We start from the raw sequence: 140,036 nt of genomic DNA, 5'->3' as shown, positions 1-140,036 counted from the left end.
GTCAGCGCTTTGAACTTAGCAGGTGTGGAAGCGATATTTGAGAATTACACCCCAAAGTGGAGAGAGCAGTGGCCTGAGAATCAGAAGATGATCTGAAAGTTTGTGATTCTGCAGCTTTAACTTAGCTTTCAATTTAACTCAGTCTGACCGGTTCTCGCTCATTCGATCAGTACTAAATGCAGCTGAGTCTGGAAGACAAGACCACATCCCACCAGGAGCAGAAAACAGGCAGGGGAAGGGGGGGAGAGCCAGGTGGCTCTCATCTAATTATCTTTTTTTTTTTTTTTTTTTTTTGACAGGCAGAGTGGACAGTGAGAGAGAGAGAGAGACAGAGAGAAAGGTCTTCCTTTGCCGTTGGTTCACCCTCCAATGGCCGCCATGGCCGGCGCGCTGCGGCCAGCGCACCGCACTGATCTGATGGCAGGAGCCAGGTACTTCTCCTGGTCTCCCATGCTGGTGCAGGGCCCAAGCACTTGGGCCATCCTCCACTGCACTCCCGGGCCACAGCAGAGAGCTGGACTGGAACAGGGGCGACCGGGACTAGAACCTGGTGTGCCGGCGCCACTAGGCGGAGGATTAGCCTAGTGAGCCGCAGCACCGGCCCTAATTATCTTTTTAGAATGATTTATTTATTTGAAAAGCAGAGTGACAGGGAGAGAGAGAGGTAGTCAGAGAAAGAGAGATCTTCCATGTATTGGCTCACTCTCCAAAAGCCAGAAGCCAGAAACTCCATCTGGGTCGGGTAGCAGGAACCAAGTACTTGGGCCATCACTCACTACTTCCCAGGTGCACCTGCAGGGAACTGGGTGAGAAGTGGAGCAGCCAGGATTCAAACCGGTGCTCCCATAATGGGATGCCAGCGTGGTAAGCAGTGGCTTACCCCGCTAGGCCACAGTGCCAACCTCTTAATCATTTCATTCTCACGCCTATGAGTAACAGCCGGGGCAAGGGCAGATTTTTCACTGAGAGTTGACACTGAGGCCCGGAAAGCAGCAGCCACACCGCGGTGGGACCAGAACTCAGCCTCCGCGCTCCGTCTCCCAAACCTGCGCCTCTCCGCCTCCTGCACACATCGCCCTCCAACCCCTGCTCAGCACCTTCTACTCCTCAGTGGAAGGGAACCAACAGAGAAGTGGCCGATGACCCAGTGTCGAGACCAGAGCCGCGCATGGAGGATGCTCCAGTTCAGGAAAGGGCCGCTCAACACGACGCAGGCGCTGGGGCAGGCCGGGTGAGCTCGCTGCGCCCTGCAGTCAGGATAGGAGCTTAGGAGTCAGGGATGCGTGTCCGTGAGGCCAGGCAGCAGATCCCCCAAAGCCTCAGCTCCGACACGGAGACAAAGGGAAGCCTGGGAACAGCTCCTTTTCTGTGCCTCTAACCCATCCTTTGAGACTGTGCTCCGGCGAGGAGCGTGATTGGAGCAGGAGTGGCAGAAGCGCTTATATTTTTTATTTTAAAGATGTGTCTATCTCATTAAAAGTCAATTACAGGGCCGGCGCCGTGGCTCACTAGGCTAATCCTCCGTCTGCAGCGCCAGCACCCCGGGTTCTAGTCCCGGTTGGGGTGCTGAATTCTGTCCCGGTTGCTCCTCTTCCAGGCCAGCTCTCTGCTGTGGCCCAGGAAGGCAGTGGAGGATGGCCCAAGTCCTTGGGTCCCCGCACCCGCATGGGAGACCGGGAGGAATTACCCAGCTCCTGGCTTCAGATCAGTGCAGCACCAGCCGTAGCGGCCATTAGGGGAGTGAACCAACAAAAGGAAGACCTTTCTCCTGTCTCTCACTGTCTATAACTCTACCTGTAAAAAAAATTTTTTTTTAATTTGTTAAAAGTCAATGACAGAGAGAGAGAGGAAGAGACAGAGAAAGAGAGAGATTTTCCATCTGCTGGTTCCCTCCCTCAATAGCTGGGGCTGGGCCAGGCTGAAGCCAGAAGCCTGGAACTCCATCCGGGTCTCCCAAGTAGGTGACAGGAGCCCAAGCACTTGGGCCATCATCTGCTGCTTCCCAGATGCAACAGCAGGGAGCTAGATCAGAAGCGGAGCTGCTGGGACTCCAAGCAGGCACTCCTGTATGGGATGCAGGTGTCCAGGTGGCGGCTTAACGCACTGTCCCACTGCACCTGCCCACCCCAGCAGCCACATTCTTACTCGTGACAATAAGGGTCTGGAAAGCATGTGAGTAGGGTTCTAAATTTGATACTCACTGAAAAAAAATGACAGCAATCATGAGTAACATAAAACAGCCAATGGCTCTAATCCAGTAAAGGTAGTTATCTGAGACATCCCATTTAGTAGTCATTTAATTCCACTGTTTCTCCATCCTTCCCTCTCACTACTGTGAGATCCTTGGAAGAGGTCACATGTCATAGTCATTTTCTCACATCTCACGGGCTTGGCCCAGTGCTTTCTCCACATTAGCCATTGCATAAATGTGTTTTAAACCACAAGAAAACAGATATGAACCGATCGCACTGGGTCTACAATGGAACAAGGAGCGCTGGGAATAAGAAGGAAGCAGTGGGGGTGCCCTGAGCTGGGGCCAAAAGTGTTCCCCTTCAACATCAACGATTTCTGAACTCCCAGATGGATTCGTACATTGAGATGTGGTCCGGACCTGCCAGAGACCCACACTCAGAGCAGCCTCCCGGCTCCAGTCCCTTGGAAAGAGCCTTAAACATCTGTGCACTGCATAGCAAGGGCAATCCCAGCCTCTGCTTGCACAGAGCCAATCCTGTCCTCACCTCTTCCAGGGACTAATTGGATCCATTTGCAAGAAATCTGGCCAGAGGGAGTGGGGTGACCCAAGGCCAGGAAACAGAAAAGCTTGACCTCTTTCTTGATCAAAAGCCAGCTACAATTATGTAAGGCTCGGGCTTTCGTAAGAGCTCGCATTTATACCATGCTTAAAAGCTTGCCGAGGGCTGTCATTTTCCTGGTCTCATTCGATTTCCCCATGATAATCTTGTGTGAGTAAGAAGCACTTAGCCCAGTGCCTGCGAAGAGCGTGTTAACAGTCTCTGCAGGAAGAGGCCGGCCAGGGCCTGTCATCCCATTTCACAGATGAGAAAACCAGGCTCAGAGCAGTGAACGTGAGCTAAGCTTCCTCCAGGCTCCCGGTAAGGGGGCAGGGGAGGGCTCAGTATGCCCGTCTGTAAAAGGCGCTCATGGGATGGGGTGATTAGCTCTGAGGCCTGGTGTATTCCAAGGCCTTGGACAAGTTCCACAAGGCCACCTGCTGGCCCTCGGATGGCAGGGCTCACCGGCTACTCCAGGTGGCCCTGACCCAGGCTCCAGCACCAATGAGACTGCTGTACCTGCACAAGAGATGCCTCCGTTCCTGCCCGAGAGGGAGCCCAAACCTTGGACTTCTGGCCAAGACCAAGTTCTTGGGCTGCCCTTCAGGGTAGCAGGGGTGGTGAAATACTTAGGTAGAGGAGGCAAGACTCCTGGGAAGCCAGGAGGGCAGAACCTCTCACTTAAGGCTAACAATACCAGAAGGCCTATTTCAAGGGTGGTGTTGACACCAGGTTTATCTGGTCAAATACAAGGGGAAATGCAACTCCACACGTCTGGACTGCTCGCTGCATGCCACACGCCGTCCTAGCATAGATGACTTACATCTGTGAACAGCCTTGAACCTCGGGTTAACCACGGAGGAAACAGAAGCTCGAGGTCACCCCGGGAGTGAGTGGTGAAGCCAAGACATTGAGCCCCGGTCGTCTGGTGTGGGGAGCCATTGCACGGCGCCCTAAAGATGGCGCCGGCTCCTTTCCCCCCGGAAGGACTGGCGAGAAACAAACATCTCCTAATAAGGAGATGTTTGAGCTCCCTTCCGGCTTCCGCATTGCTGTACCTATCAATCCTTGCCACTTGGCTGCTTTTGATTGGTGTGCTGATGGCTATAAGAGGGATGGGAGAGGAAAGGAGGCGGAAGAAGAAGCTTGTTCAAGGTTCCTGAATAAACTGCTTGAAGAAGAGTTCGGGTCGTGTCTTCCTTGCTGGTCGAGGGACGCGACAACTGGTGGCCCGTACGGGGAACCATCTCAAACGCGAACTCAGAACTTCCTGCAGTCAGGGCAGCGCTGGTAAGTCCCCCAGGAAAATAAGGTGGGGATCCGCGATAAGAGCGGGCAGTCCTGCGACAATAGCGGGAGGATAGCTCTGCGATTAAAGCAGAGGAAGTTCTGTGACAAAAGCAGAAGGAGCTCTGACCCGTGGCCAGGGAAAGAGTAAAATTTTAGACGATGGGTAATTCACAGTCCCATCCAATTTTTCTGGCGCTGAATGCGCTGCTTTGAGAAAACGGTTTGAAACTTAAGCCTAGTACATTGCATAGGTTTTTACGTAACTGCGATACCATTGCACCCTGGTATGGGGTTTCGGGAAGCCTTACTATCCCTTCATGGGACAAACTAGGCAGGGATTTGGATTTTGCATTCGAAAAGGGTAATCTCGAAAGGGGAGTGAGACCAATATGGAAGTTAGTGCGAGCATGCCTCGAGGATGAGCAGTGTAGTGAAACTATTCTGAGCGGTCAAGCTGCCTTGGAGGAGCTTCAGGAAGAGCGCTCCGAGAGAGCTGCCAGTGAAAAAGGGAAAACTTTGAAGGAGAGTCAGAAAAGAACTAGGAAAAAACTGTACCCCGATCTTTCCGAGTTGCACAGCCCCTCCTTAGTAAGTAGTACTAGTGCAGAAAGTAGCTCAGAAAGCAGCAGTGAGTCTGAAGAGTGTGGTGATAACAAAGAGTCTGGTATAAAGCAAGTACGGGAATTGAATCAGCAAATGAGGATTTCCAAAAATTACAGCCACTGAGCCATTACCAGGTGCTCCAAATATATTTACGGATGGGTCAAAAACAGGCTGTGGGGTTTATATGGTAGAGGCTAATGACCCGGTATTTCATCAGTTTCAGCCAGGCTCACCTCAAGTTGTGGAATTAAAAATAGTTATTGAAGTCCTTAAGCAGTGCTCTTTTGCCTTTAACTTGTTGTCAGATTCCTTATATGTGGTGAACGCATTAAAGATATTGGAAACCGCAGGACCGATTAAACCTTCTAGCCCAATTGTATCCCTAATGTCAGGTGATTGCTCATTGTCTGGATGCATGGGCCGCCTGGGGGAAACCCCAGGTGCTAAAAACTGATAATGGCCTGGCCTATACATCTCAAACCTTTACCACCTTTTGCCAAAAAATGGAGGTTCAACTTGTCCATGGATTGCCATACAATCCTCAGGGCCAGGGCATAATTGAGCGAGCACACCGCACACTGAAAGAATATCTTTTAAAACAAAAAGGGGGACGTGACAGGCCAGGAGAAAGAGAGAGGAAAAATTCCACAGGTATCTTGACCTAGAGAAAAGTCTTAATTCGATAACCCTTTCCAACTTGATGGGTTTTTCTCTTTACAGTTAATAAAAACTTAAGCAATGGGCTCATACGCTGATAATTCTTTTCTGTGCTGCTGTAGCTAACTTATCTAATGAGAGTTTTCATGTGTCTTGAAGGTTTTGCATTTTTCTATTGCCAGTATGAGTCTTGATTGGAAAAACTGCACCATGAAGCTGTTTACGTTATATCTTTAATGTTTGAGTGAGTACCTAACTTTGATCAGATCTAGTCCACAGCCTTGGTTAAACGTACTAATTTTTGACTAAAATGGTTTGACTCTCTGATAGTTTAAATTCTAAACCGAGTCTTTCAACTTTGGGGCTTCCAGTCGGATCCCTGGAACTCTCAAAGGATGGGACTCTAAATTTGTTAAAGTAACAGCTGTTTGAGTCAATTCAAATTATACAAAGTGTATTAAAATGTAGTAAATGATGTCAAATCTATGTTGTATTCATGTTTTTGCTTTTCAGCTAAAGTAGTCTTATAAAAATGAGAGTAAATTCTGTGTATACAAGCCTTTATGTTGTTAACTCAAGTAAGCCAATACAGATTGGTTCAGAAAATTGGGTTAATGCAAACGCCCTTTGGTTCACTTGCTCAGTTTTACATTTCCATGTCTTTGATATGCTTTAAACTTGTTTCTCTTAAGGATGAAGATCTTTTCAAAGTTGTAAATATGCACTAGTGACTGTTGCTGCCCAAGTGGTGTTATCCTTATGTTACTTAAAAGCATGGAAATGTAATTTTGACTTTTAATTCAGATAATGGTGTGGTATTCATTAATAGCTCAGTGTTTTAAGTTATCCAGGCATCGGTGCTAAGTAAAATATGGAAAATGTATTATGTATACTTTTAACATCTTAAATTTGATAAGAGACTTTTAAGTTTGCCAGCATGTATTCTCATAGGTTGTCCATACATGATAATTCAAGACTGTAAAAGTAACTACAGGTATAAAGTTTCAGAAGGTGTGAGCAAGTCATGAAAAGTTGTAAAAAGTTTACGATTTTAAAACATTGTTTACAGAGTTTTCTATAAGTTAAATGTTAATGCCAAAATTACACCAACCTAAAGTTGAAGTCTGATCTTCTGTTATAACAATGGGATTTTTTAAAATGTGTACTAATGTTATTAATTATCTGGAAATGGTCTCAATTGTAAATCTTAAAATCTGTTGTTGCAAAAACTGTAACGTCTCTTTTTAACAGTGTCTGCTTAATCAGTTACTCTGCCATTTCTAAAGTTAGGTCGTGTAAGCTCTTTTTAACTCTGTTAAATAGTTCTGAGTTATGTGATAATTTCATGTGCTAACTCTTATGTTCAAGGTTTTTGTATTTCTGGTTTACCTAAAAATTCATGTTCTGCCAAGTAAATGTGTACTCTACTGTCTGTTAAGTTATGATTGATAAAAAGTATTAAGTCTTAAAAAGTTATGTTAAATATTATTATGATCAGATGTGGTCTAAAAGTGTTAAAATCGCCCTGACTAAATGTTAAGGAATTCTATTTTGACCAGATACTCTAAGTTCTCTTGGCACCTTTAACAGACTTTCTGAAAATCAAAGTTCTAAATTCTCTGGACTTTTGGTATCTCCAGAGGGCCCCTGGAGATGTCAAAAGATATATCTCTCATCTTGCAGAGATAATAACCAATCGGGCTGTTTAGATTAAAAGTGGTGCCAAGATGTGAAATGATGCTAAACTTCAGCTATAAACGTGTTTCTTTCTAGCTGCTCCAGTCTCTGGCTCAGAAGCCAGATCCTTTAAAGAAAGACTGACAAAGTCTAAGAAGCATCCATGGTCATGATTTGCATCACCTCAATGTCCAAACCTTAAGCTTTGGCAGATGGATGTTACCCATTTTTCTGAATTTGGTAAACTAAAATACATACATGTTTCTTTAGATACATGTTCAGGTTTTGTTTTTGCCACCCCACAATGCGGCGAGGCTGCCAAACATCTCTCATTGCCTTCAGGCCTTTGCTGTTCTAGGAACCCCTATACAGATAAAAACTGATAATGGCCCAGCGTATACTTCCAACTCTTTTAAGCACTTCTGTACTAACTTCCACATCTCTCATCACCGGGATTCCTTATAATCCCCAGGGACAAGGTATTGTGGAACGAGCACATGCCACATTAAAAAATTATTTACAAAAAATAAAAAAGGGGGAATACGGGACCATGGCATATTCCCCACAAAAATGGTTATCACATGCTCTTTTCATTTTAAATTTTCTAATACTGGATAATCAAGGGAAATCTGCAGCTCATCGTCACTTGCATCCTGAAACCAAAAGACAACAAGTCTATGTGAAGTGGAAAGACCCTCTAACTGCTCAATGGTATGGACCTGACCCTGTTTTAATATGGGGACGTGGACATGTTTCTATATTCTCGATGGTTACCTGAGCGACTGGTGCGGCAAACAATGTCACAAAGCAGCCCCTCGATCTTCATTATGATAACATTGCTGATTGGGATCGTTACTGCAGCCGTTATAACCGCCATTTCCATTGCAGCTGTGGGCGCTACAACAGCTGCTATAGTGCTCACAGGGACAGTTCAAACTGCTAATACCCTGAATAATTTGACGGCCTCCGTGGCTGCTGCTTTGGATACTCAGACATCCTTAAATGTACATATAAAGGGAGGCTTGATGATTGTTAATCAGCGTGTGGATTTGGTACAGGAGCAGGTGGATACTCTCTGGCAGCTTGCTCAGCTAGGATGTGAGTGGAAATTTTCAGGGTTGTGTGTGACCTCTGTTCAGTACGATAACATGACTCAGGCAGCAAATTACTCTAAACAGTTGTCTCAGATGCTCTTGCAGAATTGGTCCGCAGAATTTGAGCAACTGCGCCTTGCCGTGGTCACCATCAACTCCACATGTGTGGATGTCTCCTTCGCATCTGGATTGTCATCCTGGATCCGCACAGCCGTCTCCAACCTGAAGGAGTGGGTGGGACTTGGAGCTTTGACGGGTTGTTGTTACTTGTTGTGTTATTTTGCCTGTGGTGTTTGTGCAGGATGAGGACAGCTCATTGGCGGGAACTGGCCATGATAGCTCAAGCCTTTTATGCCCTTGAGGCTGGACAATCGCCGCAAGCATGGCTGGCCTTCCTTGAATGCTAGGCATGGGTGCAGGGTGCGAGGCAAAGCACTGCAGAGAGAACGAGCCATTACGTTCTCTGGAAGGCAAGTCTGTCTGCATGTGGGTTGGCATCCCAGATCCCACCCCCGCGAAAAGGATGCTGTTCCAGGTGGATGCCTGGCAGTGGGGGACAGACCCCTACCTTCTCCTGTAATCCTTAGATGCCTGGTTCTAAAACAAAAAGGGGGAACTGTGGGGAGCCATTGCACGGCGCCCTAAAGATGGCGCCGGCTCCTTTCCCCCCGGAAGGACTGGCGAGAAACAAACATCTCCTAATAAGGAGATGTTTGAGCTCCCTTCCGGCTTCCGCATTGCTGTACCTATCAATCCTTGCCACTTGGCTGCTTTTGATTGGTGTGCTGATGGCTATAAGAGGGATGGGAGAGGAAAGGAGGCGGAAGAAGAAGCTTGTTCAAGGTTCCTGAATAAACTGCTTGAAGAAGAGTTCGGGTCGTGTCTTCCTTGCTGGTCGAGGGACGCGACAGTCTGGCTCTTAGCTGCCTTTCCAAGGGCTGCCGTGGGGATGAGAGCTCCCCTTCGTCTTTCTGGCTGGCACTTTGGGATGGTCGTCATAGGGGCTACCTAGTTTTGGAAGTCAAAGACTAAGAAAGGCCAGCCAGGGGCAGCCTTGGGGATGGGGTGACAGAGGCTGCCCCGAGACTGAAGCAACCCCAGTGAGGGAGGGGCCCCATCAACTACCTGGGAAAACATGTTGGATCATGGGAAAAACTCACTCTAACCAAGAAGGGACTGCAGTTACAAGTATGCTTCTTTGGGTTGTACTATGCTCATCGGACTACCCCTGGCTGTCCTGCCCACTGCCACCTTGGTATCATGTCCAGTGAGTCTAATTCTGCTCGCTCTGTGTGTCCATTTTGGTGAATTCTTTCAACACCTGCGATGCTGGCCTCAGTTGGTCACTTCCCACAACAGAACGACTCCAGCCTTAAGACAGTAGGTACAGCACTCCCTCCCCCACTCGTCCGGTCCTTCACCCACTCGTGAACATCTACTGAGTGTTTACTGTATGCCAGGAACTGTGTCACGTGCTTAGCATTCAATAGTGTACCAGACAGACAGACACCTGCCCTCAATAACCTCATTCTGTTTGGGAGACAGATGTTAAATGAATAATTACAACTTACAAGGCGCTGTGAAAATGAACATGGCTACACTGGAGGGGATGCATGGAACAATGCAAGACTTTTTTAAAAGAAATGGCATCTCAGTTCAGTTCTGAGTCATCCAGGTGAGAATCGGGCTGGTGCATGTTCCAGGCAGGGGCCCGGCCACAGAGAAGTCCAAGCATCAGAAAGGAGCTTAGTGAGGACAACGTGGCTGGAGGTCAGAGGCCAGGGGAGAGAGGCAGAAAGGAGAGTAGAGACTCGGGCAGAAGCCCAGGCCTGCAGAGCCTGAGAGTCACAGCCAAGTTCAATGCACCATCAGCAGCTAGCTCTGCACATGCGTCAAGCTCCACCTGCCTCCTTTCAAAGACATCGGGTGAGGCAACCACCCTGTACAGAAAGAGCCGGAAACCTGAGAAAAGAATGCCTGCATCCACTTTGGCAAAGAAGTAACTCTCACCAGACTAAGTTTTCTTCTCCATAAAAGCAAATAATCCATGTGCAATCAATCCTTTGGGTATAAGTGGCCTTCCAAAAGGTCATGGAAATTATTATTATGAACAAACCAGGCACGAATTTCAAAAATCTTTTGAACTAACTTCAACTTATCTTCTAATTGATTTCCCATGAATCTTAAAACATAGACTTATTCATTTATTTGAAAGTCAAATAAAAAGAAGAGAAAGAGAGAGAGAGAGAGAGATCTTCCATCCTCTAGTTCACTCTTCAAATAGCCACAATAACCAAGGGTGACCCAAGCTGAAGCCAGGAGCCAGGAACTCCATTCTGGTCTCCCACATGAGGGACAAGAACCCACATACTTGGGCCATCCTCTGCTGCCTTCCCAGGCACATTAGCAGGAAGCTGGATTGGAAGCGAAGAAGCCAGGGCTCAAACTGTGGCTTCAGATGCAGGGTAAGGTCATTGCAGGTGGTAGGTTAACCCACTGCACCACAGCGCCCAGCCTTCCATGAGCTTTGTGTAGTTCTCTGATGTTTTAAGGATTGGATGAGTGTTAGATGGGATAATAGATATTTTGTAAATATAGAGGCTCAGGGCAGGCACTGTGGCATAGCAGGTAAAGCCACTACCTGCGGTACCAGCAACCCATATGGGTACTGATTCAAGTCCTGGCTGCTCTACTTCTTATCTGGCTCTCTGCTGTGGCCTGGGAAGGCAGTAGAAGATGGCTCACGTCCTTGGGCCCCTACACCCATGTGGGAGACCCGGAAGAAGCTCCTGGCTCCTGGCTTCGGATCGACACAGCTCCAGCTGTTGCAGCCAATTAGGGAGTGAACAAGCAGATGGAAGACCTCTCTCTCTCTCTGCCTCTCTTTCTCTCTGTGTGTAACTCTGCTTTTCAAATAAATAATTTTTTTTTTTTACAGATAGAGTTAAACAGTGAGAGAGAGAGAGACAGAAAGAAAGGTCTTCCTTCCATTGGTTCACCCTCCAAATGGCCGGCCTACAGCCAGAGCTATGCCAATCCAAAGCCAGGAACCAGGTGCTTTCTCCTGGTCTCCCATGCGGGTGTAGGGCCCAAGCACTTGGGCCATCCTCCACTGCCTTCCCGGGCCACAGCAGAGAGCTGGACTGGAAGAAGAGCAACCAGGACTAGAACCTGGTGCCCATATGGGATGCTGGCACCACAGGCGGAGGATTAACCAAGTGAGCCATGGCACTGGCCCCTAAATAAATCTTTAAAAAATAGAGAGAGAGACTCTGATGTTAAGGTTCCGGGATGTACAAGCCCCATGATGCTGTCGCATCCTGTGCTTGGCCCCTCCTGTCCCACACACAGCTTCACCACTCTTTTCACTCTGCAGTTGGATCTCCCTCATCCCATGTAGTTTGGGCTAAGTAGGATTCATTTCTCCAAGAATCACACAACCATTTTTTTAAGATTTATTTATTTATTTAAAAGTCAGAGTTACACAGAGAGAGGTGAGGCAGAGAGAGAGAGAGAAAGGTCTTCCATCCGATGGTTCACTCCCCAATTGGCCACAACGGCCAGAGCTGCACCGATCTGAAGCCAGGAGCCAGGAGCTTCTTCCGGGTCTCCCAGGTGGGTGCAGGGGCCCAAGGACCTGGGCCATCTTCTACTGCTTTCCCAGGCCATAGGAGAGAGCTGGATTCGAAGTTGAGTAGCTGAGTCTCGAACCAGAGCCCATATGGGATACCGGCACTTCAGGTCCCTTCACAACCATTTGAACTCTGAATCCTGGTGTTATGGATTGATGCAGAGAGAGTGGGGACTTATCTCATTGCAGTGACTTGGGGGTGGGGCAATGGGGAGGTCTTTGGGTCACCCTTGGAGTGTGGTTTTGTGAAAGAGTTGATTTTTAAATTTATCTGAAAAGCAGAGTGACAGAGAGGACAGACAGAAAGATCTTCCATCTGCTGATGCCCTTACCAACTGACTACAACAGCTGAGGCTGGGCCTGGCGGAAGCCAGGAGACTGAAATTCCGTCCGGGTCTCCCGCATGGGTGGCAAGAGCCCAGGCACCTGGGCCATCATCTGCTGCTTTCCCAGGTGCATTTGCAGGGAGCTGGTCGGAAGTGGAGCAGCTGGGAGTGCAACCGGTGCCCCAGCATGGGATGACGGAGTCACAGGCAGCAGCTTGACCCACTGCACCGCAACGCCAGCCCCAGTTTGATCTTCTGAGTTCTAGCTTGGCCTGAGTTCTTTGTTCCTTCCTAGCCCACTGTGATCCTCGTGTCTCTGTACCCACCGAGATCTCCCTCCATCCTCTGCTGCACTTTGCAACTGCCTGATCCTGTAGCCTCCAGCTGTGAGCCAAAATAAACCTTTTCTTCCCCAAAGAAGCTCCTCTTGGTATTTTAGTTAAAATAATAAAAAGTAGACTAATAGACCATGTCAGAAATCCTCTTTCTGACTGAGCCAGCAGAAAATTAACATCCTATCTAACTTCCCAGGTGCTCTTTTTGAGAGAGAGAGAGAGAGAGAGTATGCAAGCACTCCCATCCAGTGGTTCATCCCACAAATGCCTGCAATGGCCGAGGCTGAAGCTGGGAGCCAGGAACTCAATCCAGGCCTCCCATGTGGACGTCAGGGGCCCACCTACTCGATCATCACCTGCTGGTTCCCAGGGAGCACAGTAGCAGGAAGTCGGGATCAGAACCTAGAGTCAGAACTCAAACGCAGACAGTCTGACGTGGGATGTGGGTGTCTTAACCACTAAGCTAGTGTCTACTCCCTGTGCTTTCCTTCTGCAGAGTTCTTCAGTGTTAATGGTTTCATCCTCTGACACACATTCACTCAACAGACATTTTTGTGCGTCTCCGTCTGTGTCAGGCACATTCCTAGGCATCGAGGTCATAGTCACCAACAAGACAAAGTCCCTGGGCCCTGGGGGAGAGACGGATGCCAGAACAATGCTGTAATGTTAACATCAGGGAGACTGATAAACACTAGGAGGAAGCAAAAAGCTCAGTGAGAAAACAAAGAGCATTGTGGAGGGGAAGGGGCCTTCCTGTTTCGAACAACCGTCTTACCACTGAACTCATTACAAGGAAGGAAAAGCAGTCACTACCCGCATTGAAAAGCCGGGAGCTGTTCTTTCAGCACCTCTAGCCTTGGCTCAACTTCTCGCCTCTTCGGAGACTAGGATTTGCTCACACACCTCTTCTGCCCAGGACACCCCGACCACTCCTCGTTCCCCCTCTCTGCCTTCCATAATCCGGGTTCTGAAAGCCTCTACTCGTTCACTGCACCCCGGGAAGAAGTCGTCCTGACACTTCTGTCGGGTTGGTCTCTCCCTCCCGTTTCCACCTCTCGGCCTTCTGTCCCAGCACGTGAGGCTCTTGGAGAGGATCCAGCTGCATCATGCAGATGCTCAGGCTGTGGCTTTCACCTGCCAGCTGGGCCCTGCCCCTGCACACGCCAGCAGTCCCTCCACAGGCTGTGGGATACCCAAGGTGAAGGCGCCAGAGGCATGGGTGGCACAGAAGCGAGTGGCCGGGAAATGGTAGCTGTTTCTTCTTTTCCCATCTCCCCTCTTCTCAGCCAGCCTCTTTCTCCCCTTTAGGTGCTGGGAAGCTGTGAGAAAATGATAGGAACGGTTGGAATTTCTCATGCCTGGTCCCCTTCCTCAGAGAGCTTTCCATCCAGAAAGGGAGCGGACACCAAGCTAACCTCATACCTGAGCCGTGAGCTACCACGCTGACCGGCACTGTCGGTGAGGAGTCCACGGAAGCCAAAACCGGCTCGGAAGTAGAGGCCGCTGTGGTGCCACAGGTCACACTCACCACTCCCAACAGCAGCACAGTTCAAGTCCCAGCTGTTCCACTTCCAATCTGGCTCCTTGCTAATACTCTTGGGGAAGCAGTAGATGATGGTCCAAGTACTTGGGCCCCTGCCACTCACTGGGAGACCCAGATGGAGTTCTGGGTTCCTGGTTTTAGCCTGGATCAGCCTTGCCCATTGTAGCCATTTGGAGAGTAAACCAACAGATGGGAGAGTCAGTCTCTCTCTCTCTCTCTCTTTCTCCCTCTCTCTCTCTCTCTCTTCTCCCCAACCACTATTTTTTTTTTGACAGGCAGAGTGGACAGTGAGAGAGAGACAGAGAGAAAGGTCTTCCTTTGCCGTTGGTTCACCCTCCAATGGCCGCCACGGCTGGCGCACAGCGCTGATCCGATGGCAGCAGCCAGGTACTTACCCTGCTCTCCCATGGGGTGCAGGGCCCAAGGACTTGGGCCATCCTCCACTGCACTCACGGGCCACAGCAGAGAGCTGGCCTGGAAGAGGGGCGACCGGGACAGAATCCGGCACCCAGACCGGGACTAGAACCCTGTGTGCCGGCGCCGCAAGGCGGAGGATTAGCCTAGTAAGCCACGGCACTGGCCCTCCCCAACCACTATTATTCTGCCTTCCAAATAAATTTTTAAAAATCTTTTAAAAAGAGCTGGCGCTGTGGCATAGTAGACTAAGCCTCTGCCTGTGGCACCAACATCCCATATGGGCACCAGTTTGTGTCCTGGCAGCTCCTCTTCTGATCTAGTCCCTTGCTGTGGCCTGGGAAAGCAGTGGAAGATGGCCCAAGTGTGTGGACCCCTGCACCCACATGGGAGACCCAGAAGAAACTCCTGGCTCTTGGTTTTGGGTCGGCCCAGCTCTGGCTGTTGCAGCCATTTGGGGAGTGAACCAGCAGATGGAAGACCTTTCTGTTTCTCCCTCTCTGTCTGTAACTCTACCTCTCAAATAAATAAATAAAATACAAAAAAAAAAAAAAAACCCACAGCACGGAGAAACTAAACTGCATGGGGATGACAATGACCCCCAAAATGCCCACATACTCATCCCAGGGCCTGTGCCTGTTTGCTTACAAGGCAAAAGAGACTTTGCAGACGTGATTAAGTGAGAGGTCCCCGCTTAGTGGGGAGATTATCCTGATGATCTGTCTGGGATCACCGTAATCGCAGGGGTTCTGATACATGACACGGGAGGCCAGAGACCCCTGTCGGCATGGTAGAGCCTGGGGAAGGGGTGACTGGCCACTGTGGCTCTCAACACGGAAGGAGAGGCCTGAGAGTGGTGAGGATGGCCGCTGGATGCTGGGAATGCCCACAGGTGCAGCCTCCATGGCAGAGGCTCCAGGAGCGAGGCAGCCCCCGGGCATCGGCGTCTCTCGCCTGAGTGAGCCCTGCTCCGGACGGCAGGACTTTAGGTGCCTTAAGCCACCACGGCTGTGGAAATTTGTTACAGCAACAATGGGAACGGAGTACAGGTGGTCAGCTCCACGTGTCCTTGGAAGAAAGGAAGGACAGCAGAGAGGCAGGGAGGAGGGGAGGGAAGAGGGGAACCCAGGGGGCTGAGCCAGTAGAAAGAGCTGATCCCCAGCGTTGGTCCCAAGCAGCTGGCCTCCACTGCTGCCCGGGGAGGACAGCCCTGTGGAAGTCAGTACTTACCAAGGGACGCCCTGGCCTCTGTGCTTATTTACCCATGTCTTAGCCTTTGTTTGAAAACACTCAAAGCCAAGCACACGGCTGGCCCCAGAACTCTGGCAAGCGTTGTGTGGAGGACCCCCCCAGGCACAAGGGAAACACGCCCCATGAGGACTCGTGCTCCAACAGGGATGTGGCTGCAGCACCGTGGCTGACCTGGACAGAACCGCTTGTCCGTATCCTGCCTGCTCTGACAACGACTATAGCAGGATGGGCGGGTGGGCATTTGGCTTGGCTGTTAAGACAGCACTGGCACTGCCTGCGTCCCATAGCACCGCGCCTGGGTTGAAGTCCTGGCTCTGCTTCCACTTCCAGCTTCCTGTTGATGTGCACCCTGGGAGGCAGCAGGTGATGGCGCAAGGCTTTGGATCCCTGCCAGCCACATGGGAGACCCAAATGGAGTTCCCAACTCCTGGCTTTGGCCTGGCCAGCACCAGCTCCTACAGCCATCTGGGGAGTGAACCAGCAAACGGCAGATTCTCTCTCTCTCTCTCTCTCTCTCACACACACACACACACACACTCCTCAAATTAAAAAGCAGAACGCAGGATGGAGCCAGGCAGAGCCTGAGTGCCTCCTGGCGGGCAGGCTTGGAAGGAGAGCACAGGGGTTTGGAACGGAGATGCCACTGGGTGACAGCGGCCTGGAGCACAGCCCACCTAACGAGGCTGCTTCAATCTGGTTTATCAAATGTCTGTAACGAAAGCCACCGTGTCCCCTGGATTCCCCCACCCGCCCATCCCCGCCTGCACTGGCTGAAGTCGCTCTCTGGTTGACGGCACCGTGGCTTACCATTCGCTTGCACTCCCTCCTCCAGGCGTCCTGTACCCCACACGGGGCACTCAGCCATTCCTGCCTCGTGCAGGTGTCAGCTTCCGGATCTCCTGGAGGAGAGCCCCTCCCTCTGGCTAGGCTCGGCTCAGCCCAGCAGCTCTACCCTGCGCTGAGTTTGTCTTTCCAGTATTTGTCCGTGTGGGAGTGCCCGTGTGTGTGATGCTTCTCCTCTCACTGTTCCGGCTCCCCAGGGCCCTAGCTGCTGCATTCTCGGTGCCTTCCACGAGTCTTCTTCCTGCCCAATCAGCGTTCCCCTCTCTCAACCACTGCGTTAGGAACTGCATGGTGCCCCCACCCCACCCCCAGGTCAAATACCCACGTGCGAGTCCTGGCCCTGGAAGTCCTGAATGCAACCATATTCGGGGACAGGGCCCTTGCAGAGGAAATCAGACTAAGACGAGGTCAGTAGGGCAGGCCCTGATCCAAAAGAGCAGGTGTCCTTACCGGAAGAGGAAATTGGAACCCAGGACTGGAACGGAGAGGGAAGATGATGTTCAGCCACGGGAGAAGAGGACAGCCAGGGACAGAGTCTGGCACAGCTCCTCTCCCAACTCCCCAGGGGGAAGCAAAGCCGCCTGCAACCTGAACTTGGACTTGTGACCTCTGCACCTACGAGATGCCCAGCCTTGTTGTTGAGCCCCCCACCCCCTGCTCAGTCCATGGTGCGTTGTTACAGCAGCCCGGGCACCCCACAAGGAGCAGCAGGATTTGCTAGATGGTGCTAGGTGGAGGGTCACTCCCTGGGCTTTACCGGTTAGGGTGCTGGCAGATACAATCCTGCACTGCCCACCACGAAGGGACATGGCCGGTACCCCTGTAACAGCAGACAGGTTAACAACAGAAAAGTGGACACAGCCACTGGATCGGAGCTTTCCAGGGCACGGCAGCCCTCGGACGGCGCAGAGGCCCGGGGTGCCAAGTGCGGGTGGACGCTCAGGCTGCAGGGAGCAGGGCCGGCCGTGTGGACCCGGGCCGGGGTGGCGGGGCTGGGCATCAGCCACAGACGCAGGAGGGAGCCCAGCAAGGCTGCCTGCCCTGCTGCTGCTCGGGCTCTCTGAGCTGTGCCCCCCCACCCTGGGCCAGGGGCAGGGCCCTCTCTGCAGTGGGGGTCCCATGGGCTCTGTCACATGGGGAAGGGGGCAGAGCTGCACCCCTTCCTGCCAAGGGCTGGGGCAGGGCCCTCTCTGCAGTGGGGGTCCTGCAGCTCCGTCACACGGGGTGGGGGCAGAGCTGTGAAACCCCAGCGCTCCTGCCCCGCAGGTCAGCTCTTCATCGGCAGAGGAGCACTGCCGTGCTCAAGGCGCTGAGGGCTGCCAGGTAAACCTGCGAGTGGAGGGGCTGACTCCGGAACAAAGGCAGAGCCCAGGCACGGCGCCCACGGACACTTCCTGGCTGGCCGCAAGGGGCCCGCGCTGCAGCACACGGGAGGACGCGCTCAGACCGTCTGCTGCCCTCCGCACCGGCCCAGCTTGCAGGCTAGAACAAGAGCCTGAAAACCCTGCCCACGGGGAGCTGTCGTGGGGATCGCAGAGCGCTGGCTTCCCCTCCCTGCTCCTGGCTAACACCAGCAGCGCTCTGGCTCCCTGCGCGGCACGCGCCCCGCTGAAGTCCTTCCACGACCTCCCGGCAGCTGCCGAGGGTGAGTCACCACCACAGCGCAGCCACGGCCTGGGGAGTGAAAGGGGAGGGGCTTCCTAGCCAGGCGGCCAGCGGCTGCAGGAAGGCACGGAGGTGCACTGGAGTGTGGAACAGGGGGCGTCGCACTTGGTGTGGGGGCTGGAGAGCGCGCAGGTGACAGGAGCCCCAGCAGCAGGGCCTGGAGCTTGCCCTGTAGTCAGGGTTTGAAAGGCCAGGCTCTCCGTGTCTGGCAAACTCCTACTCACCCTTCAAGACCTTACGTGCCAAAGACGGAAGAGCAGAGCTGGTGACAGGTGAGTGTGACGCTCTCGGAGTGGGCGCTCCCAGCAGCTGGTGCTCTAGGGAGTCTGGGAGCAGCTTCTGGAAGGCCAGGTCTGGGCTCTGTTCACACAGAAACTCCCGTCCCCCTGTTGCCAGCTCCCCAGGAATCTGCCTGCTCTCTCCTGCTCGCTTCCCCGTGTTCTCTAATGATGGGCAGTTGCTCCTCAGGGTCTGAGAATCCCCGTGGATACCAAAACCCGTGGCTGCTCGAGACCCTGACATGAAATGGCATGATATTTGCATGTAGCCCTGTGTACACGCTCGTGTGTATTTTGTTTTTCTAATCATCTTTTTCTAAAAGTTAGTTGAAAGGCAGACAGAGGCAGAGAATGAGAGGTCTTCCATCCACTGGTTCACCTCCCAAATGGCTGCAACAGCCAGAGCTGGGCCAGGCCAAACCTCAGGAGCCTGGAACTCCATCCAGGTCTCCCACATGAGTGGCAGGGGCCCACGCACTCAGGCCTTCTTCTGTTGCTTTCCCAGGAGCATTATCTGGGAGCTGGAGCAGAAGTGGAGCAGCCAGGCCTCGAACCGGAGCCTGTATGGGATGCTGGAGCCACAAGTGTTGGCTTAACCCGCTGTGCCACAGCGCTGGCGTGCCGAGTCCCTTCTTCCTCTCCTTGCCCAGCCCCCCTCTCCGCCTCCTTCTCCTCTGTGCTGGCAACGAGGCAAGCTCAAGGGCAGCGGCAGTAGCCACCGACTCCACCCCTGGAGCCCTACACGGCGCCCGCCACGGCCAGACACGGCCCCTCCCGCCCCGAACGCTCAGGGAGATGGCGCCATTCTGATTTGTTCCCCTACGAGGTGGAAGCGCAGAGTGTCTGCGTCACTCCTCCGCCCGCACACAGCCAGGATCCAGCCCGCAGCTCCTGGGGTCTCAGCCAGGGCAGCACCTCGGAATTCCCTGGGGACTCTAAAAATGCCGATGCCCACGTCCCACCCCGAAGGGTCGGATCCGGTCAGTTTGGTGCAACCGCTGGGTGCTTGGGGTTTTGAATCTTTCCCAGATGATTCCTTTTTTTACAAAAAGATGTTTATTTCAGAGAGAAGGAGGGTGGGATATATATATATATAGAGAGAGAGAGAGAGAGACAGAGAGAGCTTTCATCTACTGGTGTACTCCCTGAATGACCACGATGACCAGGGCTGGGCTAAGCCAAAGCTAGGAGCCTGGCACTCCATCTGGGTCTCCCACATGGGTGGCAGGGGCCCGAGCCCCCGGCACATCTTCGGTTGCCTCACCAGGCACATTAGCAGGGAGCTGGAATCGGAAGCTGGCACTCCGATGTAGCAGAATGAGGTTAACCCACTGCGCCACGATTCCTGTTCCCCCGCCCCCCGAAATGATTTTAACGTACGATTAAGTTTAAGAACTGCAAATGCGCACTGAGTACCGGTTACCGTTTCAAGGCGTGGGACTTGAGGCTCCAAGACGGGAAGTGGGTTTTCTGAGGCTCCCTGTCTCTGGTGGGCCCCACAGCCCTGCTAGGAGGAGTCATGGGGAAGAGAAGCCATGTGCGTGTTCCAGCGGCTGTCTGGCCTCCCGCGGCCCCCTGCCCCTCCCCCAGCCCTGCCCCAGCCCTGCCCAGCCCGGTCTCTCTGGACCTCAGAGACACCCCCTGCCCTCCCCCGCCCTTTGGCTCAGGTCAGCTCCAGGGAAGCTCTGAGGCAACTGTGGGATCCAAGGCAGAGGACACAGGGACCTTGGAGAGCCAGCCCTGGGGCCTTACTGACCCTTGACCTTCCCCGGAAGTCTTGGTCCTCATCCTCCTGGCTGTGACTTCCTGCACTGAGTCCACGGAGGCTGGAAGCTACTGCTCCCCAGGCCCTGACGATATCGTCTCAAAAGAAAACCCCAGGGGCCGTGGCCCACGAAAGACCTCCTGTCACTGCACCAGGAAGGCGATCCCACGGGGGCTTCCCAGATACAAGCCAGAAACACCAGCAATGCTGTGTTTCAGTTGTGGAAATGACGGCCGGGAGGTAAAATGATTTTCCCAGAGGACATCAACTAGTGAGTGATGGGAATGGAGATTTGAATCCAAGCCACCAGCGGAGATCGGCCTAATAGACTCCCCCTCCAGGAAGCCTTCCGTGAACACCAGGGCAGGCTACAACAGTCCTTGGTCACACTCCAGCATGGTGTGTGCTCTCTCTCCCTGTAGAAGGCAGAGTTCAACAGTGCTCTTGCTTGATGAAGCTCTGTCTCTCTGCTAAACCATAAGCTACTTGGGGGGAAGGATCTATTTTAATTAATTAACTAATTAATTTTCACCAATAAGATGAATAACAAGAGGCAGAAAAGAGAAAAATCTTCCAGCTTCTGATTCTCTCCACAAATGCTTGTAACAGCCGGGGCTGGGCCGAGCCAAAGCCAGGAGCCTGGAACTCAATCCAGGTCTCCCACATGGGTGACAAGGATCCAGGGACTTGAGCGGCACCGCTGCCTCCCGGGGTCGGGGCTAGTAGGAAGCTGGAGTGAGGAGCCGGAGCTGGGCTCTAACCCAGACACTCCCACGTGGGTGCAGGATGCGACCAAAGACCTACCCCGAGTGGGGGCTGTTTTTGCTCTCACCCAGTCTCCCCAGGCCCCCAGCTCTCAGCACAGGGCGGACCAGCCAGGCCAGTACACAAGAGGTCGTGGAATGGTCCCCAAACTAGCGGAAGAAGGGGACCCCAGCAGAGAGAGCCCTGGAGTCCTCACCTGTTAAGGACCCTGAAGATGCCGGAGAACCTTTAACCCAAAACAAGCGTCCTCAGGGTTGCATCCCAGCTGTGCACTCCTGACAGTGGTGGCCAAGCGGCCTGAGCCGAGTGGGGACAGATCTGGCCACTCCGTTGGGTCATGGAAACTCTAAGCCCCAGGCAGGTGCAGGGTTGTGGCACCGGAGATGCCATTTAGCCACGTGGATAACCAAATCGAGGGCGGCTGTTACAGCTCATGACGAGCCCAGAGAAGGGATGTCCAAGGCTGTCACAGCGGTTCAGGAAGGTCCCTGGGGGCTCCGGCTCTGGCTCCGGCTCCTTCCAAGTGTCGGTGGGAGTAGGAGGTAGTGCAGGGCCAATGGGAAGAGCTTCCTGGTTCTGGTCCTTTGTCAGGAAAGCGACGACTCCGCGGCAGCCACACCCTGCAGGACTCTGCTGACGTCTCATTGGTCTGATCTGGATCCCGCGGCATCTGAGTTTCGAGGAAGCCTGCGGGTGTGGACTCTAAACTGAAGCCTGTTGCCGATCGATCGGGGCTCTGTCCGAAAGGAAGGCAGGGAGGGTGGATAAGCGGCAGGATAATGGCGACGTCTGTTCTGGGCTGGGCAGGCAGAGTGTAGGGCCCCCTCCTACTGTGGGGCAGACGGCTGGGAGAGGAGTGAGACAGGAAAAAGACCTCCCTCAGTACAACGAGCGCGGTGGCCCCGGCGTCTAGGGTCAAACCGTGGGTCAAAGCTGCTCAGGGGAAGGTCGCACCCGTACTGAGCACACAGAGGTTTTCTCCCCCAGACGTCAGTCCCTAAACCATGCAGTGATGCAGCACACCAGCCGTGCCCTGAGCGGCTCATGTGACGTCGTACGAGCTGCTTACGCCATCTGGAGATGCGTTCGCAGACACAGGAGGCGGGCATTGGGCACAGCAGTTAGGCTGCGGCGGGGGATGCCTGGGTCTGCGCTCTCACTCCGTTTTCGATTCCAGCTTCCTGCTAGCGCACACCCTGGGAGGCAGCTGCCGCCCACTCGAGTACTCGGGTCCCTGCCATCCGTGTGGGAGACCCGGACTGAGTTCCAGGCTCCTGGCTTTGGGCTGGCCCAGCTCCGGCTTGCTCACTCGCGCGCTCTCTGGCTCTGCCTTTCAAATAAATAAATAAATATTAAAAAAAAAAAACTTGAAGGGACTCTGCATCAGGGCCTGGACTCCGCCGCTTCTCCCCACCTGGCCAGGTCTCCGCTCTCAGCCACAGCAGCCCAGAGGACCTAGGAGCAGGTGGGGCCTGGCGTCCAAGGCACTCCATGGGCCAGGAAGTAAGCTGATGCCCAGAGACAACCAATTCCCTGGGGTGTTACAGCCACACTGCCCAGCGCCAGCAGGCATCCGTGGGGAGCTACAGGAAAGAATCTTAGACCTTACCTAGTTCTGACTTCTCCTTTCAGCGTGGGAGACTCTGAGGCCCAGAGAGGTGAAGCCATTCACCCAAGGTCACACAGCCTTGTGCCAAGCCAGGCCTTGAATCTAGTTTATTTTCTCTTTAATTTTTTTTTTTTTAATTTTTAGACTTCAATCTACTCCCCCTGTGCAGGCTCTTCGGAGAGGACGAATCTCCATCGACATCCATCAGTCGCCTTGGCTTTGGCAGGGACGCCTCATCCTTTTTCCTAAGCAGACGCCGTGCCTGCAGCCGAAAGTGCAATCATGATAATTAATAATAATATTTTGCACTTGGAATTTTCCTCTGGCAGCAGCCGCTCTGAGAGCGTCCACTCATTCAGCCACGAGCATCAGCCAATCGATCAGACCACAAGCGCTCTGTGCTTCTCCCGCCAGCTCCCCGCCCCCACTCAGGCCTGGGAGGGACCCAGCAGCCTGGGAAATGGGCCCAGCACTCAAAGAGCTCGGGGAGGCAGAAACGAAGGTTGGCGAGAGGCCGTCACCGGGCGAGGCCCCGGGTCTTGCTGCGTCACTTTCCTCCGTGTGCGTGTGAGGGGCAGGTGCCAGCGCAGGAGCGTCCATCTGGTCGACCGTCTGTTTCCTTCTCTGGACCCAGGCCTGAAGTTCACTGGCCAAGGGCAGCGGCCTTCATTCAAGAAGAACGCCAGGTCGCACCCACTGCCTGGGCAAGGCTTCAATGAGCTGTCCTGCAGGAAGTGGTAGAACACAGACATGCGGGCGCCAAGAATTGCCAGCCAGTGTTGCTGTGGTTAACCCGGCCGCCTCGGTGCCCGGGCCAGCGAGTGCCCCTCGGAAGCAGACGGCTTAGCAGGAAGACAATGCCACGCAGAGGCTGCTTAGGAGGGGTGGGCGGGGTCGAGAGAAGCCACCAGGATGGTGGCAAGAGCAGAAAGCAGCCATTGTTAAGGAACAAGCCCTTAAAGCCAAGGCGAGGGGGCTCTAAGCAGGGCCTTCAAAGGGGCTGCAGCCCAGAAAGCAGCAGCCGCTGGGAGACCCCTGCCGCCGGGGTTGGGGGAGGGGCAGTGAGCAGGGTCTCAAGCACCTGTGTCTCTCTTCCTGCCTCGCAGTCTCCACTTGGTACCTGCAGTAGGAAACTTGAGGCCACTGGTGGCCACCTGATGGCCTCTGGAGACACAGAGCAAGCCAGCCAGCGATGGCCGAGGGAGGGAGGGGGCACGCAGAGATTGGCACACAGCCGATAATTCTAGGCGGCGGCCGCAGGAGGACGCTCTCCTGCCATCGGCCCGGGAGGGTGCAGCTGCGTTCTCAGATGTTCTCCGCAATCAGATCTTTCTGGAACACTCTAATTTTTCTGAGGAGTGTAGAATTCTGGCAATGACCTTGAGCCCAAAGCTTTAAGGCTGTGGAAAGGGAGAGCCTCGTGCTATGGTTCGGATGTGGCTGGACTGTGTCCCCGAGGGTTCCTGTGTTGGAAACTTGGTTCCCGTTGTGACCAAGCTTGGGGGGGGGTGACGGTGAGAGCCGTTGAGGGTACTGCCCTCAGAAGAGGTGAGGTCGTCCTCTGGGGCTGTTACAGAGAGAGCGATGCTGGCCCGCTCTCTCCTTGGCTTCCTGTCTCACCACGTGACTGCTCTCACTCTGGGGTGCTTCTGCCATCGTGAGGCCACCTGCCGTGAAGTCCTCACCAGGGGACAAACTAAGAGCCAGCACTGTGCTCTTCAACCTTGACCCTTGAGGGATGAGCCAGCAGGTGAGAGCGCGCGCTCTCTCTCTCTCTCTCTCTGCTTCTCAAAAATAAAAGTTCATGGGAAAATGGAATTAAAAGAGAAGTCTCATTTGGGTGCAAACATTTTAAGTTTTTTTCATAACATGGATTTTTTTCATGGACTTTTTGAGGACCCACATCTGTCTTGAAAAGAAGCCACAGGGATCCAGTCGTGGAACGCGCCAGCCTCACTTGAGCAGCCCGGGCATCCCCCTCCCCCACAACGAGCCCCGCTCGCGGGAGCCGCAGCCCAGCCCAGCTGTGCTTCCCACAGCTCAGCACACACACAGCTTCTCTCTGGGGTCACACACCTGTGTCCAGCTCCCTCGGCCGTCCACACGCAGGGGCCAGGTGCGTTTTTCTTTTTGATTTGTAAATTATTTATTTTCATTTTGTTTGTAAGGCTGAGGCAGAGAGAGAGAGAGAGAGAAGAGAGAGAAAGAGATCTTCTATTAGTTGATTCACTCACCAAGTGCCCACAACCGCCAAGGCCGGGCCAGGCCAAAACCAGGAGCCCAGAACTCAATCCAGGTCCCTGACGCGGGCGGCAGGGACCCACGTGCTTGAGCCAACACCTGCTGCCCCCCAGGGTGTGTGTTAGAGGGAGCTGGCTCAGAAGTGGAGCTGGGCTCAAACCCTGGCACCGCGATAAAGGACACAGGCCTCCACGTGGTGACAACCCGTGCTGGATGCCTGCCCCAGCCGTGTGCATTTCAGCCTCACTGGGCCTCCTCTGAAAACAGGATAAAACCTGCTCTGACATGACGAGGGGTGTTGTGAGAACCAAATGAGATAATGCATTTAAAGCACTCAGTATGCCTGGCACTTAGCAGGTGCTTAATAAACCGACTCTCACTACAGTCTGTGCACTGCTGGCTCCTTGGGGTCAGGGGTCATGACTTTTCAATGCTGGGCCTTGGTATCAAGAATGGTGCCGGGCACGTACCTGGTCCTAATCACCGTATAAGGTTATAAGATCAGACACCCATCGCCACTGTCCCAATAGAGGCTCTGCGAGCCCCCAAAGAGCCCGAGACTCAGCACATTCCTTGACTTGCTCAGGGCCACCGAGTTATTAGAGCAAGGACTGAAGCCCAGGTGGATGTGACCCCAAGGCCACCTTTTCTGCCACAGTAGCTCTCGAACTGTAGCCAGCCAGCGTCAGGACTTCCTTAAGCCGGCGCTGCAGCTCAATAGGCTAATCCTCCGCCTAGCGGCGCCAGCACACCGGGTTCTAGTCCCGGTCAGGGTGCCGGATTCTGTCCTGGTTACCCCTCTTCCAGGCCAGCCCTCTGCTGTGGCCAGGGAGTACAGTGGAGGATGGCCCAGGGCCCTGCACCCCATGGGAGACCAGGAGAAGCACCTGGCTCCTGGCTCCTGCCATCGGATCAGCGCGATGCACTGGCCGCAGCACGCCGGCCACAGCGGCCATTGGAGGGTGAACCAACGGCAAAGGAAGACCTTTCTGCCTGTCAAGAAAAAAAAAAAAGGACTTCCTTAAAGGGCTCCATCAAGCCTCCCCAAGTATGTGGCTCAGCCCAGCTGGGGTGTGGACCTAGGGTTTGATTCCTCACAAGTTTCCAGGTGACGTGGTTGCTGCTAGCACGGGGATCCCCACTGGAGCGCCCCCGGTCTACACTCGCGGCCTCCCAGTCAGCGCCATCTCCTCCAGTGACCTCCCCCCACCTCTGTCTCCCAGCTCCAACCCAGCCCAAACCTGCGGCCCCATCTCATTCCCTACGCGGGATCCTGGAGGGCAGCTGAACTTCCCCACAGACCCCACAGCTCCTGGACCGCAAGGACCACGCACGCTGCGCCCGGCACCTCCTTAAACTCACTGCTCCCGACTCCCCGCACCCCTCCCCGGGGAGGTGCAGCTGGGGCTCCTCCAGGCCTGTCTGGGCTCACTCTCACATATGCACGCGTAGCTTTCCTATCCATTGCCTGAGCCAAGATGAGTTCAGACAAAGGATCACCATCCCTCCCTCCCGCATCCCCTCCCTTCCCCCACCCCAGCCCTTTCTTCCCGTTCAGCCTCCTGGAAGAAAATGTCTCCCCCTCCCAGGCGTGGTGATGCCATCGTCACTCTGCTGACCGCTCCCCACCCCCACATGCCCTCCCCGTGGAGGGACCCAGCTCATCGGTGACCCTGGGTGGGGCAGTAGCCCAGTGCCTTCCTGCCCACTCCGTCCCGGGAGTGAGCTGCCCACGGGAGCCCAGTTCTGCTCGGCTCTTCCAGGCCCTGCGGTGGCCAGCGCTGGCGGGCACAGCCGCGCGGTGCAGTGGCGGCTTCGACTTCAGCAGCGGTGACGTCGGGGCTCCACCTGCCTTCCTCGGACTCCTATTTCACACGTGCAGGGTAAGGAAGGAGGAGAGGGATCTCCTAGCTCCCCGGGACACACAGCCCTTGCACTGTGCCTCCTCCCCAAACACCCGGCGCATCCACGACCGCTGACTCAGGAGGGAAGCTTCCGGCTGCCAATCACAGATGGGGGCCAACTCAAAGCAGCTTGAACTCTGGGGTGCTGGGCCAATCCGTGGGCAGATTCTGAAGGCAGGGCTCCCTGCCTGCCTCCGGGTCTGGGGCTCTTCCTGTCCTCAAATCGTGGCCCGCGGGGTCAGCGAGGGGGGTCACCTGCCCATCATTAGGGACTGGGAAGTGGCAGAAGAGATGGGGGCAGCCAGGCCATTGGTTCTGAAGTCTGCCGTGCCTCTTCCTTGATGGAAACTCGCTGGCCCTCAGGCTCACCCTCTGTGACATGGGGACAGCAAGATCTTCCTTCAAAGAGCGTGCTGGGGGAAACCGAGTCAGACTCTGTCCAGTCCCCGCCACATAGCCAGGCTCAGTACCCGGTGGCCCAACTCCCTCTTCCCCTTCCTGGGACCTCAGTTAAGGACAGAAACGTAAATCACTGGCTGTGGGTTCCGCCTTCAGTGCTGCGCATGCGCTGCTGACTCTAACTGGGGCTCTGTCTTCATCCACGAGAGGTAGAGGGGGGAGGGGGAGGGGAAGAGGAGAAGCAGAGGGAGTGGGGGGAGAGGGTGAGGGAGGAGATGGGGCGGGAGAGGGAGAGAGGGAGAGGTAGAGGGAGATTTTCCACCTGCTCTCTCATAAACGACCACAATGGCCAGGGCTGGGTCAAGCCGAAGCCAGGAACCAGAGCTCCGTCCAGGCCTCCATGTCGCTGTGTTAGGCCGTCTCAGAGCTGTTGGAGCCGAGGAATCCAGAGTTCAGGGACGTCACCGGCTCTTTGATATCCACATTCTAGAGGGAGAAGCCCTGATCCAGCACAAGCAAGGTCCCTGAGCCTCAGCTCGCTGACCCGCGCAGCGGGGGTGGTGATGGACTTGCCCCTTAGGGTTGCTGGGGACATCATTGAGAGTGAGCAGAGAGGGCGTGGCACAGTGCCCACAGCAGAACACCCAGGAAGAATGCTGCAGTCATTAGGAATGCGAGCTCAGACTCAGAGAGCCAAGGTCAAGATTGAGGGAAGTGTTGGCATAGAGCGCCCAGAAGACCCTCGCAGGTGACAGCTGCTGCGGGTGACCCTCAGGGCCCGCCCCGCTTTCCCACCCTGCCTCGGGCCAGGGCCCCGCTGAAGGGCTCATTACTGGCCCTCATTACAGGCCCAGTGCAGAGGGAGCCCTGGGCCTCATGAGCAGCGGTTTTGTTCACCGACCCACACCAAGGCCCTCCTCCCCGACAGCGGCTCTTTGCTCTGTTCAACTCCCAGCCAAGAGCCCTGGACTCTCAAAAGCTGTCACCTCCTGCAGGATCCGCAGCAGAGGAGAGAGGTCTGTCGCTGAGGGTGCAGTGCGGTTGGGGAACATAATTTTGGAAGATGAGACATGAGGTGCCTGCCTGGAAGGGGAGGAGCCAGCTCTCAGGGCTGCCTGGATGTCCTGGGAACGCTCCCGGGCCCTCCGCGCGTCCCACCCCCTTCCCTCCCATGCCCACCCAGGAAAAGTCTTTGTCTGCGTCTCACTTGGTAGACGAGGCACAGGGGTACTTCGGGACTGAAGAGTTTAAGTCAGGTCAGCGGGCTGGGGCGTGACAGAGTGGGGGCCTCTCTGACCCTAAACCCACTGCCCTGAGACAGACGGGAGCGGGGGGGCCAGGGGAAGACCCCTACCACCACGGCTGCCCAGTTTTGTTTTGAGCAAGAAAAAGACTAACACAGAGAAGAGGAGAAACCCCACAGGTGAGGCCCCCAGAGGGGCCCTCCAGAGCCTTCTAGAAGGAGGGTGGGTCTGAGCTGGGAGGAGTGTTGCAGAGAGTCCCATCCAGCCTTGCTGTGGCCGCTCCCACCCCAGGATGGATGAGCCGAGGCTGGGCCTGGTGTTTGCAGTGTAGGGAGACGCGCACCTACAGTGAGTGCACCGCACAGGTGCAGCCGTGGGTGGGCCCCTCGTCTTCTCCACTCCCCTGGTGCTGCCAGCCCACACCTTTGGGGCAATTACGCAAGGAACACAATGTCTAAAATCTCTGACTGCCCCATTATACAGATGAGAAAACTGAGGCTTAGAGGCAGGGACTTAGCCAAGGCCTCAGAGCCAGGATCAAACCCAGTCTCAGGGGCAGTGGTTATGGCGCTGCTTGGGCTGCCTGCATCCCATATCAGAGGGTCTGGGTTCAAGTCCACTCTCAGTCCCAGCTTCCTGCTAATGTACACCCTGGGAGGCAACAGTGACAGGAGAAGTCACTGGGCCCCTGCCACTGGCGTGAGAGACCAGGATAGAGTTCTTGGCTCCAGCCTTAGATGTGCAGGCATTTGAGAAGTAACCCAGCAGATGGGAGTTTCTCTCTCTCTCTCTCTCTCTCTCTCTCCCTCTCCCTCTCTCTCTCTTTTACTCTCTCTGCCTCTGCTTTTCTTTTTTTTTAAAGATTTATTTTTTATTTATTTGAAAGAGTTACAGAGAGAGGTAGAGCCAGAAACAGAGAGAGAGAACAGTCTTCCATCCGCTGGTTCACTCCCCAGATGAGCAAAATGGCCAGAGCTGAGCAGATCAAAAGCCAGGAGCCAGGAGCCTCTTCCAGGTCTCCCACATGGGTGCAAGGGCCTAAGAATTTGGGCCATCTTCCACTGCTTTCCCAGGCCACAGCAGAGAGCTGGATGGGAAGTGGAGCAGCCAGGACTCGAACCAGCGCCATATGGGATGCTGGCACTGCAGGCTGCAGCTTTAACCCACTGCACCACAGCGCCGGCCCCTGATTTTCAAACAAACAAATAAATAAATCCCAGCCGTGCCTGATCCCAATGCCCATGGCTCCTGCCACTGCCCTACTTGAGAAAGCCCAGAGGCAGCGCCCACTCACTCATCCCCAAGACTTGGGGACACAGGCCCCTCCCATCCCACAAGCCCTTCTACTAACGGGGCTCTGCCATGCCTCCCCCCAAGAGATGGAGCCTCCTTCTCCCTGTGCCTGGAGCCCGGGCGGCCCTAGGACTCGCTCTGACTCCCGAAAGGCAGCAGACAAGGTGCCGCCTGGCTTCCCCACCTAAGGCTGCCGCGGTGTGGAAAGACTGGTGTCCTGATCAGACAGGACAAGGTGGCAGGACCGTGTACAAATGAGGAAAGCCCAAGCAGGGGCTAAGGGAGAAGGTGGCTGTCAGCCCAGCCGGAGGGGAGGCTCCGCCCCCCTGCCGGCTCCCCGGTCTCAGAGAATAGTGTCTGTCCTTCAAGCTGCCTGACTTTAACTCAAGGACCACCCCGGACCCCTTTCCTCGCCCCACACTCTACACCCGGTGCACCTGGCCCCGCCGTGGAGACCACCTGTGTACCGGCAGCCCCCAGAGAGAGCAGCCCCTCGCTGCCCTCCAGCCTCAGCCTCATGCCGTCACCTTAACTCCAGCTCCATCGCTGGCTCAGCCCCGGAGGCAGCCATGGCTACCATCCTGCTGGGAACAGCCAGCGGGCACCCAGGGCCCTGCCACAGCCGGGTTTGTGGGTCGGGGCCGGGTCGGCTCTCCAGGCTACGGGGCAGGTCCTGCTCTCCTCTGCAGATCTCCCCGCCCTCCCCAGAGGCGTGGCTGCGCAGGGCCCATGCTCACAGATGTGCAAGAGCATCAGCCAGGTCGGGAGGTGCTGCCCAGCCTCTGCTCCTCTCTCATTCCAGAACATTCTATCAGTAAGCACTTCACAGGATTAAATCCGCAGAGGGAAAGAACAGAGAGCCAATAACACGCCTGCCGCTCGGGGCTGCAGTGGTGGCCTCTGTCATGGGCATCCCGCTCCAAACCCCTGGAAGAGCCAGCTTTCAAAATACAAGGCTCATCAACCTCTCTCCAGGTTAAACCTCTTTAGAGGGGTGGCATTTGGCCGGTGGCTGGGACTCTTACTGTAACACTCACGTCCCATATCAGAGCCCCTGGGTGCAATGCCCGGTGTCAGCTCCTGACCCCAACTTCCTGCTAACGCAGACCCTGGGAAGCAGTGGTGATGGCTCAAGTGATCGGGCCCCTGCCACCCAAGTGGGAGACACAGATGGAGCTCCTGGCTCCCAGCTTCAGCCCGAACCAGCCCCTGCTACTGCGGCCATCTGGGGAGTGAGCCAGCAGGTGGGAGCTCTCTGCCTGCCCATCCCTCGCCATCACTCTGCCTTTCAAAATAAGTAAGTAAATCCTAAAAGAGAGATATGGACAGGCACACGTGGAGGGAAGCCCATGCAAAGGCCCAGGGAGAGGCAGCCGCCTGCAGACAGGCCACAGAAGCCACTGTCCCTGTCCCTGCTTTCGCCCAGGGCTTCCGTCCTCCCGAACTGGCAGCACAAACTCCTGCTTCTCCAGCGACCGGGCTGTGCCACTGTTGTAACAGCAGCAGCGGATGAAGGCACTTCCGGTAATTTCCTCTGTAGCCCGACTCACAGTGGGAATCACACGTGTCGAGTGCGATTCCTGCTGCGTGCCTGTCTCTCTGCTGGACGGTTAACTCCGTGCAGCCATCGGGGACCACATCTACTTTACCCAGCGCAGTGCTGGGCACACAGATATTACTCTGAATGATGTGCAGATGGGCGCCATCACGGTGACAAAGCAAGGATGGGCACGGTGCCGGCGACCCCACGCCGCCCCTCGCTGCCCTCATTCCCAGGAACCCAGCTGGAGCCGAGCTGTGCAGCTGTGTGTGATTTGCTCCCGAGTGACATCATAGCCGTTACCATGGCAACGCCCAGCGATGCCTGTCCACCAGACAACATCTCCTCCGTCAGGAAAGGGCAAACAGAAACCCGGGAAGGAAGGGAACCTTTTGCCTTCAGCTCCCAGGAGCCAGGGCCTGGGGGGGGGGGGGGGGGACTGCTGCTGGTGTAACTGCGATGCCCTGTGGGGGCAGCCAACACGGCTCCCATTGAAGAGCTGTTTACCTCTGAGCCAGGCCGGCAAAGGAACCGGCGCGTCCGGCTGGCTTACCTGCAGACTCGGCCCTTCAACCCCCAAAACACCTGAGCGGTCAACAAAGCTCTCGCTTCCCGCCTGGCCACCTCGGTCTCTCCCACCTCCTGATTTCTGTTCTCCCTAACATTTATTTGTTTATTTATTTTTAAGATTTTATTTATTTATTTGAGAGGTAGAGTTACAGACAGTGAGAGGGAGAGACAGAGAGAGAGGTCTTCCTTCTGTTGGTTCACTCCCCAGATGGCTGCAACGGCCAGAGCTGCACCCATCCAAAGCCAGGAGCCAGGAGCTTCTTCCAGGTCTCCCACGTGGGTGCAGGGGACCAAGGACGTGGGCCATCTTCCACTGCTTTCCCAGGCCATAGCAGAGAACTGGATTGGAAGTGGAGCAGCCGGGTCTCGAACTGGTATCTACATGGGATGCTGGCACTGCAGGCTTTACCCCCTACACCACAGTGCTGGCCATTCATTCGTTCATTAATTTATGGAACCAAGAAAGGAAAAGCAGGAAGAGAGCGCCCATCTGTTGGCTGTTTTCACCCATTGGTTTACTCTTCACATTGCCACAATGGCCAGGGTTGGGCAGAGGCCAAGGTTAGGAGCCAAGAACTCAATCCAGGTCTCCCATGTGGGGGCAGGAGCCCAATCACTCAAATCATCACCACTGCCTCCCAGGCTGTGCATCAGCAAGAAGCTGTCCTCAGGCGCCAAAGCCAGGAATTGAGCTCCCGCGCTCCAGTGTGGGAGGCAGGCATCTTCACCGCGAGGCCAAACACCCGCCCTCCCCCCCCCCCCCACACATCTGCAGGAACAAAGGCACGGGAAACTTAGCAGGTGCGCAGGCTTCCAAGGGTGCTGACGCTGGCCGTGAAGCAGTGCGATACAAAACAGAAACAAGACGGGCGCGTGTCACATGGAGCCAGGCTCCACCCCTGCTCTGCCACTGCCTGGCTGTGTGACCTCCCTCGGGGAGCCTCAGTGTTTCTTCTGTAAAATAGGGACATTGCTGCCTCCACTCCAGGACCATCGTGAGCGGTGCATGTGAAGAAACGGGTCCCCAGAAGGCGCAGAATAAATGCCAGCTGTTCCAGCAGCTTCCGTAGGAAGGCAGGGCCTCCTGGCAGCCTCCCCACCGCAGAAGCATCAGCAGGAAGAGCGAGATGTTGCGAGACGCCGCCGAGCTGATGCTGAGGGAGGGACCGGGACAATCTGCTTCTAGAAAAATCTCAGCGAGCCACCTGGCCCAGGGGAACCCAAGCATGACGACATTGCCCCGACTGCAAGATGTTTCCTAATTGCTGGTGCTCATGAGCGCCCAGCAGCCGCTGAGCTCACTCCTCTTCGCATCAGTTTGCAACATCTGCACCAGCTCTTACCGGCAGTGAAAATAAAACGGAAGGACTTTCTGGGCATGCTCTGGCCATGAATCTTTGACAAGTCACTCGGCCCTTCCAGAAAGCAGGGTTTTCTAACTGCTTTCTGCACTGGCACTGGGAGCTCTGGGAGACAGGGAGCAGTACTGGCCTGTGGACTCCTTGGGGGCCCTGCCTCTTTGTTCTGTGTTGCCCCTGCACATAGTAGGACATGGGACAGGGTAGGCACTAGTGTTTGCTTGTTGGATGGATGGGTGTGTGGGTGGATGGGTGGATTGATGAACAGACTGACGACAAATGGACGGACAGATGGATGGATGAGTAGGTGGACGGGTGGATGGATGGATGAGTAGGTGGATGGATGAATGGACGGATGGATGGATGAGTAGGTGGATGGGAGGATGGATGGATGGATGAGAAGGTGGATGGGTGAATGGATGGATGAGTAGGTGGATGGATGAATGGACGGATGGATGGATGAGTAGGTAGATGGGTGGAAGGAAGAAGGAAGGAGAGCAAATTGAAAGGACAGTCACCTCCTTCCTGCTGGAGAATCCAGGAGCACGTGCAGACCCTGGGCTGGGGCTCCAGCTGCCAGTAAAGCTGTACAGACCACAAAAGCAGTTGAGTGCCAATGACATTGAGATGCGGGGCTCATAATATACATGTTCAAGGCAGAATTCACAGAGGCAGGAACTGCGGGCTCCCCCAGTCCAAGTGTCTGGACTTCTGTGACTCTCCACAGCGAGGGCATAATTACAGCACCTCCCGGGGAAGGTTCTTGTAGGCTTTCTGTTGAGATACAGCCAACCAGGCAGTTCCCATGCAGTCTGACCGTGCCCAGTAAAGATGACACGAGTTTCTCACCCACGCGTCCAGGACTGACATCGCCGTCCGTGGCAGAGACCTCTAGAAAGAGCAGGTGCAGAGGGAGTGGGAGCTTTGCCTGTGTTTGGTTGCTTCGTTTCCTGATTCTCCCCCCACCTACAGGAAACTCCAGGAGGCCAAGTGATAGCCCCGCCCCCCCATCCTAGCCTGGTTCAGGAAGAAGCTGGGGCTGCAGCATAAGGAACATGGATTTGGGTGTCCCTGCCACCAATGTGGGAGACTCGGATGGGGTTCCTGGCTCCTGGCTTCAGCCTGGCCCAGCCCCAGCTGTTGTGGGCATTTGGGGAGTGAAATAGCAGATGTAAGATCTCTCTCTCTCTCTCTCTCTCTCTCTCTGCTTTTGTCTCTCTATAACTCTGCCTTTCAAATAAATAAATAAATCTTTTTTTAAAAAGTGCAAACGACAACTGGTACTGCGCTGAAAAGAATGTACGCACTTTTAGGAACCTGGTCTGGGTGGATGCTCCAATCTCCTCTCCCTCACCTCGAGAGGCAGCGTGGAAATCATTCAGGATCCAGGGAGCGAGCGTCCGGCCCAGGGGCCACAGAAATCCTTTGGTCTGGCCTGGCCAAGGCAACCGCAGGCAGGACTTGAAGTTCAGTAGAACTGCAGAAGGCTGGTTTTGAGGCCGGTAATCTTGTGTGGCCCGCAGAAGATGCTATAAACTTCCAAATGGCCCCTGGCATGAAACAGGAGCAGCCTGGTCCCCCAGGGCGGGCAGTCAGAGGGGACCGTCTTCCGAGAAGGCTCGGGCTGGACGAGGCTGAGTGTTCCAGGCAGAGGGCAGCGACTGGGAACAACAGGCACCCCGTGTTCCGGAAACGGGAGAGGAGCAGGACTGGGGCGGGGGTAACTACAGGGAGCTCCCTGCAGTGGGGAAGGCCCAGAATGGCGTGCAGGCCACGGACAATGTGATCCGAGCTGCAGGTTCGAACAGGGCCACTGCCAGCCGCGTGCAAGGTAAACAACGTCTGGGAACTGCAGAGCCACGGGGCCATTTAGGGGCCACTTAGAGCTGCGTGTGAAAGAGCGGAGGGCGTCGCAGGCGAAGCTGTGGCGATGGGGGAGCCAACGATACTGATTAAAACAAAGCAAAAATAATTTACCGAGCACTTTCCCCACCACCTCCAACCTCCCCGTGCCCACTCCGAGCCCTCCCCTCCAATCTTCCCTCCACAGTCCCGTGAGCATTTCAAAATGGATGGGATCACATCTCACCTGTTTAAATACTTCCTGATGGCTTCCGGTTCTCCTGGAGACAAAAGCCAGAGTCCTCTGTACAGTGGAAGGCCCTGTGCGCGATGCTCCTTCTCTCACTGCTCCAGCGACACCAACAGCCCATGCACTCTCCACCACAGGACCTTTGCACCTGCTGTTCTTGCCCCCCGCCCCAGCTCTGGTTAATACTCAACTATTTCCTGACCTCTGTGAGGAGTTCAAGGTGCCCCTGCAACTTTCTGGGTGGCCCTTGTCAAAGCTGAGGTTTTCTTTTCATTAGTGGCTCCCTCTTCCCCTGAAATGTGAGCTCCGTGAGGGTCAGCCCCACGTGGTTTTTAGTCTCCCCCTGTACCCTCAGGGCTCGTCAGGACGGACGGAGTGAGCAAATGAGGACGGACGGAGTGAGCAAATGCGTGAGCACGCACCGCACACCAAGCACGTGGGACACACCGCAGGAGGGGACTCCTTCGGAGCGGAAGTGGCCTGGGACCCAGCTTCCTCCTGAACCCCGTCTGTGTCTCTCGCTGGCTCCCCTCCCGTGTTCACAGCACCAGAGCGGCTCAGGGTCCGGCTCCCCCTTGGCAATGTTGCCACCAACCAAGCGAGATCTGATGCTTATCCGGACCACGCCGGCTGGGCCCAGTCTCAGAGGGGCCGGGGTGGACGCCACGGCAACGGCCTCACGCCTCAGAGGCCCCAGATGGCTCTTCACGTTCCAAAACAGCCTCCTCCGTTCTCTGGGGCCTGGAGCCAGGCCCAAATGCACAACCGCCAAAGACTAAGAGAGAAAAAAGCGACCTGCAGACTCACTGGGAATGCGTCATTGCTACCAATGGCCTCTGCGAGCCCAGGGGAGCCGCAGGTCAGTGAGCCCGACCCACGGCCTGTCCACAAGTCCACGGCCACTGTCACCACGGGATCCTCAGGCTCCTTGGTGGGGAGGAGCAGTCACGCAAGCTCATAGGCAGCATGGTGACATGGGCGTGGTCAGGGGCCCTGGGTTCGAATCTTAGCCACTGTGTCCCTGCTCCTCTCTGCACCGATGCCCCTGTTTATGAAGTGGGGAGCATGACCAGGCCTATTTGCAGGGCTGCTCTGAGCACTACTCTGATAATGAGAAACATTCCCTGGGGCACAGGGAGCGAATCTCCGTCGGCATCACTGTGGCCGTGCAGCCCGGGCGGGGCAGAGCTGGGTTGTGTGCTGCCCCCACGTTCCGTGACTGTAACAAAACACCAGAGGCCGCCCAGCTTTATAAAGAGAGGACTTCTTGTGGCTTGTGGCTCTGAAGGGTCGGGGTCCCTGGTGAGTGGCCTCACTGGGTTGGCTGCTGGGGAGGGCGTGGACGGCCGTGGTGGGAGCACCTGTCAGAGTGAGCAGTCCCGTCCCAAGGCAGAAAGCACAGAGAGAGGGGGCAGGCAGGTGCACACTCGGGCTTTATCACAGCACAAGAGGCTGCAGGAGCGCCCCCTCCCCAGGGGTCCCCCGTGACCTAAGGACCTCCAGCGAGGACCACCCCGGTTCCATTGCCTCCCACTCCCAGCTCTGCCACCCCGGGGACCTTGGGGGACACTTGACACCCAAGCCAGTTCGTTCCTCCCTGAGGACATTTAAGCTGGACTGGCAGCCCCTGGGACATCTGGATGGGGTGTTATATTTCCTTTTAAAAAAAATAGATTTATTTACTTTTTTTGAAAGGTAGAGTTACATGGGGACCAGCACTGTGGTGCAGTGGGTTAAAGCCCCAGCCTGCAGTGCCGGTGTCCCATGTGGCCGCCGGTTCGGGGCCCTGCTGCTCCACTTCCAGTCCAGCTCTCTGCTATAGCCTGGGAGGGCAGTGGAGGATAGCCCGGATCTTTGGGCCCTGCACCCATGTGGGAGACCCGGAAGAAGCTCCTGGCTCCTGGCTCCTGACTTCGGATCGGCACAGCTCCGGCCGTTGCAGCCATCTGGGGAGTGAACCGGCGGATGGAAGACCTCTCTCTCTGTCTCTACCTCTCTATGTAACTCTGTCTTTCAAATAAATAAATCTATAAAAAAAAAAAAAGAAAAAATAAAGGTAGAGATACAGAAAGAGAGAGACAGAGAGAGAGAGAGAGAGAGAGAGATCTTCTAACCACTGGCTCACTCCCCCAATGGCACAAACAGCCAAGCCTGGGCGGGGCTGAAGCCAAGAGCCTGAAACTCCATCTGGATCTCCCACATGGGCAGCAGGAGACCATCTTTTACTGCTGTCCCAGGCCATTAGCAGGGAGCTGGATCTGAAATGGAGCAGCCGGGACAGGAACCAGCCCTCCTGTATCATACGCGCTAACAATGTCGCCAGCAGCAGCTTAACCCACTGTGCCACACCACCGGCCCCTTCGTTCTCTGAGGGTTAGAAAATGAGGCTCTCCTGGCCTGGAACAGGAGGGCTCACTGGACGGGCGCCATGTCTCTGAAGTCCTGGCGCAGCGAAGGGGAGATTCCTAAATGGACTGCGAGGGGTGGGCCGGGCACCGTGCAGAGCCCTCAACCTGCCCGCCCCCATGCACCTGCGCACGCACCCTGCAGCAGTGGTCAGCGGCCCCGCTTGATGGAGGAGGAGGGCGAGGTGCAGGGAGCCCACTGGCTGGCCCAGGTCCATGCGCTCACAAGTTCCTGCAAGGTCACAAGCACTGCTGAGAAGGTGCTGGCCACAGAGACCACCACGGACCAGTTTTCCCAGCCCCGGCCCCTTCCCACCCCAAACAGAAGGGCTCCTTGGTAAGGAGGAGGTTGCCCAATGGCGTTCCCGGGGGAACAGGCCTGGCGGGACCCTGGGCTCCTCTTCCAGATGTGCGGTTCCCTCCGATTCCAGAGAAGGCGTGGAGGAACGGGAGCTGGCACGGGCTGGCCCGGCCGGGGCGGGGAGGGGGCGTCCGGGGCGTGTGGCGGCCGAGTCAGTGCACGGACTGACACCTAAGCCCCATCCCCTCCTTCTTCTGCCTGGAAAGAAGGTTCACGCCAGCCAGAAACTTCCAGAAACCAGAGGACTCTGCTCTTTGGCCATGGGACACGGGACACACGCCATTTAATGTCTGCATAAGGAAAGGACAAAGGAGGACTCTGTCTTCCGGGGTGAAGTCCACCTGTTCTGCTTCTCTCGGTGGCATGCTGCGCCAGAACCCCAGCGGCAGGGTGCGAGACAGGCAGGCCTGCACGTGACCTCACTCCACGGAAACACAGCTAAACGGACCACCAGGAACCAAGAGCCAGCATCGGGGAGAGCAGCCATAGGCAGGTGTCACCCCTGGCAGGCGTCGCTGGCCTGGATATGCACAACCCACGGGCTCAGGGAGGCCACCAGCTGGGCAGGACCCTAGATGCCCAACAAGTCCCTTCCTTTAGACGCTTCTGGAAGGCCAGGACCAGGGGGCCTAGGTACATGAGGCACCCTCGGCTGCCTCTCAGGATGCATCAACAGGAAGCTGGATGGGAAAGGGAGTAGCCAGGACTCGAACCAGCACTCCCATATAGGGCACAGGTGTCCCATGCGGTGGCTTAACCCACCGCCCCGCAACGTCTGCCTCTTAGTTTGCTTTCAAAACATCCCTCTGCCTGCTGAGTGGCGCGTGCCCGGAGGGGCCACTCGTGAAGCGACACTGCGAAGAGGCGGCAGCTGGACAGAGAGACAGAGTGGGTTTGAGAGGGGCTTGGAGGAGAATGAGCTGTGCTCGCTGGGGTCGGACCCATCCTGGAAACCTGAAGCTGGCGAGCCCAGCGCTCCAACGCCTTTCTCAGCCACGCCCAGGACTGGCCAGCGGCTCTGTGCTCAGGAGCAGGCCCCACACAAGTTTCTCCCGCTCTGGCCCGGGGCTTGGGGCTTCCCCAGCAGAGCCTGGGCCTGCCCCCACCTGCCCGGGAGGGGAACTGCACCACCTGAACCAACAGGTGTGGGAGACGCGCACTGCAGACCGCGAAAGCAGGCGCTGCTGGCTCTGCTTAGACGCCATCAAGGCCCAGAGGGGTCAGAAGACTTGCCCCCGGCCTCTTGGCTGCCGTGGAGCAGGTTCTGCTGCCTAAACGTGGTTTTATTGCCCTCGGATCCTGTGTAGTAATTCCAAGAGGGCTGACCTAAGAGATGTCCTTAGAGAGTTTGTTGCAATACACTAAGCATTCGGTTATTTAATAAACCCATCAAGTTTTTATTATCCATTTATGGGCATCAGTTGCAAAGCACCCAGGCCAGCTCTGGAGTTGTGAAGAGGAAATGAGATAAAACTGGGGCCAGCGTGGCAGCGCAGCGGGTTGAGCTGCCACGTTTTGAAACCCACTCCTGGATCGGAGCACCGGTTCGAGTCCCGGCTGCTCTGCTTCTGATCCAGCTCTCTGCTGGTGCACCCAGGGAAGGCAGCATAAGATGCCTCAAGTGTGGGGGCCCCTGCATTCATGTGGGAGACCAGGATGGAGTCCTTGGCTCCTGCCTTTGCTTGGCCTAGACGTGGCTGCTGCAGCCAGTTGGGGAGTTAACCAGTGGATGGAAGATCTCTCTCTCTCTCTCTCTCTCTCTCTCTCTCTCTCAAAGTAAACAAATAAATAAACAAACAACGAAGCCCCTGACCTTGAAAAGCTCAAGTTTGGCGATGGGCGGGGAGCGGGTAGAGGAGAGGAAGCAAGATCTCTCTACAAGGCAACAGTTACGGAGACACACACCACATACTAGAGGGAAACCCCACAAATCTAACAGTTAGATTTAGACCAGTAAATCGAACTTTTCTGATCTTTAGTGTCCTCATCTGTAAAATGGGTATAATAACAATTCCAGGTAGGAATCTTTTCTTTCTCATAAAGCCCTTTTCCGTCAATGGTCTCATCTCAGGTCATTTACCCAGCTGTTGAACATATATGAATGCTTACCAAATGCCAGCCCTGCGCCAGGCGCCAAGCCAGGCATGGCAGATGCAGTGGCCAAAGGGAGGAGGTGTTGGCCTTCGCTGAGCTTGCATTGCAGTGGGGGAGGAAGACCTTCAGCAAGGTGTCTCCTAACAAAACGCTGCCTTGCGGTAGCGGTGAGCGCTACACAGAGTCAGGTGCACACGCGGCATGGGGGCCTGCCGAGAGATCTGACCAGAAAGTCCCCCTGGGGAACTGGTGCTCGCCCTGACACCTGAAGAAGTGGAGGTGTTAACCGAAGAGAGGAGGAGAGAATGTTCTGGAGAAAGAGAACCGCCTGGACAAAGCCCTGGATCAGGAGACAGCCCCGAGACCGTGAGGGCCTGGTCAGAACGGGATGAGTCTCCCCCGTCCACCCCGGGGCCCCGTGGGCCCAATGTGGGCGTGTCCCGATCCCAACAGCCAATCAGGCAAGCTCCTTGTAAGCCCCTGATCACTGCACACATGCCGGTGTTCCTTGAGTGATGCCCTGCGGCTCTGCCAAGGTGACGGTGACGGGGCGGGAGCCAGCTCCGCCTTTCGGAGCAAGAGTGACCAAGTCCCGGGGGACAGGGTGTAGCTTGTGGGAGGGGTGAGGCCCGGGGACGTCTGTGCCACTTCCCACCCCAGCTGGGCAATAGGAGGGGAGGATAAAGGGAGGGAGGGCATTCGTGAGGATTTTTTGCCCTCGTTCCCATCTGCACCCCACAGCCACGCTCACCTGGGCCCAAGCCCTTTGGGAAGGCAGTGGAGTGGGGGCCTCTTGGGGGCAGTGTCTGTGCAGCCTGGCAGCCCCGCGGTGGTGGGGGGATCTGCAGGCTGCTGCGCCCCCATCCGGAGCCCCCGACGGCTCTGCCAGCCCGGCCCTGGCGCCCCAGCCCGCGTCCCTGGCACCTGGCTTTCCCTTCTGGCTCACTGTGGTTCACACCTCGCTCGGCTTGTTTTCTCTGTGTGGGCAGAAACAGTGGCACCAGGGCCTCCCATCCTGCAGGAGGGGGGGGGAGAGGAAGTGACTGCTCCATCCTAATCCTCAGAGACCCCCACTCCCCTCTGCCCCCACCGCCTCCCCCCTCCCCCCTCCCACACCATCCACCTTGATTTTGCCACCTGCAGACTAACAGAGAAGGGGATTTAATTTCTCTGGGGGGCAACGCCAGGAAGGAGGAAGCAGGAATGGCCTAGACCTTGGCTGGCCTGACGTGGATGACCAGGGAGAAGTCACTCCACTTTCTGAGTCTTAGTCTCACAGCTATGAAACAGCATCATTGATCCAGGAAATAGTCCATGGGTGTTTTTTAAAGATTTATTTTATTTATTTGAAAAGCAGAGTGACAGAGAGAGCAAGGGACAAAGAAAGAGGTCTTCCATCCGCTGGTTCATGCCCCCAAATGACTGCAACAGCCAAGGCTGGGCCACACAGAAGCCAGGAGCCAGAACTCCATCTGAGTCTCCCTCGTAGGAGGCAGGAGCCCAAGCACCTGGGCCATCATCCACTGCTTTCCCAGGAGCATTAGCAGGAAGCTGGATGGGAAGTGGAGCAGCCAGGACTGGAATCGGTGCCTAGACGTGGGATGCTGGTGTTGCCACGGCAACTTAATCCACTGTGCCACAATGGTGGCCTCCTAATGTTGCGTTCACAAGCACTCATATGGTGCTTACTAAGTGCATGGCTCTCTTAAAGACTTATTTCACGTCCATAAAAATGCTTGAGATGAGCACAGATGACAGCCTGAGGCACAGAGAGGTTGAGTCATTTCCCCAGGGGCGCACAGCTAGGGAACGGCGGTGGAGGTTTCAACCCTGCAGTTGGCATCGCAACTTGCTCGCTGTGCTCCCAGGACTGCTGGAAGCCCAGTGCTCTGGCCTGCCGGGGTCGTGCCCGTCCCACTTCCTGCTGTGTTTCCCCTGAATGGTTGTTAGGAGTTGGATTGCATCACCCCGAAGACATGTTTGAATCCGAATCCCTGGTGCCTGTGAATGTCACCTCAGTGGAACCAGGGTCTTTGCAGAGATCGGCTAAGACCAGGGTGCCACTGAGACCTGGGCTGCCACTGTTCTCCCAGGAAGTCTCGGTGCTGAATCCGCAAACCCCAGCCTTGGGACGGCAGGAGAGGGGCTGACCAGGGGGCGTGGAGCCTCAGTGGAGGTTCTCGCTGGGAGCAGAGGTGGTAAACTCCCTGGGGCCTGAGAATAGGGCTCTGGGAGCCTCGGGGTGCGGGGGCTGCGTTCCTAATTCCCAATTCCCAGCCCTCTACCTGCAGGGCCCCAAGACCCCCTGAGCTGAAAAGCAACCCTTAGCCCCTCTGGGTGGGAAGCAGCCAGGAGCATGGGAGCAAGGGCACCGGGCTGGGGAGTCGGAGGGCGTTGGGTCTGAATCTGCTCCGCCCTTGGCTGTCACTTGGGGAGTGGCCTCTCAGCCTGGGGCAGGCCGCTTCCACCTGCCATGAGCACGGGGCTGAGACATGCACACGTACAGGGGAGGGACTTAGGGAACCGTTCGGGGAACCCTCCAGCAGAACAAGAGCGGGCTGTAAACCAGGGGCCAGTCCCTGGAGATCTGTTTCTTGCTCCTCCTTACTGTCTCCAAGCTCTGGCTGGTTGAGGGCAGGGTCAACACTGAACTGAAGTGACCTTGGCCTTGTGCCTGCATTAGCCCTCACCATCCCCAGACTGCCTCCTTCTCCTCTGTCGATGACCGTGGCTTTGTTTCTCTTTGAGGCTGGTCCCACACCCAGCAGGTAAAGGAGCTGAACACGATATTATTCACCCCCATGGTTCCCCTTCCTCACCAACCCCCACACAAACCCCCACCATTCCCCCCACTTCTTGGCTGGGGCTCCCCTTGTGGCTGGCTTCAGGCACCCCATTTAAGGAAGGTGGGGGATTTAACACTCCTCGGGTAAGGGGCGACTCCCTGACATTCAAATCCTTGGTTTGTGCATCTCCCCAGTAGGAAGTCCTCGGACCCTGCCCGACAGCTCTGCTCCCAGAACCCACTACGTCTGTCTCCCACCCTTACTGCAACGCTTGACTCTGTCTTCCATGGGGAGAGAGCCTGGAAAGCAGGCAGATCACCCGTCCTGGGTGTAGACTGGAGGGAGGTATAGGAGGCAGATCACCCATCCTGGGTGTAGACTGGAGGGAGGTATAGGAGACAGGGTTGAGACTTAGACAGACCTGGGTTTTTTGCTCTTGGACTTGCTAGGTGGCCTGAGGCGCGTCACATCACCCCTCTGAACTCATGTGTGGACTGGGCATAGTGTCTGGTGCAGGACCAGTGAGCAGGCACTTCCAAGTCTGTGTGCAGCGCCGGGCACACAGTGACAGCTCTGACGCCGAGAGCTGAGGAAGTCCCCAGCGCTGGAATCTGGCGGGTGTGAGTTTGATGCCTGCCCTGTTGCTCCCTGGCCATGTGCCTTGGGCCTGGCATTCCACCTGTATGAAGCTCAATTTCTCTCTAACACTGGGGAGAAGCCCCTCTGCTTACAGTGCTCTTTCAGGGAAAGGATTAAATGAGCCGTGGAGGTCTGTGGTCTCTCTAGGCGTCTGTCTTCAGCTCCAGGCTTCCGGTGTAGGTAGCACAGTCCCACTCGGCTTCCTGACTGTGATAAGCCCCTTCCTGCTCCGATTCCAGGAGCTGTGCCTAAAACCTAGAAATGTGTCTTGGCCATGGCCAGGGGCAGCAGGTGATGGCTTGGGACCCTAAGCCTGGACAGGCACAGGAGCCAAAGGCCTTGGCCAGTACCCTGCCCGTGACCACAGCAACCAAAGCCATTTGCTCGGCTTTGCCATGGCCTCCTGGGGGGACACAGATTGACAGTGCATAACACTTGGCTCACGAATGGTCTCACTGGGGCACGGGGGGACCTGGAGGGGTCAGCTCCCAGGGACAGGACCCCCAGGCCCGGCACAGGGCTGGAGCTCCTGGAGACAGCCCATTCCTCAGGGAGGAGCTGCCCGCAGGTCCAGCCCTTTCCATCAGCCCAGGCTGGAATTCAGAGGCTGCTAAGTGGCCTCCTGCCTTCTCCGGTGCTCAGGGGAAGGGGAGGGGGGCGGGGAAGGGCGAGAGGTGGGGAAGGCAGCTGTCATGGTTACGCTCTGACAAAACAAATGGCTCTGCTTCCTGCAGGCCACCTAAACAGCCATTGCAATGTGGGCATTGGTCAAGCCGGCTGCCAGGGCAGCGGTGCTGGGCGAGGGCCCTGGAGCTCCGCTCAGAGCACTGGGAGGCGGCCAGCGGGCTGCGGAGAGAGGGCATGCTTGCCCAGACACCTGTGGCTTCCGGGGCTCGGTAAGGGCTGGGCAAGCTTGGGGAGGGGGAGGGGCTGGCAGCTGGGCCTGGGGAGGGGGGATGGGGTGCACATGTGTCTGTAGGGAGTGTGTGTGCCCCTGTGCAGAAGTGTGTGTCACAGCGGGTGCAGACACTCTCGGGAGGGGCTCAGGGTGCCCTGGCATTAAACGTGAAAGCCAGACCACATGTTGCTCCTCCAGTCGTTCTCTCTCTCTCCCTCCCTCTCTCTCCCCCCTCCCTCTGCTTCTCCGCCTGTTCCCTCCCTTGTCTCTCGGCGGGTCTATTTGTCTGTCTGTCTTCTGTGTGTGGCTCTCTGTACATCTCCTTCTGCCTGCGTCTCTCCACCTCTGCCTCCCTCCTTCTCCCAGCCTCCCATGCTGGCCACCTGGGTGCACCGTCTCCCAGCCCCCGCCACCGTCCCCCAGCTTCCTGGGGCGGCAGGAGCACGCTGCAGGCTGTGCCCACCCCTGGCTGCTGGGCTGCCCTCCAGGTGCTGCCGCTGCCGCCGGCCGGCTGCGTGTGACGGTCCCCAAAGTGCGGGCTGAGCGCACGCCCTTCCCTGATCCCCACCCCCACCCCTGGGCTCCTGCAAGGTAAGGGGGTCCTCAGGGAGGGGGGGAGGGGGCTGGGGGAGAGGGACTCTGCAGCAGCAGTGGGAGCTGCTGACACGTCAGCCCCCGCTGGAAGTCCCGTCATAACATCTCCTGCGGCAGCCCCAACACTTCCACTCTGACGCTCACCGCTCGCGGCAGCCGGAGGCTGGGGGAGGACCTCCCCTCTCCCCCTTCCCCTCCCCGCTCTAAAGAGCTACAGGCACCTGCCTGCCTCTTCCTGCCCCTGTGCGCTTCTCTCTCTCTCTCTCCCCTCCCTCCCTCCCTTCTTTCCTTTCTCCATCCCTCCCCAAGACTTCTGCTCTTCTCCTCCTGTTCCCGGGTTCACAGTCTGAACCCACCAGGCTGCTGGGGCCAGGCAGAGGCTGGAGGAGCCATGGATGAGGTCCGGTCCCCCTGCTCCAGGCAGAGGGCGCGAGACCGCCTGGATGCTGGGGTGGGCGGGGGCTCAGGCTCCTGTGCCATGTGCGTGTGTGTGTTGTGATGAGCTGGGAAGGACACAGTGGCCTGCATATGGAAAGGGGGCTTTCAAGTTGTGGGTGCTTCTGAGTGATCCCCTGGGCGAGGGGATGCGGGAGCGTAGGGATGTGCACCTGCGTGCTGAGGAGCGGGGGGTGAACCTGAGCAGAGAGAATCTCCCTGGCCTCGCCGTGTGGCTGCAGTGTCCTCGTCACCCAGCCGTGGGAGCAGGTGTCTCCAGGGACGGTGCTGGGCCACCTCCAAGGCAGCCTCGGCCCTGGTGAGCATCCAGGGCCCTGGACAGGCCCGGTGGGTGGCCTGCAGTCCCCATGTTTTATTGGCACCAGAAAGCACGGGTCAAGGCTCCTGGCATGGGGGTGCTGGACTCTGAGTAGCTCACCCAGCTCTGGTTTTAAGAGTTGGGGGGCTTGGGTGACCATCAGCTTCGTATCTGGGCCGGCTGATGCTCCCAGAAGGACTCCAACCACTGTCACCGGACTGCTGGTGACAGAGCCCTGGTGGGCGGGCGGACAGCAGGAGATGGGGACCCACCGAGATGACGACACAGGAACCCTGTGCAGAGGGGCTGGGACACCCACCGGGAAACTCCCCACCCCCACAACCAACCTGGCCACACTGGCCCCAGGGAAGGCTCTCTGCCCTCCTCTTCCTCCTCACTGCGCTCCCAGCCAGTGCCTTTGCTGCTGGCCTCTCTCAGCTCCCCAGGAGGCCAGCTCTGCAGTGGGCAGAGACGCCTTCAGGCAGAAAGGGGCGGGAAAGAGGCTTCCAGCGGCCCAGTGCCCTGGCCTTGGGCTCCTGCTCAGGTTCAAGTTGTCGCCTCTGCTGAGGGTTGGGTCTCTCTCAGCACCTGTTGAGAGGCCATCTCCAGTGGCCAACAGCCCAGCCAAGCAGACTTCCGTTTCTCCTGGTCCCACAGGCAACACCCCCCACCCCCCGTGCCAGCCAGACAGGAAGAGGGACTTGAGCAATGCTGGGCAGAGGGTCCCCATAAACAAGAAGTCAATGGACATCCCGGGGGGACGGGGAGCAGCCCAGAGGGGTCCGTGGCCTCCCTGGGCTCCACGTTCCAAGGGCACACGAGCCCTTCCACCACTCACGAGTCTCCCCAGGAAGATCTTCCTGCTGGCGCTCTCCTGGGCCCTTCCTCCAGTGGCACAGCACACATGTGACAGCCCCTGGGTTCCTGGATTCCTAAAGGGCGGGATGGGGGTCACACGTGTTTAGTGTGCAGCCGGGAAGGCTTTCTGAAAGAGGTGGTGTTGGAGTGGAGACTCAGAGGAAGCAATGGTTGGATGCGGCTTTTTGCGGACCCTGAAGAGGTTTCGGGCATGCCGGGGCGGGGGCGGGGGTGAATCCAGGGCAGCGTTGGGAGGGGCCGGAGGGTGGGGTCAGCTGTTGCCAAGCCTGTGCCTGGAATGGATGGACAAGCTAGGGTGGAGACACGCAAAGGTTGGAAAACCGTGGGTCTCGGGGAGCCACTTTACACGGGGTGCTGTGCTGGGTGCTGGGTCTCTGTCCTCAAGGAGCTGGCGGCCTCCAGTGGGAAGCCGGAGTGACCAAGCAGCCAAGCTCTGGTGGCCTGCTCCGTGAGGGGTGCTGGTCTGAGAGCTCCCAGCGAGACACTTACCTCGCTCCATCCTGACCTGAGAGTGAGCCTGCAAAAGCGACAGTCGGAGCAGGCCGACAGAGGGGTGGGGGGGCCAGCACCTGCTGTCTTCTCTGCCTGGTCGTGCCCTCAGCAGGTCCCAGCCCCCGGGGTTTGATTGAACCCCCGCTGTACAGATGAGGAGCTGTACAGATGGGAATTCAGAGAGCCGGATTTGAGACCGCATAGCAAATGGCTGAGCCGTTCCGTCAGCAACGCAGCTAAGTGGGGATGGATTCACCCAGCACAGCCTGAGTCTGTGCTGCCCGCTGGGCGCTGCACCGCAGCTGGAAGAGACAGACCGCTCCCTGGAGGGCAATCGTCAGAGTGGCACGCAGCTGAGGGTGAATGAATCCCCAGGGTCTCAGAGGGACAACCAGGAGAGGCTTCATGGAGGAGGTGCACGTTGAAATGGCCCAGCAAGCTCAGTGGGTTTGGGAGCAGAGGTGGATTGAGAGAAACGCCAGCAGGGCTGGAGCTGGGACTCACAGGGAACACGCGGGCTTGTCTGGAGCCCAGCGTAGGCCGGAAGGGCGACACGGGGCAGGGTGCGGAAGCGGAAAGGGGGCGGGGGCAGTCGAGCTTCGTTAGGGCTGCTGGGGGTCCTGAAGCAGCCCCCGGGCAGCACGAACCTCAGGGAGGCAAACATGAGCCTGAGAAGTTGCGGTTTCGCCTCTCGAATCCTCACTGGGGCACCGAAGGGTCTGCAGGGATCCTGGGCCCCAGTGTGAAAGTCGTGGCAGTGAGTGCTCCGAAAGTGGGGGTCTCAGAGCAGAGGCGGTTCTTCTGCCCTCCTCTGCTGGCCGGGCTGCTGGGCCCAGGGCAAGGCGGCCCTCGCACGTTCCTCACTCTGGAGGCAGCCGGAGCAGGTGATCCCAGCACAGCCTGGCACAGGGCCTGGGTGGGAGCCGCTGGAGGGCAGGGCTGGGTCTCCCTGGCTTTACCACGGGGCAGCCCCCACGCAGGAGCCTGCCTCTTCATCCCTGAGCCCCCCCTCCGCCCGCCACACACACAGGAGGCACAGCTCTTATAAAGGTCACCGTAATGGAAGAACATTAAAGGGACTGATGACTCAGAGAAGTGCGAGCGTGCACCTCTGGCCTTGCTCAAGGTCGGTGTCAATCCCGCCCGTCCCCGGGCGTCCCCATTGGCAGCTCCGTGGCGGTTGAGGAGCTCGGGCAGCTGACCCTGCCAAAGCACAGGGTCGCACAGAGCCGAGGAAACCTGGGGAACATTGTGGGACTGAATGAGGCCAATCAAAGGGGGTGTAGGAGGGTCTTCTTTTTATTTTATTTTATTTTATTTTATTTTATTATTTTATTTTATTTGACAGGCAGAGTGGACAGTGAGAGAGAGAGACAGAGAGAAAGGTCTTCCTTTACCATTGGTTTACCCTCCAATGGCTGCTGCAGCCGGCGCACCATGCTGATCCAAAGCCGGGAGCCAGGTGCTTCTCCTGGTCTCCCATGCAGGTGCAGGGCCCAAGCACTTGGGCCATCAGGAGGGTCTTCTAATCCCAAAGTCACCAATGAACGAGTTAGGCCGGTGAATGATAGACGGAGAACTGGTGAGTTCAGGACAGGAGGCACTGACTCCTTACGCTGTGCCAGCGGAAAAAAAATGCAACGATAAAACGTCCGAGCATTGCCAATCCGTCACTTCATTCAGAAGTACGAGGTGCCCGGGCCTAATCAAGCCTCCCAGCATTCCTTGTTTGTTCAAAAATTCAGCACGTGGTGGCAGGTCTCATCTCATCTGGGCTCCACGTGAGACCCTGATTTCATATTTTTAGTTTCATTTTTACAAAGAATATCCCAGCTGAGAAACTTTCTTGCCTGTGAAAGCCTGGTCCTTGTTTTAAGTGGATCCACTTGGAGGGTCCTTTTGTGGGTCCAAAATGGGGAATTCCCACAGGCTGTGTTTAATGTCGGCAAGGTTTAGGGATGAATGAATGAGTGTAAGACTAGGGAGCCCCTTCCAGAATCACGCACTCTTTAAAAATATATGTGTATGTATTTGAGAGGCAGGGTTACAGCAAGAGAGAGAGAGAGAGGGAGGGAGGGAGATCTTCCATCTGCTGGCCACTCCCCAAAATGGACACAATGGCTGGAACCAGGAGCCAGGAGCTTCTTCCAGGTCTCCCACATGGGTGCCATCCCACTTGGGCCATCCTCTGCTTCATTAGGAAGCTGGATGGGAAGTGGAGCAGCCGGGACTCGAACCGGCGTCCATAGGGGATGCCATCTCTGCAGACGGCGGTTTGACAAGCTGCGCCATGGCACCGCCCCCATCATGCACTTTAACCTCTCAGGTCTCCAGCTTCTGCACGGCTTGCCTCACCTCAGGTCACTCCACTTAGCCGACATTTTTAATGTGCACCTGCTGATTGCCAGGTGCTCCTCCAGGCACGGAGGATTCAGCTGTCAACCGAATACACAGAATCCTCTGCCTGTGTGGAGCTTGTTCTCTGGGGGACGCTGGCCCACCTCCCCTCCCCCACCTCTCACTCCCTTCCCAGTGTTGTGGCTTCTGTCCCTGGGATCATCATCTTGGCTCAGAGACCAAACTGTCAGGACCAATGCTAGGTTAGGTTGCACCGCAGCAAAAACTGGTTGCGTGTTCATTCCTGCACGTGACGCTGCCACTGCTCAGGGCACCTGCCTTTGTGATACAGTGGCAGGGAATGCCACATGCCCTGGCACGCCCTGGCCCAGACAGGACACACTTCTCTTCCACACGTCACGGCTGACTCGGGACATCTGTCTGGGCCTTCAGTGGGGCGGGACCCGAAGTCCACCACGTGCCCGGGGAAGATCTGCCAACAGCACAAACACTGCGTGCAGATCTCCGAGGAGAGGGCGCCAGAGCCGTCAGCAGAATCCCAGCAGGGAGCGGGGCAGGCGGAGGCTGTCCAGGGATCTCAGTCCAGGCTCCGGCCGCGAGCACTCAGCCCTGACCAGCCGAGAGAGACACCCCGAGGCCAGCAGAGTGGCTCTGACCTCCCCGAGCCTCAGCCTCGCAAGCTGCAACTTCGTACTAACAAAGCTCAGCTCTGGGAGCTCCAGTCTCCTCATGTTTTCTCTCCTCTGCGTCTCAGTCTCCTGACCTTTGAAATGGGGATAATAATCTTTATCTTGCCCCTACTCCTACAGCTCCAATTCATTCGCGGTGCGCAAGTGCTTTGATAAGCACTGAGGTAAGCACTGGAGGCGCCTGCATACCACACTGATGACTCAGTGGGGAATTCGAAAGCGTGAGCTGGTCCCCAGGGCTACAAGCTCCCTCCCTAGCTATGATCCGAGGACTTCTCTAAAATGTCTTGCTTCTTGTGATTCCTCACAAGCCAGAACACCACATGCGCAGTGGGTGGAGTCCCAGCAGGTCTGGCCTCCACCAGCTCCACCCCTTCATCTCGCCTCCCCCTACACAGAACGAAGTCACCCGCTCCCTGTGCAAGCCAGCCAGGCCCTGAGCGCGGGGCTTCACACATCCAACGCCTTCACCTTGCATTTCAGCGTCGTGGTAATCCGTGGGCAAGACTCTACTCCTGTGCCCTTTCTACAGATCAGAAAATCGAGGCTCGGCCAGGCGAGGGAACTCGTCCTTGTCAGAGCCCGGCTTCCAGGCTGGGGCTGCAGGTTCACGGAGCGAGGGCTGGGCAGCTGCCGGCTCCCACTGCGTCCTCGTCTCTGCTCGCTTTGATCTCTGCTGCAGACAATCCCATGTTGCACCTGCGAGTCCCAAGGATGAGGCTTTCCTGCCGCTTCTGTGCAGGTGGGCTTTGCTGGGGGAACCACAGCGGGACCCCGCAGGAGAAAGCCAAGTTCAGGTCCCAGAGCTTTCTAGCTGCGACCTTGGGCAGGGTTTTTAGCCTCTCGATGCTCGCTGAGCTCGTCTGTTTTTGTTTTGTTTCTAAAACACACTGGCAGGGTCCTGAGGAGTCTGTGTGACGATTCACATACACTGCCCGGCCTGGTGCCTCCTCGGTGGCAGGGCCCGTCCTGAGAGTTCGAACCTGAGAATCCTCCAGTCCTACCTCCTGGGGCCTGGCTGGCAGCTGGGGGCTCAGCAACCCCGCACGCAGCTTCCCCCAAGCCCTCCCCGTTGCTGTCAGCCGTCAGCGGGCTGCACACAGCTGGCACCCTCCCCAGCAAGGTCCCGGCAGCCTGCGCCCAGGAGCCCCGTGAGACCAGTTCTGAGGCCACTCTGGGCATGCACTCTCTCCATTCACCTCTCTGTTCGGATGACTTCCCATTGTACAGAGGGTAAAACTGAGTCTCAGAGATGCTCCCAGAAACAAAGCGTTGGATAAGGAAAAGGAGAAGCAGGCTCCAAGGAAAGAAATTCACCGTCTTGCCTGTCATCTCACCGTGGAGAGATGTAGGAGGAGGGGCAGGGGCCGAGTTCCCTGGGAGCCTCAGGGCAAGAGGGCAGCTCCAGGCGGCCCCAGCTGCAGGCTGGAGCCCCGATCACTTGAGCTCTCCTCTGACATCGCCTGGGCCCCTCAGCAGCCGGGCAGGGGGACAGGCCGGAGACATGGGCAAAGCTTGAAGCTGCAGAGAGAACACACTCGGTGCCTTCCCAGGGGACCGCAGGCATGCTCGGGCAGGGGGCAGGGGGCGGTTTCGCCTCCAGTGCACCCCCGGAAGGGTGAGTATAACGGAACCTGCATAAGGAGAGGCCACTTTCCCCAGCTACCTGTGGGCTCGTTTCTGGGTGACCCTCTGTGGGCACAAGCTCAGATGCTAGAAAGTCACTGGGCCCCAGGGAACAGGATCTGTGCACCTGCCGCCAGCCCCAGTGACAAGCGTTTAAATCACCCCGCCTCGGTCTCATACAGCGAGAATCTTTTCCTCCCAGACGGGCGCTTCTACACTTGGCTGCACCTCCTCCTGTCTCCGGCAGGCCTGGACCCGGCCTCTCCGCAGGAAGTCTCGGGCACCTCGGCCTCCGCTCCCGGGGCTGCCTGTCCCAGACATCCGCCTGGCTGGACTCCAGGGCTCCCAGGCAGTGTGAGGACACCGAGCCCTGCCGAGCTGGGCGACTTCCGGCCCAGCCGCTCCCCAAACCCTCCCCCTCCAAGGACACTGCAGCCGTCCCTGGGGGAGTCCCAGGGGCTTTGGCGGCCTGGAGTTCTGTGCTGTCACATTCCTGAAATGAACGCACAGTTGAGGCCTAGCCTGCCCCGATCCATTTCAGCCCATTTGTTTGTTCATTCATTCATTCAACAGAGTCCTCACCACTCATCCACTCAGCTCACTGCTGAGCACGGCCGAGACGCGGGCTAAGAAAGAGAGTTCTTGCCTTCCGTTCTCAGTGCCAACAGCTCCTGGTTGGGACAGGTGGAAACAGGACACCAGGCCTGAGGGCAGGGCCTCGCCCGCCTTGTTCACTGCTATACCCCAGGTCTGTCTCAGCGTACAGATTCTCCATTTACATTGAACAGACACACGACACGTGGATAATGAGACAGGAAATACGAGAGGTGGTGACCGTGCCTGTGGGGGACCCCCCAAGGAGACTTCCTGGAGGTGGTGGCAGCTGAGCTGGGTCTTGATGTCCTTTGGGGGTATGGAGAGGGCGGGGAGGGGCATTCCCAGCACAGCCGGCAGCACCAGGAGAAATAGAGCAGAGGGGAGACACCAGGCCTGTCAGGAGGTCTTGGGGCATGGGGAAGTGGGGTGGGGTGGGCTCAGAAGCAAGGATTTGTTACCCAGTGTGGCCAGAGCAGGAAAGTTGAGAGTAAAGAGACCAGAATGTGGGAACCCCAGAGTTCTGGAAGCTTGGAACAATCGTACGGGATCCTGGGAACGCAACTCTGACCCACATTGGCGGCAGTGTGGGCGGCTGTGTGCAGGTGAGGCTTCCCGGAGGGGCTGGAGATGAGGAGGAGGAGAAGGACCCCAGCCCAAGGTCAGTGGACAGACTGGCGAGCCCAGACTCCGGGGGCTGACAGTCTGCACCCAGCCAGGGCCTGGGGGGGCATCCGTCTTGGTGGAGCCTGATCTAGGCAGGGGGCCTGGCCCGGGCGTGGGTGAGAGGCCTCTGGACTGACTCCCCAGGCAGAGGGACACAGCTGCCATGTGGTTTCGGGGGCCACTGTGAACTGGGGGTGCTCCAGGCCAGTAGAGTCCAGCACAGCACTGAGGTCAGAACCACAGTCAGAGGTATTATTGAGTGGCCGCAGGACATCTTGGCTCTGCGGGCATGGAGGGAGCCAGGGCACAGGAGGTTAACCAGCTAGCTCAAGGCCATGCCACCTCTAAGAGGCAGAGCCTGGCAGAGCAGCTGGAACACTTCCATCCGGGTCCTTGGCCCTTGGTTATCCCACCAAAAGGCTCCAGGGTGGGAAAGCACCGACCTGGCCAGAGTATGGAGGAGGGAAGTGAGTATGCAGGACATGGCAGGAGGGGACACTGGCCCGAGACGGGCGTCCAGTAAGGAGAGCCCTGAATGCCAGGCAAGGCCTTGGACTTGCCCGTTTACCAAAGCCATGGGAATTCCCCAGGGGAAGGAGGCTCATAGCCAGAGGGGACCAGAAGGGAGGCAGCTGGCTGGCTCACGGGCTGGTTAGGGATCAGGGCAGCTGTAAGGGGAGAGTGACAAAGCAGCGAGGGGAGGTGGGGACTTCCAGTGAACACTGGGGCAGAAGCGGCCAGGCCGGGGAAGAGCGAATGCAGGAGGCGGCGCAGCCTCACCGCTGCGAAACATGCAGGCTCTGCACTCCCAGCCCCGCCCCCGCCCGGTGCTGGAATCCAGCCATGTGGCCTTGACCAAGTGACCTCTCCTCTGAGCCCTGGTGCTCTCCTTCATGGAACAGACCAGGAAGAGAATCTGCCTGAGAGACGGTGCCAAACAGCACCAGCGAAGCCCCCCAGCAGGGTGAGATCATTGAGCCTGTGCTCCGTGCCCGGCCTGCGGGGGGCGGGGGGGGGGGTGGGCACGGCACAGAGGAGAAGCCACACGCCCACTGTGCCAGAGAATCCGGAAGGCAGGAAGGGAAACACAAGCAAGGGAAGGAGGCAGGGGTGCATGGGAGGGTGTTTTTTTTTTTTTGCATTATTTTATTATTTTTAAATACATTTTATTTTTTTGAAAGGCAGAATTACAGAGGGGGGGGCGGGGAGACAGAGAGAAAGAGGTCTTCCATCCTCTGGTTCTCTCTCCAAATGGCCACAATGGCTGGAGCTGTGCCAATCCAAAGCCAGGAGCCAGGAGCTTCTTCCAAGTCTCCCACATGGGTGCAGGGGCCCAAGGACTTGGACCATCTTCTACTGCTTTAGGCAGGCACATTAGCAGGGAGCTGGATTGGAAGTGGAGCAGCCGGGGCTTGAACCAGAGCCCATATGGGATGCCGGCACTGCAACGGGGGGCTTAGCCTTTCCTGGTGCAATGCTGGCCCCGAGAGGATGCAATTTAAGAGAGAGTTGTTTTGGGGGTGGGCAGTCACGGATGGGGCTGAAGTTCAAGGCCTGAGAGCAGATGTGGAGCCTGAGCCTGGGGAGGAAGCTGTGGTCACCAGCACACCAGGGTCAAGGAATAAACGAGGGGGGAGTCGAGGCAGTGGCCCCACAGATGCACAAGTCACCCAGGATAGTGGCAGCACTTGGGGGACAGAGGACACCATAAGCCAGGTGCGGAGTGTTTGCCAAGGGGTGGGTATCTGCAGGGCATGGGCGATGGCGAAGCCTCTGAGGGCAGGCGGGGTCCCAGGCACCTGCACCCCAAGAAGCAGGGCTGTGGAGGGCGGCCTGCCACCTCTGACTCAGGGGTGACCACAGGAAGGGCCCCTCCTGGAGGGGGTGCAGGGGCTACAGAAGGCACCTGGGGAGGTGTACAGAGGCGAGGATGGCCAGAGTGAGCCCAGGGCCTGGAGCCCGAGAGCCCGAGAGTCACCCCTGTGCCGTGAGGGTCTCCTGCAACACTGGCGGGACCTCTGTGCAGGTGGGAAAGAGCAGACCGGGGACCGTGACTGACACACGCGGGCCTCACGCACTTGACCTCCACAGCCTCTGCGAGGAGCTGCCCTGTGGCTGGAGGACCTCTCTCCCTCCTTTGCACTGATGCCAAACCTGCAGTCGGTCAACACACAGTTCCAGGCACTTGGGGTCTATCAGTGAGAAAAACAGGGCTCAGGCCCCATCCTTGTGGGCGGATCCTGGCAGATGACGGGCGGGAGACACAGGAAGTTTCTTCTGTTTTACGTGTAGGTGTTACTGGCTATGGAGAAAGTCATTCATTCATTAACTAAAGGAGGAAGGGGTCGCCAGGAGGCCCCGTGAGCAAAGACAGGGGTGAGAGAGCAGGGCACGGGACTCCCGGGGGAGGAGCATTCTCAGGAGTGAGAACCACCAGTGCGAGAGAGTTGAGGCAGGACAAGGCCTGGAGTGGAGTCATCCAGGCATTGGCAGGGGGAGGCGTGGGAGGCCTGGAGCCAGATTCTTGTCCCCAGAGGGTCACTCCAGCTGTTCCATGGGAAAGACACTGCAGAGTGGGAGTGGCAACAGAGGAGGTGACAAGAAAGGGTCCGATTCTGGAGCTGCAGCTTTGCGATCTGCCTCTCCAGTGACACCTGCCTTGTCCCCACCGTGTCCCCGCTGCCTGGTGTCCTTGGGATGTGCTGACATTCCTCCATTCACTCATTTCGCTCCATAAATATTTATTGAGCCAGGCATCAATACAAATAATGTCCTGCCCAGAAGGACAGCAGTCACTGGGGTTTGTCGCTTCTAGGCCATCGAGAACTGGACTTGCTATCTGACGGCCACTCCAGGCACTTCCTCCCGTCACACAGAGCTCTTAGCATCCGGGTCAGCCCAAGGTCTCACCCCAGAGCCACAGCCCAGTGCCCAAGTCCTTCCGCTCTCTCTGTGTGCCTCTTTGTGAATGGGACAGGGGACGCAGCTTGTAACTCAGGACACCCCTTCTTAAAAACCCCCTCTCCTGCCCAGCCCAGGCCTCCCCGTGGACTCCCAGCCCCTGGGTCCCACTCCTCGGCCTCAGGTGCCTTCCGTTCCCGAGGTGCGGCATCTCTGGGGTGGGGGGTAGGGACAGGTGTGCAGCAGACCGGGGAAGGAAAGGGAGAAGGAAACCCACAGTCTCGACCTGGACACACAGTCCGGCCCCTCACACGGGCCAAACCCTGGCTCTCGCACGCTGACCTGGAAGAGGCCCTGGTGGCTTCCTCCCTGTCCCTGAGCATTGCCTGTGTCCCCAGACCCCCAGGTTAGGGTGGAGCCGGAAGGAAGGACTGGGCGCGGCTTGCTGCCGTAGGAGTCTGTGGTGGGGACGGTCCTGTGCCCCTCCCAGGAGGACAGCACAGGAGCCACCGTTATCCCCATGTGTCCTCCCCACCCCCAGACTCATACCCACAGCCCAGCCCACCCCTTCTGGGGCCTCGGCACCCTCATGGGCAGAGAACTGTCCTTTCCCTATGAGATTTTGGGGAGACTAAAGGAGCCGCTCCGTGGGTCTGGCCCCGTTTCCTTGTTCGGTCAACGCCATCGGTGGCTCCTGTTACCTCCCCCATCCCAGACTCCCTCCGCTGCCAGATTCTTTGCTCCCTGAGGCTGGGTGGGGCTTATTCTCACAGCGCAGTGCCTGGTCAGGTCTGGTGTATAGCAGGTGCTTCTCGGCACTGGCAGAACTGATGGAAATGTGCACCGAGTAGGTCGCACGGCACCTAAAGGTAACTCTGCAACCACCTCTAACTCTGGCTATCAGCCCTCGCCAGCCCAAGCCCCACCCCTGGGCAGGGCCATGGGGGATCACTGGCTGGGACCGGATGCCCCTGGCAAAACTCCACTCCTCCATGGATGCAAGCTAGGTCCCAGCCCACCACCGTAGCGGGGCTGGCTCCCTAACTGTGTTCTCCAATCAGCTTTCCGGATGGGAATGAGCTGGGATGAGGAGCAAGAGAGCAGGATGGAGGGTCGGAAAAGGAACTCTGCCGTCTCGTTCCGAGCCCACCGAGAGGAGCCAGGCCTCCGCTGGCCAAAGAGCCTGAGAACTCCCCAGAGAAGGAGGCTGGGAAGCCGGCCACCTCCTCTTGGCTCTTATCTCAGCTGTCACTCCACCTGACGGGAGATAAACCCGGCCGAGAGCTGTCTGGGCCGGAGCCACCCGGGAGAACATAATTAAAAGGATGCGGCAGTCCTGGCAGGTGCAGGGAGCCCAGAGGATCTCAGGGGACAGGAAGAGGACCCGAGGGGACGAGTCCTCTTTTTTGGAAGGATGGAGTCATGGGCATTCATTGATCAGCCTTGCAAATAAATGGCCCCAGGCTACCAGCAGGTGGAGGCTCCCGCCTGGCGGGGAGAAGCCCATCAAAGACTTGGGTCCCACAGCCCTCATGGGCTTTCCACCCCCACTCTGTCCCTGAAAGGTGCTGGCGCGGGTCTCAGGACCCTGAGAGCATCGTTAACCAGCGCCTGACGAATCACGCATGCGTGGTCCTGGGAAGGGCCTGGGAGGCCTTCGGGCTGGAGGGAGTGAAGCCACCCATTCCTTCATTCAGCACACGGAGGTAGCCACGGCCCACAGCCACCCGCGTAGGGCATCCCACCTCGGGATGACAGACAATAGCAGAATGAACTCGCACAACCCAGCGCACCAGCACAGGTGGACAGCAGTGCGCAGCATAGGTGAACTTGGCCCTGTAGATGGCGCCGGGGGGGGGGGGGGGTGGGCACACAGGGGTCTGATGCATGCGCAGGACGTCACTACCGGAACAAGGGGGTTGGGGGGCGGGGTGGAGCCACCCAGGGAGAGTGGCAAGTCCCAAGGCCGAGAGAGCCGGACACTGCTGAAGAATGGGACCATGGCAGTGATAGTTGTGGAGGCTGGTCTCTGTCCAGGAAGCAACCGGAAGCTGTCGGTGGGTGGAAGGGGCTGGTGGGAGCGGGTGGGGACTGTAGGATCTGTGCATTGTTGCGCTGGTGCAGCCCACGGTGTGGGGAATGGACTCTGCGGGGATTCAAATTAGCAGCCACGGCTCAGGCGGGCATGGCGGCAGAGCAGGGAAGACCTGCACAATCCAAGGGCATCTTTTACCCCAAAAGAAATCTTTAGCAATGGACTGGGTGTGGAGTATGGAGGAAGAGGTGCCAGGAGTGACCCCAGGTTCCTGGCCTGCACGCCGGGAGCGGTGGTGGGGGTGGGAGGAGAATTCCTGGTTGGATGGGAGGCTGCTTGGGCTCTAGCCCCAACCTGTTGAGAGAATCTCAGCAGATCACCTATCCTCCGGCCTCAGTTTCTCTATCTGGGAAATGGGAAGAAAGAGACTGGCCACTTCTCCTGTCCCATGATTGGGGGTTTTCATGAGGTCATTCACTGGGAAGCCCTTGGGAAAAATGAAGAGAATGATGCTGTGATTGCTCGGGGGGGCGGGGGGGGAGGGGTCCAAAATGGGGAGACTGGGCTGGGGACAGGTGAGGGGGCTCTCCCTACCCCCCACCTTTCCTGTCTCCTGCAGGCTCTGAAGGCTGAGTAGCCGGCGGGATGCCCGGCCTGCTGAACCTCATCACAGGAGCGGCCCTGCCCCTCACGGCGTCCGACGTCACCTCCTTCGTCAGTGGCTACGCCCTGGGCCTGACCGCCTCCCTCACCTATGGCAACCTGGAGTCTCAGCCCTTCCAAGGTAAGAACCCCAGGGGGGGCTCCCTGGGCACCCCCCAGAGTCCCTGTCCTGCCATTTGTTACCTGATTGACATGGCAAGTCAACAACCTCTCAGAGCCTCATCTGTAAATAAGGTTCCACTTCTGCCCAGCAGGCCTCACGGCTAACCACAGGAAGGCTCCGGATGGGAGCCGGAGAGGTTTGGGCTCAGCCCCAGCCAAGTGTCTGATCTGTCCGGCCATCCCACGAGGTACATGTCCCACACTTTGTCCAGGGAGCCTGCGACTCGGGAGAGAATGGGCGTGGCCAGTCCAGCAGGAGTGGCTCTTGTTCCTGTGATCTTGAGGAAGCCACTGTCCCTCTCAGGGTCAGGATGCTCTCTCTGCCAGTCTGGGCTCCGGGGGTGGTGGGGGCAGATGAGGTAATGCAGGGGGGAGGGCAGTGTGGACGGTGAGCAGCTGTGACCGTGAGTCATCAGTGCAGGAAGCAGGCATGTGGATGGATGGACAGGCGGATGGGTGCCTCCAGGAGTTTTTGTGTCAGGCACCCCTCCTTCCACGGGGAGGTGGCCGAGAGGGTGCCGGCGAGGCTGGTTCTGGCCAGGGATCCCTGCTCGTCTGCAGAGATGGGGCCTCCTAACCATCAAATGCCTGTTCTTTGGTTACCAACCTACATCCCCGCCTGGGGATCTGGAAGCTGGGTCCAGGGCTGCTCCGGGGGCCGACCCGGCCAGAAAGCACCTGCCCAGAAACTCATCTCTGAAATCACCCAGGCAGGGCCGACGGCCCCACTGCTCCGAGCAAAGCTAGAGAGGGCGACTGAAAACGGGGCCCGCCGGGGCCCCCGGAGGCCAAGTTACTGCGCAGCCTGGAGACAGCCCTCTCTCGGGCTTTCCACGCAGAAGGAGCAAACTGCCCATTTCACTGAGGCTTGCCCAGGAAGTCAGGGTTTGGGGAGGGCTCACCGTGCCCAGTGTTGTTCTGTTCCTGCCTGAGAGAGCAGATCAGGTAAGATCTCGGTGCTCCCCATGTGGTTCCTGAGCCATCAGCATCACCCAGAAGCTACTAAGAGATGACGCAGACCCTTGGACCGTGCCCCAGGCACTGACTCCAAATTGGTTTTCTTGAAACAATAAAAAAGAGCTGTGTTTTATTTATTTGAAAGAGAGAGAGAGACAGAGAGATAGATCTTCCATCTGCTGGTTCACTCCCCAAATGGTCACAACAGCCAGGGCTGGGCCAAGCCAAAGTCAGGGGTCTAGAACATCATCCGGGTCTCCCACATGGGTAGCAGGGATCAAAATACTTGGGCCACCTTCCTTGGTCCCAGGCGCATCAGCAGGGAGCCGGGTCAGAAGCAGAGCAGCCAGGACTCGAACCAGCGCTCCATTCTGGGACGCAAGTGTCCCCAGTGGGACGTAACCCACTGCACCACAACTCCGGCCCGCAAGAGATGCACTTGTTCTCCGAGCTGGAGTACGGCTGTAGAGCAGATGTAAAAGCACTGGGCCCTCCCTGGGGGCGCACGGCTTCCCACGTGGCGGCCGCTTCTCCCGTTCTCCCAGGGCCTTGGAGTTGGCACTTTCATTCCCATCTGGCAGACAAAGCCTGTGAGGCTCCGAGAAGTGAAACTTCTCCTCCAAGGCTGCCTGGACAGAACAGGAGGCGGGGCTCAGACTTGAACTCTAGTCTACTTCCTCCGCAGCCCCAGCCCTCCGTGCTGCAGGGGGCACACTGGTGCCCATGGGTGGGATGTGCCACACAGGAGCGTTCTGTTAGGCCTGTAAAACAGATCCAGTCTGTCTCTCAGCAAGTCAGCAGGTCCAGCCGCTCCAGCCCTGCGCACCTGCCAAGTAAGAGCTGATTGGACAGTCCCAAACGCGCCTACCTGGCCCAGAGGGAGAGCGCTCCACCCTCTCAGAGGCTTTGGGGCCCTCTGTCCAGAAGTGGGGTGTTCAGGGTGGGGCAGGGCACCCCACAACACCAGGCCCTGCTCCCACAGGCCTCTTCGTGTACCCACTGGATGAGCACACAACAGTGATAGGCTTTGAGGCGGCCATTGCCAACCGGGTGGTGACGGTGCAGATCAAGGACAAAGCTAAGCTGGAGAGTGGCCAGCTTGAAACCTCCAGGGTCCGACCAGCCACTGTCACAGGTAAGGAGACCCGAAGGGCCAGGGCAGCACCTGAGCCCGGCTGGGGGCCGCCGGGGCTGTAGCCCGGAGCAGACTGCAAGGGCAGCAAGGCATAGGGGAGAGAGTGCTGGCCTCGAGTCAGGAACCCCTGAGCTGGACTGCTGTGTGGCACTGGGCCAATAAGTAACCTCTCTGAACCTCAGCGTTGTAGTCTGTAAAATGGAGGTAACTCTTCCTGATCTCACCTGGAGAGTGCAGTGGGTCGCAAAGGCAGGGAGGCAACCACAGGGCGCCTAAGACGGCCTTCGGGGAAGAAGAGCAGCCCAGAGCCGGGCCGCCTCTCAGCCTTGTTACTCACAAGGGAGTCTCCTTAAGGAGCTCATCTCGTCTGGAAACAGAATAAGGAATTCTGCCCACCCCGTGCCCAAGCTGGCCAACACGCCCAGAGAGAGCAGTTACGGCACCGTAAGCGCTCAAAGCGCAGGGTCTGCCACCCTGGAAGTCGAGGCTGAGAGAGGGGGAGGGACCGGCTCGAGGCCACACAGCATGCTCATGGCAGAGCCAGGGCCTGGACCCATCAGCGAGGTCGGTTCACCTAATCTCAGCGCGGCCAAGAATCTGATTTCAGTAGCACTCACCTGGGGAGGGAGGGAGCAGGCGGGGGCACGCCCAAGAAGTGTTCCTAGGAGAGGGCGCCAGAGGCTCTGTTGTGGGGAGGGGGGCTGGCAGAGGGCTTGGTGGGGGTTGAGACTGGCAGGATGAGGAGGGCATGGGCCTGTCCCATGGAAGGATAGGGCATGAGAAAGGTGTGGCTCCCAGAAGTGGGGGTGCTTCCGTTTAGGTCCGGGGGTGCGGGTGGGGTGTGGGGGATGGGAAGGTGACCCTCTATTGGGAATTCCTGCCTGGCTGCCAGCTAGGTGCAGTGGGGAGCACACAGGCCCGGAATCAGACCCGCGTGGGCTCAGAACCCGGTCCACAAGTTAGATATTCGCTGAGTGACTCGAGCAGGTCGCGCGCCCACGTTGAGCCTCGGCTTTCCCTCCAGAAAAACGGGGCTGCTCATCCCGGCCCCCAGCAAGTTAGAGGGGACCGGAGGTAAAAGTGCACGTCCCCTGACCTTAGCCTGGCACTTAGGGAACATTCTGCAAGAGGGGGTGTCCATCGCCCCTCATTCCTGCACACCGGGAAAGGTGGCCTTGGACGAGGATTTGGAGCGCATGCTGTTTGTGGTCAACCTGGGGACCATCGCCCCCATGGAGAACGTCGTCATCTTCATCAGCACCTCCTCGGAGCTCCCGACGCTGCCCAGCGGGGCCGTCAGGGTCCTCCTGCCCGCGGTCTGTGCCCCCACCGTGCCCCATTTCTGCACCAAGAGCGCCAGCCTCTCCACCCAGCAAGCCCAGGGGTAAGAAGGTCCTGCCCAGGCCAGCGCCCGGGCCGGGGTCTCAGGTGGGCAGAGTCAATGGGGTGGGGGCAGCAGGGCGCGGGGTGGAGGAGGCAGGGGGAGAGGCTGAGGCGGTGCCCTCTGTACCACTTCTCGGCAATATGCCCTTCTCCTGCCCAGTGCTTGGCCACTTAAGAGTCTCCCTGAAGTGCCCCTTGGTTGGTACTGGCCTCTGTGTCTACAGTTTGGATGGCTTGGGATCAGTGTTTCCATGGCTTGCTTATTAATTTGCTCAAGAGAGATTTGCTTTTTAAAAAATACCTGTTTCATTTATTTGAAATGCAGAGTGACAGGGTAGGAGAGAGAGAGCTTCCATCGCTGGTTCAGACCCCAGATGACTCCCGTGGCAGGGCTGGGCCAGGCTGAAGCCAGGAGCCAGGAGCTCCATCTGGGTTTCCCACATGGGTGGCAGGGGCCCAAGTGCTTGGGCCATCATCTTCTGCCGTTTTCCCAGGCATATTAACAGGGAGCTGGATCGCAAGGGGAGCAGCCGGGATTCCAGCCGGTGCTCCTATGGGATGCAGGCGTGGCTGGTGGTGGCTTAACTTGCCACACCGCAATGCTGGCCCCAGGAGATGTTTTCTGAGCACCTACTATGTGCTGCAAACTGGGCTGGGCATTAGGGATAGAGAGAAAACGAAGCTCATGTGGTTCCTGCCCCTCGGGAACTTGGTAAAAGATATTATCCAACTGATAACACAGCTAAAGCATACCTCGTTGTTCACATGCTGGAATGCGTAATTAGTGACGGGAAAAGCACAACAAGGCAGAAGCTCATGGAGCTGAGAGTGTAGGGGATCAGGCCAGGAGGAGGACGTAGGCACAGACAGGAGCAGTCCTGCAGGTGAGCAGAGCTGGGCAGAGGTCCTGAGGTAGCAAGGACAGGCCCCCGGGAGGAACGGAAGTGCAGATGACACTCCATGAGCCTGCCCTTGACCTTGGCAAAGCTTGTGGGTTTCTCCCAAAACCATCAAGGAGTCCAGTGCCAGGACAGCGGCTTCTCTGGACGCCCGGGTCGGGTGGAAGGAAAAGGAGACGATCACAGCCTGAGGCGCCTCCAGCTGAGGCCATTTTCTGTGAAAACAAGTGCCCTCGGGACAGGGGGGAGCAGACGGGGATGACTATTGTAGCTGGCACTGCCGAGGCTTGGGCGACAGCTGGGGCCAGCCCTGAATGACAGAGAGCCATGGGAGTCCTCGGGAGGAAGGGCGGAGAGAAGAGCAGGGAAGCCAGCACGGCGGTGGGGGCGCGCGATGGCTACGGTGACTCTTGCAGGTGGCAGAGGCGAGGAGAGAGGTCAGAGGCACGGGGCGGAGTCAGCTCGTGTAGGGCTCGGAGGACAGGGTGAAGACACGTGACCAGCCTCAGACCAGGGTGCTGTCATGAGCTCTGCCGCTGGCACAGCCCTTGTGCGTTTGAGAGGCCGGGAGGCTCAGGACCTCGGCAGATCCGGGGACAAGTGGCTCCGGAGGCCCTGAGTGCGTCCTGGAGAGCTCATGGCCGCCCACCCCGCCCCACAGTTCTCAGTGACAGACACACAAAGCCTGCCCTGGCTCCTGTGTCCCTCACAGAGGGTGCCGCAAAGCCAAATGAAAACCCGGGGCCGCAGAGAGGGAGTGAAGCCGCAGGCGACAGGGCACTGTTGTTCACTCCGATGGGCGTGGGAGCTGGGGCAGCCACCCCGGCCACACTCCACCCATGCCCCCACTCCACACATGCCCCCACCCCAGGGAAGGTCGTTTGCCATCACAGAGGCCGTCTGCAGTGGTGCGACCTGCAGACGCAGGGGCAAACAAGCGCCTTGTCACAGAAGTGCCAGCAGGTGCACCACCGGCATTAAGGACTTGGGTCTGCAGCTGCCCGCCCGAACTTAACACGACGCCCTGGGGTGGGGTGGGGTGGGGAGTGGGGGTAGGGAGAAATTGAATGAGATTCAAAATGTAACGCAATCTCATCCCTTTAAAACACACCCAAGTGCCAGCGTGAATTGCACAAGGAAGTGAAATTACATGTAGTGTTGTATTTCCAAGACCTTAGAATGTGGGCCTGTGAGGGGGTGGGGACAGAGCAGATTCAGAGACGGGGTGGAGGGTGCAGAGAAAGGGGGCCTGGAGGCTTGAGCATTCATCAGCCGGCAGATAATTTCTTTTAAGATTTATTTATTTATCTGAAAAGCAGAGTTACAGAGAGAGAGGGAGCGACAAAGAGAAGAGATCTTCCATCCACTGGTCTGCTCCCTAAATGGCTGCAACAGTTAGAGCTGGACCAGGCCAAACCCAGGAGCCAGGAGCTTCTCCTGGGTCTCCCATGTGGGTACAGGTGTCCAAGCACATGGGGCATCCTATACAGCTTTCCCAGGCACATTAGCAGGGAGCTGGATCAGAAATGGATCAGCCAGGACTCGAACTGGCAGCCAGATGGGATGCCAGCACCACAGGTGGCGGCTTTACCAGCTGAGCATCCTCAAGACAGCCGTGCAGGCGTGGTCCCCACTGAGCAGGGACATTTGAAGAGAGGGGATGTGTGGGAGGGCTCCCAGCTCACAGATAGAGAGACGTGCCGTGCCGTGACACAGGGCAAGCCATTTCCACAGAGAGCTAGGCACACCTGGGCCGAGAAGCGAGGTCCCCCCGGGGCCTGGTTGAGGAACCTGAGCCGGCCGCTGGCCTTGCTGAGGCTCGGTCGCTCCACAGCAGTGGGGGCCCTGATCCCTTCCTCCCGACGCTGCAGAGAGAACGGTGAGTGGGCGCTGTGGTGCGCAGGGCCTGGGGCCTGGCCCATCGCAGGTGCTTCTCAGAGACAGCTGTGCCTTTGAGTCTAGGCTCTTCCTGGGGTCAAGTTGAGTAGGAGAACAAGGGTCTGGGGTGGGAGGAAGGCCTCAGACACGGCCCCCACCCTGGTCCTCTCATGCCCCTCGCCCCCCGCCCCTGCCTCTGCCCCGGCTACCTCTCCTCCTCCTCCTCTCGGCTCTCTCTCTCCAGCAAAGACAAGCATTGCTTCGGCTCCCGGGCCCTGGACTCCTGGAACAAGCTGTGCCTGGCAACCCTGCTGGACACCGACGTGTCCAACCCCATGGAGTACGACTTCAACTTCCAGCTGGAGATCCGTGGGCCTTGTCTGCTGGCCGGTGAGAGGGGGCTACCCACGGTGGGCGGAGCATGGGGGCTCCAAAAGAAGCCCCAGGGAGAGCAGGGCTTTCGACCCAAAGCTCCCGAGATGGAGAGAAAGGGGAGGGCTGGGGAGCCCCCTTGCCCAGAGCGAAGTGAAATGTTCCCACTCTCCCAGCAAGCGGCCAGAAGGTGAGCCCCTCCTCCTACAGCCAGTGGCTTCCAGAGGGACCCGGGCGCCAGGGAACAGGGGTTCTTGGTCACCTTCAGGAGGCTGCAGCCACAAATCTGCTTCCTGCTTCGCGTTTGGGGATCTTTCCAAACAAAGGCAGCCTAGGCTCCACCCAGAGGTTCTGGGATGTGTCCTGAGAAGGACATTTAAAAGCAGACTCCGCCCCCCATGGCGGTTTCTCTGATGGTTCCTCCCCAGCCCGCTCGGGCCTTTGCAAGGGTTCTGTGATGTCGCCTGTCTCTTGTGTGCGTTCTCCTAATGCCATGTTGCCTTCCAACGTGAGACGCACATGTGACGCACCCACACACACACAAAAAAAGGTGGCCCCAGATGGAGCTGAGCTCTCCGTGTCTGTGTGGGGCCAGGACGGGCACTCTGTGGGCCCTGGGAGGCAGCGGCACCTCCGACTTTACCAGAGCTGAAGTCAGGACCAGAAGGGCCATCAGACACGGTCCTCCTAAGCCCACATTTTACAGCGGGGGAAGCAGAGGCCACGTGCCCATGCTCACACGGCAGGTTAGGGACCTCTGATGGGGTCTCTGGCCTGGGCTGAGCTCCTGTGCCCTCTGAGCCTATCCTCTCCTCCCTTCCTTTCCTTGCTGGGCCACTCAGGAGTGGAGAGTCCTACACACGAGATCCGGGCCGACGCCGCCCCCTCTGCCCGCTCGGCCAAGAGCATCATCATCACCTTGGCCAACAAACACACCTTCGACAGGCCCGTGGAGATCCTCATCCACCCTAGCGGTACGGTGCCCGTCGCGGGCCCTGGGCTGCCTGTGGGAGGGTGGGGGCCGACCCTGTGGGCTGCAGCGTGTGGCCTCGCCCACAAGGCCACAGGGGAGGAGACCCACCACTTGGCTCCTGGGAAACTGGACTCTCACGGGCAGACCAGAGGCCCCAGGTCTCATCCTCCGTCTGGGGCGTTTTGTCCCAGACCAGCTAAGCAGAGGGTCTTTGAAGGCCAAGTTCAGGAAGTCTCTGGCAGCCCCTGTAACCTCAGGGAGCAACTCTTTGTCTAAGAATCCAGGAGACATCAGCACCCGAAAAGATCAGAGTGCTTAGTTCAGTCCCACGCCCATTTTGCAGACAAAACAATTGAGGCCCAGAACAGGCAATGGAATCACTGGTGGCCACAGGGCTCTCCTACCTCCCAGCTAAAGAGTCTGCCCCACCCCTCCATGGCTGCAGGCAGAGACTCCAGCCCCTCCTTCCAGCTGGGCGTGAAGTTCTCGCCCCCTAAAGCGAGGCCCCTGGCATCTCCCTGCGCCCCTGAACAAGTGCCAGGTGTCAATCTCATGTCTGCAGAGCCCCACATGCCCCATGTCCTGATGGAGAAAGGGGACATGACCCTGGGAGAGTTTGACCAGCACCTGAAGGGGAGGACAGACTTCATCAAAGGGACAAAGAAAGACAGCAGCGCCGAGCGGAAGGTGAGTGATGGTGGCAGGGCGAGGCTGGCACCGGAAACACGCTCTGCCCGGAGCCAGTGGGGAGGCTGAGGGACGCGGCCCATTCCAGGTCACCCGGAAAGTGGTGGCAGAGCCTGGGCAGGAGGCGCTGCTTTCCGAGGCTAGGGCACTGCAGGGCAGCTGGGAAGGGGACTCCCGGGTGTAGCAAGCACCCGCCTCCTGCCAGCTCACCTGCGGCTAACACCTCCGCTGTGGCTGAGCTGGGCAGCAGGTGCAGCAGTGGCAGAAGCAGGCATTGCGTCCACAAGAGGCTGCTGAGAGCCTGCAGCTGCGGGTGCCCTCCCAGCTCAGCACCCCCTTTCCCTCCGGGCCTCCCTTCCCCTCTGCAGGAGGGGCCCCCTGCTCCTCCTCTCGTGGGTCCTCGCTCGCTCTTACATAGAGGATATGGGCAGAGCTGGTCAGGCCTGAGAAAAAGGTTCCCAGCTCACAGAGCTAAAGGATGAGGGGTGGGCATGGGGATGGGAGCGAGCCTGGTGCCCGCTCCAGCGTGGTCCTGAGGGCCTGGACAGGTTTCTGAGAGATGGCGTGCTGCTTTCTCTTGGCCCCCTTCTTCGATGAGAAAACCGAGGGTCAGCACCCAAAGATAGCGAAGGGAGGGAAGGGCCACTGTCCTGAGAGTTCTCCTTGGCACAGCCAGGCTGAGCAACTAGAACCCACTTTTCCATTGAGCTGAAATCCCCAGCCCTTGTCGTCAGGAGCTGGCGAGTGGGCAGTGGCGAGGAAAGTGTGGTTAGAGACCTCCTGGAAGCACCTGCCCTCCTGGGGATGAGTCACTTGGGAGAAGAAGCTGGAGCCGGGCTCCCGGGACAGGGACTGGCAATGCCGGGGATGGCACCAAGCTCTCAGAACCGCAGCGCGTGCGCAGCCGAGGGCAACGGGTCTCCTCGGCCCCCGGGCTGGCTGCCCCGCCTGCTGAGCCTCAAATCCATTAGCTCGGGGACCGGATTGATTATGCAAATAGATGGCATCCTCCTGAGCCCCGGGCTGACCGCAGCTGCTCGGCACGATAAGTTCATTGTAACTGGGTAATGGCAGCTCGAGGAGACGTGCCAGCATCCCCAGCCAGGCCACCCACCCGTCCCTCTCAGGGGCAGAAACTGGATTCCTGGAGGTGGCTGCTCTCCCTGGCAGGTGCAGCGGTCACCGCCGGCTGGACCGTGGCCCATGGCAAAGGGGTTCAGTGTGGGAGGTGGCAGGGAAGGGCAGATCCCTTGGCAAGGAGAGCGGGTGGGGCGTGCTCTCAGAAGGCGTGATCTAGGGGGCTGCCATTCGGCCAAGTGGTGAAGGTGCCACTTTTGGGGTGCCAGCATCCCCTGTGGTGATGCCTGCGTTTGAGTGCTGGATGAGACAGAACAGGATGCACACCCCACCCCATTCTGTCTCTTTGCTTCTCAAATAAAAAAAATACATACATTTTTAAGACACAAAAAAGCATGATTTAGCAAAAAGAGGACAAATAACACAGTGCGAGATACTATCTACAAGAGACAGCGCTACAGAGAGGGACAAAGACAGAGACTGAAAATAAGAAATGTGCACACACGGGTCAGTGGCAAACAAGGCCCACACTCTGGGCATCTGGCGTAGCGGTGAGCACGCCACTCGGGACACCCGCTCCCATATCGCGTACCCGGGTTTGAGTCCTGCTCCACTTCCCATTCCCCTTCCTGCTAATGCGCACCCCGGGAGGTAGCAGGTGGTGGCTCAAGCAGTTGGGCCCCTGCCGCCCACAGGGGAGTGTCACACTGAGTTCCTGGCCCCTGGCTTTTGCCGACCACAGCTGTTACAGGAATTTGGGGAGTGATCAAGTACATGCAAGAGCTCTCCTTCCCCTTCACATAAACTCAAATAAATAAATAAATAATAATTACAATAAAGACCCACACAGATTCAGCCTCTCCTCTTCCTGCTGGGCGTGCACAAGTGCTCAGTGGGTGTCAGGCTCACGCTCCCTGGCCTCATGGAGCCTTCATTCTAGAGCAGGGAGACAGACCAGACAGCTGAGCAAGGTCAGGGTGGAGACGGAGGGGCACCGTGAAGGCAGAGAACAGGGTGACGCTGGGTGCTGGGTGCCCTCAGCCAGGCGTTTAGGGAGCCCCTGCCCCAGCAGGAGACCTGAGGGTGGTTAAGCGAGCACTGGGAGACAGCGGAGAGAAGCAGGAGACTGGCGACCCATGTAGGGAACAGATGAAGGCCAGCAAGGCTGGAATGTGGGGAGCAGAGCGGGTAGAGATGGGGGTCGCCGGACGGGGCTCAGGCCACCCAGGGCTCCAGCAGGCCCTGGTACCGAGAGGCCTGTGGGGAAGCCATGGCTGAAGCAACAGAAGGACACAAATGATCACCCAGACCACAGGGAGGTGGCAGGGGAAGAAGAGGCCGTGTCTGGCAGGGGATCCTGTCCTGAACTTGGGAGGTGGCAGTGGCAGCAGAGAGGGGAGGTCAAGGTGAGGATGGGTTTTTGCTGTAGGACAGGCACCTGTAAGAGAGAAGAGCAGGTACAATGGTTTGATCAACCAGGTGGGAGGTGGTGCCACCTGTTGGGTTGGGGAAGGGACTCAAACCAATAGAAACTGAGAAACAGCCACAGAGAGCCCATATGCACCCAGAGACAGAAAGAGAGAGAGAGAGCAAGAGAGAGAGAGCAAGAGAGAGAGGGCGCGCCCCAAGGGAGCGTGGAGGACATGAGATTCCGTGTGGAGCCAGAACAGGGCTGAGAAGGACCGCCCTTGTGTGTGTTGGTGATATAGTGGTGATAGCTGCCTTCCAAGAAGGACTGTTCTGGGGCAGAACTGACCTTAGGTAGCCACAAGGTCACACAAAGACAAAGAACACAGATGCCTTCCTGCTTACGGATCCAGCTCTGAGCCCAGCTCCACGTTAAGTCACAGAGATGCAAAAGAGATGAAGGTGTGACCTGCCGTCAGGTAGCAGGAAGAGGTAGGAGCCCAAAGGCGCCCTCTTGCGAGAAGTGCCTGGGCCCACAGGACACACAAGAGCAGCAGCTGCGATGGCCATGGGGGCCACTTAGGGAGACCCCCGCCTCCCCCCACCCAGCCCTCCACCTTGACACTTAACGGCATACAACCCGGTGAGGCGTGGACTCGTGTCCTCACTTCATGGGTGAGGAAGCCAAGTGATTGAGTCCACCCAGGAGACTGCGGAAGGCTTTCCAATTGGGTAAAACTGAAAGGAAGAGTAGAGATGTGTCTGTGGAAGGGAATCAGTGAACCAGCAAGATCAAGTTCACAGCCAAGAGAAGCCAGAGCTGCTTCCACCCTGTGGGAAAGCACAAGAGGCTGGCACTCAATGGAAGTGGGCTTCTCCCTGGTGTGCACCCTCACAGCTGCCCTCACACATGGCTGCATGTGCTCCGGTTTATTTATGTATTTGTTAAAGGTTTGTTTGTTGATTTGAAAGTCAGAGAGAGAGAGAGAGAGGTCTTCTATCTGCTGATTCACTTCCCAGATGGCCACAATGGCTGGGGCCAGGTCAGGCCAAAGCCAGGTGTCTGGAACTCCATCCAAGTCTCCTATGTGGTTGACAGAGACCCGAGCACTTGGGCCATCTTCTGCTGCTTTCCCAGGCTCATTAGCAGCAGGCTGGATTGGAAGCAGAGCAGCCAGAACTCAAACTGGGGCTCTAATATGGGACGCTGGTGTTGCAGGTGGTGACTTAACCCACTGCGCCACAGTGCCAGCCCCAATTTGTCCCCATTTTAATGTGAAAACAGACTTAGAAGAGGGGCTTGCCCAGGGCACACACAGCTGGATGGTGACAGAGCTGGGATTCACAGCCAAGTCTTTCTGCCTGCAAAGTCTGAGCTGGCCATTGAAACCTGGGAAAGTCCAGCTCCCAGAGGAGCCAAGGACATTCAGCCAGGACATCTGTCTACAGAGTGGGAGTGGGGATGCTGACTTGGTAAGGGATGGGGACCAGAGCACCCCTGGTCTGCCAAAGTCAGAGGTTACCTTTCTCCTCCAGACAGAAATCATCCGGAAACGCCTGCACAAAGACATTCCCCACCATTCTGTCATCATGCTCAACTTCTGTCCTGACCTCCAGTCCGTCCAGCCAAACCTGAGAAAGAGCCACGGGGAGTTCATCTTCCTGGTCGACCGGAGTGGCAGCATGAGTGGCACCAACATCCACCGTGTCAAGGTGGGCATCTACTCCCAGGGCCTCGCCCCCTGACCCGGGGCTGTGCTGTTCCTGCCGGGCTTCCCCAGCACTTTTTGTTCCAAGAAACAATCTTTAAAAAAATCTTTTTAAATCAAGACACCTACACTGAATTTACTCCCAAAATGAAACGCTGAAGTGTGTGAGTAGAGGCAGAAGAGGCAGAATGGTCATACATTGACAAAGGGTAGAGTTGTTGACTCTTGTCCCTCTCACTATACAAACATCAGCCGTGTGCGTGCTCTGGCTAAGACACCTCACCAGGTACTGGGTGGAGAGGGGCACAGTGAGGAGAGGAGGGAAGCCAGCATTGGGGGGAGGGGAGGCTATGGTTGTCAGCTACTGTGCTGGGCACTTAAAGCACAGCTTGATATCTAATCCAGACAGTATCCCTCTGAAATTAGGCCTACTGTCACCTTTTCCAAATGGGAAAGCTCAACCTAGGGGTCCTAGCCACCTACCCAAGGTCACACAGCTAGTGTGGTCCAAGATTAAACCCACATCTGCCTGACAGTTCTCACCACCCCACACCAGAGAGCCACTGAGTGTGGCCCCTGCCACCAAGTATGTGTAAAGTCCAATGGGAAAGAGTGGGCTCCTCTTTTCCCAAATGCCTACTCTGTGCCAAGCCCTGTGCTTGGTCCTCTGGGAAGACAGCCAGATGCAAACACAACTGCTGCCCTCCAGGAGCTCCTGGGCAAGGGAGCCAGCCTGGTCTCCCTGCAAAGGAGAGCTCCACAGGAGGGTGGGAGAGAGGGATGGCTTCCTGCCCCACAACCCACCAGAAGCGGTTCATCCCCCTCCAGAGACTGTCTTGCTTATGGTGCTACCCAATGCTCCCTTCTGGTTTTCACTGTGCAGATAGAATTGTGAACTCAGTAAGGGTAGAATTGTGAACTCAGTAAGGGTAGAATTGTGAACTCAATAAGGGTAGAATTGTTAACTCAATAAGGGAGAGGGCTAGGTCTTTCTCATCCATCTCTCCCCGTGGAGCCTAGCTCTGTGTTCATGCAAACAAAGCCCTGGTCTGTTTGTTGAACTGAGTAAAAGATCATACTTCAGGAGAACAAAGGGTTAAGAGAGAAGGGAGTGGGGCTCTGCTATCTCCTGAAATTCCATCCTGCACCCTGGTTTGTCCCTGGAGCAAGCTCTTGTTTCCAGGGCAACAGGCTCAGCAAGGAGAGGGGCATTACCAGGTGGAACTACCATGCCAGCCATCTCTGCAGTCTCTCCAGGACTGGGTTTTGCCTTAAAGTATGACCAGAGGACTCGTATATGAGACCCAAGTTCTGGTTTGAGTCCTCTTCACTCTGGGATGGGTGTGGGCTGGATGGTGCCTTCTCCCTACCCTAGTCCAGCGTCAAAGGCGAGAAGCGGAGTGTGGAGCTGTCCAGGGTTCTGAGTGCTGCAGCATGCACCAGGCCTGTAAGGCCATCATCTGTCTTCTGCTGCACAGCCAGGAACAGTTCCCAGACAGCTCCCCAGTTACGCTAGAGCATCATGGAACCACGAACCTGTGAGGGAACATTCCATGCCTTTCCTCTCCATTATCCAGGCGAAGAAACTGAGTCTCCAGGAGGCTAAATGCTTTTCCCAAGTCCGCAGGGCTGGTGAGAGTCTCAACCTTCTGTCTTGCCTCGGTGCTCATTTTCCTTACATTGCTTATGGGAGTCATACATACTCTTCCACTTTAGAAGCCTCCTCTCAGATTATGTCGTTTCTGCTGCGAGACAAAGAGCAATGCCTGTGGTCCAGGGCCGGTTCTGCCACTGATTTGCTGTGTGGCTTTGGACCAATGGAATCTCCACTCTGGGCTTCATTTGTCTTGTCTCTAAAACCAAGAGGAAGCGTTAATTCAGGGAGGGCAAATGCGTGTCACAGTCCCTCTGCTTCCCTCTCCTAAGCCCAGCCATCACTAATTGATCATGACCGTTCTTTTTGTTTTGTTTTTTGGTTTTTTTCCCAGCTGAGCCTGGACTCAGCTTCAATATCTTTCTAATCCTGATTTTCAGGCAGTAACAACCATTTAAATGGAGTCAGTTTGTGAATGTAAATCCACTTCCTGAGCTAAAGACCTTTGCCTTCTAGAATTCTCTAACAATTTTATCTAGCTCTCCTGTCAGTCCCCTTTCCCTTGGAGTCTCTCTTGTTCTCCAGTTCAGCTCACTGACCTCAAGGTCACCCCATCACAAGTGGCTTTGCATTGGTGTACCCCATGCCACTAAGCATGATCCTTTTACAGAAAGCCACAAAGATGACCGGGGCCACACACACTTCCTCTCCAAGGTCAGTAAGCCCACTGGGGGAGGGGCGGGTGCTTGGGCCATTCATTGTGGCCCATTGGACTGAAATTTTAGGAAACACTGTGCTTAGGGAGAAGGAAGAGAATAGAAATCCAAACAGCATGTGCCAGAGGGGCAAGTTCAGCCAATTTAATTTCCTGCAGCTGGTCTCATTCTTCAGCTGCCACTCACTGCCAAAAACCATGCCCTTAAAATTCTAATAGGTGTGAGCAGAGATGATCTGTGTGGACTAGCACGGTCTCCTGCTAGCAGAAATATGCATTAGTGACTAATGGAAAAATAAGCAGGTATTGACTTCCTTTGTAAAGACACAGAATGTATTGACACAAGCAACAGAGAGAGAGGGAGAGGATGCCAGTGCTAATGTTTAATGCTGATGTTTGCAGAGGAAGGTGGGGGAAGGGCTGTGGATCTGTGCCCGTGGGAGGCTGTAAGTAGGATGTGAGAGTGGCCAGAATCTGCTGTGAGCGTTTCGTCCTAGAACCTGGAGCACAATGGTTTGTTTCCCCAAAGCCATGCTGAGATCCCTCCCACCAATAAACTACTTGGGAGTTGGGGGGAAGCCTTCGTTCCTGAGCTCTGTACCAGGGCAGGACAGACAGGAACACAGATCTGGGCTATGTACTTTTTTAAAAAGTATTTATTTATTTGAAAGGTAGTGTTACAGAGACAGAGAAAGAGAGAGAGGGAGAGACAGAGAGAGAGAGCACACACTTCCATGTGCTGATTCACTCCCCCAATGGTTCTAACAACCAGGGTGGGGCCAGGAGCTTCTTCTGGGTCTCCTACATGGCTGCAGGGGCTCAAGCACTTGGCCCATCCTCTGCAGCTTTCCCAGGCCATTAGCAAGGAGCTGGATTGAAAATGGAGCAGCCGGGAATTAAACTGGCACCCATATGGGATGCCGGTGTCGCAGGTGGTAGCTTTACCCACTACATCTCAGTGCTGGCCCCGGAAGCTGTGCTTTGAAAGTCTTGGTCCTATTCTTAAGTTCTGTGATCCAGCACAGTTCCTTAACCCTCTTGAGCCTCAGTTTCCTTAGCTGTAAAATAGGGGTACTGCTATGATATGAACTTCATTGGGTTGGCAAGAGTTGCCACATAACGAATGTTTACTGTGTGTCAGGGTGCAGCGCAGAGGGATGACATAATCAGCCAAGGTCAAGTTAGTAATGGTAAAGGTGTTATTTAAACCCAGATGTGTTTAACTGAAAAGGGACTCTCCTTAACCACTGTGCTATATATAGCACATGTTATAAAGATGAAATGCAACAATTACTAGCAAGTGCTTGGCACAATGTGCAGCACACAGTAGACGCTAACATTTGTCATTGTATCATCACCATCACCACCACCCTCCTCATCGTCACTTCTGCCAACACCTCCACCTCCCTCTTGGTCATTTTATTTTTCAATATGCCTTTCTCTGGGACTCCTGGGGGTGCATAGCTTTCTCAGCAAAGACGCCAGTGTCCACAGGCTGTGGAGGTAAATGACATGTGTTTGAGTCCTGGCTCCATTACTGCTGTCTCACTGGGAAGGAAGTCACTCCACCTCTCTGTGCCTCCGTCCTCTCTTCTATAAAATGAGGACACCGTCGGGGTTATTGTGGAGATTAGTGAAGCAGTGCGTGGAAAAGTACACCCTGTACACTCAGCAAACGTGAGCTGAGAAACCGTCCCTAGGGGTGGGGTGAATGTCGACTGAGTCCCAGGCCAAGGTCCTGGATGAGGGCCAGAAGCTGTTCCGTCCTCAGCACGACCTGCCCCGGCCACTTCCCTCCCTTCGACATCAATTTTGCTTTGTCAGAAGGAAGCAGGTGCCCCCTGCTCTCTACCTCTGAGGGTCAGTGAGAGGTGAAATGGAGCTGGCAGCCGGAATCGAATGGCTTCGAGAAGCGGGCCCCGCTGCATGGATAAGAAGCTCTCTGATGATGGCTTTGCTCCGGCCTCTGGGCAGCATCAGCACGTTTCCTGATGTGCGGGAGGAGGAGGCGCTGGGTGCAGATGGAGGGCACGAGGCCCCTCTGGAGGCTGCTCCTGCGCTGGGGGTGAGGTGCGTGGTGGCAGAGAGGCAGCAACTCCCAGCTGAATCCCCAAACCCCCGTCTTGTCTGCCAGGATGCCATGCTGGTGGCACTGAAGAGCCTCATGCCAACCTGCCTCTTCAATGTCATTGGCTTTGGATCCACATTTAAGACTCTCTTCCCTTCTAGCCAGAACTACAACGAGGTAAGGAGGGGTCAAGCCTGGGGCCGGGAGGGTGGTGGGTGGTGGGGAGCAGAGGAGGGAGGAGGGGACCCTGGGACCTCTCTCAGCCACTGCCACACCCCGAGGAGCCCCGATCACAGCCAGGACGGCCAATGGGAGGGATGCTCTCTCTGCTGAGGCTTTTTCCTGACATCTCAAACTCATTATAATGAAACAGTGCATCGGGCCAAGTTGTGTGTGTGCAGAGAAGGGGCCCAGGGGGAGAGAGAGAGAGAGAGAGAGAGGACATGCCCTAGGCCTGCCATGCGTTAAGGTCTCTGTCTCATGAGGACAAAGGACTTAGGAAGGTTGAGCTGAAGAAGTGAGTGGGGTGGGGAGGGGAGTGAGCAGGTGGCCGGGTGGGCATGAAGTGGGCTAAGGATCAACCTGCTGTCTGAAACAAGCGGGCTGTGGCCTCGGCAGCACGTGCGAAACCAGAGCATCCTACCCAGATCTAAGAAGGAAGTGACGGGGGGGGGGGGGGGGGGGGGAAGGGAGGGAGGAAGAGAGAACATAGGGACACCTTTTCAACTAAAAACCACTCTATGAGTGTTTAAAATACATGTGTACTATCCCACGGTTTTTAAGTCTAGACAATCAAAAAGAATGTTTGGAATCTCTCGTGATTGCATCAGTCAGGCCATAAAGAAGAAAAGCCTGCGAGAGCAGGGTGCCCGCCCGCCCTTGCGGCCCTGGTTCTGTGCGTGGGCCTGTGTAGGTAGGACTAACCTGCGCTCCCTTCCACAACCTGCTTTCCTAACACCACAATCTATTATGAACCTATTTGCATGCTAGTGACTATTCATCTGTGACCTAATGTTAGTAGTCACCTAGTACGTCACTAGAGGTCAGGTTGATTTCACAAAACTCCACAGTTGGCATTTAAATTGTTGCCACTTTTTCTATTTAGTCATTTTTGTATCATAGATTTTGCTGACATCCTTAATTATTCCCTTCAGATGGATTCCTAGTCTTGCTGGCTCAGGATTTTAAGATTCTCTTGTTTTTTGGTTTTTGGTTTTTGGCTTTTTGTTGTTGTTGTTGTTGTTGTTGTTATTATTATTAAAAAGGCAGAGTTACAGAGGTAGAGGCAGAGAGAGAGAAAGAGAGGTCTTCCATCTTCTGGTTCACTTCCCACATGGCCACAACAGCCTGAGCTGGGCCGATCCGAAGCCAGGAGCCAGGAGTTTCTTCTGGGTCTCCCACGTGGGTGCAGGGACCCAAGGACTTGGGCCATCTTCTACTGCTTTCCCAGGCCATAGCAGAGAGCTGGATCAGGAGTGGAGCAGCCAGGACTCGAACCAGTGCCCATATGGGATGCCGGCACTGCAGGCGGTGGCTTTACCTGCTACACCACAGCACTGGCCCTAGATTCTTTTTTTCGTTGTAAGGCTTACTTATTTGAAAGGTAGTGACAGAGAGAGAGACAGATCTTCCCTCCACTGGTTCATTCCCCAAATGGCTGCAACAGCTCGGGCTGGGCCAAGTAGAAACCATGAGCCTAGAGCTCCATCTGGGTCTCCCACATAGGTGCAGGGGCCCAAGCACTTCTGCTGCCTTCCCAGGTGCATTAGCAGGGAGCTGGATCGGAAGTGGAGCAGTGCCATCCATCTGCTGCCAGGCATCTTCAGCGAGCTGAGTCCCCCAGAGTTGGTTCCGGGGCCACGGGAACCTGAGTCCCAGACTGGGGAAGTGCCTTCCTCCAAGTGTCACAGGGAGTCAGTGCCAAGTCAGGCTCAGGGCTCAAGTCTCACAGTTCCTGGCCTGGGGGTCTTCCCAACACATGACCCGCCTCCCGCTAGCAAACAGGGTCACCTCATTGGTGCTGAAGAATCGAGTGCTGCCTCTTGCAGGGCTGCTTATACTTGTTAAGAGGACTCCAGAGGGCCGGCGCCGCAGCTCACTAGGCTAATCCTCCACCTTGCGGCGCCGGCACACCGGGTTCTAGTCCTGGTCGGGGCGCCGGATTCTGTCCCGGTTGCCCCTCTTCCAGGCCAGCTCTCTGCTGTGGCCAGGGAGGCCAGTGGAGGATGGCCCAAGTGCTTGGGCCCTGCACCCGATGGGAGACCAGGATAAGTACCTGGCTCCTGCCATCAGATCAGCGCGATGCGCCTGCCGCGGTGGCCATTGGAGGGTGAACCAACGGCAAAGGAAGACCTTTCTCTCTCACTGTCCACTCTGCCTGTCAAAAAAAAAAAAAAAAGAGGACTCCAGAAAGGAAACAAGTCCATCAATGGCCCACAAACGGTGGCCTCTCGGGCATCATTGGCACAGGGTCCCACCGGGCAGAACTGCACCAAACAAGATGCCGCCTGTTCTTCCCGTGGGCAGGGCAGGGATGCAGGCAGGAGCGTGGGTCAGCTCCAGTGAGGCTGGGCTAAGATCCGGGGTGGCTCAGGGGCTCCATGCCACAGGTGACCCTGGGGACCGCATGCCCCCGCTGTGATCTTTTCCTGCAGGAAAGCCTGGCCCTGGCCTGTGATAACATCCAGAAAATGCGCGCTGACATGGGTGGCACCAACATCCTTTCCCCTCTCAAGTGGGTGGTGCGGCAGCCAGTGCACCCAGGCCACCCGCGGCTCCTCTTCTTGATCACTGACGGCGTCGTCAACAACACCGGGAAGGTTCTGGAGCTGATGCGTAACCACGCCTTCTCGACCAGGTCAGCCCAGGCTGGAGGCCGGGGGCCCGCTGCCTGCTCACCCACACCTTTGCACCCCAGGCCCAAAGAGCCCCCAGGAAGAGGCTCCCTGTCCCTGGGAGTGCAGGGCAAGAGCGCCCATGGATGGCCCATTGGCCTTCTCCCTCACGCTGCCCAAAGCTGAGGCCAGCTCCGAGCTGGTCTGCCAGACCAGGCTGTGTCCCCTTCCCCACCAGGAGACGAAAGCAGCCCTCTCTCCCCTCCCCCCAGGTGCTATAGCTTTGGCATTGGACCCAACGTCTGCCACAGGCTGGTGAAGGGGCTGGCGTGTGTGTCCAAGGGCAGTGCTGAGTTCCTGGTGGAGGGGGAGCGGCTGCAACCCAAGGTAGGCGGGAGGGCCTCCTGCTCTCTTCCTGTGCTGGGAACTACAGAGGCCCAGACGGGTCAAGTGGCTGCTCAGCGGTGGAGCTGGGACTTCACTCTGAATCTGAGCTCTCCACTACGCCTCACCGCACCCCGGTAACAGTCCCTGGGGCGGAGGCCACAGAGCAGGCAAACCTTTGGCACAGTCCCAGGACACCAGACACGCGTCTCCAGCCACCGATTACTGGCTCCATCCACCGGCTGGGCAGGGCCGAGGCTTCTCAGGGAGCTCCACCGTTAGGGAAATGGGATCATTTCTAGCCCATTCCTGGTGATGGCAAGTAGCGGCTCAGAAGACTGTAAAGGTCTCAGAGGAGCTTACAGTTTGCTCTCTGTTCTCCACCTGTTTAGCACAAACAATCCAACCTTAGCACAACCCAGGGTCCCCAGGAAGAGCAGCAGAGCTGAGGTTAAGAGTGGGGAGGTCCCCGGGGGCAGCGGTTGCAACAGTCGAAAGAGGAGGCAGCAGAAGGGGAGGCCCTGCAGGCCAGGACGCAGAGTCGGGGGCCCTGCAGTGAAGACCGCCTGTTAGGAAGTCTGCATTGGGCTGAAACAGCCGGGCACTAGCACCCCTTCTGAGCTCAGTCAGTGGCTGGGGGGCTTCCAGGAAGGGGTGTGGTCTGGGCTCCAAAGCTAAGGCATTGCAACAGGAAGCCACCACCAAGCTGCCTTCCTTGCAGCAAACGCGCCTGGTCCTGCTAAGCGGGAGGTGTGAGAGCGCGCGTCTGGAGCTGCCAGCTGTCCGAGCGATTTCCTGTAGTCTGCAGTCCCTCTGCGGAAATGGTCTAGGTGGTGCCAAACCGCAGCCGTCACTTGTTGAACGCCTACCGCGTGTTAGATGTTTCAGTATCCAATAGCATGGGTAATCCTCCAACGGTGCTCCCCGCTTTAACAGAAGGGGAAACAGAGGCTCAGAGCAACCAGTTAACTTTCTCAAGAAAACCACCCGTCCACGCGTGGACACAGCCTGGGGGCCCTGGGGAAGGGTAGAGAAGGTGACAGCAAAGATTGGCTCCAGCTCTGACGGTCTAGGAGTCTAGAAGCACAGAGGGGCTCCCACTGCCAGGCGAGCCGCCCACAGCTGCTGTGCCTGCACTCCCCCGCCCCCCAAGTTCCTTCCACGTGGTCTCCACACCTCCCAGCGTTGCTCACACTCCCCGCCCCTCCATGTTCTGATCCCGCCCCACAGATGATCAAATCCTTGAAGAAGGCCATGGCCCCCGTCTTGAGTGATGTGACTGTGGAGTGGGTCTTCCCCGAGACCACCGAGGTCCTGATCTCACCGGTCAGCACCAGCTCCCTCTTCCCTGGAGAGCGGCTCGTGGGCTACGGCATCGTGTGCGATGCTTCCTTGTACATCTCCAGTCCCAGATCTGTAAGTGTCCCGGAAACCCCGGGGGCCACTGGGGTTCAGGACCTTTTGCCTACAAACCTGAGCTGCAACCATACTTCATGGCATCCAAAAACTAATTGGAATTGGATTTGCGGTTGTGGGCGTAGCTGCTACTTAAGTGGATGCCCCGTCTCCAAGTGTGGTCCTCAACAGAGCCACTCAGGACCTTGAGCATGTGGAGCCCTAGCTGCAGCCCAGGTCCACTGGACAAGGGTCCCTGAAGGTCAGGGCAAGGGGTCAGCGTTGCAGGATCTCCCTTAGTTGATACTACACACCGTTCAGTTCAGGAACACTGCTCTTGGGCTTCTTTCCCTAAACACTCCGGTCAGCTACCATCTCCTTAGCTAAGCTTGTGTTCTTACGTATTTACATGGGTAATTGTCTTATATTTGGTGGCGGAAGTGGGATAAAGGCCATGAACTTTGCAAAGGGAGGTAGGACTCGTGCTAACATGTGGGCGGTGGCCTGAGAAGAGCTCCTTCCTCGTCTGTGGGTCTCTTCAATTCAGTCTCCTTCAGTGGATCTCTCAGCTTGTTTTCTTTTTTTTTTATTATTTTTTTGACAGGCAGAGTGGACAGTGAGAGAGAGAGACAGAGAGAAAGGTCTTCCTTTGCCGTTGGTTCACCCTCCAATGGCCGCCGCGGCCAGCACGCTGCGGCCGGCGCACCGCGCTGATCCGATGGCAGGAGCCAGGTGCTTTTCCTGGTCTCCCATGGGGTGCAGGGCCCAAGGACTTGGGCCATCCTCCACTGCACTCCCTGGCCATAGCAGAGAGCTGGCCTGGAAGAAGGGCAACCGGGACAGAATCCAGCGCCCCGACCGGGACTAGAACCCGGCGTGCCGGCGCCACAAGGTGGAGGATTAGCCTAGTGAGCCGCAGCGCCGGCCTTGTTTTCTTTTTAAAGAAGCGATCACACACCCAGTCTCCGCAAGGATTAGGCAGGTATGAAATGATGGATCTTGGTGTACAAATGCAAACGATGCCATGCTGGCTAGCAATGATCACTGAGCTTACAGTTGGAGAGGCAGTAAGGAGTAGTGAGGAGTGTGGCCAATTGGATAGCATACACCCTGTCTAAATTGGGCAGCCCTACTCACCTCTAACAGACTGTTGCCATGAGGGAAATTTGGGCCCAATGTTAAATATGTTTCCAATTTTCAAGAGAAATTAAAATTTGATGTGAAATGTCCAGAGTTTTGAATGTTACAGAATGTCTTAAGAACTGTGATCGAGTAATGGTTCACGTGTTACAGACAACAGGGAGTTCAAGTGCAGAAAGAAAGCGCTAAACAAAATGCTGGCCAAGCTTTGCACAGCCCAGCCCCTCCTTGGAGATCTGGAAGGCACCACCAGGTCACCAGCAGACACCAGAGGAGCCCACAGTCATCATTCTGCCCTAAGGCTGGCTCGGGTGCCCCTGCTGGTGGCAGGGGTGTTGGGTGAAGAGGGCCTTGCGATGGTGATGATGTAAGCGGGTGCCCCTGCTGGTGGCAGGGGTGTTGGGTGAAGAGGGCCTTGGGATGGTGGTGATGTAAGCGGGACTCGCCGCAGCCCTCCTGAGGGCAATCAAGAAACAGCGAAAACAGAAATACGAAACCTTTCAGCCTAGAAACCCCACTGCTAGGAATCCAGCCCATAGAGATAAAAGCATGGACCCGTGACCAAGAACTCATTGTAACGCTTGTTAGGTAGCAGACATAAATGGCCACAAAGCCTTCGACGATGGGGGCGGGAGTAGAATGCTGTGCAATTGAATGCTAGAAAAAGCGGTTACATACGCGAGTTCCAAAATGTTTTAAGTATACAATGTGAGATATTGATAAATGATAGCAGTTTGGTCCAGTTTTGATAAAACAAAAGAATGCCTCAAAGTCAATGTGTGTTCACACACACACACACACACACACACACTTGTATCATGGAGAACGCAATGAAAGTGATAGTTGACCCACTGTGTTCATTTTGAGGGCCTATTTGGAGGCAGGAATGGCATCTTTAACATTTTTGAAGAATAAAGTCAATGATGAAGAACGTAGGCCACAAAAAAATAAAAAATAGGCCATGGGGGCTGGCGCAGTGGCTCACTAGGCTAATCCTCTGCCTGCAGCCCCGGCATCCCAGGTTCTAGTCCCGGTCGGGGCCAGGTTCTGTCCCGGTTGCTCCTCTTCCAGGCCAGCTCTCTGCTGTGGCCCGGGAAGGCAGTGGAGGATGGCCCAAGTGCTTGGGCCCCTGCACCCGCATGGGAGACCAGGAAGAAGCACCTGGCTCCTGGCTTCAGATCGGCACAGCGCTGGCCGTGGTGGCCATTTGGGGGGTGAACCAATGGAAGGAAGACCTTTCTCTCTGTCTCTGTCTCTCACTCTCACTGTCTATAACTCTACCTGTTAAATAAATTTAAAAAAAAAGAAAGAAAGAAATCAAGGGCATGTGTGCCAGTCATTTTGAAAAAACAAAAAAAGAGCATAGGCCACATGAGTGAGACGGAGGATGATTCCAGCCACCACATCTTGAGCGGAAGTTTGCCCAACTTCCCGAAGCCAACCAACCCTTTCTACTCTGCTGGCTCTGCAGAGGTGGAACCCTCAGCACCCCTGCTCACACTCCTCGCGCCCTGTGGAAGTCCCTCCTGGCGTCTCGCCTCCATGCCAGCCCTCTCCTCTCTCCCTCTCTAGGACAGCAAGAGGCAGCGGTGCAGCCCCCTGCAGTCTCGGGAGTCCAGCAGCTCCGTGTTCTACCACTCTCAGGATGAGGGCCCCGGCCCGCACAGCGGGGACTGTGCTAAGAGCTCGGGGGCGCCCTTCAGCCCGGGGCAGGCTAGAGACGCCCGGCTGTTCAGCGGAGACTCCTCCACCAACTCAGGTGGGTTTGCTGTCGTTTAGTGAGTGCTCACAGAATACTAAGCACCTTGTTTCTTAAGTAATCTCAAGGCAGGTATTTGGCCTAGGGGCCGAGCCTCCCTCTGGGATGCCTGCATCCCATACAGGAGTACCTGTGGCCCTACGCCCGATCCCAGCTTCCTGCTGGTGCGCACCCTGGAGGCAGGGGTGATGGCTCAGGCAGATGGGCCCTGCCGCCCACAAGGGAGACCTGGATGGAGTTCCTGGCTCCTGGCTTCCACATGGTGAAGCCCCAGCCGTTGTGGGCATTTGGGGAATAAACCAGTTGATGGGAGCATTCTCTCTCTCTCTCTCTCTCTCTCTCTCTCTCATCCTCTCAGAAGAAAAAAAATAGAATTTCTAGAAATCTCAGTGAGTGGCTAGCAGCTCCAGAGCTGGGTACCCATTTTCCCGGTGCCATTACTAAGGGTACTACTGTCCCCATTTTACAGGTGAGCAAGCAGACTTGGGGAATTTAAGCCACTTGGCTAAGCTCATGGGACTTGAGAGAGGACAGATAAATAGTCCAGACCCACCTGATGCCAAAGCCCCTTTACACAGGGTTTGTCCCCGCTCGCAGCCCCATTGCCACTGGCCTGCTAAGGCCAGGCGCTGAGCACAGCGTGGGAAACAGTGTAACCCACAGGAGGCACCTGCCTCTCAGCAGCTGTCCATCCAGCGAGAGATCCCGTTGGCCTTGATTCTGATAGAAAGCAGGGTAAGGGCGCCCCAGGAAAGCTGAAGGACTGTGCGGACTCCAGGGAGAGGCAAACACCCCTGCTGGGGGGAAGCGACCCAGACGCCACAAGGGAATCGCTGCTTAGAGGCTGTCAGAGGTGGGCGGGCACTGGACGTAGCCGGTAAAGCCGCGTCTGTGCCGCTGGCGTCCCGTCTTGCTGCTGGTGTGGGAAGAGCAGCGGAAGATGCCAAGTGCACGGGCCCCTGCCACCCACGAGGGAGATCTAGGTGAAGCTCCTGGCTTCGGCCTGCCCAGCCCCAGACGTTGCAGCCATCTGGGGAGTGAAGCAGTGGATGAAGACCCCTCTCATTCTGTCTCTCTCTCTATGTAACTCTGACTTTCAAATTAAAGAAAGAAAGAAAGAAAGAAAGAAAGAAAGAAAGAAAGAAAGAAAGAAAGAAAGAAAGAAAGAAAGAAAGAAAGAAAGAAAGAGAGAGAGAGAGAGAAAGAAGAGAAAGGAGGCCCCTAGGCAGCGGGTGGGGGTGTGGCGCTTAGGAAGCACAAGGCATTGGCTGCTCGCCTCGTCAGTCTGGAACGCACAGGACCCTACAAAGGGGCAGAGGGCGAGTCGCTGGGAGCACAGATTAGGCTGAGACCAGGCAAGCTTTGGGGGCCAGAGAGCAAGATGGCCACACAGGCCCCCCTCTTTCCCCTGTCCTGCACCCTGATGGCTGCCCGTCACTGCCCCTGCCAGGCCCGGACTCCTCCCAGCGACGGAGGGCCTACAGCACCAATCAGATCACCAAGCACAAGGCCTGCCCCAGAGCCACCGCGGCCAGCGAGCCCACCATGCCAGCCAGGAGATACCCACTGCGGGAAGCCAAGCTGCGGGACCTCACCAGCCAGGGGCAGCCTGGTGTGCAGGTACCCAGGTGGGGCAGGCTGGGGAGGAGCGGAGGGATGGCGTGGGTGGGGGAGATTTGGGTCGTGTGCTGCAGCCACAAGGATAGGGCCTGTTGGCAGTGCAGTGACCGGCCGTCCTGACTGTGATGCCCGCCCGCCGATGGCATGACCTGTCACTGCATGGCCAACTGGCAAGGGCCTCTGCACCTCTCTTGTCTGATTTTATAGGGCCCCTGGGAGATGAGGGAGCCAGACACCCCTACTCTGTATAAATTAGGGACCAGAGAGGTAAAGCAGCTTATCCGGAGTCACACAGCCCCTTGGGGTCTGCACCCCAGGACCCACTGACTCCAAGGCCCTTGCCTGTCTCGCTCCATCATGCTGTGCCTCCCACAAATGCCAGGGCTGGTATATTCACCCAAGGCAGAGAACCTGAGAGCTGGAACCACAGCAGGCAGGGTCAGGCCCATCCTGCTCGTCCCAGGCTCTCTGGCCTCAGCACAGCCTCCGAGTTCATCTCGTTTGTCGGGGCTGTCCTGAGTGCTGTAGGGTGTCTGGCATTGTCCCTGGCCCCTGCCCACTCAAGACCTGCAGCAGCGCCACCCGCCACCATGACACCCACCCACCCCTGGGGGGCGTTACCGGCTTGAGCCATGTCCTAAACCAAGAGGGCTTCATGCATTTCCCTCACGTAGGTTTGTTACAGGGAGTCCACTGCGCCACCGGGCAGCCACCTGCTCTCCCCGAGAAGCCCCTTCCCACCCCCAGCCACCACCCATTCCCCCACCTCCAGCCCCCGCCCTTCACATCTGAGGGGCAGGAAGCTGCTCCGAGCTCCCCTGGGGTGGAGGAGGGCCTCAGGGTGAGGCCGAGTGTGAGCCTGCGAGCTCCCCACACCCCACCTGCCTCGGCTCCCCACACGCCACCTGCCCCAGCTCCCCACGTCCCACCTGCCCTGGCTCCCTGTGCCCCACCTGCCCCGGCTACACCACGGGGCACCAGCGAGTCAGCTGGCAGCTTTCCCTTCCGACCCTGGCGTTCCCGCGGAGCCAGCAGGAAGCAGGGGCCTCTGCTGGGCACGGTGGGGATGAGAATGCCTGGCACAGTGCCCGGGCCACAGCACGGGTCCCTTCGTGGCCGCTCCACTTGGTGAGCGCTCTGGGCAGTCGGCGGCTTCTCTCCTGAGTGCCTCTTCTCGGATTCTCTCTCTCTCTCTCTCTCTCTCTCTCTCTCTCTCTCTCTCTCTCTCACACACACACACACACACACACACACTCCCTACAGCCTCTGGCTGGGAGAAGGGCTGGGTCTTAGGCTTATCTGTTGCCAGCAAAACTTTAGCAGTTTCTCTGGCTCCCCATCAGTGTGGTGGTACCGGTGAACGGGGACGCTGGTCTCTGAGGGGGTCCCTGGGACCCAGCAACCTTGGTGGGTCCCCCTGAGGCTATTCTGAGAGTGACCAGACCCCCTGTCGCCCCCACCTTGTACCACTCCGGCTCCTCTGGCCCATGAAGGTAGCGTCCATTGAGTGGGGAGGCATGGTGCCCCCCGCAGGAAACACAAGGGGGCTCCAAACACAATCGTGGGAAACGCACCTCCCCTGTGGACTTGAAACCCACTCGTGCTTAATTGGGATCGGAAGTGGAGCAGCCGGGACCCAAACCGGCATCCATATGGAATGCCAGCGTCACAGGCAGTGGTTTAATCCTCTGTGCCACAACACCGGCCCCAAACTTACTTTTCAGTGTCTTTTTAATTCACTTGTTGATAGGTAAATTACTTTCTGGTGAGTTCTGTAAGCTGGGACACACGTGTAAAATCATGCAGTCTTTGCAAGTGAGATAAGAACAGTTGCAAGTTACCTTTGAAAAACTAGTTTTCTCCCGATGTCTTCCCCTGTCGGCGTGAAAGGCATGCCCCCCTTCCTGTGCAGTGTGGCGCGTGTTCCGCGGCGCGAGTATTTGGTACATGAGGAGACTTCAGAAAGTTCACGAAAATGTTGCTCTTTTCATTCCACTTTCCACAAACTTTTGGGTGGTTTTTTTTTTTTTTTTAGGAATTGCTAATTTATTTTGAAAAACACAGTGAGAGGAGGAGAGAGAGAGAGAGAGCAAGAGAGCTTTGCCATTCACTGGTTCACTCCCCAAATGGCTACGATGACCAAGGCTGGGATAGGCGAAAACCAGGAGCCAGGAACTCCATCTGGGTCTCCCACGTGGAGCACTTGGGCCATCTTCCTCTGCTTTCTCAGGAACATTGACAGGGAGCTGAATCGGAAGTGGAGCAGCCGGAACTTGAACTGGCGCCCATGTGGGATGCCAGCGCTGTAAACTGCAGTGTAGCCAGCTGAGCCACAGCACCAGTCCCTCGGAGAACAGTTTGCTGTCCCCGGCATAGCACTGCACAGACATCGTCAGCCTTGTGTGTTTCCCCAGGGCTGGTTTCTAAAAGTAGAAGGCTGGCTTACAGGGGCTTGTGCGCCTTCGTGTTTGCCAGAGAGGGCATTGTGTCATTTCTCTCCCACCAAGCATGCGGCTGTTCCCACTCCCGCCAAGAGTCCGTGAGACACCCTGCTGACCATACTGGCTGTCACGAAGTGTTTAGATAGCTGCCAATCAGCAAGGTAGGGGGAAATTGTAACTGGTTTTAATTCCCATCGCCCTCATTTGCCATGAAACTGAGGATTTTTATGGGTTTATTGCATACTCTTGCTGTAAAGTCCCCATAAATGCCTTTAACCTACTCTCCTGCTAAGTTCATTGTTGGCTCTCAGCGATCCGTGAGAGTATTCTCTTGACAACGACCTCTGTCGGCTGTGTTGCAAATGTATTTCCTAGTTTATCCCTTGCCTGTTGATGTTTGGACTGGCACCAGAGCAGATAGATTCAATCAATAAAACAGAACAGGAAGTCCACACAGAAACCCAAATGTGCATGGAAGCTTTGTCAGGCTGGAGGCGGGAAACTGCTTCATCAGAGTGACTCAGTGTGTTCAATAAACGCTTGACATTTGTCCCATTGGGAAAATCAAGGCAGGGCTGGCTCCGATCTCCTTACACTAACGCAATTTCATGTGAATCAAAGATCTAAATCCACAAACAAAAGATGAAATCACAGAAAACTATAATATTTTTTGAATGGTGAAGACCTTTGAGGGATGACAGATGGGGAGCCATACTGGAAAAGGTTGATAATTTTAACCACACGCAAAAAAAAAAAAAAAAAAAAAAAAAAAGCTTTAAATTTACGGCAAATAAATAAATCTGTGGTTTGAGAACTGTCCACGGTGTGTGGTTTCTTGGAGCTCAACCACGGCTTGGGATTATTCTTGCTGGGGTTTCTCTCGGGGAATGGAGACCAGGCCATGGGTTGCTGGGCACTAGAGGTGGAGGGGCAGTGACCCCAGGGGCTGGGGGCTGGAGGGAAGGAGCGTCCATCACCAGGGCCTCTGCCTCCCCCTCTCGCACTTCCAGCCCTCGCTGAACAGCGGCCAGGACCGGAGCCAGGTCCCCAAGCTGCACGGCCCAGGGGCCCGCAGGCCCTCTCTGATGCCCCAAGGTTGCCAGCCCTTCCTGCCCTCCAGCCAGGAAGCCCAGGCCTGGAGCCCGGTCAGAGGGCTGGATCCAGACTCCAGCCAGAAGCCCGCCTCGGACTCCCGCAGGCCTGGGGAGCTGGGTGAGCACCTGCTGGGCCCAAGGCCAGACTGGGGACACAGAAGGATCCTTGCTGTGGCCCGACCTCAGAAGACAAGTGCAAGGGTTGGGGGGTGGGGGGGCTCAGGCTGTGCCTGTGCCCTGCAGGGTCTCCCTGAGGATCCCCCCTTCCCCTCTCACCTGCCCTGCACTGCACAGCCTGTGAAGCTGCGGCTCCACTCTCCTCCGACTGCCCCACCCCACCCTCTCTGGCCCCCCAAGGTACAGGCTTCCTGGGAGGTGGACCTGGCTGCAGCTGTCCTAGGAAAGGAGGTGCCTGTGCCCTTGGAAGGGGCAGGGCTCCCTGCTCTGGGGTGGATGCGCACCCGCAGGAGGGACATCCGCACCCCTCCCCCAGGCGGCCACCTGTGCCCCAGCTCAGCGCTCCCTCTTGTCTCTCGGCCCGCAGAGCCGTCCCATCACCCCTCCTCCTCCGAGACGGAGACGTCCTCCAACTGGGAGCCCCCGGCCGAGTCCGAGGAGCCGGCCCGGCCCGGCAGGCCCGCCACCCCGCGCCCGGTGCTGGGCAAGGCCCTGGTTAAGGGCCTGCGCGACAGCCAGCGCCTGCAGTGGGAGGTGAGCTTCGAACTGGAGGCCCCCGGCCCGGCGCGAGGCGCGGGGCGCGACGCCGACCTGTGGAGCGAGACCTTCCACCACCTGGCGGCCCGCGCCATCATCCGCGACTTTGAGCAGCTGGCGGAGCGCGAGGGCGAGATCGAGGGTGAGCAGCCGCGACAGCCCCGGCCTGGCCCGGGACCCGCCTCCACCCACCCACCTGGGCCTGCTGACCCCGCCCCTCCCCCACCTGGGCCTGCAGACCCCGCCCCTCCTCGCTGCCCCGCCCACTCCCCATTTTGCTGGGTGCGGGAGTTCCTTCCTCCCCCACCCAGCCGTCAGTTCCTCCCCTGCTCCATTCCCTCCATCTCCCCACCACCCCGCCATGGCCCAAAGCTGCAGCTGCACCGCCCCTCGCGGCGCACAGCACAGCCCAGCCCAGCCCAGCCCAGAACTCAGTACCCTGCCTCCTCCCACCCAACCTGGCGCTCTATCCTCTCTGCTCCCGTTAATGTATTTATTTGAAAGGCACAGAAAGAGGGAGGCAGCTGGTTCACTCCCCAAATGGCATATTGGGTGGGATCGGCGATCCCCACCCCCCGGGGTTAGGGCCCCTGGGAGGTCCTGAGGCCCAGCACGCATCAGGCCCCTGCCACACTGACATGTAAAATGCAGACAATCTCGGGGTGACTTTTTTTTTAATATTTATTTATTTATTTGAAAGAGTTACAGAGAGAGAGGAGAGGCAGAGAGAGAAAGTCTTCCATCTGATAGTTCACTCCCCAGATGGCCGCAATGGCCAGAGCTGTGCTGATCTGACGCCAGGAGCCAGGAGCTTCTTCCGGGTCTCCCACGTGGGTACAGAGGCTCAAGGACTTGGGCCATCTTCCACTGCTTTCCCAGGCCATAGCAGAGAGCTGGATCGAAAGAGGAGCAGCCGGGACTAGAACAGGCGCCCATATGGGATGCCAGCACTTCAGGCCAGGGCGTTAACCTGCTGTGCCACAGCGCCAGCCCCAAGGGTGACTGTTCTTTTAAACACTACCGTTATTTAAGGGACATAGCTGCTTGGTATCCTGTGACGATGTTGTATTTTTTAACTGATGTGGCTATCTCCTGTATTTTGTGAAATGCCCATGTGAGATGCCCGGTGGGGGGGGGGGGTTGTTCTTCCATGTGTTTACTTAGCAAGTTGGCAGCCAAGGCTGGGGACCCCAAATGAGGTCCGGCTTTCGCCTCCAGAGCTCCTGTGTCCCGTAGGACCTCCTGAGCCCCAGCAGTGACCCCCGCTTCTCCCCCACCTCCAGGCTCCACCCGCCGCTACCAGGTGAATGCCGTGCACACCAGCAAGGCCTGCAACGTCATCAGCAAATACACAGCCTTCGTGCCCGTGGACGTGAGCCGGAGCCGGTACCTGCCCACAGTGGTGGACTACCCCAACTCCGGTAAGGCGTGCTGGCAGCTGCGGCGCTCCTGCGGGCCTCGAACCTTCATGACCTAGAGGGAGGAGGAGGACTGTGATATAAAAAAAAATTACAGACCTGCAGGGTGGGGTACAAGAAGCAGAAAGGCCCTCCGCAGGTGGCTGCCTCCCCCGAGGTGGGCACACGGGGGGACCCCACCCCCCTGCTCTGTGGGACACTGTGGAGCCGTGGCTCCCCCTTTGCCCACCAAATGAAAGTGACTACCATGTTTTCCCCAACTGGAACAGTGGCATGTGCTCATGGTAAAAGATTCCAAAACATAGCGATAGACAACAATAAATAGAATAAAATCAAATATGCAATAAATAACAGTGTCTGGAACAGTAGTTGTCCAGGAATGAGTACCGGTTACCTCCTGGGTGTGACCGTCTCTCCAGAGTTCTCTCTATGGATAGCCACGTGTAGAGAAATCAAATTTGACGTGCAGTGAGTCCTACCAGTGTGCGCCGTGTTTCACAGAACAAGAGTCTCTCCACTAAGGGGATCTGTGCCATCGTGTTCACTGCATTACAGTGGCTCACAGGACAGTGGTCCAGAGCGGTTGTATATTTTCTATAAATGATCTGACCTGGAAACAGCTCCGCTGAGTCCGTGCCGCTCTTACTCCCATTGTACAGACGGGAACTGGAGGCAGAAGTGAGTTCAGTAGCTTACCTGAGGCTCCGCCACGGTGATGGGTGGAGCCAGGGGCCTGGGGCAACTCTGTTTTCTCTCCCACTCTCCCCACTGCCTCCTAAGATTTAGCACAACCTAAGTAATCTAATGAGATCCTCCATCTGCCCTCCATTTGGCTATTATAAATTACACTGCAAAGACCGTCTGTGTGTGCCTGTGTCCTGTGGGTTAAGGACTGTGGTACCAAGGGTGTGCCCAGGTTGAACTCTGAACTTGGCGTGGACATGACCAAGTTGCTCCCCACCCCTCAAGGCCACTCCAACACTGAGCGCTGTTTCTCTTTCTAGACTCTGCAGGTCTGACAGGCGGGAATGAACCTCTCTTGGCGCACTTCCTCAGTTGGCTTTCGCGAGCCTGGTTCCTCCTGTTAATGAGCTGTCTGTACTTTTTGTCTTCTAAAAAGTATAGCTTCAGGGCCTTTGCGGTTTCTTTTCCGGTTGTTTGGTTCTTGCTAGCAGAGCTCCAGAAAGAACTGTGTTTGGGAACAAGATGTGCCTTTCCTCCTTCCTCCGGCTCTCTTATCGGTGGTCCCAAGGTGCCAAGCCTCCCAGCCTGCCCCTTCCTTGCTGTCATTCCGAGCTGCCAGCCAGGCCGGGCTGGGGGTGCCGCTGACCGCCCTCCTCCTCCTTGCTGCCCTGTCTCTCCCCTCCATGTCTGACCACCCTGCCAGCCTCTGTAGCCACAGCCTGGGAAGTCAAGAATGCAGTCCGTGGCTTAGCCCCAGGGTGTTCAAGAACTGGAACCCGAGGCACCGTCCTGTGAACAGCCATCCGGCACAGAAATAGGACCAGCAAAGCGGGAGATGCATTTAGGAGCCTCCGGGTTAGATAAAGCAGGATTTCTCAGTGTGGTAACACACAGCGAGTGGCCCCAGGCATGGACTACGGGTTGCAGCTTCTCCAAAACTTGATCCCAATAGAACCCTCACATTTTAAGGAAGATCTTATAGGAACTCTAGTGCTCTTGACAGTGAGGTTCCCTAAAGCAGACTTGAGGATGAAGGAGCTTCAGCTCTCATCCGTCCACCCTCTGCCGGTCGTGGCCTTGTCCTCAGAGGCCTCCCCTGTGGGAGAGGACCTGGGACATGGGCTCTTTATTATTAATAATAATAATAATCTATTTTCTCTATTGTAAGGCAGAGAGAGAAAGGGAAAGGTAGAGGCAGACACACAGAGGTCTTCCATTCACTGGTTCACTCCCCAGATGCCCACAGCCAGGGCCAGGCCAGGCCAGGCCAGGCGGAAGCCAGGAGCCCAGAACTCAATCCAGGTCTCCCCCCGGGGTGGCAGGGACCCAGCGGCCTGAGCTGTCGCCTGCTGCCTCCTAGGGAGTGCATTAGCAGGAAGCTGGAGTCAGAAGCAAAGCTGGGACTTGAACCCAGACACGCCCATATGGGACGTGGGTGTCCCGAGCAGCTTCCTAACCACTCCTGCACCAAACCTGACGCCTGCCGGATACAGGTTTCTGAGACGGCAGAGAGAAAGAGAAGGGAGCGCGTCTGAGAAACCCGAATGACAAAACCCTGCTGCTTCCTGACAGTGTCAGCCTGGCAAGGTGGGGATTGCCCCATTTCTCAGATAAGGAAACCGAGGTCCCAAATGGCCAACATCCCATCCAGCTAGTAAGAGACGGGGCTGGGCTTCAAACCCAGGTCCCTCTGAGTCCACAGCTCAGGGTCTGAGCTGCCTAATTCCTTTGTGCCTCTGGATAATGAAAAGCTTGAAGCCAGAAGCCATCCTGCCAGCTTTGGAAGGAGGCCAAGACCTGGCCCAGCGGTCCCCGGCTGAGCCCCTCTCCCCGTCCCCCACAAAGGTGCCGGCCTGCGGATGCTCAGCTCGCGGCTCCTGACTCGACAGTGGAAGGGCGCCTCCACAGGCTTGGGATGGTCGCAGACGGCGCCCAGGGAGGACTCGGCAGCAGGAGACGGCAAATTCCAGGCCCCAGGTAAGAGCCGCTTCCTTCCGGTGCGTTCAGAAGCGTGGGCCCCTGAAGCTGCTGCGCCCTCACAGCCAGCTCCCCAAAGGCCTGGCCGTGCGTCTGTGCTCCGGGCGCACGGGCAGGGCCTGAGCAAGGCTGGGCTGCTCAGGCCCTCCGAGGCCAAGGTGAGTGGAGGGTTCAGCAGGCCCAGGGAATAGCCCGCTCTGCCCCCCGGCTCTGCCACAGCTCCCCTGCAAGGTCTGCTGGCCGGGTAGCCGGTCCCCCAGGTGTGCTGACAAACAAGGGGCAGAGTGAGGTGCGCGGAGGCTGGCCCCTCGGCCTGCGACCCACCACCTGTTTCTATCAGGTTTCCCAGTCGCCTCCCCGTAGTCCTCACCTGATGCCACGGTGCCACAGCTCTGCTCCTGGGAGAATCATGATTTGACCTTGGCACGATGGACAGGATGGGTTAACCCACTGTGTCCCACAGGGGTCGGTGTCTTTCTGTCTCTCTAGACAGCCTGACTACCGCACTAGTCCCAGCCTTTTTTTTTTTTTTTTTTTTTGACAGGAAGAGTGGATAATGAGAGAGAGAGACAGAGAAAGGTCTTCCTTTTTGCTGTTGGTTCACCCTCCAATGGCCGCCGCGGCAGGCGCATCGCGCTGATCCAAAGCCAGGAGCCAGGTGCTTCTCCTGGTCTCTCAGGGGGTGCAGGGCCCAAGCACTTGGGCCATCCTCCACTGCACTCCTGGCCACAGCAGAGAGCTGGACTGGAAGAGGGGCAACCGGGACAGAATCCGGCACCCCGACCGGGACTAGAACCCAGTGTGCCGGCGCTGCAAGGCGGAGGATTAGCCTAGTGAGCCGCGGCGCCGGCCCCCAGCCCTTTTCTGTAGGGCCCTGTTGGGTGCTGTGAGGGTCTCCTGCCTTGTGCTTGCATGGGAAGGACCCCAGGGGTCGCACCTGGCCACCAGCCCAGACACCCAGACCCTGAGGTCCAGAGACCCTCTGTCAAGTCAGGGCCATGTTCTGATGCCCCCTGAAGAGCTGGTGTGAACCCCTCTTCAGTGGGGCCCTGCCCTGGAGACACCCTCTTTTCCTCCCACCCCTGGTCGGAGCTCAGGGCCTTGGTGAGCACTCAGCCAGGCACTGAACACTGTCCGTGCTTCATCTCATTTAGTCCTGACATCAGCACTGTGCGACGGGCACCGCTATCCCCAGTGAGCAATGGAAACTTACAAGGAAAGAGGCCCCACAGCTGGTCCGTGGGGGGGGCGTGGAAGATGGAGCCCCGCCCAGCCACCCAGGAGGGGGCTGCGAGGGAGGAGGAAGGGCCGGGTCAGACCTCACTGGCTTCCTCCTCCATAGGCAGGGAGGAGAGCCCCGCAGCGCCCTTCAGAGAGCTCCTGGCCCCCAGCCGCGAGAAGCACGCCACTGCCGAAGGTGAGCAGGCGGCTGGCACCTTTCCCTTTCCGGATTCAGAATATGATGGGGGGGGCAGGCCTTTGTGGGTCCCTCGACACAGCCTGTGCCAGGGAGTAGGGCTGTCCCCAGCTTAAAGAGGAAGGGGCAAAGTGCCTGGCCAAGGGAGCTGGGCCTGGGCCACGCCTCCAGATTCCCAGGGAGGGGCCAGTGCGTGCCCTCCCCCCTCCCCCAGCCTAGAGTCCCCCAGCACGTGGGGGTTGACGTGCAGCTGTCAGAGTCCCCACAAGTAACCTTCCAAAGGTGCTGGCATGCACCTGCCTGGGAAACTTGTAGTCAGTGTCTTACATGCTCCGCCCCTCCCCCCACCAACCCAAACCCAGATGGCCCAGCAGCCTAGTGGTTAGCTCACGTTCCTAGAGACCCGGGCACATCGGCAAGCCTGTTTCCCCTGCCGGGCAGAGACGTTAGGCAAGTCCTCCTCGGGCCTCAGCTCTGCCTCCTGTGGCTCCGCAGGTCCCGCGCACAGCCTGGCCCCTGACACCCTCTCTGCCATGAAGGCCTCCGACTCAATTTTTGGATCCAGGTGAGTTGGTTTCCAGCGAGGGGGGGCCTGGCTGACACCATCGCCCTGGGGTTGTCCCCTCCTGCTGGGGCCACCACCACCTTCCAGGCCTCATTTCACACCTCCGTGGTCTCCTTCTAGAAGCAGATGCCCCTGGAAGGGTGCACACGACTCTGACCCAATACCAAAGGGGGTCACAGAAAGACCCCCAGCCTGCCCGGGCCTGGCTGCTGTCGCTCACACAGCCCCCCGGGGCCAGATGCTCCCCCACCCCTGCCCAGCCTCCCTTCCCCCAGCTGTCAAATGAGCAGGTTGGAGGAAGCCGTGGGTTGGATCTCTCCTGGCCCTGACTTTCAGAAGCATCTGGGTGGGCGCTGGGGGCAGGGGTGACCAGAGATGCCCGACTCCACCCACACAGGCTGAACCTCAACAAGTCCAGGCTGCTGACCCGGGCGGCCAAGGGCTTCCTGAGCAAGCCGCTGACCAAGGCTCCAGAGTCGGCCTCAGGGAGCCAGAGCTTCGACTACATCCCCCTGGTGAGTGCCCCTCCTGGCCCACTGGCAGCAGGGCCGCCCTGTGAGCCCCCACCACACACACACACACACACACACACACACACCGACACCGACAGGGAGGAAGGCCTCGATGCCCTGAGTTCTGGAACTTACAGAGCTTCCGCCCCAGTAGCCGGCAGGGCAGAAGGGGCCTGGGATGGCTAGAAGTCATTGCCAACACCACAGACGTCCTGTGCAACCTGCTGCATTTGCCTAAAAAATTCCCAGGGAATGTCGTTTTCTACGCCCCACCATCCTCTGTGTGTGCCCGTGTGTGCATGTGTGTGTGTGCACGCATGCTTCTCAGTGTATAAGAATCAGCCTAGCAGTGTCCTTCACAAGGGATACCCACGGTGGGGAGCAGAGGCGAGCGACCCAGGACCTGTGGACAGAGAAGCAGGGGAGATGGGCCCAGCCACCTCGGGACTTGTGGATCAGAGGGCACTCAGAGAAAGGACACCTTTGCGCGGCCTTGCACGCCCACGTGCATAGTCGTGTGGGCTTCCAAGTGCACACACTGCAGAGCTCAATACGGGCATTCACTCCGTGCTAGAGGCGCGACGTGACCCGGACAAACGTGGTCCAGGCGCTCATCGTGCTAAGCGTCTAGAAGAACCCGTACACGGGGCCAGGCAGTTCCACCCCTGGGGAGCGCTGGGGTGGGCTAAGTCTGGTTTGGTGGGGAGAGTGCAGGGGTGCGGGAGCACCCTAGCCAGGTCTGAGGTGGGGTGGGGCTGCAGCGGGACTTCCTGAGGGACAGAGTGGGTGGGGGTGCTGGCCAGGGGCCTGGAGAGATGGAGCAAGTGGACTGGGCAGCTGGAGTGAGGAGATTGAGAGGTGAAAGGCAAGGGCAGACCAGGGCTGCATTTGTGCTAAGGGAATCTGGAAGCCAATGAACAGACCCCAAAAAGTGCGTGATCTCCACCTCACACAGCACACACAGAGGGTCCGGGGTGCAGGGCGGAGAGACTGGGTGAGAGGGGAGAAGAGGCGGGGACACCATGAGGAGGCACGGGGTGGACAGCAGAGCTGTCTCTCACCGACTCGGGAGCCGATCGGTGCGGATAGGGGAAGCGGACCGGACAGCCCTGTGGCCAGGCGGGGCCCCTGCCCAGCACGAGAGGAGGTTTGGGGGTGACGGTGTGGAGTGGAGCTTGGGGAGCGAACAGCTGAAGCAGTTGCGGGACAGAGGAGTGGGGTGCAGCCTGGGCCCAGCAGGCGGGGTGAGCGGAGGTGAGTGCGCGGGCGGTGTGGACGCAGACTCTGGCCCAGCCAGGGGCTCCAGGAGCCGCCCGGTGTGAGGCCCACTGAGGGCTCCTCCGCACACAGGTGACTCTGCAGCTGGCCTCCGGAGCCTTCCTGCTCAACCAAGCCTTCTGCGAGGCCATCCAGATCCCCATGGAGAAGCTCAAGTGGGCCTCACCCTTCACCTGCCACCGCGTGTCGTTCACGGTCCGCCAGCCCGCCGCCCCGCCGCAGCACCCCACCTGCAGCGGCGTCCCCCTGGAGCCCCTGGCAGAGGGCAGGCCGGCCTTGGAGTCCAGGGAGGTGGCTGAGCACACAGGGAAGCTGTGGGCCACCGTGGTGGGGCTGGCCTGGCTGGAGCACAGCTCCGCCTCCTTTTTCATCGAGTGGGAGCTGGTGGCGGCCAAAGCCGACTCGTGGCTGGAGCAGCAGGAGGTGCCCGAGGGCCGCTCGCGGGGCACCCTCAGGGCCGCCGCCCGCCAGCTCTTCGTGCTCCTGCGGCACTGGGACGAGAACCTGGAGTTCAATCTGCTCTGCTACAACCCCAGCTCCGTGTAGTGGGGGAGGGGCCCTGGGGCAGGCGATGTGAGGGCTGGGTCCCGCTTCGGACTGGCCCCGGGGAGATTTACGACACTGTAGCCAGTGTAGGGAGTGCTAGGGAGAGCCCTGGACTGGCATTGGGAGGTCGGGGGTCAGTGCCAACTTTGCTACCACCCAGCCCTGCAACTCTAGGCCAGTCCCTGCCCCCTGTCTGGGCCTCAGTGTCCCCGTCTATAAAACAAGAAAGGAGGTGAGTGTGTTGGACTAGCTCTCTCTGCTCAGACCTTCGGCCCCTCCTGGGGCCTCCGGCTACCGCAGGTTGGTGAGAGGAAATACAGAGAAGTCCCCGCTTTCTCTGGAGGAAGACCGTGGGTGCACAGAGCAGGATCAGGGATGCCCCTTCCAACCACAGGGTGCACGGGCGAACCCAGCCCCTCCAAGACACCAGAGGGCAGGCCGGCTCCTGGCACGGGAGGCCACCTCTGCCTGCACTACTGTAGCTGGGCTCTTAGCTCCGTGGTGTCGGCCTTGGCACCCGCAAGCCCCACTTCCAGGCTGATTAGAGAACCATCCATCCAGACACTTTGCTAAGGACGCCCCCGGAGGCCTTTCTGGCTACCCAGCAAGCTCCCCTAGCACATCTTAGTGTCGGCTTGCACATCCACTGTGGCTTCCTGTCTAAGAAGAAGTGGGGGTGGGCAGGACCCAGGGAGAGACCCTGAGAGGCTAAGTATTCGAGGCCAAGTCCGAGAGAAATAGGCAGGCTCGCAGCAGTCCATGGAGAGACCAGCGGCGCCTGAAATGACCCACGCGTTGTCAGGAATCAGTGAGGCCAACTCTATTCACCCAGACTGGGGGCCTAGAGAGGCACCTCCGTGGGCGCTGCATCCTGGGATAGTGGGGGCCTCCCCAGCCACACCACGACGTCAGGGAGAGAGGCTGCCTGAGCCACAGAGAGCCGTGCGTGGCTGCGGTGTTTCTACAGGTGGCAGCTTGGGCACGGAGCACGGTTTGCTTGGTGAGAAGCAGCAGCCTCCCTCTCTCTGGCCCACCCGGTGACACCCATATGGGGACTGATGTGCCCTCAGCCTCAGTTTCCCTCCCAGCTGGGGCCACACTGGCCAACCAGGAGGTGGGTCTGGACCTCATCAAGGAACCCCATCAGGGTGGCACCCCAGGCTGAAGCTGTGCCCCCTTTCTCCTGGGCCTCTTCTCATCAAATGTCCCTCCCAGGAATGCCCCGTGGCCCTGGCACAGAGCCCCATTCCACTTCCCTCTTCAGGGAGACCCTGCGGGTCTCTGCTCATCAAACCAGCCCACACAGGGCCCTGGTGGGCTCGGGCACAAGTGCCAGCCTCTGGAAGACCCACGGAAGGTCCAGTGTCCAGCAGGGGCTGGAGGAAGGGAGGAGCCCAGAGGATGTCCACTGGGGGTGAAGGGAGAGGCACCTGCTCCCCATGTGCCCCACCACGCTCTGCGCTCCTGCTGTGCTGCAGAACCTCCCAGGTGGGCTCTGCACCAGCGGCCGCCGTGGAAGACTTAGGATGAAGTCCCACGGCGCCTCGGCTCAGCTCACTGGCTCCACTCCAGACCTGTTCCCAGCGAGGAGCGCAGCCAGGCGGGGCCTGACCCCTGTGGCCGTCACAAGCCCAGCCAGTCTGGGCTGTGGCTCAAAGCCAGTGCCCCTCAGGGGATGAGGACCAGGGCTTTAGGTTTCTTGCTTGAAGTGTCAAGGAGGTGTGACGAGAGCTGTCATCTCCCTGCACACCCCTCCCCCAACAAAACCCCCTTCTGTAGCTCTGCAGCCTGCAGCCCCAGCTTCAAGATGAGGCTAGGGGGGATCTGGGGGCGGGGGGCATCCACTTCCTGGTCCACCACCCACGGCAAGCTCAGCAGCCTGAGCCCTGGTATGAGTTTGAGAAGCGGCTTCCCCCCACCGGCTGTCCAGGAGCTGGGCTCGCTTCTGCTCTGACAGCCCCAGACTCTCTGCTCCAGAGATGATGCCCTCTTAGTGAACATGAATTTGCTCCAGTTTTGTGCGTGACCTTGAACAAGTCATGGAAGCCCCCTGGCTTCCCCTCTAACATGAGCAGGTTGGATGGGGCTGTGTGGCCCTACCCCCACCCCACAAGCCTGATTCTGGGTCTCCAGGCTTTGGTGTGGACAATAACCAGGGCTCGAGGCAGCCCAGCCCCTGTCCAGTGGGGAACCACAGGTGCCCGCAAGGAATAACGGGAAACCCCAGCAACACCCCTCAGCTCCTGCCCCTGTAGTGGTCACTGGAGCTCTGCTCATGTTTTTCTTAAAGATTCATTTTATTTATTTGAAAGACAGAGTGACAGAGAAGGGAAGAAAGAGAGAAGGAGAGAGAAAGAGAGAGAGAGAGAGGTCTTTGGTTCACTCCCCATGGCCACAATGGCTGGGGCTGGCCCAGACTGAACCCAAGAGCCTGGAACTCCATCCAGGTTTCCCATATGGGTGGGTGGCAGGGGTCTAAGTACTTGGGCCACCCTCTGCTGCTTTCCCCGGCACATTAGTAGGGAGCTGAATAGAAAGTGGAGCAATCGTTCTCGGCCTTTTGGCTGAGATGCTGAGATCAAGTGTGGAAGTGGAGCCGCCGGGACTCGAACTGCTGCTCTAGTATGGGATGCTGGCATTGCAAACAGCAGCTCGCCCTGCTGGGCCACAACACCGGCCACAAGCTCTGCTCACATTTTGATGCACAAGTAAACTGCTGACCTCTGCAGCCCCTGAGCTCCCAGCCCGGGACACCAGAAGGTGCAGAGGAACGAATTCTCCGTGGTCTCAAACAGCCCCAAGGACTCTACAGGGCGCTCAGACAGAAGATGCCTTCGAAAGACCCTCAGGGGCACCGCGATGACTCACAGCCCCGGGATGCTGCGCCCAGGAGCGCCAGGCAGAGGGTCCCAGGCTCAGGCTCTGCAGCAAAGAACCTTAGGTGACGTATGCGTGTGCTGAAGCTGAAGTCACCTCCGTGAGGTTCTCAAGTTGGTGAAACCTGCCGCCGGCTCTCTATAGTGGAAGAATCGGGTTTAATGCGTTAGGCAGCCCCTGCGTCTAGGTCAAGCAAAGGGGCATGGTCTGTCCTGCCTCCACGCTGCCTGCAGCTGGACAAACACTGAGCCAAGTGGGGCCGCCCCGGTGCTGGTCCCCACCCCACCGCCAGCCACCATGCTGTGTGACTTTGGGAAAGTCGCTTGCTTTCTCGGAGGCCCTGTTTGTTCATCTTTTGTAGTTTGAAGGGGTCACTTCCAACCTTGTCCTGCATGCTAGCAGTGAGTGAGCCTATTCTGTGGGAAAATACGTTGGGGCCACGGCAGGAAGAGAAGCCTCTGTAGGTGCAGATGTTAACGGGTTCACGTGCAGTCTCCCACGGGGGTGACGCAGGGCTGAATCTCCCTTAGGGTTCTCTGAGCACTGGCATTCACAGATCATTTATGGAGTGCCTACTGTGTGCCAGGGAAGGTGGCGGGGGGGTGGGTACAGCAAGCTTAGCAGGTGCTGTCCCTGTCATTTTGGGGGCTTGGCAGGATGCATGTGAAGTCTGTCCCGGGAAGCGGTTTCCCACTCGGGGTGTTGCAGGTGACTGAGTCACACGCCCAGCCCCTGGGTCCTGCCCTGTCTGCACCTGCCTTCGACCTGCGCCGTCTGGGTCCCCTTTGTGCTACCAGCGTCTCCTTGAGCTGTCCAGACAGCCGACCCTGGTACTGCAGGGACAGGAGCCCCTGTTGTGAGCCTCCCTGTCTGGGGGTGGGTGGTGCCCTGAGGGTCCACCTCCTGAGGCCCATCAGCTGACAGCACCGGCTCCAGATTCTGGGAGAACTGGGCCCCATCCTTGGCAGCCTCAGCTGCCGGCCTGCACCTGTGTTCCCCCAGCCGGTCCTCTCCCTGTGGGCAAGCCGATAGCACCCACTGTCCCGCTGACCCGAGACAACACTTGCTGTGCCTGACACCTGCTGTGACCACGTCCAAGCCCAGCTCCTGGTAGGTTTACACTTGCTCTCCAGATGTTTGAAGGAGCAAAGAGTCCTCCTCCTCCCGTCTAGCTGGCTCCCCTGTCAGTCAAGTTTTCTGGAAGTTTCCTCTAATCCTGCCCTGCCCCCTGTTGTCTTCTCCCCTTAGTGGAGGACCAAGTCCCCTCCTCTCTCCGAGACTTTATTCTACTTCTCTCTTCCTTGGCAGGGCCTCCCAATAAGGGGACATGAAAATGGGGTCTTCCTCCATCTCTGTGCACCTGCCCCCACCAGTGATGGGCTGCCCTCTTTTCTGCTGTGACCAGAACCCATGCGGCACCTGGCACCTGCTGGTCAGGGGTCCCAAGGGTACCTCTCACTAGCTGTTCATTGTAACATCACCGAGCACCCCCAGACCCAGAAGCATTCTGCATCCTTAGTGCCCTGGGGAGCGAGGGGGAGGGTGCTACCCCAAGAATGGGGCACCCAGAAGATCTCGTTTCAGCCCCCACCAGCCCAGCAGAGGGTAGAGAAGTCAACAACAACAACAAAATGCAGGTGCGTTCTCCGGCTGTGACACAGCGTGCTCCTCACCACCAGTGCCCAGATAACCAGGGCAGGGGCACAGTGGCATTTGCCAGCTGGAAGTCAGATCTGCAGAGCTCTGGCCCCAGGTCCAGGGCTTGGCAGCAGCATCTGGCCAGGCCTACAGCCCCCTAGGACGGGCTCCCTGACCCTCGTGTCCACCCTTGTCCCCAGCCCCTCAACAGCACTGCCTCCCTGGGGTCCCTGACAAAGTGGGATTTCTCCTGTTCATGCTGCAGAGCCCGTTGGCTCAGGGCCAGCTGTCTTGAGCTCCCAGCTGCTTCCAAAGCAAAGCGCCTTGTCTCCATGCTGCTGACTCTGGCGACACTCGCGGCGGCTCTGGCTCAAGTGGCATGGCCGGTGCTTGTCCCCATCAGAGCCTCAAGTGCCTACAACATGCCGCCCTGTCCCTTTGGCTGCCACCTGTCACGTCCCCGGCGTGCCTGTGACACTCCCTCCTTCCTGGCATATGCATCGCCCTCTTGCTCGGCAGCCTTGATGCTGGTATTGTAGAACCCCAGATGCCCGCTGTCTAACGTGCAGCTACGCTTAGTAAATCCTGTGCTGGGGCTGTGTGCGTGTGCGTGTGCGTGTGCGTGTGCATGCGTGTTCTCAAGGGAATGGATTCCTTGTACCTGGTAGCTACCGCGTCCTCTTCCAGGCTTTGGGCTCATAGACAAGCTGTTGGATCGATGTGGACAAGATGACAAAATTATCCTTGTGTCTTCTCTTTGGTTTCAAAGCCAATAAATACTTGGCCTTCGGAGATCTGCTTACCTTGCTTGGTGTCACTTGTGTCCTGGTGTGGGTCCCCCAGCAAGGGGACCAACTGTCCCAGTTTGCCCAGATTGGAGGGAGGGTGCCCAGAAACGGGACCTTTGGTTTTAAGACTGAGACAGTCTGATCAAGCTCACCACATTTCCCCCAACAGCAGAGGCTGAGATAAGGATTCGGTGCACATGGTTAACTTGGGGTGACCCCAGTCCAGAGCATGGGAGTGGGAGAGGGACACAGTGGGCACCGACAAAGGGAATGTCACCAAGCAGGTCACCCCCCACTACTGGCATCTCGGGGACCACAGCAGATGCCCTCCTCGGAGCGTCCAGGGAAGGAGTGAGCACGTGCACACCATTCCACACCGTCACTGGCCACTCCAGGGCATCAGTTCCTTGGTGCTCCTGGCCAGCCACAGCTGCACCAGCTGAGCAGGCTCCCGCAGCCAGAGAAAGCCGCCAGGCAAACAAACGCAGGTGCTGGCACTGCCGGAACATGATGCAGCGTGTAACACGCACTCCCGTGCACCTGCCCTGCACCAACGCGGAGCTCGATATGCAGTGTCTTTGCAGTCAAAGCTCCCGAATGCCACCTGCTATTCTAAGACTTTGGTAATAACAAGCGATCAGGAAGCTGCATTATTGAAGGAGTCTAAATAACAAAGGGGAACGCAGATTCCTTTTGTACATTGGATTTGGTCTGAAATTAGGAAGATGAACTGGGAAATTGATTTTTTTTCTTTTAGTTAGAGAGAGAGATGGGAGTGCTAGCAGTTGGGAGACGACAGGTCCACGTGCTTGGAGACGAGCGGAGGGGCTGCAGCAAGGCGCCCACAGCACCTGCTGCAGTCTCTCGCCTGAGCCCCGCTCCACATTTTGGGTTTTTCTCAGAAGCAATGAAATGATCAAAACCTATTGGAAAATGGTCAGCAGCCACCATGGTAGAGCCCTCCCAGACGGGCCCAAAATCAAACGTGAGGCTCAGTTGGAAAGCCCTGAGCAGCTTGTTTGCTGGGAACCAATCAACCCTTGGCTGATTTCTCCGCCTCTGTAGGTGGGAATGGAGGGAGCTCCAGGGTTCGGCCTTCCGAGTCTCCTGGGTCCTCTGTCCTAAAGTAGCCAGGGCACTGCTTGATTTTCCTAGGAAACCTGAGCTTGGTTGGGCTCAATCTTCACCCTGGAAATGGGGGAAAAGTACCAAGTTGAGTCTGAGCCTAACTCTGCCAAGCTCTCTCGCTCTGCCATCAAGAGCAGACGCCCTCATTCCCACCGAGCACCACCTGCAGTCCCCCCATCATGAATCCTTCCTGGAGGCATTGAGCCACCCACACCTAACGTCCATATACCCAGGTCCCGGGCCTTGGAGGAAGAAAGGGGCACACATCCCGTATGATGCAGTGGGACTCTGCATCACTGGGTGCTCTGGGTGGCACCTGCTGGGAGGGCCTCCTCTGCCTGCTTGTGGAATTGCCTTGAAACGGAGCCAGTAGTGCGGTTCTGTTACCATCCAGCAGAGGGCGCTGTGGATGTGCACTGCCTTCCACGCCCAGAGCCCGCTCAAACCAAAGACATTTTGGGGAAAGAGAAGCGGCGGGGATGAAGGGAGGCTTCAGAAGCTATTCCTGTCCCTGCCAGCAGCCCTTCTTCTCTGCTAAAAATGAGTGCTTCGTGATGGCTCTGAGGCCCACTGACAGCCTGTGCTGGTCACGTACTCACCCATGTGTCCAGACTCCAGGCCAGCTCACCTGGGGAACAACCTGGTCCTTCCCCTGCCTCCTGCTGCCTCCTCACCTTGGTGCCCCCTCCATGCAAAGCCTACTTCTTTCAAGAAGCCCTCCCAGACTCCTGTCGGCAGCAACTGTTGATGGGCTGCGTTATTAACAACTTGGGTTTGTGTGTTCCGCTTCCCCATCACCTGGGAACTCCCAATGGCACCAGGAGGTACCCTCTGCACCACCCCAAATCCCACCACCACCATCAGACTGGAGGCTTCCCATGGGCAGAGGTCTTACTCCGCCTTCAGACAGTTTTCCTAAATGGGGCTCTCTCTGTCTCCTCCATTGGACTGGTACACTTGGAGTGTATCCTCCATTAGACTGTGTACTCTTGGAGGCAACTTTTCCCTTCCTCCCAACTCTGCTCTTCCAGGCTCAGCTGCTGGGACCTCGGGCTCGCTCTGTCCCTGCCTGACGACTCTCCTCTCTCCACACGGTCCCCAGAAGGCAGACTCTTGTGTCACTCCCCAGGAAGGCAGCTGGGGACCAGGAAGCTGAAGACCCCGGAGAATCAGAGACAAATCTTCCTGCCTTTCCCCTGCTCATCACACACTGCTCACTGCGTCCAGTGGTCCCAAGCAGGGGAAGCAGCAGACGGGCCCTGGCCTGGGGGACCCAGGTCCCTGCTGCCCCTACCACAGGCAGTCCCACAGGAAAGGGGCCCTCAAACCTCCAAATGCCTCCCCACCTCCCCGTTTTACATATGGAGATACTGAGGCCCTGGGAGGCTTAGGGCCTGGACCAAGGTCACTGCCTTCATCCAGTGTAACGATTCCCCATTGGAGCTACTCCAAGGTGACATCTGCAGAAGACCACGGTGAAATCACAAACGGTCAGGTGTCTGCAAGCGCAGGTGATGGCTGGAGACGGTGACTGCAGCAGGTGACACTCAGCCCTGTACCTCCCCAGGTCCCCTCGCACCCTGCGGCTGTGAGCTGACCCTCCTGCCTCCGGGCCCCAGAACACTGGAGTAGGAAAGAGTGGGGGGACCGCCCCTCCTCTACCTGCTCTGAGGCTGTGGTCTGGAGGCCCAGCTCCGAGGCAGCAGCCTCTGGGCACCCAGGGCATTGCTCCGTCCAGCCAGGCAGATCCTCACAATTCACCTCCGGAGAGCTCTGACCTCCAGCAGGCAGCACCCTCGAAGGCGCACCCACCTGATGCAATGAATGGTAACCGCGGTCAGTCAGAGGCCTGGCCCTGGGCTGGCACCTCCAGCCGGCCAGCCTCTGGGTCACTTCCAACCCAGCACCTCCTGGGGAAAACCGACACACCTACCTCTGGGAGGGAGGAATGGGGGATGCGCTTGGCCCCCTGCGGTCACAGAGCTCCCAGGAGCCCCCTGCATTGCGGGCGGGAGGGGCAGGGCACAGCTGCCCGCGTTTAATTAACTGCACTTCCCATCCCAGAGAGGCGGCCCGGGAGTCGCCACTGTCCCCTCGGTACCGGTAAACAACTGAATGAGCAAGCGTGCCCAAGGGGCCCCCATCCCGAACAAGACCTGCTTGGGCCGCAGGCCGCTAAGGCCGGGAGAAGCTGGTCCGCCTCCGGGGGCAGTGGGCTCGACCCCATCCCCACCCCCTCCGGGTATCTCAGGCCTCTGCCTCGCCTCCGGGTTCGCTCGGCTGCTCCTCTCCCCTGCCTGCGTCTCTGCCTCCTCCCCCACCCGCGCTCAGCGCCGCCCCGCCTCCGAACCCCACGAAGCCACATCTGTCCTTAACCCAAAATCCCGCCAATTAAACCGCTCCCTCCGGCTCGGTGGCGGCTGCTGACGTCGGGAGAACCAGGCGAGGCGAGGCGGCCGCCTACGCGGGCCGGGTGCAGGGAGGCGGCGGCCCCTCCCGGGGCCCGGTGGCCATCGGTGTGTCCGCCCACGGCCACACGAGCCCCGCGGGTCCCCGCGCCGCCCTCGCTCCAGGGGCCCCGCGCGCCCGGAGACGCCGCCTGGCCTCCCCTCGCCGGCCCTCGCGCTCGGGGTCCCCCACGCCCCGGCCCCGGCCCCGGCCCAGGCTCTGCCTGCCGCGCTCTGTAGCCCCGCACCCGGGCACCCCGCGCTGCCCACGCCCCCGGCGCGCTCCCAGCACCGCCTGCTCCACGACCGCGCGCTCCCCGCGCCCCAGCCCAGCGCATTCCCCGCACTCTCCGCACGCTCGCTCGGCCCTCGGTTTCCGGGCTCCGCCGCCGCGAAGGCGTCGCCGTGAGAACCGGGCGGGGACCCATTAAGAGCAATTAGCGGGCGCGCGGTTGGCAGCGATACCTTAATAAATAATAGTCATCACGGCGTGTAAATAAATATTAGCGCGCCTCACGCGGGCAGGAGGCGCTCTCCCCGCTGCAGGGCAGGCCCCTCCTGGGCCGGGCTTCCTCCCCCTCCCTCTCCCCCCTCCCCCTCCCCCTCCCCCTTCCTTGTCTCCTGTGCTTCCTCTCTGCATGGGAGGGCCTGGGGCTCCCAGTCCACCGTGCCTCGTGCCTCGCTCAGCAGCGAGCACACCCAGTCTGCTGCTTCCGGGGCGGGGGCAGAGTTTGGGGGTTCCCACCGCATCCCCTTCCCAAGCCCCGTGGACTGGCCTGCGGGTCACACCTGCTTGCTAAGACCTGGGCAGCCCCACACTGGAGGCACCTGCCTCACCCCAGGTCTGCCCCAGCTGCTGAATGGCAGCCTCCCTGTGTCATGAGCAGCGACACCTTGAAGTCCCTGTGCACACCTCTCCAGCCGTCTCTACTTGGACAACGCTTCCAGGACCCACCCCTTCCTCCCGGCTCCACAGCTGCCACCATAGCCCAAGTGGCCACCGCCTCACACTGGGATTTGTTGCCACCACTCCTCCTGGGACCCTTTGTCCCCCACAGTCTCTCTGTGGACAGAATGTGCAATAACAATACAAGTGGGGCCGAATGTCTCATGCCAAGGAAAGCCAGCTCTTGAAATGGCCTGCCGGGCCCCTCTTGACTCCCCCCTGCCTCCCTAGGGCTCTGACCCTGTGGCCCTCCACCCTTCCCTCTGCTCCAGCCATCCTGGCCTCCGCCCCCAAACCTGACAAGCTGCTCCCTCCTCGGGGCTCTGGCCGGGATCTGCCCTCTTTCTGGAACATTCCCCAGTGACACCAGAGCACAGCCCTTCACTTCCTCCAAGGCCTTGTTCAAACGTGGCCAGCCCCAAGAGGCTCACACAGCCATTCTGTTCCAACCACGAACTTCTCTCCCAAAGAAAACCTCCCCTCCACACTGCATCCTCTTCTTCCAGCGCTGGTTTGTTCCCTTTTTCTCTCCCAGAGAAGCTCCGTTAAGAGCATGGGTTTTTCCTGCATCCCCCCCATCCCACCTTGTGTCCCCAGTACCAGGAAGAGGGCCAGGAACAGAAAAGAGACTCAATAGATTCATGAAGGGAGGAGAAAGGGAGGGAAGGGGGACAGAGAGAGAGCCCCAGGAGGAGGGACCTACCTGGGCAAAGGCAGGTGGATGGAGTGGGCTGGCCTCAGAGTGCGGAGGGCTCGGCAGCACGCTGATGAGTTGGAGTTTGGGACGGCCCTGGGCTGGCTCCTGTGAGCCACTCCTTGACCAGCCCTGCACCCAGGCCAATGGAGCGCCAGATTGGAGGTCTCAGATGCAGCGACACCCCCACCCCCAACTCCGGGACTGGGAGCACCAGCTCCACCTCGGGCTCCAGCTGGGTGTTGGACCCGGTGCTGCGGGCGGTACTGCCTGGGTAGGCCCTGGTAACAGCCACAGTAATTACTGGTTGTGTGCGATTAGGGGATAATTATGCTTAATAAGTCCAAAAGTAATTACCACGCAGGCTGCTTGCTGCTTTGGAAAACAGAGGCCCCCAGTGAGCAGGAGCCAGGAGCGGAGAAGGGGGAGAGTGGGCACCACAGACGTGGGGCGCTGCCCTACTTCTGAGTCCACCAGGGGCTTGCTTCCCTCCAGTGATGAGGAGCTCACTGCGGTGCTGGCAGCTCGGCGCAGCCCCGGGAGTCTGCGCGCACCCCCAGCTATCCCAGGCCACAGGGCACCCTCCTCACTTCCTCACTCAGCATCCTAGTGTGTGAACACGCACAGAACTCATGGTGGCTCTAGAAGCAGCAGCGTGTGTCACCGTAGACATCACCCTGGATGGACTCATTGCACACAGCACCCAGCTAGTGCTTCTCCTCGCCTCCCCTGTGTGGGGAGAAACAGGCTCTGCAGGGCCGGGCTCACAGCGGCAGTGGGAAGCCGAGCGCAAACTCCCATTGCACTTGCTCGATGTCAAACCCACATCCCCACCTCCTCCACCCGATGCTGTACCAGTGCCTCCTGGGGTCCCTGCGAGCCCATCCAGTTCATCTTCCCAGAAGCTAGCCCATGTGCCCCAGGAGGAGCGGAAGTCTGCAGGACTCAAGAAAATGATTTTGAAGTGAGAATGCTCCCCTGAGGGTCCCCTCCGTCACCTGGGTGGAGATTCATTTGGGTGATTGCTGTAAGTTATGACGGCTTATGGGACAACCGTTTATGCCAGTTTTCTTACACGGTATCTACATCAATCCTGTCGGGGCATTACCTGTAGGGTCTGTATTTTTACACAGTAGGCCACTAAGACCCAGTCAGTGGAAACCACTCAGCTGAGGCCACATGGCTAGCTGAAGGCAGAACCAGGATTTAAACCCAGCTCTGGCTCCAAAGCCTATGCCTGTAACCACTACTCTCTACATCCTCACAGCCTCAAAGTAACTGCTGGGACATCAGATAAGAAGAGGAGATGGGCCGGCACCGCTCAATAGGCTGATCCTCCGCCTTGCGGTGCCGGCACACCGGATTCTAGTCCCGGTCGGGGCACCGGATTCTGTCCCGGTTGCCCCTCTTCCAGGCCAGCTCTCTGCTGTGGCCCGGGAGTGCAGTGGAGCGGCCCAAGTGCTTGGGCCCTGCACCCCATGGGAGACAAAGAGAAGCACCTGGCTCCTGGCTTCGGATCAGCGCCGTGCGCCGGCCACAGTGTGCCGGCCACGGCGGCCATTTGAGGGTGAACCACGGCAAAGGAAGACCTTTCTCTCTGTCTCTCTCTCTCACTGTCCACTCTGCCAGTCAAAAAGAAAAAAAGAAGAGGAGATGGGCTGCAAAGATAAATCCCCCTTCTATCCCCCAACACTAGACATGGGGGTAGGGGTCACCCTGGGCTGAGGAACCCATCCCACTGGCATCTTTCTCGGTAGAATGCCCAATGCAACTGTTTCCCCACTGAGGGGGATTTTTCTCAGGGTCTCGGAGGACAACAGAAAGATCTGGAAGAATAAATCTGCAATAGAAGCTTCTTGGGTACCCCCAGAGTGGTGCGATGTGAGGACAGGAAACATGTGAACATAGTTAAGACCATTGCGGCTCCCCCAGCCACCAGGCCTGCAGGCCGAGGGAAGGATCTCTGTAGAGCCTGTAGGCTTCAGAGGACCACAGATGTGGAGTCAGGAGGGATGTCCACCCTCAAGTCCCCAGAGCAGAAAAGAATTCTACTGCCATGAAAGTAATAGAACTGCCGACAGCCCGTAAAATCTGCTCCATTGACGTGAAACATACATCATGATTTTTTCTATGAGAATACCAAATTATAAATTTTTTTTTTGCAGAAAACTGTGCCACTGAAAAACAATGATCCATGGGAGAGGAGGGCCAGGCATGGGATCCACAGATGTTTCCTGAGGCAGTGAGGTCCCAAACCACCCCCTTGGGAGACATTCATGGGCCACCCTGGGGAATTGTGATGCAACAGGTTAGGTGAGAGGCCTTGGGGTCACGGTGTCCAGAGGATGACCCCGGCCCCCCACTCTGGGAGATTCTGCAGCAGAGCCGGGGTTGTGGAGCACTGTCCTGGCGCCAGGCAGCGTTTCAGCACCAGGGACAGGGCCCATGGGTTGTCTTTACACAGGACTTGGGGCACACTGCCTGTGCAGGGAGATTAAAAAAAAAAAAAAAAAAAAAAAAACTCAACTCTGATGGCCCAAGTGCTTGGGAGACTGGTAGGAAGCACCTGGCTCCTGGCTTCGGATTGGCACAATGCGTCGGCTGTAGCAGCCATTTGGGGGGTGAACCAACGGAAGGAAGACCTTTCTCTCTGTCTCTCTCATTGTCTAACTCTGCCTGTCAAATAAAAAAAAAAAAACAACCCTCAACTCTTTTACTTTCTTTTGGTAGATGGGAAAGAGTGGGGGTTTTCTCAGCTCTTGCTTCTCCCTGGTTTGGAAGAAATTACATACTCTGGGTGACCACTGAGCCTCCAAGTCTTGAAGGGTATGAAAAGTAACGTGGGGCAGAGCTCTGTTGTCTCAAAGATGAGGGGCCCTCCACACACACACACACACACACACACACCTCCTGTATTTACTTGACAATGAAGGAGAGGACGGGGGGAAGCAGAAGAATCTTGGCCCGGAACTCAACCGTCTCAAGTTCCCCTGGCTGTATGGCCTTCAGCAAAGCACTTCTCTTCTCTGGTCTTGGCCATGCCATTTCTTGGGTTCTGTGGCCAGTGAGGGTAACGCTGGTGTTTGAGCCCCTCTATATTACGATAACCGAGATAATGGCTTCTCCTTCCACCTCATTCCCCAAGTCAGTGTTTCTCAAGCTGTAAGCCTCCTACTGCCCCCAAAATGGGTGGCTCCTTGGAGACAGGTTTGTTTTGTGCCTACAAAAAAGGGAGCATTCTAACACATAGAAGTCCAAGGATTACTAAGATAACAAAGCCAAACAGGTTTCTCTGCTGTAGGACTTCCCAGCCTCTAATGTGCTGTTGTGTGCCCATATCTCCAAGGGGGGGGAGTACTCGGCACTCCTCAGGCAGCACCAATAGGAACAGCTCACACGATAGCCCTGCTCTCGGATCTTTCACGGTAAGACATTTATCCAACGACAACCTCCAAAACAGGACGATTATCATCATTTTACAGAAAGGGAAACTGAGGCACAGAGAGACCACATGTTTGTCCCAGGTCACGTGGCTGGTGTGATGCAGAGCCAGGATTTGACCCAGGAAGGTGACTTTGCCCATAGGACTGAATGGCCTCTCCCACCTTGAGGGCCTGGAGTTCATAAAACCGGGGCGGGAAGCCTCCTCCTAACTGCCTGTCTGTTTAGCTTTGGAAATGTTTAGCGATGATTTTTTTTCTTTTACGTATAGCTTGATTTGTGCTGATGTTTAGATTCTCTGAGCAAACCATGGCAGGGCCTGATGAAGGCTGAGAGGCCAGGGGGAGCCCAGTGTGGTTTGATTGATTGATTGATTTTTAATTAAGATCAGCTTTGCTGCACAGAGGCCGGGAGCTGCTGGGAGGCGGGAGAGAGAGCGGCTGCAGGCAGGAGGAGAGGAGAGGAGAGAAGGTAAATAAGAGCAGAAGAGATGGTCGAAGGAGGGTGAATATGGCAGGAAGAAAGGAAGACAGCATGGAGGACATGGGGAGAGGACTTCGGGTGGGAGGAGAAGACTGGAATGGACGGAGTGAGAAGAAGGAAAGAACCAAGGAGGGGCAGAGCTGCAGTTCACCCCCTCAGCGCCCGGACTCCGGGCTTCTCCCTCCCCACCCCGATCCTCTGCTCCCCCAGCATACAGCGGCTGCCGGAGGGAGCACCCCCTTCCTCCCCAGCACTGAGGAGAGGCCCGTTCTGCTGAGCAGTGCTCCAAGGGAGTCTGGGACAGGCTTGGGGACTGGGCCTGCCTGTGAGCCCAAGACTGTGTCTTGGACAAGCCCCCCAGCCCCTGGACTCCGTTCTGGCCTGGCCTCCTCTCCAGACCCTTGTTTGTACTGTGTTCCCCAGAGTAAATCAGCACCTGCCACCTGCCACCTGCCAGCAGAGCCTGAACTCTCTGTCCCTCCCTGGACCTTAGAAGGGCCTGACACAGTCTCTGTCCTGCATTTCTCCTTTCTTGGGGCTCAGTCTGCTCCAGGACCCAGCTGTGCCTCTCATGCTCCAGTCTGTAAGAGGAAAAAAAAAAAAAAACAGTGAAGCATGGATCCTGGTTCTCTTTGCAGGGGGAGCACCAGCACTAAGCTGGAGGGCATCGCTAGTGATGGTCGGTGCTCTCTGTGCCCTGGGCCTGGCCCTGGGGCCTCCTGGGGCATCAGGGTGATGTCATCCCTCTGGCCTGAGGACTCCAGCCCTGTCCAGGTCAGCCCCCACCCCAGCCTCAGCCTTCTCACAGCCCAAGCCCTCACTCCCAGCACTTCTGGGATGAAATTTGGGACCACTGTTGCCATGGCAACGTGGCACCAGTGATTGTTATTCATCATGCTCGAGGGATAGAATTATATGACCTGGAATCAAGACTTGGGAAGCAGCTAATATTGTGGAAAGAACAGCAGAGCCGGGAGCCAGTGGCTGCGCTCAGCCAAGGGATCCTCAACAGTCCTGCAAGTCACCTGCTGTTGCTGAGGCTCAGCTGCCCATCTGTCTGGGGGTACCTGTGTGTGAGTGTGGACAGGGTTAGGTGAAATGACCCTCTGAATCGTGGTTCCCTCCCAGGGCACAGGGCAAGGCCGCCCTGCCCACCCCTTGCTGCTCCTGGGAGAGGGAGAAGCAGCAGGGCATCACCAAAGCTCTGCTGCGGGTCTAACTCCCCGGCCTGCCATCAGGAGCATGCGTGTTAGTCCAAAGGCGGTCAGGCTGCCTGCTGAGCCACCGTGCTGGGGTGGACCTCGGGAACCCCCGGTTCTCTCCCCAAACACCCACTCCCACAGCACCTGCCTTGACCTCGCCATGCCCCTTCCAGAAACTGATGCTCAGGGGAGCAGCCGAAGGCCAGAGAAAGCCTGAGCGCAGAGATGTGCATCCGCTGTCGCTGGCAGCAGCAAAACCCGGGCGCTCGTTCACACAGCCAGGACATGAGGGCCACACCCCAGCGAGGAGGCATGGCTCCAGATCCCTTAAAGTGGGACTTGCTGAGAGGTTTCACTCACACGGGAACATGTCTACACTCTCATGATAAATAGGAAAAGCAAGACAAGTGGGGTGTGCCCTGTGATGTTTGTTAAAGATAGATGATAGAGATAGATAGATAGATAGATAGATAGATAGATAGATAGATAGATAGATTTGAAAGACAGAGTGACAGAGGAGGAGGAGGGGAGAGAGAGAGAGAGAGAGAGAGATTGATTCTCCATCTGCTGGTTCACTCCCCAAATGCCCACAACAGCCAGGGCTGGCCAGGCTGAAGCCAGGAGCTAGGAACTCCATCTGGGTCTCCCACGTGGATGACAAGGGCCCAAGTACTCCCAGGCACATTAGCAGGGAGCTGGATCAGAAGCAGATGAGGGGTCTGGCGCTATGGTGTAGCGGGTTAAAGCCCTGGCTACAGGGCTGGCATCCCATGTGGGCACTGGTTCAAATCCTGGCTGCTCCACTTATGATCCAACTCCCTGTTAATGAGCCCGGTAAAGCATCAGAGGATGGCCCCTTGGGCCCCTGCATCCTGTGGGAGACCCAGAAGAAGCTCCTGGCTCCTGGCTTTGGATTGGCTCAGCCCTTGCAGCCATTTGGGGAGTGAACAAGCAGACGGAACATCTCTCTCCTGTCTCTACAACTCTCTGTAACTCTGTCTTTTAAATAAATAAAATAAATCTTTTTCAAAAAAAGAAGCAGATGAGATGCTGGCATCACAAGCAGCATCTTGGCCCCCTGTACCACAATGCCACATGGACCACCCTCCATGGTTCTTTTTAAAGGACGTAGGAAAAAAATAGAATGAATTCTATTTTCTTTGCTGGATGCTTCTTACTTTCCATTTCTACAGCTAGCTGTACTATTATATTCTACAGGAGCCAGAAGCTCTACCCGCGTCTCCCACATGGGTGGCAGGGGCAATTTTCCGCTGCTTGCCCAGGCCATTAGCAGAGAGCTAGATCCAAAGTGGAGCAGTTGGGACGAACCCGGCACCCATATGGGGTTGTCGGCATTGCTACACCACAAAGGCAAACCCAATAAACCTTTTCTAAAAGGTGAGCCTTGACCGGGAAGCCACAGGTCTGACTTTCTTTGGTTCAAATATTTTTTTAAAGATTTATTTATTTATTTATTTGGCCGGCGCCATGGCTCACTTGGCTAATCCTCTGCCTGCGGTGCCGGCACCCCGCATTCTAGTCCCGGTTGCTCCTCTTCCAGTCCAGCTCTCTGCTGTGGCCTGGGAGGGCAGTGGAGGATGGCCCAAGTGCTTGGGTCCCTGCACCACAGGGGAGACCTGGAGGAAGTACCTAGCTCCTGGCTTCAGATCGGCGCAGCGCTGGCCATAGCGGCCATTAGGGGAGTGAACCAATGGAAGGAAGGCCTTTCTGTCTCTCTCTCTCTCTCTCACTGTCTATAACTCTACCTGTCAAATAAAAAAATTATTTATTTATTTGAAAATCAGAGTTACAGAGAAGGTGAGGCAGAGGCGGGGAGGGGGGCTTCTATCTGCTGGTTCACTCCCCAAATGGTCGGGGCTGGGAGCCACGAGCTTTATCCGGGTCTCCCATGTGGGTGCAGGGGCCCAAGCACTTGGTCCATCTTCTACTGCTTTCGCAGATGCATTAGCAGCAATGCTGGATCGGAAGTGGAACAGCCGGAACTCGAACCAGTGCCTGTATGGGATGCCAGCACGGTAGGCAGTGGTTTACCCACTACACCACAGTGCCAGCTCCTGGTTCCAATCTTGACACTGACTCTCTAGCCTTGAACTTGAAGATTTCCTGGACTTCTCCAAGCTGTGGCTTCCTTCTGCACTTAAGGATGGTGATGATGCCTGTGGCCGAAGGCTAGCGTGAGGATGGAAAGAGACGAGGTCCCTGGAGGACGCAGCACGGGGCCTGGCACCTAGGGGGTACAGAGTAAACAGCAGCGACTGCGGGGTTCCGTGGCCATCACCTCCCAAGGGGACAGGCCTCAGAGTGCTGTCTCTCGTGCTCGCCCACCAAGTCTGCAGTCGGCCCCTCTCCTGCCAGCCCAAGCCCAAAGCCAGACCCAGCCTCCCTGGCTCAGGCTCAGGGAACTGGGCACAAAGCTGCTCCTGAGTGCCCAGCTGAGGGGGGTCTGGACCAACCCCCGCCCCCATCCTCCTGCAGAGGTCAGAGCTTCTGTCTCCACCGCCAAGCCAGTGGCTCCAACAGAACTCCCGTGGGCCCAGGGACGGTGTCCTCTTCGCAGCCTGTGCCCCGGGGGCTGAGCCTCTGCGCCCGGCGCCTGGGGGGAGGAGCGCCTGCGGATGAATCAGCCCGCGGTGCTGGTGACAGACACTCTGCCTCTGATCATTCCTGCAGTGCTGGCACCGAGGGAGACGGAGCAGAGCAGGCAAGGGAACAATGAAGACTTTGTGGGAGCCGGAGGCAACTGGAGACCTGTGCAGCGTGACAGGCAGCGAGCGCGGCGGGGAGAGGGCACAGGCTGGCGTCGGCTGTGCCGGGTGGAGAGCGGGCCCAGGGGACACGCGCTTAGGGCTCCCCCCCTTCCTGTTCTTTTGCCTCTGTGTGCACCCTCCCTCCCTTTCTTCCCCTTTCCCTCATTTTCTCTTTCCCCCCACCTCGTCCCTTCATTCTTTCCTTTCTGCATGAATTCATCCCTATTTGTAGTCATCAAGTGATATTCCTTTAGCTCTGCTCTGTGCTGACCCTGGCTGAGCAAACCCAGCCACGCCCACCCACCCTGACCACCACAAGCCTTGGCCCTCTAGCACCGGGGCAAGTTCAGCGAAGGAGCAGGTATCCGGGAAGGCTTCCCCGAGGAGGTGCCTACTGCTTAGAAGGAGGAGGCCTCTGCCCAGCGGGCAAGACAGGGAAGGCACCAACGTGGGGAATGGGGGACAGCACGGCAACGCTGAGTGTCGCCAGCCAGGGGCGGGACCTAGCCGGTGCCACCACTTCCGGGGCTGTAACAGGCAGGTGACACCTCGTCCTCCTCCTCATAGCTGGGGTCGCCTCCGTGCTCAGCCCGGGGTGTGAGAAAGGCCTGAGGCTGGGTAGGCAGAGTCCTAGGCCCGGATCCCGGCCAGGCGACCTTGCCTCTCAGAACCTGAGGTTCCGTTCCCCGGCGCTAGGCTGCTGGTAGTCACTTCTCCCTCAACACACAACACAAGTCGGTATTCCTGGCGCCAACACGAAATGACACGCATGAAGCACCCACTGCTCTGGCAGCGTCTACGCATTCGCTGAGTGTCTGTGCTGGGTGCTGATGTGAGGCAGGGCTGGGATACTCCAGTGACCGGGAGGGACAAGGTCTCTGCTCCGGTGGCGCACGTGTGCTGGAGGGGAGGGGACCAAGTATGAATCTGAGAGATGTAGCAGCAGTGACTGGGAAACACTGCTCACAGGCTAACCGTGGAAGGCTTCCTGAAGGTGGCGAATGGCAAGAAGGAGCCAACCCGGGACGGGGAGCACTCTGCAGAAGGAACGCATGTGCAAAGGCCCTGAGTCGGGAAAAGCCTTGGCACATGAGGCTGGTGAGGCTGAAGGAAAGGGAGGGGGAGGGGAAGGTGGGGGCTGAGGTTGGAGCAGTAGCCACTGTGGTCGGCTCAGGGTGGGGTCCTGGAAGGCGCCCCTCAAAGGCCTGTGATGCCCCATGCAGATCTGTATCAGGAGCTGGAGGTGACCTCACTTTCTAGCTGGGACACTGAGGCTGGCCTAGCTGAGGCCATCACAGCCAGAGTTGTGCATGAGACAGAGCAGGGCCCGGGCTCTGCTGGACCTGGCGGGGCCACCTAACACAGCCTCCCCCAGCCTCCCCCAGCCTCCCCCAGCCTCCCCCAGCCTCCTCCAGCCTCCCCCAGCCTCCTCCAGCCTCCTCCAGCCTCCCCCAGTCACCTCCAGCCTCCCCCAGCCTCCTCCTTCCACCTCCAACCTCCCCCAGCCTCCCCCAGCCTCCCCCAACCTCCCCCAGCCTCACCTGCTCCGAAGCTGTAAAAGGAAGGCAGCAGGAAGGGGCCCCTCCTTCCCTCCTTCCCTACCTGGTAGGTGAACGAACGGGCAGGTGAGGAGACCTGGACACTGGGGCCTGTGAGGCTGCAGGGGAGGGGCAGAGCGTGGGGAGGGACACAGTGTGGGGAGGGGCAGAGTGTGGGGAGGGGCACATTGGGGGGGGTGGGGCATGGAGAACTTCCTGCGCCTGCCTGGCCCCCCGGGACCCCGTTCACGTTCCCCAGCAAACTCAGCCCTCTGCAAGCAGGGCTGGGAAAACTCAGGCCTTACTGTCAGGCGCTCAGACTTGGGGGACCAGCCCCCAAAGTCACCCCAGGCCCACTTGGGGCCCTCTCGCTGCCTCCCCGCCTCTGCTGTCGTCCTCCTCGCCTCCCACTCCCCGTCTCCCTCGCCTCCTCTGCTCTATCTCCTCTCTTGCGGTTTACTCAGGGGATGTGGTGGTTGTTGTTGCTGTAATAAAATACCTGAAACAGGCTAACTTTACAGGGAAGAGAGAGAGCGTGAGAGCAGGAGAGAGATGCATTTAGCTCAGTTTTGGAGGCTGAAAGTCCAAAGAGCTTAGCGAAGACCTTTATGAGCTCCTGTCCCCTCACCCCACATCCCCTCCTGGTGGCAATGGTGGGACCACATGTGCGGCCTCCAAACAGGAAGTTAGATGGAGCCTAGGCGCCCACAATCCCTACAATCCCTCTGAGGCCACACCCACAATGATCTAAGGACCTCCTCTAAACCCTACCTTTTATTTTTTTTTTAAGATTTATTTACTTGAAGGTCAGAGTTACAGAGAGAGAGGGAGAGACTAGGAGAGACAGACAGGAAACCTGACCTGAGCCCCCAAACTCCTCCTTGGCCCATCCCCCGGCCCTGCCTGTCTGCCGCTCACCTCCTCCCCCAGTGCACCTCCTTGGCCTCAGCTGCTTTGCAAATGCTCAGTCCTCTTCCTGCCTCCAAGCATCCTCCACCATCAGCTTCATTCCATCTGCTTGGAACTCACCCCTCTTCTGCTGCCCAGCCTGTCTTGACCTTGGCCTTGTTCATCACTCCGAAAGCCTAGGCTCCAGTCCCTACTCTGCTTCTGAGTCCAGCTTCCTGCTAATGTACTTCCTGGGAGGCAACAGGTGTGATGGCTCAACTACTGGATCCCTGCCACCCCTGAGAGAGACCTGCGTTGAGTTCTCTCCCCTGCTCCCACCTCTCCCCAAATAAATCTTTAAAAAATGGAATCACACTCACTTCATCTGCCAGGAACATTAAGAAAGCGATGGCAAGAGGCTAAATTCTGAAGCCAGGGGGCCTGGCTTCAAACCCTCACCCCCACCTCCACTTTCTAACTCTAAATTGTGGGACATTTTTCTTAATCTTTCTGTGTCTCAGTTTCCCAAGTAAAAATATCTCTTCTCTCATGGGTAAGGAGGACGAGTTCATGTGTCCAAGTGATGCAGCTAGAACAATGTTGCCATGGGGATGATACCATATGAAACCCCTGATCCAGCCGAGGTACCAGCGACACTGACAGCCAGCACTCTGGCTGCAGCCCAGCCCACCCGTCGGTGACACCTGTTCCATGTTCCCTGCTTCTCCTGAATAAAGCTTACAACTGTGGCTGCCTCTCCCTCCACATGGCTACAGGAGCCACGTCTGCCTTCTGTCTTCCCCTCAAAGGCAGAAACTTGGTCCACATGGTCCCCACCACTGGACCACCTTCCAGCACAAGGCCTAGAACTTGGCATTGCGAAAGGGCAAGTGAAAGAATCCAGTGTAAAGCCTCGTAGAACCCAGTCATCTTGTCTCCTCCTTGAAGCCAACCCCAGCATGAGTCACTTTCAAAGAAGCATGCGTCTCGTACCCAGAAACCATCAAAAGGCTTCGCTGCAGCCCCTTGGGGAGACGCCAGGAGGTGGGAGTTACACTCCTCACTCAGAGCCGGCAGCTGCCAGGGCTCCAGGCTCCTGGGAGGAGGCTGCTCCCCCAGTGTCTGGATGAGGGCTACGGAGACCAAGCCACACACTCTGGGACTTCCCCGGCCAACCCTGGGGGATGTGAACTCCTGAAAGACGGGCGGACCGTCTGCCCTGAGTCCCCCTGGAAGGGACGGGGCAGCCCAGAGGGCAGAGCCCTACATCCCTCCACCACGACCACCTGCTGCGCAGCCTGGCAGAGGAGGAGAGAGGGCCCTGACCCGAGCACTTCCCCTTCCATTCTGGGGCAGCTGCGAGTCCATAGCATCGTCACACAGTGGCTGAGCTGTCGGGGAGCAGCAAAACCTGACTCTGCCTTTGCCGGGTTCCTGGCCTTCTCTTCGCCTGGTTTTCCCAAGCTCTGGAGGGGCTGCTGCACCTTCTTCTGGCTGGAACCCAAGATGGCGGGCTGGGCCCCAAAAACAAAGACAATGGGCCCGTAGCTTGCGCAGGTGCAAGTGGAGCGACGGCTGAGCAGCTCTTTGAGTTGGCCACACTCCTGGTCCAAGTCATAAAGACCGAAGGCTTGGAAGGCTCCAAAGAGCCTAGAACAGGTGTCACCAAAGCGTTTGTACTTTAGGGGGACCCCTAGGTGTGGGTTTAACTGCACATCATCTTTCTTTCCCTGGCCAGCATCACCTAAGACACACCCAAAGGCAGCCTTGCTTTACTTTGTGTCTGATCTGCCTCCGGGAGCTGTCAAGCATCCCCACATTGGGAAGCACTCATTCTCCAGTCTCTGTTAACGGAGGCACCAGATCCTCCGAGCAAAAGGAACTGCGGACTTCTGAAACACAACGCAACTGCTTGAGTTTAAAATCCGCGTAACCATTTGCTGGAAGTGTGATGTTGGGTGAGTTTCTTGGCCAATCTGATCCTCAGTTTTCTCAGCTTTCGAACAAGAATAGAAACTAGACCTGCCTCCAAGGTCATTTTGAGGGTCAAACACAATTATGTACACAAGGTGTTTAGTCCTACATCTATCGTACATAAAGCTCCCAATACATGTTACGAACAGCAATACATGCTAATTCAGGTAGAGTAGTAGACACTACCTGACCGTATTATAACTGCAGTGGCGGTGGCAGCGGCTGTGTGGATAGCGGCACTGATCATGTGGCCAAATTGTTGGTGATGCTGCTGGTGGTTATGGCAGAGATGGCTGAGACCATGGTGATGACAGTGGTGACGGCAACAATGGCTGTGGTGGTTATGGTGATGACGGTGCTGATGGTAATGGTGGTGGTTACAGTGACAATGTTGTTCATTGTGGTGGTTTTGTTGACAGTGCTGATGGTGGCATGTTGCGGTTGATTTCTTCTGAGAGGATTCGTTCTGAGAGGAGGAGTGTGATTGGGGCAAGAGGCACAGAGTCACCACACAGACCCAGGAGTCAGGTGAAAGCAGGCCTGAGGCGAGCAGCCCGCAGACTCGTTTATTTCAATTGCTATAGCTGTTTATATAGCCAAGGCCAGCCAATCCGGTCAAGGGGCGGTCTATGCTCTAACCAATCACAGCCTGTTGCCAGGCAGTTTCTAAAGCCATCCAATCACAGCCTGTTGCCAGTCAGGCTCTTGTTGCCAGGCAGTTTCTGAAACCATCTAATCATGGCCTGCTGTCAGTCAGGCTCTGTTGTCATGTGGTTTCCCCTGTTGTCATGTGGTTTCCAAAGCCATCCAATCACGGCCTGTTGCCAGGCAGTTTCTGTTGTTAGCGGCCATCTTGGCATGACTTTTTCACCTCAGCAGCCATCTTGGAATGACCTTCTCACCTCAGCGGCCATCTTGGCATGACCTTCTCACCTTCTCATTCCACCACAGTGGCAGTGTTGGTGGTGGTTGGGGTGGTTATGGTGATGACGATGCTGATGGTAACATTGGTGGCAGTGGTGGTGACAGTGCTGGTGTGACAGTGGCTCTGGCAGTGGCTATGGTGGTTATGGTGATGACGGTACTGATGGTAACATTGGTGGCAACAGTGCTGGTGTGACAGTGGCTCTGGCAGGGGCTATGGTGGTGACACTGATGGTCGTGTCAGTGATGCAGGCAGTGATGAGGTCCTGCTGATGGCAGTCCTGGCAAGGTCAGCCCTGGACACTCCAGAATCCCCTCCCACACTGGCTCCGCGGGTCCAGCCGGGACTTGGCCAAGCAGGCACCTGGAGCCCTGACAAGTCCTCTTGGCCTCAGCACTGCTACTGCGGTGGAAGCAGAAATCAGCTGCCCACACGAGTCAGAGGCTGAGCTGTTTCCAATGCCGCGTTCTGCCAACAGAGGTGAACGGGATCATTTCGGAAGGAGTATCTGCGCACTTGAACTGCAGAAAGCGGCGCTCGGCAGGGAAGCCGAGTCACGTGGGCCACGAGAGCTCTGTGTCCGAGGGAATAGCGGCTGCTCGTGTGGATCACAGGCTGGGTTCTGTCTGTCGGGGGAGAGGCTGTGCAGGAAAACAAAGCACAAACCTATATTCAGCACCTACTACGGGCAAGTCCGGCTCTGAGAATGGCACAGCTGAGCCTGAACCCCAGCTGCTGCCTTTGAAAGTGACGCGCAGGGAAGAGAAGACAAAAGACCGAGAATAAAGACACAGGCATCTGCCCGTTCAGTCCACAAACACGGAACAGCCAGGACGTTATCAGGCCCGCGGTAGGAACCGGCGATGCTGAAATCAAAGCCAGCTCTGTCCTCAAGGAACTCCCAGGCTGGCGGCGAAGACAGACGAGGAAGTAAACACTTGGAGAACAGCAGGCAGCGGGCCACGCGGTGACATCACCACCCAGGGCTCCCCGTGCGCCTGGAGCTGGCTACAGGCGCTCCTCGCGTCATCCCATTCATCTCGTGAAGTCAGTCTTCCCACGAGCCTGGGAAGTCAGAGCCCCTGTGGGCCGCCCCACAGAGGAGCAGCCGGGACCCTGCGAGCTTAGGCCACTTGTTCTGGCTCCTGGGCCTCTAAGTGGAGCAGTCAGGATTGCAACCAGGCTTTGGGGGTCCATGGCACCCTGGAGTGTTCACGGAGGGGACCCCCGAGCTTGGTTAAGAAGGACAAGGAGTATACCCGAAGCTGGGTGGCACACAGCTGGCTCTGCTGGGGCAGAACAAGGCATCGTAAGGTAGACGCAGCAGGAACAATGGTAGCCCAGGGGACAGGGCGAGAGCAAGGCCGCCTGCGTGGAAAGCTCTGGAGGTGAGGCAGGAGTTGAAGCTGCTACGGTGGGTCGGGAGCCAGGTGCAGCCCCTGGGCTGATCAGAGCTGTGGGGGAACCAAAACAGCCGCCCCCTGAGCGCTGGGCACCTGCTGGGTGGACAGTGCTGAAGGGAGGAGGAGTCCCCACCCTCCAGGCACCAGCCTTCAGGAAGCCATGTCCACCCTGGGCTTCCTCTTGCTCGTGGCGGAGAGAGAAGGAGCCTTCAAACCGTGCTTATCTATTGGCCCTGAGCCTCGGTTTTCTCATCCTTACAATGGCTCAATAACTTTCACAAGAATCTCACGGTGGGATATCAGTAAAGAAACTAACAAAAACTCGCCTGAAGTCTGGCATCCTGACATTCCTAACTAGCAGGGCCTTGTCCTTCTCCTCTGCCTTCTCCTCCTATAGGGCACGGAGAACAGGCAGCCTCAGCGTTCTAAGAGTTTCCGGACTTCAAATAAGCTTTCTGCTGTGCTCACACCCATCCAGAGGTCCTAGGAGTTCTCAAGTGTTTGAATCCGTGCCAGGTCTTCTGTAATATCCGCATCAGTCCTGGGGCGGGGCGTGACGGCAGCAGGCACAGCCCGCACGGGGGGAACTTGCAAGCTCCACCCACACCAGCATTCTGCCTCCCTGTGGACAGAACGAGCCCAGAGCCCTCATCTAGGACCTGCAGGGCTGGAGCTTCCGGAAGGTGCAGGGTGCGTCCCGTGGCTCGCTGCTGGGAGTCGGGAGGACACCACAGGCCCAGCCATCTCCTCCCACATTCCAGAGCCTTCTACCTGGCCACGGTAGGAGGCCTCAAAGGCAATGCAGACTCAGCGTGACCAGAACGCAATTCCTACCCTCCTCCCCGTGCCCACCGGCTCGGTCACCAGCCCACTTCCTGTCTGGGTTGGTCAGAAACCTGGAGGGCTTGCTTTCAGCCCTCGGCCCCTGCACTCCATCTTCCACCCGCCTTGTCTGCGTTACCACCTGATGGTCCCAGGTCTTTCCCTTCCCTTCACCCCCACCTGCACGCCCCAACTCAAGCCCCTGCCTTCTCTCACCTGGAGCGTCCTTGCAGCCCCCCTCCCCCCAGCTGGTCTCCCATTGCCACCCCCCCCCCAGTCTTTGTGGCTCTCCAAAGAAAGGCATCCCTTCCATGATGGGTCAGAAAGGACCTGAGGAGTGGGCCCTGCTTCCGGTCAGTTCTCCCTTCCCAGCCCTCTCCACTCAGCTCCACTGCCTTCCTCTCCCTGTGCACACTCAACTGCTCCTTCCCACCCCAGGCCTGTTGCACGTGCTTTCCTTCTTCCCACATAACATCCCACACTCGACATTGTGGCTGAGAGATGCCCCCTCCCAGACCTCCCCTGGCCGTCTACGTTCATTCTGGGCTCCCGGCAGTACCACGAACGTCTCTGCAGGGCACTTACAGCTGCACGTGAACGCGATTTGTGTGGCCCCCCGACTGAAGCCAGTCTCCCTGAAACTCCTCAAGGGCAGGGATCCTGGCTGGCCTTGCTCACTCCAGAGCAGAGAGGCTGGCCCATGGCAAGCACACATGAAGAGAACCCAATGAGTCAGTGAGCGAATGAATGAATGAACACTTCATTTCCTCCGGTACACACCCTCCACCTCCATCTTGCAGAAACCCAAGGCAGCCTCCCCGGAGGGCTTTCCCAGCCTTGCTGCCTCGGGGTCTGAGCTCCGGGGGAGGAGGAGATGGGAGCACCGGAGGGCAGAATTGCCTGGCTCTGGGTCCTGCGCACCTGGGCCCTAATCCAGCTACAAACACACTGGTGAGAAACACGCGTGATGCTGGGCCCAGCAATGCCACATGCAAATATATGCAAATTATGTGCAAACACAGTCCCTGGCTTGGACAAGAGAAACGGAGTCTGGTCCCCTGGGAGCCGTGGAAGCTGAGAGCAAGCTGGCAGCTGGGCGCAGTCCTGTTGGCTCCGTAACTAAAATGGGGGAGGGACACGTCGGCAGATGGGAACAACTCCCCCAAACAATCCCCCGCCCTCCCGCACCCTCACAGAACACAGCCCACCACCCTGGGGACCGGGGGGGGGGGGGCCGGAATGCTGATCAGGCCCCACCTGCTGTGCTGTGAGAGGGGTCTGCTAGGGGGCCACAGGAACTCCCCCCCTCCGTCTGTAGTGGCCCTGCACCGCCTCACCCTCGGATCTGGCTCTGACTTGACCCCAAGGGGACTCCGAGATTGGGTGACCACCTTAGGGACAGACCGGGCAGCCCTCACCTCCTGCTCAGCTGACGAACTCCTCTTCCTGCCTCCTGGAGGCGAGGCACCCCAGACCCCCTGACTCTCCCCAGTTTGCATGAGGCTCTGGCCCACCCCAGGTCTCCCACGGCCCTGGGTGGGGTAGGCTCCCATCTAAGGATCTGACTCTCCCTAGGGGAGACACGACCTATAGGGGGGTTGGTGAGTGAGTGAAAGAAGAAGTGGGTGAACAGGAGTGATGGGGGAACAAGGAGAACATTAATGTAGCATCAGGGATCTCTCCTGGAAAATCCCAGAGGGTCTGAGAACGCCCAGTGAGGCCCAGTGTGGGCTGTGCACCTGGCCCCAAGGGCCCTGCCTTGGCCGCCAACCTCTGCGGCTCCTGTTCCTCCAGCCCCGCACCCCCCAGCGCCAGCCTAATGGGCTGTCAGCAGCAGCCCCTCGTCTGGAAAGTGAGCTGTTCCTTGAAGCCTCACAGCCCATGATTAGATCTATGGCAGCTTCCTAAGCGGCTCAGTGGTTCCCATGGCAACCCGGCTGGTACCCGGCTGGCAGCGGGCCACCTGGAGGAGCGGGAGGGAGGAGGGGAGACAGGTGTGAGGTGGCTGCCGAGGCAGGCTGGCGGGGTCAGGGAGGGCACAAAGGGAAAATCAGAGAGGCTGCAGGAACCAGAGTGGGGGGCACCCCGGGCAGAGGGGCAAGGGCAGGAGGGTGGGACAGTGGCGAGTCTGGGAGCGTGGGGGTTGCGGGACTGGCAGGTGTCAGCCGGGGAAGGATAAAGGAGACCCGGAGTTTGGGAGATGAGGAGAAAGTGCGAACTTGAGATGGGCAGATGGGCAGTGGTGACAGTGGTATGGGGAGTGGGAGAACGTGGATGAGATGCAGGGCAGGCCAACGGGGACAAGGGCAGAAGGCAGAGCCTGGTCAGGCTGGAGAGGAAGCAGCGAACTGGGGAAACCAAGGCAGAAACTCACCTCTAGCTCTGCCCCACGCTGACAACCATACCTTGATCAAGTAAGGAAGAAAAGAGAGAGGAAGGACTCAGGGTGGGCGTTGAAGCAAGTCACACCTGCCGGCATCCCACATCGGTGTGCCAGTTCAAGTCCCGGCTGCTCCACTTCTGATCCAGCTCCCTGCTAATGCTCCTGGCAAAAGCAGCAGCAGGTGATAGCTCAAGTGCTTGGGTCCCTGCACCCATGTGGGAGACCCGGATGCAGCTCCTGGCTCTGGGTTTTGGCCTGGCCCAGCCTGACTGCTACAGCCACTTGGAGAGCGAACAGGGGGATGGAAGATCTCTCTCTCCTCTCTCTCTGTGTCTATCCCTCTGTCTCTCTCTGTAACTCTAACTTTCAAATAAATAAATCTTAGAAGAAGAAGAGGAGGAGGAGGAGGAGGAGGAGGAGGAGGAGGAAGCGGTCCCCAGCTAGCAATGTGCCCTCGCTCATGATGACAGGGAGCAATATGGAGCCTGGACCTCAGGGGGAGGCATCCCGGCCCCTCGCAGGGGACCCCTGAGATCAGCAAGGGAAGGCAACGTGAGGGGTCATCCTTAAGATGCCCCCGGGGGCACTGACCATTGCAGGCTGGGAGGTGAGGTCTGGAGGGGCCTTGTCAGGAGGAGATGGCCACGAGGAGGTGCCAGCTGGGGGCTGGGGATTCGAGCTCGCCCCAGCCCACCAGCAGCCCTGGGCTCACTTGCAGTCACTCCTGTGCAAAACGCTGGCTTAGATGAGGCCCTGGGGGGCGGGGAGGGGCTTTACCAGGGGTGACAGGAGCCCAGCTCAAAGTGGCTGAAGCCAAAATGAAATTAATGCATTTGCTCAGGATGGGGCCAAGGCCGGTGATTTCAGGTGTGGATCGGCTTCCAGAATTGTCCCCAGCCCTCTCCCCTTGACTCCCTCCTTGGCTGGTTTGGTTGCTCTCCCTGCAGCCCCAGAAGCCTTGGCTCCCTCCAGTCCTGTGCCAGTAGAAAGATACCCATTTCCTAAGGTGGTGTGGGGGTGCTCCTTGGGTAACTCTGGGACACAAGCCACTTGCACGCAGTGACAGTGACAGTGACAGTGAGACTCCAGGGACGGCTCTAGGCCAGGACCACCAGGAGGTCAAGCTTCAGCAAGATTTTGCTACTTGTGTACAGCTCACCACCCGGGTAGCGTGGCTTCTGGGTCCATGCACAGGATCCCCGGGGGGCTGGGGGGTGCACAGAAGCCTGGGTCCCTGCCTCAGAGAGACCCTGCTCCCGGGGGTGGAGCCGGAGAACCTGCCGCTGCTCTCTGCAGACTGGACTTAGAGCATCGCTCAGCTGTCCCCGCCCCCACACACACACCCCGCCCAGCCATAGTGACTCCGAGTGGTGGAGGCCGGGAACCAACATCTAAGCCACCGGGAGAGCGGGCATAAGGGACCAACACGGGGTCTGTGATCACAGCTCGGTGCCTCCCCTGTGCCTCAGCTTCCTTATCCATAATCTGGGGCCATTAACAACACCTTCCTCACAGGAGCTTGGCGAGGCTCAAATTAGTCAACACCTGTAAAACTCTCAGGACCGTGCCTAGAACGTCGCAGTGCCCAGTGAAAACCGGATACGAGCAGGAACACCTAAGTGCTGGCAAGCAAGGACACAAAAGCACCCAGCCACTCACTCACACACACACACGTGAGGATGAACTTGTATGCAGAAGACACGAGCACATGGTCCTGTGTGAAGCTCACACACGCACACACACAAGTGGCCACACCCTCTCCGGACTTTGCACACACAGCCAGTTGGCCCCTGGATCTTCTCCAGTCTGCTGCTGCCGTCTGCGTCCCTGGACAAGCTCCCCTTGCTGGAAGTCAGAGCAGCCGAGTAGATCCGGGCCACGACGGCAGCACAGCTAATGCCAGAGGCGTTTTTTAAATTAAATGTTTATTTTCGTTTGGTTTGGAAGACAGAGACAAAGATGGACAGACAGAGATCTTCCATCTGCTGGTTCGCTTTCCACTTGGCACTGGACCACACTGAACCACGGAGAATGAAACTCAATTCAGGCCTCTCACGGGAGTGGCAGGAACTCAACGACTTGAGCCGTCACCTGCTGGCTGCCAGGGTGCGCAGGAGGAGACAGCTGCAGTCGGAAGCAGCACCAGAACTCAAACCCAGGCACTGGCGTGTGGGATGCAGGCATCCCAAGTAGGGTCTCAACTGCCGCGCCAAACGCTCGCCAAGAGCCCGAGGTTTAAACCCGTCAGAGCTGGGTTGGGGACCCTCTCCTCCACTGCTAGCTGCGTGACCTTGGACAAGCTGCCGAATCTCTCTGAGCCTATTTCCACCTTCATCAAATGGGGATGACAAAGCGCTCTCAGGCCGCAGTGAGTGTCAAGGGCACAAAGCGCTCGGCTCACCTGCGCCTGTGGACAAGTGCTTGATGAAGGGCGGGCCTTTGCCCTCAGAGTTAAGACACCACCTCCCTCATCAGAGCCTGAGACCCGGTTCCAGCTCCCGACTCCAGCTTCCTGCTAATGCAGACCAGACCCTAGGATGTGGCATTGATGGCTCAAGAAACTGGGTTCCTGTCTCCCGCGGAGAAAACCTGGCTTGAGCTCCTGACTCCTGGTTTTGGCCTGGCCCAGCTCCGTGCATGGCAGGCGTTTTCCTCTCAAACAAACAAATGAAAACTTATTTTAAAAAAATAAAATGTTCACCTTTCTGCCAGAACCGCCATCTTCCGGTAATTCACCACGATGACAAACACCAAAGGAAAGAGGGCGTTCTCTGGCCTTTTAGAAAACAGGCACACACGTGTGCACATACAAGAAAGATGACATTACAGACATCAAGGGAGTGGGCGCTGTTCAAACAGGAATGCGCCATACGTGTCACCATGGCAACACTGGAAGAGTCCACAGTGGTACCCGGCATGCTGTGGGCATGGTTGTCAACGAGCAAGATCAGGGCAAGGTTCTTGCCAGGAGGACGAATGTGTGCACTGGACACGCTAGGCACGCTCTGAGCCGAGCTAGCTGCCGGAATCGTGTGGCAGAAAATGATCGGAAAAGGCAGGAAGCCAGGGAAGAAGTAACAGGGTTCAACTGCAGCACCTGCTCCGCTCAGAGAAGCCCGCGTTGTCAGAACCCATGGAGAGGAGCCCGAGCTGCTGAACCCCACGCCCTACAAATTCATGGTATAATAAGTGTGATAAAAATAAAAGACCTCGGGGCCAGCATTGTGGCATAAGGGGTTAAGCCCACCTGTAACGCCGGCATACCATATGGACATTGGTTCAAGTCCTGACTGCTCCACTTCTGATGCACCTGGGAAAGCAGCAGAAGATGGCTTGACTGTTTGGATCCTTGCGCCCACACAGGAGACCTGGATGAAGCTCCTGGCCCAGCAGTGGTCATTTCAGCCATTTGGGGAATGAGCCAACAAATGGAAGGTATCTCTCTCTATGTCTCTCCCTCTCCCTCTCTCCCCCTATGTGTGTGTGTGTCTGTGTCTGTGTGTGTAACTCTGCCTTTCAAATAAGTAAATAAATCTTATTGAAACATACAAGACCTCCGGACTGTAAAAATGAGAAGGGGAGTGTTCAGTGAGAATTCGCTGTGATGCTGGTTTTATTAAGATGGGCATCCCTGTTTTCTGGAGTGGCCTCTGGGTGCAGGCGGGAATCAAGCGCATGTGGACAAATAGCCAGGACTGGCTCAGGCCTCAGGGCCACCACAACCAAGTTTCCCCACCGACACCTAAGCAGTGGAAGCAACAACGCCGCTGAGCGACTGCCACCCTCCCAGAGTCGCCGCGGTCCCAGCAGGCCCCGGAGCTCCTGACAGCTGCCCCACGCACTCCGCGCCTTCCCCCGCAGCTACGAGTGGTGGGTGGTGTTTATAAATTACAGCAACATGTAATTTCTATTTAGCGATTTCTGTAAACTTATAGGATCCATATCGAGTGTGGGCAGACATGATTTGCATTGCTGAATGGTCTGCTCAGTGGGCGACAGGCGACAAGGAGCCTGGCTTGGTAAGTCTGCCTGAAGCCACCAATAACAGCTCTTGAGGACAGCAGGGGCGTGGGGCCGAGATGGCACTGGGGACCCCTGGTTCTCCAAAGCCCCCGGCACTGGGCCTCAGCTCCTGCAGGCCCCTCCTGCCACCCCGGGCCACTGAATCAAGTGCTTAAGGGCTTTGCAGGCAGTCAGACACAGAGTCAAGTCCTGAGTCTTCCCGCGTGGCCTTGGGTGAGTCCCACCAGGCCCTGGGACCTCGCTCCTGTCCGTGAAGCAGCGCAAAGGCAAGCACCTGCCTCGCAGGTAAGGGAGGATGTGGGAGAGCCAGGGCACAGAGGCACCCCTGGGAATCCGCAGGGGGCAGGTTCCCGCACTCCCCAGGACGCCAGAATCCATCGGCGTTCCAGTCCCTTTGTACAGAATGGTATTTGCATAAAACCTACACACTTCCTCCTGCAGGCCCGCAGTCACCTTCCGATTACGTGTAACACCTAATACAGTCTCGTGTACGTACAGAGCTGCTGTACCGTGCTGTTTAGGGAATAAAGACAAGGAGAACGTCTGTTCAGTACAGTTGCACATTTTTCAAGTATTTTCAACCCACTCTTGACTGACTCTGCAACGTGGAACCCAGGGATTGAGGGCGGACACTGTATGCACGGGTGTGCACCCAGTGCGCAACAAACAGCGCTCAACAATCTCCACCGGTCCTAGCTCCTCGGTGAGTCCTGTCCTGTTCCCCCTTTATTCCCAGAAGCACCGCCGGCTCTGGGCCTCAAGACCCCAACGCCCACTGGCAGTGCAAGCCCCACTTGGCACGGCCCCTCGGGACACGACCACAGCAGCACACGCACCAGGAGCTGCACGACGCACCACTGTGCTCTTCACACGTTACGCACTGACCTGCGACCCCCGTGAGCGAGGATCTGTCTTCCTGGACTCGAGGTCCCAGAACAATGCCTGGTACAAGACAGACACTCCATGCACACTTGTTGGTGAATGAGAACGTTTGTTTATTCACTCACTCACATTGCTGAACACCTACCACGTGTCAGACACTGTGAGCGTAGAGGGGAACCAAGCCCGGCCTAAGGGGGAGGGGAGGTGCAGAGGCCAAGGGAGGTGACAGGCGGAGGTTCCTGCGTGAGACCTGGCTCCTCAGCCCCAGGCTTGGCTTTGTAAAGCCACTTGTGGTCTTCACTCAAAGGCAGAAGCACTTGAAAGTCACCGCTCCTACATTACTTATTCATGAAGAAAAAAAGCTGTTACCCAGTCCGGAATCCAACAATGATGTGAGAAGGTCTGACCGGGTATTCCTTTCCTTCAAGAACTTTTGAGGACAACCCAGATTGTTCCATCTGCTGCCCCGCACTTTAGAGTCGTAGAAACCGGGTTTCTTAAGCACATAATCCAGGTGTTTTTCTCATGAGAGCAGCTGTATCCCATCTGCTCCCCAACTCCCTCTAAAACCAGCATGAAGACGCCGACATCCCTTCCTGAAATGCCTCAGCCCCAGTCCTCCAGGATCTTCCAACTGCCTGCTTAAGTCTAGTTAGCTTCCAGCATTCACTTGGGCAATTCTTGCAAATTAAACTTCTCTCCTCAGCAGCTGTCAGAAAAGATAGCTTTCAGTCTGATGTCCTGAGGCTAGCATTTGCTGCCCAGGTACAATCTGGCCCCAATCCTGCAAGGATGAATGAGTGAGTGGGAGGATGAATGAATGGAGAGATGGATGGGAAGACAGATGAGCAGATAAGTAGGTGGATGGGTGGGAGGACAGAAGACGGAGATGGGTCGATGGACAAATGGGAGTGTAGGAGTGGGAGGATGGATGTACCCATCGAAGAATGTGCAGATGCACAGGTGGACAGATAGGTAAATGAGCTGCTGACTCTCTCCACCTTTCCCCTCCCAGTGGGCCCGTGCCTCTGGGCAAGAAAACTTGCCAATATGGCCCCAATGTAGTTGGATGGATGGATGGATGATTGGATGGATGGGTGGGTGGGTTGATAGGTTGGTGGATGGGTGGGTGGATGGATGGATGGTGGACAGGTGGGTGGATGGGTGGGGAGATGGGTGGATGGATGGATGGGTGGGTGGATGGATGGTGGATGGATGGTGGATGGATGGGTGGGTGTAGGGGTGGATGGGTGAGTAGATGGATGAGTGAATACATGGATGGGCTGATGGGTCAGTGGGTAGGTGGGCCAATGACTAAATGTTCAATGGGAGGATGGATAAACTGTTGCCTCTTGTAGCTCTTTTTCCCTTTCGGTATATCTAACCCTCTGGGCATGAAAGTCCACGTACCACCACCTTGAGAGTTCTCCATAGGCTATTTATCTAGAGCCCCCAGAGAATAAGCCCCCAACTTTTCCTTATTCATGGGGAACCTCCAGTTAGTAACATCCAGTAAAATAAATTATATAACACAGGTAAACACTCAATCATCCATCCATGCTTTGAATAAGTATTCATTGAGCCTCTACTACTGTGCACCAGGCTCTCTGTTAGGTATGGGGTGATAAACCAACCACTTGTTAGCTTCAGGAACCTGATCAGGATCAGCAAGAGAAATAAAACAATCGGCAATGCCATCAGGAGCAGATTTTTTTTAAAGTCCCAAGAAAAGCTTGCTGTTGTTATCTGGAGGGCTGAGAAAGAGCAAGAATCAGATCCATAGAAAAATTTTGATGACAATGATCCAATCCAGCCAAACAGCAAGGGGATAAGTGCCACCCTGGACCCAATCCCCTGAGCAAAGGTTAACTGACATGCCTGGAGCTCCACTCTCGCCAGACTGGAAGAAGGCACCCTTCCACCCCACTCCCACCCCTACCAAGGGGCATCAAAGAAGACGCAGTGGAGAGCCAGACTTTCACACCTGCCAGGCGGTAACAGCCTCCTCTGCTACCCCTTACCATGGTGACTATGGTGTCACTGGGATCATGGACTTCACCCCTACCCAGTGGCAATAGGACACCCTACTCTGCCTGCTGGGGTGGTGACAGCAGAGACTGACGGAAGCCACAACTTTCCCTCCCTTCTCCACCTCCAGGGTGAGAGGAGGCTGTGTGGGAGCAAGCATGACTGCCTCTCTGCTCCCAGCCAGGGTGACAGCGACGGAGATCTAGCAGAGAACCCAAAATCGCCCTCAGCCCTATGGTAGCTGTCACCTGTCTCGCCCGGGGTGATGAAGGAGGGTGAGTGGAAAAGCTGAACTTCGTTGCACCTGGCTGTAACAGGGTGGCGCAGTGTCAGAACCTCGTAACATAACACCCGAAACATCCAGAGTCGTGCATCGCACCAGGAATCAGGAAAAGCTCAACTTAAATGAAAAAGCCATCAACAGGACGGCGCCGCGGCACACAAGGCTAATCATCCACCTTGCAGCGCCGGCACATCGGGTTCTAGTCCCGGTCGGGGCACCGGATTCTGTCCTGGTTACCCCTCTTCCAGGCCAGCTCTCTGCTGTGGCCCGGGAGTGCAGTGGAGGATGGCCCAGGTGCTTGGGCCCTGCACCCCATGGGAGACCAGGAGAAGCACCTGGCTCCTGCCTTCAGATCAGCGCAGTGCGCCGGCCGCAGCGTGCCAGCCGCAGCAGCCATTGGAGGGTGAACCAACAGCAAAAGGAAGACCTTTCTCTCTGTCTCTCTCTCTCACTGTCCACTCTGCCTGTCAAAAAAAAATTAAAATTAAAATAAAAAAAAGCCATCAACAAACGTCAATCCTGAGAAGACAAAGATGTTGGAATTATCTGACAAACTTTAAGGTTGCCATCATAAAAATCCTTCAAGAAGCAACCTTAGCACATACTTCAAACGAATGAAAAAGAAATAGAAAGTCTCAGAAAATAAACAGAAAACTTTTTTTAAATTAAAAAATTTTTAATTAAAAATATAATAAGAAACATTTTTTAGAAATAGCATAGAAAGACTCAATAGTCATGGAGGTTGTGGAGGAAATAGACAACAGAAATGCCCCATCCGAACACGAGTTAAGGTAAACCTTTTTTAAAAAGATGAGTCTGTGGGGCCGGCGCCGGGCGCAGTAGGTTTATCATCTATCTGTGGTGCCAGCATCCCATATGGGCGCCAGTTCTAGTCCCGGCTGCTCCTCTTCCAATCCAGCTCTCTGCTGTGGCCTGGGAAAGCAGTAGAAGATGGCCCAAGTGCTTGGGCCCCTGCACCTCCATGTGGGAGACCAGGAGGAGGCTCCTGGCTCCTGGCTTCGGATCAGCTCCAGCTGTTGTGGCCATCTGGGGAGTGAACCAACAGAAGGAAGAACTTTCTCTCTGCCTCTCTCTCTCTCTGTAACTCTACCTCTCAAATAAATAAAAATATTTTAATAAATAAATAAAGAAATAAATAAAAAGATGAGCCTCAAGGACTTATGAGATCGTAACAAAAGATCTAGCATCCATGGACTCAAATCCCAGAAGGGAAGAGGGTGGGGCTGAAGAAGTCTCCACAGACAGGCTAGCATTGTGGAGCCGCAGGCTAAGCCACAGGCTTCGACGCCAGCACCCCATATGAGTGCCAGTTCTAGTCCCGGCTGCTCCACTTCTGATCCAGCTCCCTACTAATGCACCTGGGAAGGCAGCATAAGATGGCCAAGTGCTTGGGCCCCTGCCACCCGCATGGGAGACCCAGATGGAGTTCCAAGCTCCGGGCTCTGGCCTGGCCTAGCCCTGGCTGTTGGGGCCATTTGGGGAGTAAACCAGCAGATGGAAGATTGTGTGTGTGTGTGTGTGTGTGTGTGTCTCCCTCTCTTTCTGTAATTCTGCCTGTCAAATAAATAAGTCTCTAAAAACAAAAAAGTCTCCAAATAGATAACGACTGAAAATGTTCTCCAGTTTGACCAAAGGCATAAGCCTTCACGTTCAAGGTGAGTACCACCCCGTAGGATAAATGTGAAGAAATCTGCTTTAAGAACATTACGAATGTCAGCAAACTGAAGACAATGGGGACAATACTGAGGGCACAGAGAGAAGATGACACCTCCCCTGGGGAAAGCCCGACTGGATGACAGTCCTTTAGCAGAAATCGTGGAACCCGCAAGAAAGCCGCACGACATTTTTCAAGTACTGAAAAGAGAGAACTGTCCACCCCGGATTCGTATCTGGTGAAATTTCCCTTCAGAACTCACGAGAAAGTCCAGACATTATTAGACAAATGAAAAACAAGAGACGTTGTCACAGACCTGGCCTAACATGATGACTAAAAGAAGTTCTTGAAATATGAAACAAAATTGAAGAAAAAAGCCTAAAATCGTGCATGTGATTCTCAATTTACGCAGAGAAAATATTTTAGACAATTATATCTTAAATAAGGAGGAAAAGGAACTTTAAAAAAAGCAAAGATTCCAGGCTGGCGCTGTGATGTAGCGGGTAAAGCTGCCACCACCTGCAGTGCTGGCATCCCATATGGACGCTGGTTCGAGTCCCGGCTGCTCCACTTCTGACCTGGCTCTCTGCTATGGCCTGGGAAAGCAGTAGAAGATGGCCCAGGTCCTTGGGTCCCTGCACCCGTGTGGGAGACCTGGAAGAAGCTCCTGGCTCCTGGCTGCAGATCGGCTCAGCTCCGACCATTGTGGCCATCAGAACCAGCAGATGGAAGATCTCTCTTTCACTCTCTCTCTGCCTCTACCTCTCTATAACTCTGCCTTGCAAATAAATAGATAAATAATTTTTAAAAAGGATTCTGTATTTCACTCAAATTGGTAAAATGTCAGTATCAGCAGAAAGTGAGAAGTTACGCATGTGTGCGTAAAAAACACTTAGAAGTCCATACAAAGAGCTACACTCAAACACACTATAGATAAAATAAATTTTAGAAAATGCTCAAACAACCCATGAGAAAACAAAAAAGAAAATAGAAATGAAAACAGGAACAAACAGGAAGCAAAAAGTAAATCAGTAGACTTAAGGCCTAACGTCTCAGCTACACTCAGTCTTCATGGTCTAAGTATATCAGTTAGAACAGATTGGCAGTGTGGATTATATTTTTTTTTTTTTTTTTTTTTTTTTTTTTTTTTTTTTTGACAGGCAGAGTGGACAGTGAGAGAGAGAGACAGAGAGAGAAAGGTCTTCCTTTGCCGCTGGTTCACCCTCCAATGGCCGCCGCTGCAGCCGGCGCACCGCGCTGATCCTGGCAGGAGCCAGGAGCCAGGTGCTTTTCCTGGTCTCCCATGGGGTGCAGGGCCCAAGCACCTGGGCCATCCTCCACTGCACTCCCTGGCCATAGCAGAGAGCTGGCCTGGAAGAGGGGCAACCGGGACAGAATCCGGCGCCCCAACCGGGACTAGAACCCGGTTTGCCGGCGCCGCAAGGTGGAGGATTAGCCTATTGAGCCACGGCGCCGGCTCGGCAGTGTGGATTAAGAAAAAAAATCACCCAACTACCTATTATCTAAAAAAAGCTCACTTTAAATATGAAGAGTTTTAAAAATTCCTGGAAAATGCATATTGTGAGAAACAATCTATGCACGGATTTCAAAAACTTTTGCAACCAAATAAACATCTTTTAATCCATTGACCACAAACCTTTAGAAGTAGCTTGCATAATGATGTCAACAAGATAAACAATATGGAATATGTAAACAATAACCTCCGTTAATATCAGATAATGCAGCATCGCAGTTTGATTTGCAATAGCTCAAAACTGGAAACTACCAAGACGCCTTTCAACGGGCAGACGGCTAAACAGATCCCGCAGCACACCAGGGAGCACGACTCGGCAGCGAACAGGAATTCACTCTTGGCGTCTGCATCGACCTGGAAGGCTCTCCAGGGAACTGTGTTGAGTGGACAAAAGCCCAACCCCGAAGCTCACACACGGAGTTGCTTCCCTTATGTGGTAAAATCACACCGCCGCAGAACAGACGTGCACCTGGGTGGTGGGGCAGGGGCGGGCCGTGACCACGCAGCAGGGTCTGGCTCCGTTCCTGACGGTCAGCACTCAAGCCCAGCAGTCTGCCTCCCCTTTCTCCCTGACATCTGGGCAGCGTAACAAAACCTGGCGCTCCCTTAAAGCACCAGGGGCTCCCACCAACAGCGGGTCTCTCATTTTTTTTCAGCCTTCGTAACACCTTCGTGGTGCACCCATCTGGAAAAAACAACACGGCAGTTCCTTCCCAAGCAACATTTGCCCTGCGTGGGAGCTTTTTTTTGTTCTCTGTTGAGAACCTCACTGTGGGAGAATAAACCTTTAATGCCGTCCTGGCGTGTGTGTGCACCCATGTGCTTGTACGTGGGGGCATGTATGTGCATGTGTGTGCATGTGTGTGTGTGTGTGTGTGTGATCAATATCTGTAAGAACATGGCAGTATCTGCCCAACGTTGTGCTTGGCAGCCTTGTACAGAAAGTGAGGTGCAGTCAGCGAGAGAAGATGAACTCTGTGGTGATGGCGGGTGGGGGGGTGTCCCTAGAGGGGCTGGGTGGATCCCCGGGAGGCAGGGCTAGGGACGATGCTCCTCCCCTGCCCATGTTTTAAATCAGAGGACGTCACAGGGTGATGCTCGCTCCATTCCACGAATATGCTTTGAAAGCTCTCCCACACCAGCTCTGTCCTCTGTCCTATGGAAGATGCATCCCTGCCCCTCCCCCACACTCCCAGAACAAAAGCCAGAGAGGAGGGAAGGGTCCCAGCCCCTCTTAGGGATGAAGACCGGACTGAGGCTTCTCCAGGCCAGGAGCCACGTTTGGGTTATCTCCGGGTCCTCACGCCCAGCACGATGGCGGCGCACAGCAGGTACTCAACAGATTTGAAGAATGAATGAACTCACCTCTCTCCTTTGAGCCTCACCACATGTCCCCTTTAAAAAGCCAACATGGGAATTCCTGTTCTGGCTCCAGGAGGAAGGGAGACAAAGAAGGGCCTGGAAGGGTGATGGCAGTGGGGAAGGAGTCCCTTGGGACCGGATCCTCAGGCAGGAGGCCCCGGGCAGGCCCTGCTGAGTCCAGGGTGGTGACGGCGAGGGCCCGAGGCCCTGCCCCCGGGCCTCCCGAGTCCTGGCGATGTCCCACCTGGTGCCCCAGATTTTGAGTAGAACTCCCAGGGGAATGCTGCTGTTTCTCCGCCGGGCCCAGCAGACCCAGGGAAGAGCCGAGAGCTCACACTGACACTTTGCGGGGCCAGCAGCAGGCTGCAGGGCGGAAGGCCGCCTAAGGGCCTGCAGACGCTGGAGCCCTAAGCACCTCTGTATTCCTAAAACTACTGGGCAGGGTCCAAACGGGGCCCCACTGCCTGCCAGCATGGTTTGATCTTAGCAAGTTAGCTCACTTCGCTGGCCTCAACTGATCACTCTGTAAAATGGGGATCATGATAGCAACCCATATGGCGGCTGCGAAGGTTCTCCTTCACGTGGGAAATGATCTTTGTACCTGGAGGTGAGAATGAACTCTGTGGAAGGAACGGACTTGGCCCAGTTCCTGGCACACGACTGCCGCTTCACAGGGGCAGACCGCCAATAAACGGCCAGGGATCTGAGGAAGTCCAGGGATGATGACGAAGACGATGATGGGGATGACACGAGGACAGGATGAAGGTGACCACGGGACGGAGGTGACGGTGCTGCCCTGCTGAGGGTGGAGGTGACGACGGGCGATGACGGGGATGACACGAGGACAGCAGAAACTTCTCTGCCCACCTTACTGCAGGCCAGGCTCTGTTCCAGAAGTTTCTATGCACTATCTTACTGAACTCTCTTACTGGCCATATCATTAGCACAGTTCACAAGTGAGGAGCCAGACTCAGGACCCAAGATGACAGAGCTCCGTCCCGGGGCTATTCCACTGTGGAGCACTAACTGCCGGCTTTGGTGGGGGAGGAAACAGATGGAGGCATCCGTGACCCCGAGGTTGGGCCTCTACACAGAGACTTTTTCTGATCCACTCAAGTACGTGGGTCCCTGACACGCCTACGGGAGACCCAGACTGAGTTCCTGGCTCCTGGCTTTGATCCGGCCCAGCCCTGCCTGTTGCAGACATTTGGGCAGTAAACCAGTAGATGGAAAATCAATCTCAGCCGGCGCCGCGGCTCACTAGGCTAATCCTCCGCCTTGCGGCGCCGGCACACCGGGTTCTAGTCCCGGTTGGGGCGCCGGATTCTGTCCCGGTTGCCCCTCTTCCAGGCCAGCTCTCTGCTATGGCCAGGGAGTGCAGTGGAGGATGGCCCAGGTGCTTGGGCCCTGCACCCCATGGGAGACCAGGAAAAGCACCTGGATCCTGGCTCCTGCCATCGGATCAGCGCGGTGCGCCGGCTGCAGCGGCGGCCATTGGAGGGTGAACCAACGGCAAAGGAAGACCTTTCTCTCCATCTCTCTCTCTCACTGTCCACTCTGCCTGTCAAAAATTAAAAAAATAATAATAATAAAATAAAAAAGAAAATCAATCTCTTCTCCTCTCTCTCTCTCTCTCTCTCTCTCTCTCTCCCTCCCTCCCTCATCTCTCTATCTCTCCCTCTCTCTCTCCCCCACCCCCACCTTTCAAATAAATAAGAACAAGTCATAAAAAATTACAGAAAATGGCAGGAGAGCCTGCCTGAGCTTGGGCCCGTGGGAGGAAAGAAGCTCGTCAGAGAATGGGATGGAGGAGTCGAGAGGAGGGGAGGGGCTGGATAACAAAAGCCCACAGACCCGAGTCGTGCAGTTCGGACGTCCCCTGAGGGAAGCAGGAGCCATGGATGAGGGTCACAGTGTCAAAAGAGTGGCACTGGTGGGCTCTGGCAGGGGCCTGGGCCTCCTCCGCCCAGGAGGAGGCCAGAGAGGGAGCCGATGGTGCCCAGGCCGGGCCTCTCTCCCACCCTCCGCTCCAGTGACCTTTCTCTTCTTTTCTTTTTAAGATTTATTTATTTATTTTATTTTATTTTATTTATTTACTTGAAAGTCAGAGTTACCCAGAGAAAGAGAGGCAGAGAAAGAGAGGTCTTCCATCAACTGGTTCACTCCCCAATTGGCCACAATGGCCAGAGCTGCACCGATCCAAAGCCAGGAGCCAGGAGCTTCTTCCAGGTCTCCCACATGGGTACAGGGGCCCAAGGACTTGAGCCATCTTCTACTGTTTTCCCAGGCCATAGCAGAGAGCCAGATCGGAAGAGGAGCAGCCAGAACTAGAACCGGCACCCATATGGGATGCTGGCACTGCAGGCGGCGGCCTTACCCACTACACCACAGCACTGGTCCCAGCCCTTTCTCTTCTACGTGGTTTTCATCTGAGCAACCTGAGGTCCCTGGGTGAGGCATCAGATATGAGTTAAGCACCTGGGTTCTGAAGACAGAC

General features: G+C 57.0%; 1 protein-coding gene across 3 annotated transcripts; it reads left to right on the top strand.

Annotated features, from left to right (window-relative positions):
* The first annotated feature begins 52,882 nt into the window (after window positions 1–52,882).
* VWA5B1 (von Willebrand factor A domain containing 5B1) lies at window positions 52,883–102,714 on the top strand. 3 transcript variants are annotated; one of them, XM_008265773.3, is made up of 22 exons: window positions 52,883–53,009; window positions 58,570–58,734; window positions 60,715–60,867; window positions 61,981–62,251; window positions 65,272–65,417; window positions 66,242–66,373; window positions 66,935–67,059; window positions 71,080–71,256; window positions 75,696–75,806; window positions 78,284–78,486; window positions 78,736–78,850; window positions 80,078–80,263; window positions 82,955–83,141; window positions 84,592–84,761; window positions 88,213–88,414; window positions 88,841–89,152; window positions 90,294–90,431; window positions 92,958–93,089; window positions 94,432–94,506; window positions 95,002–95,071; window positions 95,469–95,586; window positions 96,934–102,714. In XM_008265773.3, exons 2-22 carry the CDS (start codon window positions 58,596–58,598, stop codon window positions 97,405–97,407), a joined length of 3,636 nt encoding a protein of 1,211 aa, XP_008263995.3. In that variant the 5' UTR covers window positions 52,883–53,009; window positions 58,570–58,595; the 3' UTR covers window positions 97,408–102,714. The 3 variants fall into 3 exon arrangements, with proteins under 3 accessions (XP_008263995.3, XP_051712712.2, XP_051712714.2); XM_051856752.2 differs by lacking the exon at window positions 52,883–53,009 and adding an exon at window positions 57,437–57,739; XM_051856754.2 differs by lacking the exons at window positions 52,883–53,009; window positions 58,570–58,734 and having other exon boundaries at window positions 60,730–60,867; window positions 62,037–62,251.
* Window positions 102,715–140,036: the final 37,322 nt, after the last annotated feature.

This window comes from Oryctolagus cuniculus, chromosome 7, assembly GCF_964237555.1.
Source record: "Oryctolagus cuniculus chromosome 7, mOryCun1.1, whole genome shotgun sequence".
NCBI classification, from domain to species: domain Eukaryota; kingdom Metazoa; phylum Chordata; class Mammalia; order Lagomorpha; family Leporidae; genus Oryctolagus; species Oryctolagus cuniculus.
Note: the sequence above shows the minus strand (reverse complement) of the source record. Positions and strands in the feature narration are given on the sequence as shown.

What these genes read in the sequence shown, in the direction of transcription:
- VWA5B1 (XM_008265773.3), top strand. Translation starts at nt 58,596, where the DNA reads ATGCCCGGCCTGCTGAACCTCATCACAGGAGCGGCCCTGCCCCTCACG. An exon ending in ACATCTCCAGTCCCAGATCT is followed by an intron (nt 80,264 to 82,954) that starts GTAAGTGTCCCG and finishes CTCCCTCTCTAG; the next exon opens with GACAGCAAGAGGCAGCGGTG. An exon ending in GGTGGACTACCCCAACTCCG is followed by an intron (nt 90,432 to 92,957) that starts GTAAGGCGTGCT and finishes TCCCCCACAAAG; the next exon opens with GTGCCGGCCTGCGGATGCTC.